The 144,179-nt window shown below is 42.0% G+C and overlaps 1 protein-coding gene across 2 annotated transcripts; it reads left to right on the top strand.

Annotated features, from left to right (window-relative positions):
* The first annotated feature begins 9,700 nt into the window (after positions 1-9,700).
* On the top strand, positions 9,701-98,370 carry pfdn1 (prefoldin subunit 1). Of its 2 annotated transcripts, XM_078231013.1 has the most exons (5): positions 9,706-9,778; positions 17,068-17,234; positions 37,464-37,548; positions 63,491-63,558; positions 97,493-98,350. In XM_078231013.1, the coding sequence occupies exons 1-4, from the start codon at positions 9,746-9,748 to the stop codon at positions 63,536-63,538; spliced, it is 333 nt and encodes a 110-aa protein (XP_078087139.1). In that variant the 5' UTR covers positions 9,706-9,745; the 3' UTR covers positions 63,539-63,558; positions 97,493-98,350. The 2 variants fall into 2 exon arrangements, with proteins under 2 accessions (XP_078087137.1, XP_078087139.1); XM_078231011.1 differs by lacking the exon at positions 63,491-63,558 and having other exon boundaries at positions 9,701-9,778; positions 97,493-98,370.
* The last annotated feature ends 45,809 nt before the right edge of the window (positions 98,371-144,179 follow it).

Below are 144,179 nucleotides of genomic sequence, written 5' to 3' on the forward strand. Positions count from 1 at the left end.
ACCTGTTCCTGTACACAAGAATGACATTCATGTCCAGGGGCTACAAGAATGCTGACTTTTCTCCCTTTGCTAGCTCAGAAGATGTGAAGGAAATTGTGGCACCATGACTAATGCTTCAGTTAAAAGCAGGGTTGCCAAATCTGGCTGGATGCATTCCTGAAAGTTTCATCATATAACCCCTGACACAACAGCCCCTACGCTCCCACCATTGGTCACCCGAAAGGTCCATTCTTATGGGTCACCATCTTCCCACAACCAACCGGAAACAGACTCTTTGTTGTTCAATTGAATTATTTTTGGCTGACAGTCAAACTGCCTTCTTCCCCATTTCTGATATTTTTGAAACTAATAAACAGATGTGTTCCAAGAAAATTTAGGAAACAAAGTTTTTTTAAACACTCTAATGATTATTTCCCACCAATTCTGTTAGCAGTAGAGTCCTGGAGATTAATCACTAATCTCTGGAGACTCCAGGTCAATCCTTTTGATTTGATTGATTTGATTTATTATTGTCACATGTATTAGTATCTACTGAAAAGTATTGTTTCTTGCGCGCTAAGCAGACAAAACATACCGTACATAGGGAAGGAAAGGAGAGAGTGCAGAATGTAGTGTTACAGTCATAGCTAGTGTGTAGAGAAAGGTCAACTTAATATGAGGTAAGTCCATTCAAAAGTCTGATGGCAGCAGGGAAGAAGCTATTTTTGTGTTGGTTGGCATGTGTCCTCAGATTTTTGTATCTTTTTCCCGATGGAAGAAAGCAGAAGAGAGTATATCCGGGGTGCCTGGGATCCTTGATTATGCTGGCTGTTTTTCCAAGGCAGCGGGAAGTATAGATAGTGTCAATGGATGGGAGGCTGGTTTGAGTGATGAACTGGGCTTTGTTCACGACTCTTTGTAGTTTATTGCGGTCTTGGACAGAGCTGTGCTATACCAAGCTGTGATATAACCGGAAAGAATGCGTTCTATGGTGCATCTGCAGAAGTTGGTGAGAGTTGTAGCAGTCATGCCAAATTTGCTTAGTCTCCTGAGAAAGTAGAAGCATTGGTGGGCTTTCATAACTATAGCGTCCGCATGGCGGGAGCAGGACAAGTTGTTGGTGATCTGGACACCTAAAAACTGGAGGTTGGTAACCCGAGTGTATCCTGGTCCAGATTGGTAAATTGAATCTGGCAAGTTTCTTATTTCAAGCATAATTGTGTGTTTTTTTTAATGAATATTTTCTATTGACGGTTTTCCAATTTACATTTTTCCACAAGATGCAACAAATCCTCAAAATCTAGTGTACAGTACAGAATGGTCATTATTCCACATATACATACAGAAAAGACCAGCAAATACTCATATAAATGGTTCAGATTATATTGTTGTCGGCGTTACCTTTTGTACAGATAATTAAAGGATACCAGAAAGAGTGGGGGATCTCAGGATAACAAGATAAAGCCATGAACACATGGTACCATGATGCACACCCACCTCCACAGGATAACAAAGACAGAGCTACACAATATGTGGGATCCCTTATGGGGTAAAATACATTCAATTGGGACCTACCTCAGCATCCTAAGACCTCCAAGCAATGAAAGGATACTCCAGAAAAAGGGAAACACTGGGATGCCGCCATCGGTATAAGACATGACGTGGCAGTGTACACTCTCATATACAGGAGTCAGTAAGCCAAGGATACCAACACCACACCAAGACTCCCAACTCAACAACCTCCAGCCATATCAGACACACCATTCAGGCCCCACCATCACCAGAAAACGTAATCATTTTACACCAAGGAAACCTTACCAATAAGGAGAAGAAAAAATGTCAAGATATCCATTAAGGGGATTTCTCGGGGAGAGATACAATTCTCTTCCTGGCATGAAAAGGGAAACCCTCTAGAATTAAATACAACAAATCAAAGCTTGTATTAGCATCTCACCTACCCAGATAAAGAAAGGAAACCCCAGAGAGAGAGGAACACAGGATTAGCCAATGATGCCAGATGTAGTCTAGCAGTTTCACTTTCACAAAGGGGATACCAGGATCAAAGCAGCATAATCTCATAAGAAACAGGATACTGCCTCCCCAGGGGAGCCCAATCCTCAAAAAGGAGAACCTTCTGGAAGTCCCTATTTAACACCACTTTGGAGGAGGGCAACCTACTTATCCGTCAAGCCTAATCTCCAAACAAAGAAAGACTCTTACAACGTGGAACTAAAGTACTTAGACCCAAACTCAGGCCCCAGAGCCAACAGGATACTACATCCCCAGGGGAACTAAGTCTCAAGGAGGACAGTAGTCCAGAAGCCCCCAAAAGGGGACATCTCGGGAGAGGGTGAACTAGTCCACTGCCCAATGCATCTTCCACCTGACCCAGATAAACACAGTTACTACTATCCGAATCTAGCCAATTGAGCTAAACTTGGATCAACGACACACTAGAATAAGAGCCGACAGGCCAAACATACTCACATCTCTCTTATACACTGAACAAAGCAAACTACCCCTATCTCTGGGCACCCTGGAGACGCCACTTAGGCTCCACCATCAAATAGTTTCCACCCATTTCCCCTCATCAAAGAAACCCTAACACCAGTCTGTCCACTGTACATTCCATGAGCCAAGTAATCAAGTAACTACTATAACAAACTGCGTAGCCAAGTAAATATAGAAGGCCAACCCAAGAAAGCCGAGGTAACCAAGGATTAGCTGACCCCGCCCTGCTGTGCACCAGTACAAATTTCCCCCACTCCAACAACACCAGAGGCAGCAACAACAACAAAAAAACCCAGGATATATGATCTGTCTGTAACTTTATTGGAAACAGGCAAGGAACCCTTAATCCCAAAATAACAAAAGTACAAAAGAAAAATGTGGCACCAATAGCTCTAATGGGGATTTTCCTCACCTGCCATTTGGGGTGCCCAAAGATAGGGGTAGTTTGCTTTGTTCTGTACCAAACCACCTACCCACCACCCTGCTGTGGCACTACTCATTTTATCTATAAATCAAGTGAAGGGTACCAAAAAATATACTCCCTCAATGTAAATGCAATGATTACAACACATTAACAAAAACAGGTAAATACCGTACAACTCTCATGTCAAACAACCAACTCAGCTCCCCAGTAGAAAGAAGGAGACCCACAAACAATCTTCAAACAAGGAACTATCTCCATATTACAAACACTGAAAACCAATAATTAGAATTTGCACGGCCAGGAAGAGATTGGGCAGGTCCTCTTACTCACCTGCTCCCCGTACCATCCATCAAAACCAAGATCAAATGCAAATGATAATGCACATTAAACTAAGGACTTCTTTGTTCCACTGCCAGAGCACGCTGGTAGATGAATATTATCAAAGAGAAAAAATGGACAATTCAGATTTTCACAGTGTAACAGGACAACAGGTGACAAATGCCTGTGTGCTCATATATCATGCACACTTGTCAAAATAAAAGGCAATATCACAAAATCAGGAGTATAATCACAAGCGAACAAAGTTCAGGATTAACGATAAACTGTGGGATAATATAACCATTCACGAAACTTGGAAAGACTAAAGCCATGACAGGATTATCAAGCAACATCCAGGATCCATCTAGGGTTTCACCAAAACCTTTGCACCTCAGCCATGTCGTCATCCTGAAGCCCCAATGGGTGGCGAAAACCCGTCGTGTCCGACTGCCTCCAACAATTCTTGACAAACATCGAAGACAAGGCAACATAAGACCAGTGATCAGAGTCTTCTACCAACCCCAGGCCTCAAAGACCAGGTAAATTTGTTCCATCAAACTCGAAAAGCCCAGCCTTCAAATTGAGGTTGTGAATGCATTGCGGCCTGTTCTCAAATTTGGCCGGGAATTCATCCCCAGCTCCCCTTGGGAGAGCGGGCACATGGATACTCCTTCTCTGGTCCCATCTCCCTGAATGAACAAGGATGCTTGACATACCATGTAGCAAGATTTCCAGGAACTGAACGTGAGCCCACACTGAAGAAACTGCCCTCTTGACTGATAGGATTTTCTTCTCCATAATTGGCATTACAGAGGTGTGGCTCCAAAGTGACCAAGGATGGGAACTAAACATTGAGGACTATTCAGTGTTTAGGAAGAACAGACAGAAAGGAAAAGGTGATGGAGTTGCATTCGTGGATCAAAGGTGATATTGTTGATCAAAGATGATATTGATACGATATTGAGGAAAGATATTAGCATAGATGATGTGGAAACTATATGGACGAGTTAAGAAATGACAAAGGACAAAAAACATCGGTGGGGGTGGTATACAGACCACCAAATTGTAGTGGTAATGTTGGGATAAGCATTAGACAGGAAATCAGAGATGCATGTGTTAAAGGAACATCTGTGATTTTGGGTGACTTTAATCTGCATATAAATTTGGAGAGTCAAATTAGTCACAGTATAATAGAGAAGGAATTTCTGGAGTGCATTTGGGATGGTTTTCTGGAGCAATATGTTGAGGAACCAAAAAGTTAACAGGCCGGTGTTGGACTGGGTGTTGTGCAATGAGAAAGGATTAGTTGGCAATCTAGTTGTGAGAGAACCCTTGGAGACGCCTGATCATAATATGGTAGAATTCTTTGTCAAGATGGAAAGTGATGTAATTGATTCTGAGAGCAGTGTCCTGAATCTCAATAAAGGTAACTATGATGGTATGAGGCATGAATTGGACATGATGGACTGGGAAAGATTATTGAAAAGAAAGACAGTGGCCAGGCAAGGGCAGGCATTAAAAGAACAAATAGGTGAACTCCAGAAGTTGTTTATTCCTGTTTGGCACAAGAGTGGTAAGGGAAGTGTGACCAAACCATCGCTTACAAGGGAAATTAGAGATAGAATCAAATTAAGGGAAGAAGCATACAGATTGGCAAGAAAAAAAAATAGGCCTGAGAATTGGCAGAGGTTTAAAATTCAGCAAAGGAGGACCAAGAGATTGATTAAGAAGGGAAAAATAGAGTATGAAAGTAAGCTAGTGGGGAACATAAAAACTGACTGTAAAAGTTTCTACAGGTATGTAAAGAGAAAAAGATTGACAAAAATGAATGTAGGAACCTTACAGTCAGAAATGGGAGAATTCGTAATGGGGAATAAAGAAATGGCCAAGGAATTAAAGTCATACTTTGCTTCAGTCTTCACAAAGGAAGACATGAATAATGTACCAGAAGTTCTGAGAGAAACTAGTTTTAGTGAGGAGCAGAAGGAAATCAGCATTAGTAGAGAAATGGTTTTGAAGAAATTGATGGGATTGAAGGTGGATAAATCTTCAGGTCCTGATAATCTTCATCCCAGAGTATTTAAGCAAGTGGCCGTGGAAATAATAGATCCCTTGGTGGTTATTTTCCAAAATTCTTTGGATTCTGGACTAGTTCCTACAGATTGGAGGGAAGCTAATGTAAGCCTGCTATTCAAAAAGGGAGATAGAGAGAAAACAGGGAATTATAGACCAGTGAGCCTAACGTCAGTACTGGGGAAGTTGCTAGAGTCCATTATCAATGATTTCATAACTCAGCATTTGGAAGGCACTGGTATAATCAGGCAAAGTCAGCATGGATTTACAAATGGGAAATCATGCTTGATGAATCTATTGGAATTCTTTGAGGATGTAACTAGTAGAATTGCCAAGGAGAACCAATGGATGTGGCTTATTTAGACTTTCAGAAGGCTTTCGACAAGGTCTCACATAACAGACTACTATGTAAAGTTAAAGCACATGGCATTGCAGGTAATGTCTTGAGATGGATAGAAAGCTGGTTAGCAGATAGGGAGCAAAGAGTTGGCATAAATGGTTCTTTTTCTGATTGGCAGTCAGTGACTAGTGGTGGTCCCAACCCTATGCTAGGGTCCCAACTGTTCACATTACATATTAATGATTTGGAAGAGGCAACTGAATGTATTATCACCAAATTTGCAGATGATACAAAGTTGGGTGGAAGGGTGAGCTGTGAGGAGGATGCAGAGATATTTCAGCACGATTTGGGCAGGCTGTGTGTGTGGGCATATGCATGGCAGATGCAGTATAATGTGGATAAATGTGAGGTTATCCACTTTGGTAACAATAATAGGAAGACAGTTTATTACTTGAATGGGTGTAAGTTGAGAGAGGCGGATACTCAGTGAGACCTTGATGTCCTCGTGCATCAGTTGCTGAAAGTAAGCGTGCAGGTACAGCAGGCAGTAAAGAGGCAAATGGTATGTTGGCCTTCATAGCAAGAGGTTTTGAGTAGAGGATTAGGGATGTTTTACTGCAATTGTATAAGGCATTAGTGAGGCCACATCTGGAGTATTGTGTGCAGTTTTGATGTCCTTGCCTGAGGAAGGATGTTCTTGCTATAAAGGGAGTACAGCGAAGGTTTACCATGCTGATTCCTGAGCTGGCAGGTCTGTCAAATGAGGAGAGACTAAGTTAGTTAGGATTATATTCGTTGGAGTTTAGAAGAGTGAGAGGGGACCTCACAGAAACTTATAAAATTCTAACAGGATTAGACACGGTAGATTCAGAAGGAATGTTCCCACGATGGGGAGTCCAGAACTATGGGTCATAGTTTGAAGATAAGGGGTAAACATTTTAGAACTGAGGTGAGGAGAAATTTCTTCACCCAGAGGGTGGTGAATGTGTGGAATTCATTACCTCAGAATGTAGTTGAGGCCAAAACATTGTCTGACTTCAAGAAGAAATTGGATATAGCTCGAGAGGTTAAAGGGATCAAGGGATATGGGGGGAAGGGAGGATCAGGATATTGAATTCGATGATCAGCCATGTTCAAAATGAATGGCGGAGCAGGCTTGGAAGGCCAAATCGCTGACTCCTGCTTCTAGTTTCTATGCTTCTCTGCTTCACTCAGTCTCTTTAGGATATCTTGCAGTTCATCAATGTGATCACCAATAATCTGTGATGTCAGCTATCACCTCGATACCTATGACATTGCTGAAGAGTAGGCCTGCTCACAGTCAAAACCGTCACTGTGAATTGGGTCCCACCCTGGCCGTCTCAATCAAATGAGATTTTCTGAATTAACTGTCACCAAAATTTAACCAGGAGCTTCCAGGAGCATCGCACACATTATACACATTACGATAGAAATATAGAAACATGGAAAATAGAAGCAGGAGTAGGCCATTCGGCCTTCAAGCCTATTCCGCCATTCAGTTTTACCATGGCTGATCATCAAAGTCAATATCCTCCCTTCCCTCCATATCCCTCGATCCCTTTAGCCCCAAAAGCTATATCTAATTTCTTGTTGAAATCACACAATGTTTTGGCCTCAACTACTTTCTGTGGTAGTGAATTCCACAGACTCACCACTCTCTGGTTGAAGAAATTTCTCCTCATCTCAGTCCTAAAAGGTTTATCCCTTATCCTCAAACTATGACGCCTAGTTCTGGACTCCCCGACCAATGGGAACATTGGTCGCAATTCTTCCAAAAGTGCTGAATTGGCAGGAAAACTGTTTCGTCAGTTCAGCTTCTCACCCGAATCTCCGCAGTCTGTGCACTGCAGAGATCCCAGTCGTGAATATAATTAAAAACGCGGGGGGCGGTGCTTTTTCGTGCAGGAGTCTGACAGTTCCGGAACTCTGCGCATGCGCAGTGACTCCGAGCTGTCAGTCTCCCCATTTGCTGGCCAGCCCGATCGCTGGCCAGCCCGGGATCCCACAGTGCTGCCCCTCCAGCACCCCCATGACCCCCATAACAGTTCCTGGGCCAGCCCTGACCGCCCCCCCCCACCCCGTCCCAGCGCGCCCCGATGCACAGCCCACCTGCCCCAGCAATAGCGATCCCCCCACCCTCTCACTCTGGCAGACCCCTCCCCCGCTGACCCCCTCCCCTGGGGTCAGATCCCCCCCCGAAGGCTGCCCCCCAGCAGACCATCCCCCCCCCCAGCCTGCCCCAATCACTGCCCTCCCTCCATGCCAGATCGATCCTGTCTGCAGAGTGGTAGTGGGAACCCTCACCCTCACCGATTGCCCCTAGGCCCTACCCATAATAGGCCCTGCCCCCTTGGCACTGCCCGATGCCCAATGGGCAGTGCTAAGGTGTCCCCTGGGCATGGGCACTTTGCCCCTTGGACAGTGCCAGGGGCTCAGGCTGGCACTGCCAGGATGCCAGTGGACACCAGGCCTCCATCACCCGACCCCCCTGGGGGGCTCCAATTGCCCACCCTTCGTTCCGGCGGGGCTCCCACTCATTCCCCGAACATGCCGGAAACATGCCGGTGAACCCCGCCGGAATGAAGTACTCCTGGCGGGGTGGGAGATTCAATTGGGACCTGAAAGTTCCCAATGATGAATTGCTAAACATATTTAAAATACATTTTAAAAAGATTCAAAGTACTTACCTGCCTTCCTGCCAGTTTCCAGCGTGGTCTGTCCGACGACTGCTTGCCGGCTCTGGGAGATGCGCATGCGTTCCCGGCGCATGTGCAAATCCTGGTACAAGGCAAGGCATCTCCCACCATGACCCGTCAGAAAAGCTGTGGGACGTGATGGAAGAATCGCGGTCATTCTTTCTGAATCTACTGTCTAATTCTGTTCAAATAATTATAGGTTGTGTGTCAGGATTTTAAAAAAGATTAAAAGCTGAGTAGCGCCAGAGCTTGCGAAAATGCAGCCACTTCTGCGATAACATCACATGACCCCCTTAACGGGAGAAAAGTGAACACTACAAAAAAGCTTAGCAAAAGCTCTATGATGATAATTTTTTTCTCTCTCAGAGTTTAAAGTTTATTTATTAGTGTCACATGTAGGCTTACATTAAAACTGCAATCAAGTTACTGTGAAAATCTCCTAGTCTGACGCTTGTTCGGGTACACTGAGGGAGAATTTAACATGGCCAATGCATCTAACCAGCACGTTTTTTGGACCGTGGGAGGAACCCGGAGCACCTGGAGGAAACCCATGCAGACAGGGGGAGAACGTGCAGACTCCACACAATGACCCAAGCCGGGAATCAAACCCATGTCCCTGGCGCTGTGAGGCAGCAGTGCTTACCACTGTGCCACCGTGCTACCTCATTAGTCTGTAGCATTGTTTTCCCTAGAAAGCAGTGGAGGCTGGGCCACTGAATATATGATGTGGAAATGCCGGCGTTGGACTGGGGTAAACACAGTAAGGAGTCTAACAACACCAGGTTAAAGTCCACCAGGTTTATTTGGTAGCAAACGCCACCACCTTTTGGAGCGCTGCTCCTTCATCAGATGGAGTGGAAATCCACTCCAATCTATCCACTCCATCTGACGAAGGAGCAGCGCTCCGAAAGCTAGTGGCATTTGCTACCAAATAAACCTGTTGGACTTTAACCTGGTGTTGTTAGACTCCTTACTCCACTGAATATACACAAGGTTGCATGATCAATAGTTTAAAAAAAACAGTTTGGACCAGTATTCTAATTTCCCATTTTAACTGCTGTTCGATTTTAAGGCATACAAGGCCAATATGGACCAATATCCTTATTTCCCAGCTTCTACTGGTATTCTGTTTTAAGATATACAAGGCCAATTTGGACCAGTCCTTTTATTTCCCAGATTATATATATATTTTTTGGGGGGGGTGGTGAGGAAAGTGGCACTCAGATTCCTCAAGGAATTTGAGTTGCTGCATGGCAATAAACACTTTTGCGTGCATTTTTCTATCATCAACCTTGAGCTCAGTGCATTCTCCTAGGTGATGACATTTGGGTTAAGTCTGGCAGTGGAGAAGGCGCGAACTGCGCATGCTCACATCCTCTAAAGATGGCGGCGCCCGTGGACCTTGAGTTGAAGAAGGTACAGAGAGGCAGCGGGTGATCGTATCTGCGCCGTTTAATCTGCTTTCGATGACTGATCGTTGGTTCTAACTTTCTAAGAGTAAAAAGCACGTGTGAGGAGGGTTTTTATCATTTGCTTGGTGGGCATTAGAACACGTCGGCCCGTTTAAATTGAGCATTTCCTCAGCCTGTCGAATTGAAAAGATTCCACATGTGTATAATCAATAGACAGCAGCAACACTATTTCTGACTTTGGTGCGAGATATTTCTAACAGTTTAAGCTTATAAGGTTTTGTCACATTATAGACACTGAAAAATAAACTTAGTTTTCACGTTAGAGCTGTTGACTAAAGGTCTGCATGTTAATATTTGTTGAAAACAAAATGTTGGAAGCACATAGTTCAGTGTGATCAGGATCTGAAAGAGAAATATGGATCATTTTGGATGGGACTCTTCACGAGATGTCTGCACTTTTAACTGCAAAATCAGGTCTTACGCATTTCCAGTTTTAAATAAAGTATACACCATGTTTTTATTACCTGGATTAAGGGAAGATACTTGTCATGATATTTAACAAGAATGGTTCCAGGGATGAGAAACTTCATTTATGAGGATAGATTGGAGAGGCTGGGATTGTTTCCCTTGGAGAGAAGAAGGCTGAAAGGAGATCTGATGGAGATGCTCAAAACTATGAGGGGGCTGGACAGAGTAAATAGGGAGAAACTGTTCCCCCTCGTAAAAGGATTAAGAACGAGAGGGCACTGATTTAAGGTGATTTGCAAAAGAAACAAATGTGATGTGGGAAAATACTTTTTCACACAGTGGGTGCATTTGGGTCTGGTATGCACTGCTTGGAAGTGTGGTGGAGGCAAGTTCATTTGAGACATTCAAGAGGGAATTAGATGATTACTTGAATAGAAACAATATGGGAAGGCAGTGACCGAGTGGTATTATCATTGGATTATTAATCCAGAAACAAAGTTGATGTTCTGGGGACCTGGGTTTGAATCCCGCCTTGGAAATTGGTGGAATTTGAATTAAGTAAGAAATATCTGGAATTAAGAATCTACTATTGTCGATTGTTGGGAAAAACCCATCTGGTTCGCTAATGTCCTTCCTGGTCTGACCTATATGTGACTCCAGAGCCACAGCAATATGGTTGACTCTCAACTGCCCTTGGGCAACTAGGGATGGGCAATAAATGCTGGACAGCCAGTGACTCCCATGTCCCACAATTGAATAAAAAAATTGCAGGGGTAGGGGGAAATGTAGAACCATATGATAATTTGGCAAGCTGGTGCCAAATGGGACACAATGGGCCAAATGGCCTCCATCTGCATCGTGACAATTCTGTGATTCTGTATGCAGTTTAATGATCTTGGGCTTGGGAGGATTACAGAATCATAGAAGTTATGTAGCAACAACAAATTGCTCAACTTTAAAACAATCTACTTAGAATGTGGGTGGTACCAGTAAGACTGCATTCATTGCTCATCCCTGTTGCCCTGAGTAGGTGGTGGCTTTCCCCTTGAACGTTTTTAATAGATTACAGGATATGGGTGTTGCTAGCTAGGCCAGCATTTGTGCCCATCCTAACTGCTCTTGAAAGGCCCAGTCGGCATACTATCATCCTGTGAACACATAAAAATATCCTGCTGCAGTCCACTGGTGATCACAGTGGTGTCACATAGAAAATTCCAAAATATTAACCAGTAGTGGTGTGTGTGTGTGTCTTTGTGTGTGTGTCTTTGTGTGTGTGTCTTTGAGGTGATGGTGTTTTTCTGCTACTTTTGCCTTTTTTGGTGGGAGAGGTTGTGCAGGAGAGACTACTGTTAATGTAACCTTGGTGAACTGCTGTTGTACATTCTGGAGGTTGTACATGGAGCTACATGGTGCCAGCGATGGAGCAGGAACATGGGTCACATTTGGTGAACCATAGCATGCAATGGGTTATTTCAGTTTGCAGAAGTACTTTAGAATAAACATGTATAGATAGTAGATTGTAAAGTTTCAGTCCATCGACTTGATTACAATAATAAAGTCTCAACAGTTACTTGTGGCATATAAATAGTGTGGAGCTGAGGGTGGTGGAGGCAGTTTCGATTGAATTATTAGAGGGAATTGGATTGCTATCTAAAAATAAAGAATGTGCAAAGTTAGGGGATAAGGCAGGGAGTTGGATTAGGTAGAATGCTCTTTCAGAGAGTCAGTACAGACTCAATGGGCTGAATGGCCTCCTTTTGCACTGTAATGTTTCTGTGATTCTAAATGCATTGTGCATCAAGGATAAATATTAGGGGTGGCACAGTGGTTAGCACTGCTGCCTCTCAGCACCAGCGACCCCAGTTCAATACTGGCCTCAGATGACTGTCTGTGTAAAGTTTGCACGCTCTCCCTGTGTCTGCGTGGGTTTCCTCCGGGTGTTCCCGTTTCCTCCCACAGTCCAAAGATGTGTAGGTTAGGTGGATTGGTCATGCTAAATTGTTCCTTAGTGTCAGGGTGATTAGCAGGGTAATTACATGGGGTTACGGGGATAAGACTTGGGTAGGATTGTTGTCGGTGCAGGCCCGATGGGCTGAATGGCCTCCTTCTGAACTGTAGAGATTCTTTGATTCTGTAAATCAATCACTGGTGACTCCAGAATTGAATAAAGAAACCTCATCTCTTAAAACTGCATATTTAATGAATAAAAAGAAATATCTGGGAGTCATTTCAGGCCGATAATCTTGAACAAAAAAGCAAAATCTTGTGAATGCTGGAAATTTGAAATAAAAACTGAAAATGCTGGAAATATCCAATAGATCTGGCAACATCTGTGGAGGAAGAAATTGAGTTAACGTTTTGAGTGGGATTCTCCCAAAAAAATTCTAAGTGCTGAATTCACGTAAAAATTGTAGTAAATCCTGCTAGTTATTTCAGCGGGATTTTCAAAATGAATCTCCCGCACTCTATGCACCGCAGAGTGACCAAGTGTAAATCTCATCAAGAATCAGTGGGCTGGAGAGGTTGGCAGCATAGCACTGAACGGGTCAGAGCAGAGATCAGCGCATGCGCAGTGGCCCTGCACTGCTAGCCTCCCGATCGCTGGCAGCAGGACCCCCACCCCCACTGATCGCTCCCCCATTAGGCCCTGGCCCCCGCCCCCTTAGCACTGCCCTCTGCGATAGAGCTGACCACTCTTTCCTTGGAAGGTTGAAACCAGGCAACTGTTGGGCTGGGTTTGAGACCAAGTGTGGAAGTTAAAATGCTCAAGATTAAAAAAATCATGCCTTCTCTGTAACAGCTTGTGAGAATTGTTATTAGTTGCAGACCTTCAAGGGAGCCTGTCTGCTTTAAACTAATCTTCTCTTGCTTAGCCCTCAAAACATTCTGTTTTTTGACCTTCACTGGAGGGTGAACAAGAGCAGATTTTTTCCACAACAAATACCAAAGGTGAGATATGGGGATATGCTATGCAAATGAAGGATTAGCAGAAGTCAATTTTTCATTGAATGAGAAAGGTGAAAAGCCAGGATTTAGTTGGCAAATATGTGTGTCAATGAAAGATGTGAAAAATCTCTTGTTCCTGATTTGCTGTAATTGACTATAACCGCTGAGTTGTTTCTCTGTAATGTCAGAACCACTCCAGCCGTTTTGATGGAGGGAGGGGAGTTCTCCTTGTGCACAAGTAATTAAAGACCTTGCATTGAATGCATGGTGTCCAGCACTGTTTGTATTAAAAGTCGACTAAGTGTGCCTAAGGTTACTGGTAACTAAGGATCTCTGACACAGGTACTTGTTTGTCGTGTCCAATGATTCCTATTAATTTATCCAGGTGGAATTTTTGTTGGAAGTCGTAAGTGGAGGGTTTTACCAGATCAGCCTTCTTGTTGGGAGTCATAACTTGGGTGGACTGAATAGATCAGTATCAAGTGGCAGGTTGGGGTGGGGTTAAAGTTAAACATTGCAAACTTTATCATTTTGTGGATTGTTGCAAGTAAGCAGATATGTGGAGGGGTGATGTTTGTCAGGACAGGAAGCCAAGGGAGTGGTGATGAGCGTAGTGTTCCAGAAATGATACGTGTGATAGCATTTAGTTCGGTGCCAACTCAGTGTGGGTGTGATGATCTTTGATCAAGATTGATCAAATTCTGCTATTGAGTGTGAGAGTGCGAGTGCTTAAGTTTGGAGGATAGTGGTTGAAACACCCCACGTTGAGCTGGCTAGTTTGGCAATCAAGTTGTTTTTGGACTTGATCTCGGCTGCAGTTATTTTTAGATGTTGCCGGAAGGTCCTACTAGGGTCACTCCGAGGTATGTTGGAGTTGTATGGTGCTTTAATGTAGCCATTCATTTGGATGTTGAGCTCTTTATTGGCTTTTGCATTGTGAAGATGGAATAAACTGGACACTGTTTTTGTAGGCTTGGCTTGTGCTGCAGTATTGTTCAAGTTTGACAAGTCCACATTTAGGATCCGGTCCAAGGTATCAAAGTCAGGGGCATTAATGTACATAATTGTGACCCCAGTACTGATCCCTGTGACATTCCACAAGTTATAGGTTGCCATCCAGAAAATGTCACTCTTATCCCAACTCGGACTTCTATTAGTTAGCCAGTTCTCTATCCATGCTAATATATCACCGTAACACCATGGGTTGTTATCTTATTAAGTAGCCTTTTGTGCAGTATCTTACTGAAGGCCTTTTGGAAATATAAGTATATTACATCTACTGGTTCCTCTTTTTCTATCCTGCTTATTACCACCTCAAAGAATTTGAATAAATTTGTCAGCCACGATTTCCCCTTGATTAAGCCATGTTGACACTGTTTGATTATATTATGCATTTCTAAATGCTTTGCTTTTACATCCTTTATAATGGACTGTAACACTTTCCCAATGACAGATGCTAAGCTGGTATATAGTTACCTGTTTTTTGCCTCCCTCCTTTTTTGAATAAGGTTGGCAGTTTTCCAAACCACTGGGACTTTTCTAGAATTTAAGGATTTTTGGAAGATTACCATCAATACATCTACTATCTCTGTACCTATTATATTTAATATCCAAGGATGCAACCTATCAAGTCCAGGGGACTTAGCGGCCTTCAGCACCATTAGTTTCCCCAGTACTTTTTCTCCAATGATAGTTATTGTATTTATTTCCTTCCGCCCTTTCGCCCTTTGACTATTTTTAGTATTTTTGGAATGTTGTTAGTGTCTGCGACCATGAAAACTGACACAGGTATTTATTTAACTCCTCTCCATTTCCTGGTTCCCCATTATTATTTCCCCAGTCTTGTTCCCTAAAAGGCCTATGTACATTTTGGCCTCTTTCTTTCTTTTCGTATATTTAAAGAAGCTCTTACCATCCGTTTTTATATTACTTACCTAAAAAGAGGGCAAGTTTACTTTCATAGTTTATTTTGTCCCTCTACTTTTTGGTCATCTTTTGTTAGTTTTTAAAAGTTTCCCAATCCTCTGTCTTACCACTAATCTTTGCCACATTGTATGTTTTTTCTTTCAGTTTAATACTATTCTTAACTTCCTTGGTTCACCATGGTTCATTTATCCCTTTCTTAGAATCACTCTTCTTCATTAGGATATATCTTTGTTGTGAGTCATGAACTATTTTTATAAAGATCTATTGGTCAATGTCTTTTTTGATAAACACCTTTCCCAGTCCAGTCCAGCCAACTCTGCCCTCATCCCTTTATAATTACCCTTATTAAATTTAGCACAGTTGTTTTCTGATTTAAGTTTCTCAGTCTCAAACTGAATGCTAAATTCGACCATGTTATGGTCACTGTTTGTTAGGAGATTTTTTACTCTGAGTTTGTTTTTTAAACCTGCATCATTACAGAGAAACCATGTAAAAAATATCTTTAAAAACATTTTTCCCCCCCATTCAGCGGAGGCGTGTCATGCCCAGTACAGGCATGTTATAATATAAACTTTTAGTCAATACTTGTTAAAATTGGACACAAGCAAGCCGTTAAGATGGCTGCTGCAAATTATGTGACTTCTGGCATCTCCACATCATTAGTACTAAAGACAGTATTAAGTCTCTGGTTAACACTTAATAAGTCTGGGCACAGGTGAGGGTAACTCACAGCCATTTGTGGAATTCATGCATCTTATTGTTTAAGAATGGGCCAACACCTAAAGACTGGAGTTTCCAGACTACCTGTCTCTGTTTTATACCGGACAAAAGGGAAGATCAAAATTCAATGGCCACTATCAAATCTCATTGGATCGCATTACCTCCCCCATCCAAACTAGACTGGATGGACCTCAGTGTTAACCCAGCGGTCATGTAATCAAAACTGGTTTCAGAGACTACATCCTTATTAGCCCAGGACCCAGCAGAACCACCAAAGTTATCAGTCATCAGCCAGTCTGAGAGGTCGACTTTTAAAACTAGCTTCAGGTCATCAACAGCCAAAGTACTTAACCTGATCCAGATTCAAAGTCCACCTGAGCCAATCTCCTAGATATTTGACTGTAAGAAACCTCACCAACTGATGTGAACACTTTGCTTTACAAGGCCCTCACTGGTGTCATCTAAACATTCAAGAATCCACAGGCCTGCCACATTGGAGACCAGAAATCATAAGTCAGGGAATGAATTAACTGTAATCTGTAAAAGTGCACTATCTTTATCCATATCCAATCTTTATATGTGTGTGCGTGTGCATGAGACTGTATGTGACTTTGCATTAATTTGCAGTAAATGTGTGAGAATAAATAACCTTTATTTTAAACTCACAAAAGCTTGCTTATGAATTATTAAATTGGATTACACACTCCAAGGATAAGAAAAGACACACCTCTTTCCAATACAAATCATACTGATTATGGGCTGTAAGGGAGCAAGTACAGTATGTCCACAACATTAGGACCTTTGCTGGATTAAATTGAGGATGTCGCAGAGAGGTTACTTTCCACAGAAAGTAAGAATACATAGAGGCTGTTAGATGTACTCAAAAGTAATTTGTGTTGATATTTAGAGATTCATGAAAAGAAAAGAATTGATCCTTGAAAACATGTTCAATTTCTTTGAAAAGCTGAAAGTTCAGAGTAACGTAATGTGATACTCAAGTCATAAAAGTATTTTTGACTTTACAGAGAAATAATCAAGTTGGTTGCGAGAAAATTAAGGGCAGATAAGATTTTAACTTGCTCAAAATCTATTCACTTACACAGAGTTAAAACCAGGTCCATTATATGTCTAAAACATGATCATATCTTAATCTGTAATCTTAATAAATAATGTTGGTATTGAAAAATTAATTACAGTCACATTTCAAATTAATTCCTGCACATTTTTCCTCAGGCTTTTGCTGAATTGCAGACTAAGGTGCTTGATACGCAACAGAAGGTGAAACTTGCAGATTTGCAGATTGAACAATTAAATAGGACCAAAAAGCATGCACATTTAACAGATGGAGAGATATCTACAATGCCAGAACAGGCACGCATGTATGAAGGTGTTGGTAGAATGTAAGTAATATTTTATTGCTCTCCTAGAATTAAGTTAACATTAGGTCCAGCTGTCTCTTATCCTGCTGTAGCTTTCTAAAAGTTTTCTCACCTTTTTGTTTTTTTCTGTAACTTGCAAATCTCTGAATCAAGAACCTAGCTCCAACCGTGCTGCTGAGAAGAGGATAGGTATTTCATGGCAGGAATGGGGAAAATTAGGGGGCCATTTAGGCCCTTTCCACATGTATCTCTTGGTGGAGAGCTGGATTTACTGGGACTTCACACCAACCCTTGACAGGAAATGTGCAAAATATATGGCAAACTGAAGAAAATATAATGTTCTGTAAGCAAATCAAATTTATTACAAGAAACTAAAATTTGGAAATAAAATATTGGTACCAGTAAAAGTGACCATGAAGCTGTTAGATTGTTGCAAAAGCCCACCTCCTTCACTAATGCCTTTAGAAATGGAGATCCGCTGTCCTTACTCTGTCTGGCCTTCTTGTGACCAGCCAACATCATTGTTTGTGACTCTTAAAACATCCTCTGGAGTGACCTAGGAAGTCACTTCGTTGTAATTTCATTAGTTGGTAATTTAATGCAAAACTGGACACTGCACTCGGCTGAGACCAAGGCATTGAATCAGGACATGATAAATGCTCAACTAGTTCAGTTCACTATGCAAAATCCTCAATACTGTCATCTGTGGATTGGTGCCAAAGTTGGGAGAGTTGTCCTACACATTAATTAAGTAACAGTTTGTCACAGTCACCTTCACTCATAAGTTCTCCGCTCCAGACTCCTCCCATCAACATCCCTTCATACATCCAATTCACCGACAGCACAGGCTTCGAGAAGTGTGCGGTGCTATACAGTTTAAGGGAAATTACCATCTGAGTCCTTTTCATTTACTCTAGAGTTGATGAACTCCCATTGATTCAGGTCAAATATGGAAAAGAAGACCTCATGCTGAACATCACTTACCGCTCTTCCCCAGCTGATGAATCATAGTGATGTATTTACTGTAGGTGGGGGAACTTCAATGCCTGTCACCAAGACTGACTAGGCTGGCAGAGCTTTTGGTAAATGTTGATCGCAGCATAATGGAATTGCCTAAGATGTTGACCTCATCAACCTATTGCATATTGACATCACAGTGCCCACCCTGATTTCCATACCTACATTGTCCTTCTCCATAATGAACGTAGATGCAAAAAAAAAATAAACCTCCCCTACGTCTTCCAGCTCCACACACACATTGCCACTTTGATCCCTAATGGGCTCTACTCTTCCCTGGTTATCCTCTTGCCCTTAATATACTTATAAAACACCTTAGAATTTTCCTACATTTTGCCCACCAGTGTTCTTTCATGCACCTCTTCACTCTCCTAATTTCTTTATTAAGTACCCCCCTGCGCTTTCTAGGGCCTCTACTCTTTTTGAGCCCCTGTACCTGCCAAAAGCCTAATTTTTTTCCTTATCCAATCCTGTGTATATATATATCCCTTGACTTGTTGGTCCTACCTTTTAACATGTTGGCCCTGTACGCTTTCTATTTCCTTTCTGAATTACTCTGTTCTGATGTGGATTTTCTTACAAGTAGCTGCTCCCAGTCCTCTTTGGCCAGATCCTCTCTTAACATATTAAAATCGGCCTTCCCCCAATTCAGTCCATTTTTGTCCTTTTTCATAACTGCTTTAAATCTTACTGAGTTATGGTCAGTATCACGGAAATGCTCCCCCACTGACACTTCTACCACCTGCCTGGCAGGTCATTCCCTAAAATTAGGTCCAGTAGCACCCCCTCGCTTGTAGTACTTTTTACTGCTGGCTCAAAAAATTCTCCTGGATGCACCTTAAGAATTCCACGCCCTCTTAGCCTTTCACACTTTGACTGTCCCAATTAACAATGGGGAAGTTGACATCCCGTGTGGCACGGTGGCAGAATGGCCAGCACTGCTGTCTCACAGCACCAGCTTGGGTCTCTGTCTGTGCGGAATCTGCACGGTCTCTCCGTATCTGGGTAGGGTTCCTCCGGGTGCTCTGGTTCCCTCCCACAGTCCGAAAGACGTACTGGTTAGTTGCATTGCCCATGCTAAATTCTCCCTCGGTGTGCCTGAACAGGCATCGGAGTGTGGCGGCTAGGGGATTTTCACAGTAACTTCATTGCAATGTTAATGTAAGCCTACAAGTGACCAATAAATAAACTTTACCGTTACTATTCCTTTTACACTTTTCTGAGATTTGCCTACATATCTACTCCACTATCTCTTCTGAGATCATATATTAATCGACTCAAGAACAACAACTTCCCTGCTGCTGTCAGACTTTTGAATGGACCTACCTTGCATTAAGTTGATCTTTCTCTACACCCTAACTATGACTGTAACATTACATTCTGCACTCTCGTTTCCTTCTCTATGAGCGGTATGTTTTGTCTGGATAGCGCGCAAGAAACAATACTTTTCACTGTATGTTAATACACGGGACAGTAATAAATCAAATCAATTCAAATCTCTTCTTGACTGTTTGGGGTCTATAGTGTATTCCCAGCAAATAATTGCCCCCTCTTTAAGATCATTTTCTCTATCTATCCATATGGTCTCAGTTGTGGAGCTTGCTAAAATATTATCCCTCCTTACTGCAGTAAATTTTCTCTTTGATCAATACAGCGACACAACAGCACTAGCAAACCCTCAACGCAAGAATATTCATCCCATTTCGATTCGAATGCAACTCATCCAACTTGTACAGATTACACCTTCCCTATTGATCCTGGAAACTATTGTCCTATTCCTATATTCACTAGCACATGGACTAGGAGTAATTCAGAGATTACAACTTTTGAGGTCCTGCTTCTTAATCTTCTACCTAGCTCCCTAAATTCTTGTTGCAGGGCCTCATCCCTCTTTCTACCCATGTTGTTGGTGCCTCCCCCATCAGAATGCCCTATAACTTTCAGAGACATCCAAGACCCTGGCGCCAGGGAGGCAACACTACATCTTGGAGTCTCGTCTGTGGCCGCAAAAACGTCTGTCTGCACCCCTCATTATTGAGACTTCTAACACTATTGCTCTTCCATTCTTACTCCTCCCTCGCTTGTGCAGCTGAGCCACCCACAGTGCTGTGAACTTGGCTCAGGCTGCAAAGGAACTGTCACTATCACCGTTTTCCACCATAGAAAAGTGGCTCTTGATTGAGATGCTTTATGTGACTTTCCTAACCACCCGCCTGCCCCCTTTCTTCTGACTATCATAGAATCCCTGCAGTGCAGAAGGAGGCCATTTGGCCCATTGAGTCTGCACTGACCACAATCCCACCCAGACCCTATCCCTATAACCGAATATATCTACCCTGCTAGTACCCCTGACACTAAGGGGCAATTTTCCATGGCCAATCAACCTAACTCGCACATCTTTGGAGTGTGGGAGGAAACTGGAGCGCCCGGAGGAAACCCACACTATGGTCTATGGTCCATAGACTGTGGTTACCTATTCCCTCTCTGACTGCACCCTTTAAGCTGAGGGGGTGACCATATGTAAAGATGTGCTATGTACAAACCTCTTAGTTTTGCGGATGCATCACTGTGCCTCCAGCTAATGCTCTTAAGCTGGTCAAATCATTGCCACTTCCTGCATATGTGGTCATCTAGACTACAAGGAGTGTCAAAGAATTCCCACTTGCTGCAGGCTGTGGAAAACATGGGACTGAGCTTCCCAGTCATTTTTTAGCTTAAAAGCCTTAAATTTAAGCCAAGCAGAATTTTTTAAAAAGCTAGAACTCTAACCCATTGTAGCTTTAAAGTCGAGAAAACAACTTACCCACTGCCAACCAATCAGCTCTCTCCCTTACTAAATCATAGAATAGAATCCATACAGCTCAGAATGAGGCCATTTGACCCGTCAAACCAGCACTGACAACAATCCCACCCAGGCCCTATCCCCGTAACCCCATGTATTTACCATCCTAATCCCACTGACACTAAAGGGCAATTTAGCATGGCCTGTCCACCTAACCTGCACAATTTTGGACTGTGGGAGGAAACCGGAACATCTGGAGGAAACCCACGTAGACACGGGGAGAATGTGCAAACCACACAGAGACAGTCACTCGAGGCTGGAATTGAACGTGGGTCCCTGGCGCTCTGAGACTGCAGTGCTAACCACTGTGCCACCCTTCATGCTGACATCACTATTCAAAAATTGACATCAGTCTTTTGAATATTGGCACTGCCGAGTGCCTGGAATCTGGAGAGCTTTGCTCTGCTCCGCTGCACTGTCAGGTCAGCTCCCCGACTGTCTGGAGTGTGCTGCTCCGCCCTGCTGCACCCCCACAGGTAAGTTCTTGAGTGTGACACTGAAAATAAATTCAGTTGGGATCATGGGAAACTATTCAGTGGAGACAGTATACTAAAAGATTACGGGTAGGATTTTACGGCCTCGCTCGTTCCAAAACCGTAAAACCCCGCCCAAGGTCAATGGACCTTTCCATGGTCCGCCCCTCGCCAGCTCCAATTCCCGTGACGGGCAGGTGGGTAAAATTCTGGCCCAAGTGCCTCAAACTCCAATTCCTTTTCTGTGTTGAGTTAAAAGTTTTTAGCCAGGATAGCACGGGTCATTACGATGGGCGTCTTTGACTAGAAATGTTGGTGATGGGTGGGGTTGGATGTAAAGGGAACAAAAATACTACCGTGCTTTCCAGTTCCTAACTGCTGTAAAGTGTGTGTTTATATGTCAATTTAAAATGAGAGTGAGCTTGTCTGTGATGTCTAATGCCATTGAATTACTAGTATGTAAGCCCTGAGCTCAAAAATGAAATATGACCACTTGGATGAGGTTCTGCCCTGATGGGGTTGGGTCCTGTGGGTGACCGAAGGGATAGTATTTCGCTGGTATAAATACTTCAAGCTGTTGAAATAATATCAACTCAACCCTGAGATTTAGTACTGTTTTAGAATCTGCTGGAGTGTGTTGTTTTGGAATGTACAGGACTGTATCTATTAATTATCTCAAGTTCATACTTTTTTCTCTGTTGATGTATATTATGGCTAACAGGGACAGATTGATTCCCAATTGTGCATAATGTGTCGTGCTTATACCAGTTGTTCCAATTAGAAGTGGTATTAAAATTTAGCTTTGTGGCTAATATAAAGGAAACTTTGCTTAGAACTCTTTGGCTGTTCACACTAGCTGGATCTTCTGGTCCCACCAGCAGCGCACCCCCGCTCCAGGTTTCCAGGCAGGTATGGGGTGGAATCAAGGGGACATCCCATTTTCAAGTCATGGGGAGGCCAGCGAACCCCATGACTTGAAGGATGAGAGAGAAATGTTTGTGTGAACAGCTCGCAATATTGAAGCAGAGATGGATGTTTGCCTTTGAAACCATTTGGAAAAGCTGCACATGTCCATTCCGGGGAAAAAAATTCAATCAGGCATCCCACGAGGAGCCTGTGTTGTAGTAACAATGTCAATGGAATTGTAATCCAGAGGCTCAGGCTAATTCTCTGGGGACATGGGTTCAAATCCCACCATGCCAGCAGGCAGATTTTACATTCAATTAATAAAAAAATCTGGAATTGAAAGCTAGTCTAATGGTGACCACGAAACCATTGTAAAAACCCATCTTGTTATCTTATGTCTTTTTGAGGAAGGAAATCTGCTATCCTTTGATGACACTAAAATAGGTGGGATAGCAAGTTGTGATAATGAAATAAGGAATTTACAAATGGATACAGATAGGTTAGATGAGTGGGCCAAAATGGGGCAGATGGAGTGGATAAGTGTGAGGTTATCCATTTTGGTCGGAAAAATGGAAAGGCACTTTATTATCTAAATAGAGAGAGATTCTGGGGTGCTTCGGTGCAGGGGGATCTGGGTGTCCTCGTGCATGAATCGCAGAAAACTAGTATGCAAGTATAGCAGATAATAAGAAAAGCAAATGGAATTTTGGCGTTTATAGCTAAAGGAATAGAGTATAAAAGTAAGGAAGTGTTACTGCAACTATACAAGGCATTGGGAGACTGCACCAGGAGTACTATGTACAGTTTTGATCCCCTTATTTGAGGAAGGATATGGTAGCATTACATGTTCAGAGGAGGTTCACTAGATTGATTCCAGAGATGAGGGATTTGTCTAATGAAGAGAGATAGAGCAGTTTAGGCTAATACTCTCTAGAGTTTAAAAGAATGAGAAAAGATCTAATTCAGGTGTATAAGATGATAAAAGGAATTGACAAAGTGGACGTAGAGCAGATGCTTCCTCTTGTGAGGCAATCATATTATTAGGATAAAGCGTAGCAGATTTAAAGAGGTGAAGAGAAACTGTTTGTCCCAAAATGTCGTGAACCATGGAATTCATTACCCCAGAGTGCGGTGGATGCCGGGACATTGAGTAAATTTAAGGAGGACTTAGACATATTTTTAATTATTAATGGGTTGAAGGATTGTGGAGAACGGGCAGGAAAGTGGAGTTGAGGGTGAGCCATGATTGTACTGAATGACGGAGCAGGCTCAAGGGGCTGAATTGCCTACTCCTGCTCCTATGATCTTATCTACGTGTGATTCCATAGAAATCATAGAAACCCTACAGTACAGAAAGAGGCCATTCGGCCCATCGAGTCTGCACCGACCACAATCCCACCTAGGCCCTAGCCCCATATCCCTACATATTTTACCCACTAATCCCTCTAACCTACGCATCTCAGGACACTAAGGGGCAATTTTTTTGCATGCCCAATCAACCTAACCCGCACATCTTTGGACTGTGGGAGGAAACCGGAGCACCCGGAGGAAACCCACGCAGACACAGGGAGAACGTGCAAACTCCACACAGACAGTGACCCAAGCCGGGAATTGAACCCAGGTCCCTAGAGCTGTGAAGCAGCAGTGCTAACCACTGTGCTAGCGTGCCGCCCAGACTCCAGACTTATAGCAATGTGGTTGACTCCTATCTACCCTCTGAAATGCATTTTCAAGCTATTCAGATCAAGGTCAATTGAGGATGGGCAACAAATGCTGGCCATGCAGTGACCCTTGCATCATATGAATGATAAAAATTTGGAACTTAGGGTGTGCTGGACCATTCCGTCAATATAAATCTGGGATCATATTGAGATTGAGGATATGAATGTTTCCTCTATCTGATGCTTGTAAGAACAGCTGGGTGAAATCAGTTTTTGGGTTTTTACACAATGTAGGTCTGGACCCAAATGACAAAATCGCCTATACGTTGATGCTGAGCGATGCCAATGTTGTTGACAGGTGTGGGGATGGGAATATAGGATGTTAGGATAGGATGGTTTTTTTCTGAGCTTGGAGCTGATGCCCAATTTTGGGGAATTGTAGAGGAAGCTCTGCATCTAGATATTCTGTGGGGGGAGTTTTACCATTTTGAGAGCCGGATCTGGGCGTCAAATAGATCCGCGCCTGGAATCCTTTTTGCAGCGCACCCATACGCGTTTTGCCGGCTCCGGCCCGATCCACGCTGTGGGCGTGGCTTAGCGCTGGTGGATCGATCGGAGCTCTGAACTGCGCATGCGCAGTTCGAAAAAAATCTGACAGCGCGCCCGGGCGCGAAAAAAAAAGCAGAAAGCCGTTGCAGTCTCTGACCCCGCTCTTCGGAGGCTGCAGCGGCGAGTTCAGACTTCAGACTTTTATTTTGCAGGTGGGTAACAGCACGGACGCGGATCGGGCCAGAAGACGGTAAAGTGGGATTTGGCGGTAGAGTTGGGTGGTAAAGTGGGATTTGGCGGTAGAGTTCATTAAGTCGATTTAAATGCATGCAAATGCATTTAAATCGTCGGCCGCCCGATTCGGGCGCGTGCCGGACCTGCGCCAGAATCGGGTGTCGGTAAAGGCGCGATCTGCTCAGATTCGGGTGCAGATCGCGTTAAAGGCCCGACGCCCAACTTTACCGCGATTTCGTTCCCGAAAACGGGCGCAAAGTTTTGGTAAAATCAGGCCCTGTATCTTAGATGGTTGAATGTTTGAAATAGACACTGGATTTACAATGCTTAAACTGTCCCAATTCTTATCATTTGCATCCCTCACCTTAATGAGGACAAAAGAATTCTAATGCTTTGGGCTACAAGCTCAAAACATGTTGATCAAAATGCTAAAATGTGATCGTAAACTCTTAATTGATCCTTTTGATTGGTATTGTTTGCATATATCCTGCCTGGTATTTTTTAAGTGTTTATCAGCTTGAGGAAGTGGATTCCAGTTCCAGACATTAAATTCAATTGAGGATTATAAGGAACAAGGCAATAATAGCTATTTTCTTTGTTTTCCAATATATCCCAGGGCAGATACATTTTATTTTATATCCGCTACAGATTATTTGCATACCTTTTAGTACACAAACAATGGAAATGTAAAATATCGTCTACATTTAAATAGAATTGGTAGGAGGCTTCCTCTCATTACTTAGTTCCTGTTTAAAGAACGAACATGCTGGAAGTAAGGATGTGACATTGTGTGTATAAATAAATAATGAACATTGAAACGTAACATGAATAAAGAAATAACTGTTCTCAGGAAAAACTGACTTCTATAAATGTTTTGAGCCGCAAGCTGTTTAAGGTTAAAGCCATCTGACTGAGGAGGAAATATCCTCTGCCAATGCCTGCCCCGTCTTTTTGATAATTGTCAACTGAAAATGTTTCATTAAACTTCAGAGACGGGGGGGATTCTTCTAAAAAAAATTCTAAGTGTCGCATTCACATAAAAACTGGAGTTTTTCAGGAGAAGTTTCAAAATGAATCCCCCACGTTCTGTGCATTGCAGAGTGCACTGGCATAAATCAGTCCAAGAATCAGTGGGCAGGGCGTGTTCCTGCTGAAGAGGCCGGCAGCACAGCTCTGAGTGGGCCACTGCGCCGACCTGTCAATGCCAAGATCGACACATGCGCAGTAGCCTGCATTGCCAGCCTCCCGATTGCTGGCCAGCCCCACGACCCCCGCATCATCGGCTGTGCGAGCCCCCCACGACCTGTTCACCCCTGGCCTGCCTCAATCTCTCTGCAGCCCCGATCTCTTGATCCCCCACCCACTGGTAGCCCCGACCCCCACAGCCTCGACCCCCCCTCCCCCCCCCCCCCCCACAACCTTGACTGCCACAGCAGGCTGAGACACTCCCACCCTGATGGCCAGCCCCGATCGCTGTCCTCCCTCCCTCTGTCACTAGCAAGTGCAGCGTGGCAGTGGGACTCACCCTCCCCACCGATCACCCTCTAGAGGCCCTGCCCCCATTAGGCCCCCTTTGCACTGCCCAATGCCCAGTGGACATTAGCACTTTGCCCCTTGGGCAGTGTCAAGGGGCCCAGGTTGGCACTGTCAAGCTGGCACTGCCCAGGGGGCATCCCCCAGTGCCCGACCCTTTGGGAGGCCTTGATTGCCCCCCTTCACTCCAGTGGGGTCGGGCCACCAGCTCCCCGCAAGTGGGGAGCTATGCTAAACCCCTCTGGAGTTAACTACTCCTGGCAGAGGGGGAGAGGCTAGTGGGCCTGGAGATTTCAGTCCCAGGCCCGCTAATGATATTAAGATTGTATGGTAATGAACATTATCATAATTTATGCAGCTCCACGTCGATTTCTGGCGGGGAGCTGACGCCACTAGAAATCCCGCTGCCGGAGACTTGTGGAGGCCGTGGTGCCCAGCAGGTAACTCGCGAAACGGCCTCCGCTCGAGTCTCCTGACCCACTGCGCTGCAAAAGCAGCGCAGCAGGATGGGAGAATCGCCCCCCCCAATATTTTGAATACCTTTTAATTTAATGTGAAGGACTAACTTCTGTAAATTCTGCTTATAGTGTAATATCTTTTTGAACATTGAATGGTGGTACAAGTTGCACAATTCAAAATTGTGCTGAAAAATGAAATAACATATTTTGCACTCCCCAAACAGGGCAACCATTACAGGGCCACTTAGATGCTTGTGTGTTGGATTCTTATAGTATTTTGCCTTTTTCATGATTTATATAAGCTGAAGAAGCCATTTTTTTCACTGCATGACTACGCTTCAAAAAGTATTTCAATGACTGTAAAGTACTTTGAAATGTCTGGTGGTTGTGAAAAGTGCTAAATAAATGCAAGACTTTTTTTCTTTTGTGGCTGCTCGTGGTAATGGTTGCATTTCTTATACCAGTCCAGATTGAAACATCATCCTTTTTGAAGTGGAACTTTTTAGTCGGACGTTAAGTTAGTTTATGCAGGATAGAAACTGGGAGGAAGAAAGAGTGCATATGTGCCATCCTACCTTATGGGTTTATCTCTCCAATTGATGGTTTCTCTGGAGATGCCCCACTCGTGATTGATTGAAAGTAGAAGCAGACGTGTGGGTAGAAAAAAAATGTAGCAAATAAGATAGGGAGTTAATGAAGGCTGCAGAACATGTAGCGGGATATAGAGTTGCAACAAATGTTACGAAACATAATATGAAGTTGATGTACTTGTCATCTTCATTGGCTGCACTCCAATTGAGAATATTCTATTCAGAGAGATGATTACATCATTGTAGCTATAGTAAGAAAATGATGCTTCATTGCATTAATCTGTATGAACATACCATGGCTATATTCAAGGATTGGAAGGGTAGACAGCAACAGGACAGACAGGATTTGAAAAGTAATTTATTAGGTGGTGGTGGTGGTGTTCACAACCAACGATCATTATAATATTTTACAAAAAGTTGGCAGACATTTGATAAATCTACCATGAGCAGTGAAATGCATGTTATGTAAATCAAATTATGATGAATTGTAAATTAAATGGTGCAACAAAATAATGCAACCTTTTAGCAACTTTTGGTGGCATCATTTTTAATAATAGCTGTATTTATTTATCACCTATTCTTTTGCTGTTGGTGGTGTTTTGTAAATTGAAAGACCAACAGAAGCACCCGGTGTTTCAGATATCAGTGAATCTGAAAAACATCTTGTGTGTCAACTGAGTGGTGCATATGAAATTCAGTTGAAGGTGCAAAAGTAAACTTTTCATTTGTGCTCATTAAAATAGTGGGAAAACAAATAGCTTGAACATTCTTCAGATAGTCCAGTAAGTAAATAGTTTGTGCGTTTGGTACCAAGTTATAGAGACCAGAAAGATCTCATGCTTGATAACTTGTCTGTGTTGATTGAGTTATTTTCAGACAGTAAAGTGGTATGGTACCATAATGATCTTCAGTGTCCCTGGGGGGAGAGACTTGCATTCCTAATTCAGGGACACTAAGGGTGACTTTGGTGCCAAAATATTGCCCTGTCTGAGTCAACAATGATTCTCTCCTGCATGTGGACTTCTAATTGACCCATTATGAGCTGATCAAGTTTCAAAGGCAGCCATGCTACGATAGGTTTTAGTCTACCAGATTGTAGAGAATGACTGCTTAGAGACAATTACAATTGATTGTACCATCGAAACATTAAACTCTGGAGGACACAAGCGAGGTGTTCTGATTTTCAAATTAGTCAGATGGTGATTGTCTTTCTCACAATTCATCTGTTTATAATTTAAAAATCAGGATACTGCAAATGCTGACAAGCCAAAGAAAACACAACATGTTGGAAATGCTCAGCAGATCAGGCAGTAAAATAAAAGGGAAATACTGAAAATGTTGGAGATCCGAAATAAAGCAAAGTGCTGGAAAAAGGCAAAATCTGTGTAGAAAGAAACATATTTAATGTTTTGAGTCCAATATGACTTTGTCCAAAGCAGATCAGACAGCATCAATGGAAGCAAGGAATTCTGTTAAAGTTTCATGCTGATGGCCTTTGTTAGAACGCCTATCTTCTCTCTCCAGAGGTGCTCCACCACTTTCTGCTCATATTTTTGTTTATAAATTGTCAAATAATTTATTAGGTATGTAATGCCTCAATGATGTGTGAACCATTCAATTAATAGTTTCATGCTCACTATATGTTTCCTTGTGTCTGTAAAGCTGTCTTTGAGGTCTCTTTCAGCTGTGATAAATCGAGGAAGCTGGTGGCTAGTTCTTCAGTTTAATGCACATTTTCAGGTCACTGACAAGTCATAACTCTATGAATGTGAAGGCTTGCATTTGTGTAAAGGGAATAAGAATCTCACTATGACTTCCATAACATAAAATGAGTCCAAGGTGCCAATCATAACTATTGCTCATTTAATCTGTTACGTAAATTCCTTTTTTGTAATAAACAATTTATAATTGCAGTCTGGAATATTTGGTTCATTCATGCATTCTGTATTGCTTCTAATATAATCAAATGATAAAAAGACAGATTGTCAAATTGTGAGGAAAGCTGCATCAGATTCACAATTCATACAAAGTTAAGTTTCTGGTCTTAAGAGGTCCTGGTCACCTTCTGAAAGTTGTGTTTTGCATTAAGTAAAGAATGCTCACAACTCTGCAACAGTGGAATTCTGCATCATTGCTTGTGGCCAGAATAAGCCACATGTTTTAGTATGTAAAGTCTTGCATATCCCCATTGCATACTGTTATTTTTCATGAACTCGACTGATAATTCCAGGTATTAATATATAAATGGGAGTTCTGCAGTTTTAAGATACTTCAGAAGCATTATCGGACTGGTGCATGATTGAAAAGAATTGTCTGGACCCTTTAGATTCAAGCTGGAAGTGCACAACTTAGAAAAAAAATGTTATCATTTATACAGCTATAATGACCCCGCCTTATGTTTTTGGAAGTGTTTTCTTTTCTATCATTTATACACAGTGTAGTTAACATGCATGTTAACCATTTGTTGATGCTACTGTGGGATCCCTGAAAGATTGTTTTGTATTTTGTGCTTTTGTTGGTAAGAAGGAGAATTTGACATTTTGATTAGTCCTTTTTCTTGGTGTTAATCTGTGCTATCCTAATCTTTAGGACACAACATAAGGAGAGAAATTTGATTTTTGTTAAGCATGACTGATTTTTTTAATCCTCCCATTTTTGAATGGAATGAAGTTGCTTTAATTTCACCCCCCCCCCCCCCCGCCCCCCCCCCCCCGCTCCCCTTCCATTTTCCAAAACACTTTAATAGAATACTTGCTGTTAACTTAAATCACTGGTTATTTTTTTCATCCCACAATTTGAATGTTTCACAATCAGTTGCTGCTGTGCAGCACAGGATTCCCAAACACTGGTATGTGTACCTCTGGCATAGAGGAAACATCTCTGCTAGTTCACGGAAGAAATGATCTAATAACAAACTTAAGGTCAAATGCAAACATTTAATTTGTATTTATTTTCCATTGTGAGTTTGTGTAAAGAAAAAAGTTAGGATACTTTGCGGTGAATGTTTGGTCTTTGCTGTTGTTTTCTCAAATGCTAGTACTTGTGGCAAATTTGTCCGAGGGAGACAGGTCTCTACGTCATTTGGTTGCTATTCCCTCTCAGCCTTCTCTTTGAGCTTTCTAGCATGGGTTGATTGAAGCAGATATACTTGGAGCAATGCACTTTCCAAGAGGAGAGGTCATCATCCACACTTATCTTTTTACCTGGAAATAGCTGGCAGTTTCCTAAGAGTACAGGACTACATGACTGAAGCAGAGGATCAACAGATTCATTCCACTGGAAGACTCCCTTCCTCCAGCAGACTAGTTCCTCTGGAGTAATAGCAATGTGTTGCCTACCCCATGGGGAATCACTAAACTTCAAGAGGAAACAAGTTCCATGGGGATCGCACTGTTGCTGATTGACACAAAAGCTGCTGACTACACCAGACACTTTCCAATACCATTATACCGTGGGAGATGTGACTCTCTGCTGACAACTTTACCGAGGCAACAAATGTCAGTTTCCATGTTCTCTATCATAACATCAGTACATTGTTTAACTAACATTCTGTTAACAAACTGTCAAATGTAAATGTGTGCATGATTGCACCAACAATTAGAGGGATATTGTATTGAGAAAGTGTTCAATTTATTCAAGTGTATTCCCTGAATAGCAAATTCAGTCAAAAGCTGACATTTATATAGCACCTATAACAACATAAAATCCCTTAAGTGCTTCACAAATTGAATTTGACAGGGAAAGGAATGCAAGACATTGAGGGAGAGAACATTAAACGTTGTCCAAAACTATGGGTTTATCAGAAGATTTTTAAAGCAGCAGAGAAAGGTAAACTTGAAGAGAAGGCTATGGGAAGTTAAGTCAATGCCACCAAAGATTCACCACTGTTGAGGTGGAAGGAGGGAGTTATATTTTAACAAACTGATTACAGAAAAAGTATTGTAGAGACAAAGTGCAGCAAGACCATAAAGAAATTTGATTGGATTCAAATGATTCATTCTATGTGTTGTGGGATAGAGGCCAGTGAAGGTCCCTGATGGCTGAGTGCAGAACAAGTAAATATGGGAGCTTGTGGAGATTGAGAGGCCATAAGCAAGTTCAGATCTGGCAAAGCATGGATAAGGTTTTCAGTGGCAGAGGGGTATTGTGTTGCTTAGGTGGAAATAGGTGGTGTTGCTGATGGTTAGGATATAGTTTAAAATTCAGCTAAGCACCAAATAGAATACTAAGCATTCACATATGTGCTTCGGTCTGAGTGAATGGCTGGCAAGAGGATGGAAATCCTCTTGCCAGCATGGATGAATAAGGGACAGCCAGCACAGATTTCTGAAAGACATATCACATTGTTGCAGAAATCTAGTTCATTATTCATATGTTTTAGAATATAACTCTTAGTTTTAGAAATTAAAGTTTTAACTATAGAAAATGGGTGAATCTGGTTGAGAAACCATAAATGCAACTCAAACAATCTGGTTTGAATACACTTAAAAGATAGCCTATGTTTGTCTTGCGACGTCAGAAATGATAGTGAGAAAACTTGACCAATGAATGACCCATCTTTAAGCTTGTAAATGAGCCAGGGCATTTGGAGAAAGGATTGTAAAACTCCATTAGCAATATAAACTTTTCAAATGGGTTACAGAATTGAGAGAGTTTTGTTGAGGGTAAATTAATTTGTTTGCGCTTACTTTTTAAGACTATCCCAAAACATGCCACTTTGTCGTAGAGACAGGCTATGGGGTTAGACGGTTCTTTAATTGAATTTATCTGTGCTTGGTTTCTGGCAGAAGTTGCAAGCAGTTGCGTTTGGGAACATAATGGGGCAGTTATAGTCTTGTTCTTGTGTAGGGTACAAATCATTAGATGGAGAAAACCAAAGAAAATGTATTGTAGTAAAGTGAAAATTTTAACTTTATTGTTCTCTTCATGGATTGCGGGTGTGGCTGAATCTCAGTTTGGATCTTGCAGCCAGAGGAAGGAATCTACAGTGTACCTCACGGAACCTTGTGACAGCAAGCAATCAGCAGAGTTGGCTTGGAACAGGAAAGTCTTGCTAAAGCTGAAGAAGGCACTAATTACACCAAACCTGGATACTGTGAACAGTTTTGGTCCCCTTTACTAAGGAAAGATTTGCTGGCATCAGAGGCAGTCCAGAGAACGTTCATTAGGTTGATCCCAGGTATGGAGGGATTTTCTTATGAGAAGCGGTTGAGTAGGGACATTGGAGTTTAGAAGAATGAGAGGCCACCTTATTGAGGCATATAGGATTCTCAGGGGGCTTGATATGGCGCTGAGAGGTTGCTTTCCCTTGTAGAGTCTGGGATCAGAGGGTATAATCTCAGAGTAAGCGGTCATTTATTTAAGACAGAGATGAGGATTTTATTTTTTCAGAGGGTAGTGAATCTGTGGAATGCTTTGCTGTAGAGAGCTGGGTCATTAGGTATGTTCAAAGCTGAGATAGACAGTCTTTTAATCAGTGAAGGAATCAAGGGTTATGGGGATAAGGCAGGAAAGTGGATTTGAGGATTATCATTTCAGATCAGTCATGATCTCATTGAACGGCAAAGCAGACTCGATGGGCCGAATGACCTACTTCTGCTCCTGCATCTTATGGGTGCTACGAGAAGGCAATTGGATATCTGCTAGAAACCCGAACATGGAGCTGAGCCATCCACCTTTGTGGGCATCAAATAAAAGTTGGAGGATCACTTAGCAAAAGGCTAAAGGAAGGATCCCCATGAACTATAACGAAGAGAATAACTGGAACACTGAGTAGAAATGAAGTGACTTCTGGAGGGCTGTGACATACCTTTGGGTTGGACCCTATTGAAGTGAATGAACCTTCAAGATTTCATAAGGTAAAAGAACTCTTGGGGAATTAAAAAGTAGAACTGTGTTTATAGTATAAACCTTCATAAACTATAGTGTTAGGTTAACAGTGTTTGCTTTGTTTATATACAATAAAGTTTATTTTTGTTTAAAAAATGTATATCTTCTGCATAGTTCTGTTATTATTGGGTGTTTGGAACTCTCTTTAAATGTTAACGGTCCCTAACAGGATAGTAACAACGTCTGACTGTCTTGATTGAATTCTTTGAATTACGAAGTGACTTGATGAAGATAGTACATATAAATCTTTTAAAAAACATTGGATGAAGTATGTCATAACAGACTTATTTGGAAATTGGAAGCACATGAGATTAAAAGGACTAATTTACTAAGGAATAGGAATGCTGGACAATACTTCTCTGATAGAGAAGAATGTTCTCCAGGGTTCCCCAGGCCTTTATACTGGGACTAAAATGAAAGGTAGAAAATGCTGGAAATACTCAGCAGGTCAGGTAGTGTTGGCGGAGAGAGAAATAGAGTTAATGTTTCAGGTCGCTGACCTTTCTTATATCCACATGTGAGGTTCCAGGGTTAGGGTGAGGTTAGCCTGGGTTTGAGGGTCCCACGGTTTAGCAGAATTCAGAACATGATTTTGGACAAGTAGGAGTCCAAAGTCTGACGATATTTGAGGTTGTTAGATTCTTGAGGTGGGGGGATGGTGGGAGGATCTAGCTGCCTTGTTTGGGAGGGGACACAGATGAATGAGCAACCAATTGCCATTGACTCAATGAAAGATAAGTAAAATCAATAGTGAAGAGTACAGCACTAGTGGATGTGACCTATGTGGATGCACAAGTAATGTGAAGGACTTGCACTATATTATGTGGTATTCATGTCCTTTGAGAATATGCTATAAATAGGTAGAAGTGGATGGTAAACAAAAACAAACCCTATTCTTGTGCACATAGCAGCATTCCTGGCTCTGTATACTTAGTACTACAGCAAAGCAAATTGGATCCAGGGTTGAAAAATAATTCCTAAAGTCAATATGTTACAGAGTGTGTGATAAATGAACATTACTCAAAAATAACGGTATACTTATTTCTGGAAGTGTGCCAGTAGATTCTAAATCACTGACTCATCTTGCATGATGGTCATATTTTGTTACAGTGTTACTTGGTGAAATGTTTGTATTTGTAATACAATCCTTTTATGCAACCCATCCTTTTTATTCAAAATACATTTGCATGCAATGAATTAATGATTTATTGTGTTTTAAGCATATATTTTAAAATCATCCTCCATGATTTATTGAAGTACAGCTTAAAAAGTTTAAACATTCTGTTTTTCTTTTATAGTGTTTTGGAGGACATCCAATAGCCGCTGTAACATTTTTGTGCTGTGTCCAAACCTAAATTAGAATTTAATATTTTGTTCAGAGTCAACTGCAAAACCAGCTTACATAAGGTCTGCATTTGGTCTTGTCATATATGTCTGTGTGATTTTACGAGGTGGACTTTCTGAAGTGACGCTAAGCCATACAGACCAACAATATTCCAGGATCAATCACTGAGGAGGGGTGAATTAGCTGACTTGGGCTGGCTGGTCTCATTGTCTGTGAGTTAAGGAGAGGAAAGTTGAGGCAGCTTTTCACTCATGATTGCTACCCTGTGATATTCAGTTTAAAAAAACCCACGTGTTTTAGGACAGGATCAAGCTTGACAATGATGTCCCACATAGTCAAATAGATCATTACTTATTGTCCACAATTGAAGAATTGCACTCAGAACTAGAGGACGAGGAAACCCATCAAATTGCACATTTGCCACATGTGAGAAAAATAAGGAATTAGGGGCAAAATCAGTACTTAAGTAAAAAGGTTCAAACCTCCATAAAAAAGTGTAATTCCATAGTGTCAGACTGTGCAATAAAACATGAAAACATGCAACTTTTTGAAGTAATATAATCATATAGTTTGTGGTGTGTTATTTTACTTCACCTTATTGTGTTGCATTTTTATACATTTAATCAAAATTCCTTGCTGTGTAACTAATATCCTTTTTCCATTGAGGACAATTAGCATAATAAATTTATTTGCCTGTAAAGTGTTTAGAAATATAGTTTGGCATCTGGAATATCAGTAATTGTTATGATATATAATAAAACAATTAAAGGTGGTAAGAATATGATGGAAACCTTCTAAAGTTTGATTTTACACTTTTATATTTCTGCTCTTTCCATTGTAGAATCTATTTTCCAAATATCAATGGGATTAGACAAAAGTCAACATGGATTTATGAAAGGAAAATCATGTTTGACAAACCTACTGGAGTTTTTTGAGGATATAACTAATAGAATAGATAAGGGTAAACCAATAGATGTGTATTTGGATTTTCAGAAAGCTTTTGACCAAGTCCCACATAAGAGGGATTCTAAATCAAAAGGGATTGGGGGTAATATATTGGCATGGATTGAGAATTGGTCAGCAGACAGGAAACAGAGAGTAGGAATAAAGGGGTCTTTTTCAAAACAGGCAGTAACTAACGGTGCCCTGCAGGGATCAGTGCTTGGACCCCAGCTCTTCACGCTATGCATCAATGATTTGGATGAGGGAACCAAAAGTAATATTTCAAAGTTTGCTGATGATACACAACTTGGTGGGAAGGTGAGTGGTGAGGAGTCTGTTAAGAGGCTTCAAGGTGTTTTAGACAAGTTGGGTGAATGGGCAAATGCGTGGTAGATGCATAACGTGGATAAATGTGAAATTATCCACTTCAGATGGAGACACAGAATGGCAGAGTATTATTTAAATGGTGATGGATTGGGAAATGTGACATACAAAGGGACCTGGGTGTCCTAATATACCAGTCACTGAAAGCAAGCATGCAGGTACAGCAAGCAGTTAGGAAGGCAAATTATATGTTGGCCTTCATTGCAAGAGGACTTGAGTACACAGGCAAGGATGTCTTATTGCAGCTGTACAGGGCTTTGGTGAGACCACACCTGGAGTATTGTGTGCAGTTTTAGTCTTCTTTGCAAAGAAAGGATCTAATTGCCATAGAGGGAGTTCTGCGAAGGTACACCAGACTGATTCCTGGGATAGCAGGATTGTGGTATGAAGAGAGATTGGGTCAACTGGGTCTATATTCACTGAAATTTAGAAGAATGTGAGTGGATCTAATTGAAACATAAAATTCTGACGGGACTGGACAGAGTGTATGCAGGATCTAGAACAGAGGGTCACAGTCTCAGAATATGGACCATTTAGGACTGAGATGAGGAGAAATTTCTTCACAGAGGGTGGTAAACCTGTGGAATTCTCTACCACAGAAGTCTGTGAAAGTCAAATTTCTGAATACATTTATGAAGGAAATAGACTTCTAGGCATCAAGGGGTATGGGGAGAGTTGGAGTATGGTGTTGAGATAGAGAATCAGCCATGATTATGTTGAATGGCAGACCAAGTTTGAAGGGCTTACTCATGCTCTTACTTTCTATGCTTTTAGTAAAGTCTTGTATATAATTTTTTTTAAAATCAAGACCCCTCATTTTGGATAAAAACATGAAAAAATATCAAACTTTCAAAGGGTTTTGTTTTGAAATATTGGGGAAGGGATTTCCGTGGCATTATTGTTTTTTGAGGTGTTCATACTGTACATATAAAATCTTAGAAGTGACTTGAGGTAATGTGACTTGGCCCACAATATTAATCAGTTCATCCAGTTGCGACTTTAATTCCAGACAGTACTTCCCATGTCCTGCAGAGTTTAATTAAAACCCACAAAAAAATAAAAGATCAGGTGCATTGTTAAACAGTAGCAGACCCCTTCACATACGTGCCACGTATTGCCTCCCGTTGGGTCTGTCCAAAACAATGTTGATAAAGTTTGGTCTGTTCTAGTTAGTCCGACTTGCCCTTTTTACAGCTACAAATTAAATTATTTCATATATTATAGAAGCTTTATGTAATGCAATAATTAAAGGAGCACACAGCCACACACCTATATAATATTTGGAAAAGGTTGCGTCCAGCTTCTGTGCTCTGATTATGGAAGTTTGCCAACTTTCAGGCATGGAAAAAAAGTTTCATGGTCAATTGATATTTTTAAATCTCTCCTAACTGCAAATTAAAACATCATGTTTTCTCATTTTTTTTAAGGTTTATTCTTCAGCCAAAAGTTGTAATTCACAAACAGCTCCTCGAAAAACAGAAAATAGCAGAAGAAAAGATCAAAGAGCTTGAGGTGAGTCCTGATCAATCCTGCTTTTAGCGTGGGACTGAATGAAGAATGCTGAAATGGAACTTTCTTTTTAAAAGCAAGTGAATTGCATTTCTTGTTCGGGCTACGCCTCCTGTCCCTGCAAGGAATCCTCTGTTTGTTTCAAAGGTCACCCTCAACTAAATGTTGCCTGCTAATTCGATCCCAAGCCTGATGACGAACTATAAAACAAGACACCAATCTTTTTCTTGACAATGGGTTTGTTTACAGAATGCAGCATTACATACGCATGCGCTTCCTGCCTACTCTCCAGAGTCTTTCTTTATATAAAGGCTGTAGGTACTTCATTAAGCAATGCCCTTTGCCTGTGTATCTGAACAATGCAAAGAACGTACCAATAACGCTATCCTTCTTGATGACAACAGTTTGCACATGCTGAAGCCAACCCTTTGTTGCCTATCTTGAATTGTGGACCACTATTTTATTATTCAGATACTTAGCTGGCATTGTTGTGAATGGACTGCATTGCGTCTTGCTGTGTTGCATCTTGTAGATGGTCATAGTGCAACCACATTGCACTGGCCATGGAGGGATTGAATGGTTTGGGTATTGGATGAGGAGCCAGTCAAGCATTCTGCTTTGCCTTGGATTATTTTAATGTTTTAAAAGTATTTTTTAAAAGTTTATTTATTAATGTCACAAGTAGGCTTACATTAACACTGCAATGATGTTACCTGTGAAAATCCCCTAGTTGCCACACTCTGGCGCTTGTTGGGTATACTGAGGGAGAATTTAGCATGGCCAATCCATGGCCAAACCTAACCAGCACATCTTTGCACTGTGGAAGGAAACCGGAGGAAACCCACGCAGACGCGGGGAGAACGTGCAAACTCCACACAGAAGTGACCTAAGTTGGGAATCGAACCCAGGTCCCTGGTGCTGTGAGACAGCAGTGCTAATCACTGTGCCACGTGGATTAGTTTATGAAGCTGTTAGCCTACTGCTATAATTAAATGGACAAATAATCTGTGCTGTTTAAGTGGCACTGACTGAATCACATCTTTAAGTACTTTGTGCATATCCAGTTGTCTAATTTTTGTGGAAGACAGTTATCAATGTAAACAAACTTCAGTTATGAAGGATACAGTAAAGTTGGTCTAAAAAAAAGACTTTCACTGATGCAATGCCTTTCAGAACACATTGCATTCAAAAGTGCATTATATCTAATGAAGAATTTTTGAAGTGAATCATTCCTGTATTATAGGAAACATGGCAATCAATTTGCACATCGTAAACTCCTACAAATGTGATAATAACCAGGTAGTCTGATTTTGTGATGTTGATTGAGGAATAAGTAATGGCCAGGACACTAGGGACAATTCCCATACTTTTCTTCAAATATTTAAATTTTAGGGAGACATGAAAAATTAGGTTTTAAAGTTGTAGAATAAATTACCACAGAAGGTAATTGAGAGGAATATAAAAGTACAAGAACCAACTAGATTTCTGTAGGAATAGCACAAAGATGGATATGGCAATTAAGTGGGCTTGAGATTCGTTGAAAACGTATAGGCTTATTGGACATAATTGCCTGTTTGCTTTTGTGACATGACTTGCAAAATGTAGGAGTTTTTCAGTTCTTTCATGACTATTCAATCTTGCCAATAATTGTACGGAAGTTCTATAATGGTTTGCTGTTATAGTTTCTCGTGGTAATATTAGTCACAGTATTTACAGGAGTAACTGTATGACGTTCTGGTATAATTGCCTACCGACCAGAATTATTTTGCCATAGACTTATTATTTAGATAAAATGATGGCGATTATTGCCACAAAGACAAAATTGAACTTATGTATTGTTTGGTATCAGTTGCTATGTGTTGTTAAGATGTATATTGAAATAACTAATTTAAAATGGTGACATATTTCTTGAATATAATTTTGCATATGTGTTTGCTTAAAGATATTTAACTCAGTGGGAGAAAGCAAAGGATGTTATTAGTAGCTATTAAAGTTTCTTTCTCTGTGGTGCACCCAGTGGTCTCCTGAGGTGATGTAGTTATGGCGTGAAACTGAAATTAGAACAACAAAGAACAATACAGCACAGGAACAGGCCCTTCGGCCCTCCAAGCCCATGCCGCTCCTTGGTCCAAACTGGACCATTCTTTTGTATCCCTCCATTCCCACTCCGTTCATATGGCTATCTAGATAAGTCTTAAATGTTCCCAGTGTCCCCGCCTCCACCACCTTGCCTGGCAGCGCATTCCAGGCCCCCACCACCCTCTGTGTAAAATATGTCCTTCTGATATCTGTGTTAAAACTCCCCCCCTTCACCTTGAACCTATGACCCCTCGTGAACGTCACCACCGACCTGGGGAAAAGCTTCCCACCGTTCACCCTATCTATGCCTTTGATAATTTTATACACCTCTATTAAGTCTCCCCTCATCCTCCGTCTTTCCAGGGAGAACAACCCCAGTTTACCCAATCTCTCCTCATAACTAAGCCGCTCCATACCAGGCAACATCCTGGTAAACTTCCTCTGTACTCTCTCCAAAGCCTCCACGTCCTTCTGGTAGTGTGGCGACCAGAACTGGACGCAGTATTCCAAATGCGGCCGAACCAACGTTCTATACATCTGCAACATCAGACCCCAACTTTTATACTCTATGCCCCGTCCTATAAAGGCAAGCATGCCATATGCCGCCTTCACCACCTTCTCCACCTGTGACGTCACCTTCAATTATAGTAGAGAATGAACTTCAAATTCTATAGTGCCTTGTGATGTCCTTAGGGTGTTCCAAAGTGGTGCACATCCAATTCGTTATTTTTGACCTGCAGTCACTATTATATAGGTAAATATGACAACCATCCTTTGCATAGCAAGGTCCTAGGAACAACTAATTAGAGAAATGCTTAGTTAATCTCTCTGTGGTGATGCTTAAGGGAGTAATGTACAGGAACTGGAGAGCTCCTTGCCTCTTCATATAATTCCTTGAAATTGCTATATCTACTGGAATCTGCAGGAGGTGTGGTGCAATGGTCCGAAGGGCCGTTTTCTGTGCTGTGTACTGCTGTAAATATCCATGGCTAAATTTAAAGAAAGGTAGAGGTGTTTCTTGGGATACTGGTCAATATTTATCACTAAACAAACATCACTCTCATTCAGTATTCCTCATCTGAATTTGATACCATGTTCTTATGTTGTTCTTACGTCAAATGATTTATCAGGATTCAAATGATCCATCTATGCTTATACAATCATACAATGTCCAATAAGGTTCTGTTTCAACTGTTTTCACTTCAGTGTCAACGTATCAAGTTGTTTTGTGTTTCCTTGAGCTCAAGATACCTAATCTGTGAGATCATTTTCATTACCCATCTATACATCCTTTACAAAGCCAGAATTTCCCCATTGTAGTACAATAATTAGAACACATTGTACAGTGGAACTAGTGCCTTGTTATATAAGCCTTTGCAACCTGTGTTCTTTCCCATTAGCTGTAAACCCATGACTCTGATTTCCATCTATACTGCTGTTACTACCTTTCAGTACCATTAGATTCCTGCCCTGTGTAATTCCCTACAGTCTGTCCATCATAACCACTGTTTCATACGTTCCCAATTCTCTTACTCTTGCATTTTCCCACATCAACCACTTGTTAGCATAGTCTGCCAAACTAAATTGATTCCTCTGTACATGATCTGCTTGATTTCTATTTGTTGCAACCCAGTGTGTTTTGGATTATCAGCAGGCAGACAGCTTTATAACTTTTAATATCTATGGCAGCTTCAAAATATATATTTTCAAGCAGGCATTATAAATTGAGTGAAGTTTTACAACCTGGTTAAATCTGTTGTTTATTCGTGATTCTGTTCAGTTTGACTCTGAATTTGATTTGTAGTTATAACCTAAAATAAGTGGGTTCTAGAGTGTAATTTCTTGTATCAGTTTGAAAGATTATGAGTGCCCAATGGTAATAGAATAGTATAGAACTATAGAACCCTTACAGTGCAGAAGGAGGTCATTCGACCCATCGCACCTGCACCGACTCTCCAAAAGAGCATCCCACCCAGGCCGTCCCTTCTGCCCTATCTCCATAACCCATGCAGTTAGCATGGCTAATCCATCTAACCTGCACATCTGCAGACACTAATAGGCAATTTACCATGGTCAATTCACCTAATCTGCTCATCTTTGGACTGTGGGAGGAGACCAGAGCACCCGGAGGAAACCTACGCAGACACGGGGAGAATGTGCAGACTCCACATAGACAGTCACCCAAGGCTGGAATTGAACCCAGATCCCTAGCACTGTGAGGCAGTAATGCTAACCACTGTGCCACCCTAATTAACCATACAATCTTCCTTCTGATTAGGTAACGCATAACACAAACTGTATCTGCATAGGTGGCATACAACACATATTCAGCAGTGATACTGATCAAAATTTGCATGTAAGTGATGAGTTAGGAGACACACCTATTTCATCTATTCCAGCAAGTCTCATGACATATCATCCTGTTGCAACCATTCAATTGCAATGTGAACTTTTGTGATAATCATCTTGTGAATCATTATTTTCATTTGTTATGTGGCTCTCTTTTGAACTCATTCAGCAAACAAATCTCTTCCAGTTTTTATTCTGTGATGTTCAGTGGCGTGGTTTGAAATTTAAACCTCCTTTCCGTAAACATGATCTGAAGTTTGAATACACCACATCATATGGTCGAATTATGTTGTTTGTAAAAGCCAGCATCCTGTCAGAGGAAATTATGTTGTAATGACGGTAAACCTTTTCAGATTTTGTAGCAGAACTGTCCAGCTGAGATTTTTTTTTGTCTCCCCATCTCAAGTGTAATAGAATGCTGTGATGCTAATTATTAACCAGAACAACATTCAAAAGTATCGTTAGTTATTTCATGAAATTAAAATGAAATACAGATCTGAGTTCCCCTCTACATTTCCTAAGTTATCTGGGTGGCTTAAATTGTAAATAATACTGGATGTGGGTGGCATTTTGGCATGGAAAACTGATCTAGATTTAGTTGTGAAGAAATTTAGGAACTGCTCCTTTGGAATTAATGAAACCGCTTTAAAGATGTATCATTAACAGATATATACCAGATTGTTTCCAAGCCTCGCCCTCCACAAGTACAGTTTATTCAGAATACCATGACTTGTATCCTAGCCTGCATCATCCCTGTCCTCATAAAAGTCTTACTAGAAGCATGGACTTCAGCGAACAAACTAAGATCTTTGTTATGATCCTGAGGAAAACCATTAATTTTTAAAAAGAAATTCAAACTCCCAGTTGTTAACTGAAAGAATTACACTACAAGATCTTGCATTTTAAACCAGAACCTTTACTGTGCAAAAGGTAAACAAAGCAAGAATATTTGATTTAACATTAAATATTTCCTAAATGCTTATATTTTAAACCTGATAATCTCAACAGACCATCTCCCATTCTGTTGTTAATTCCACCCAAACATTTCCCTATACGTTACAGGATCTTGAGGGTTCTCTCGCACCTTCTGGGACCAACAAGGGTGTGCCACAGGTTTTAGGAATTCACTTTAATTCTCCTAGTTTCCTAGTCTGGTATTTAGACTTCTGAAGCATTCTCTTTCTTTGTGAAGATTCCATTGCTGCTCACTTCCATCAGCTTTACCAGGTACCTCTGACAAGTTTAATTCCTCATGCACTTTGACCTTTCATTCTGAGCACGGGTCCCTGCTAGCAATTCCTCCTCACAGCCTTTCAAGCTGACTAACTGTTTCTGTGAGTAAACACACAGCCAATCCCAACTCAAAAAACTGCCTCCCCGCAATCTATCTCCATGGCAATGACACACCTGCGATGTCCTAGGTAGTTAATTAACAAATTAACTTGTGAAGGATGAGACTCTAGGTATAAAATTACATTGTCCAGGCTGAGGATGTTGTTTGGAAATAGTTATCATTCATAAAAACCCTCACTTTCTCCTAAATGCAGCAGCCCCTTTTTTTTCCAGCATCTTTGGTGGAAAACTAGTGGGCAAATCTCCAACTTCACGATTTAATTGCAGTCTGTTGGTTGACAGGGCGCCCTGCAGAGGAGGAGGGTTACTGGATTTTCACGTTCTAACTGCGCATGTGTTGATGCCAGTAGTCGCTGAAAAGAAATGACTCCATTGTTGTAGTGAGGGTTGCTATTGCAGGCAGCTGGGCACTGACACAATGGGCCAAATGGTCTCCTCTGTACTTTAACCATTCTATGATTCCATGACTGTGCAAAATCCAAGCCCTTGTATTTTTGTGGTTTTTCTTGTAACTATTACACTTTTATGACTTTATAAAAACACAGAAAAATGCTGTTTTCTAAAACAGTGGTTAAAAAAAACAGGATAACAATTTGGTTAGAAAGCCTTTGTCAGAGTTTTGTCTTCTGTATTTAACTTCTAAATTTTATCCTTCTGTGCACTGCCAATAGCTGAAACTCTGGAAGCCTGTTCACCAATTTCAGGAGGAATTTCTAATGTAATTTCTTTGTAATGCTGTGAAAAAAGTGAAACTTTAAAAACTCCAAAGGTAATTAAATTGGCAAGTTTAAAAGCTTGCTGCATGTTAGTTGTAATTTTTGAACCGATGACTTACGATAGTTGAGGTGAGAATACTACCTTTTAACATGAGTAGACACTCGGAGAACTGGAAAGAGAAAGAAATTAAATGGATACAGTAATACTTTTGTAGAATCCAAACAAGCCTTAGGATTTCTTTCTTGCTTTCTGCTTTATTAAGCAGAGGTGAATTTGCTCACTCGGGCATATTCACAGCTTGGAAGGCAGTCGCATACCTAAGAATTTCCTGTATGGCGATGTAGCCGGAACCAGAAGACACCCAAAACTCTGTTTCAGGGATGCTCGAAAGTGTGATATGAAGACCCTAGAATTCTTGCTCCTGGGTGATGCTGGTCAACAATAGAGGGTAATGACGATATCATCTGTGAACTGGTGTGCACACCATGATGATCAGTGGCCATAGCAGCTTGACAACAAGTGCCACCACCAAAAACAACACCTGATGACCACTTTGTATACAACGTTTGGACAGAACCTGCTTACCACATATTGGTTTCTTAGATCATCTGCAAAAATGCACTATATCAAACTACCCCAAGCCCAACAGATTTGCTTTCTGCATGTCTATTATCCTACATAAATGGAAGAATGCTGGACAACTGCCTTGGCAGTTCACTAATGAAGTCTTCAAACCAGGGAAGAGAGAATGAGCAGTTAGTGTGGGCTGTTTCATGTTGCTTTACGTAGATTTTAAAGTTATGGTTAGCATTTGGAAAGATGGAACCTGAATAAACAGTGTGGAATTTTCCCACCATGGGAATCGTAGCGGGTGGGACACAGATCATGCAAATGTCCGTTGACCTTGGGCAGGACTTTCCAGCTTTGGGGCGAGCCCGGCCGGAAAATCCCACCCATAGTGTCCAACATTGATTTCTGTTCCAGGACTTCTAGCCTCATGCTTTGGCAAGTACAGCTACAAAACTGGCAGTGTTCACCAACAACAGCCCTCCATCTCATCCACTACTCCACCAATCTTGGTGTCATCAGCAAATTTACTGATCCACCCTTCAGCCCCCTCCTCTAAGTCATTAATAAAAATCACAAAGAGCAGAGGACCAAGCACTGATCCCTGTGGCACTCCGCTAGCAACCTGCCTCCAGTCCAAAAATTTTCCATCCACCACCACCCTCTGTCTTCGATCAGACAGCCAGTTACCTATCCAATCGGCCAACTTTCCCTCTATCCCACACCTCCTTACTTTCATCATAAGCTGACCATGGGGGACCTTATCAAATGCCTTACTAAAATCCATGTATATGACATCAACTGCCCTACCTTCATCAACACACTTAGTTACCACCTCAAAAAATCCAATCAAATTTGTGAGGCACGACTTGCCCTTCATGAATCCGTGCCTACTATCCCGGATTAATCCGCATCTTTCTAAATGGTCGTAAATCCCATCCCTAAGGACCTTTTCCATCAATTTACCAACCACCGAAGTAAGACTAACCGGTCTATAAATACCAGGGCCATTTCTATTCCCTTTCTTAAACAGAGGAACAACATTCGCCACACTCCAGTCCTCTGGCACCATCCCCGTGGACAGTGAGGACCCAAAGATCAAAGCCAAAGGCTCTGCAATCTCATCCCTTGCCTCCCAAAGAATCCTAGGATATATTTCATCAGGCCCAGGGGACTTATTGACCTTCAGTTTATTCAAAACTGCCAGTACATCCTCCCTCCGAACATCTATTTCCTCCAGCCTATTAGCCTGTAACACCTTCTCTTCCTCAAAAACATGGCCCCTCTCCTTGGTGAAAAACAATGTAGTTGTGCTATTAATCATCAGTTAGAAAGTCATAGAAAGTCATAGAAACCCTACAGTGCAGAAACAGGCCATTCGGCCCATCGAGTCTGCACCGACCACAATCCCACCCAGGCTCTACTCCCATATCCCTACACATTTACCCGCTAATCCCTCGAACCTACACATCTCAGGACACTAAGGGGCAATTTTTTTAGCATGGCCAATTAACCTAACCCGCACATCTTTGGACTGTGGGAGGAAACCGGAGCACCCGGAGGAAACCCACGCAGACATGAGGAGAATGTGCAAATTCCACACAGACAGTGACCCAAGCTGGGAATCGAACCCAGGTCCCTGGAGCTGTGAAGCAGCAGTGCTAACCACTGTGCTACGGAGTTAGTTCCAGGTTTTAGAGAACTATTTAACCTTTTATTTTAAATTCAAATTCTCCTGTAATTATTTTGAGTAAAGTGACAGTTGTTAATATCTGTGAATTTAATTTTATTTTTAATTTGCTAAATCTGTTTATTAATCTAATCCCATGATTGACGCAAGGTAAGAATCTATGTTTTGCCACCATATAAATGCTGTTTATAATATTGGGCCGCCTTAGTTTAATGTTTAGGTCACTGTCTAAAAGTGTAATTATTTGAAGTGTGTAGAAAGTGATTATTAGGGCTGCTGATACACTGGCTGGTCCAGTTCACATGATCTTTTCTGCACAAAGCTATGCTGGGCACTTGATTTGGCAGACGTGTGCAGAATGAATTACTAAAAATAATCTCCTTTGCGGGGGCTTTGGGCTGGTGGTGGTTACTGATGTAATGCATTGAATGTAGTTCTTTGCAAAAGGGCAGAGGGGAACTAACACATTTCTGGTAGGAGTGGCATTTCTTTAAACTGCTGACGCATTCAGCTGTTTGTATCTGTCTCTTCCAAAAGCCTGGACCCAGAATGTTTTCCCCCACTGGTTCCTTTCTGAAGTGAACAAAGCCAACTTTGTAATTGGTTGGAGAACTTACAAGTTTTACACAAAGCCGCAGTACTTGTGCGAAGTTCTTTTTTGTTTTGAGTCCTTCACTGATTATCTGAAATATGGGGCACATTGTGCATAATGCTCTGGCACATTAGAGTCATTTTTGTTCGAATGTTATGCTTTTTAAAGTTTTGTAGGCATTGGTATTGTGGATATGTTTGTAACTACCCCTAGAATTGTATGGCTTCACTGCTCTCCTCCCCCACCCCCCGTTGCTATACCAGACAAAGATAAAATAGGAAACCTTCTTTCTGTGGTCTTAAGTTTCCTGCAGCAGACCAGATGAGAAGTGGAATAGTGCAGAGTCATTGGGCCAGAATGCATTCCCACTAACACTTCCTGCTAATCCTATCATGTCGTTAGATTTTCTTTTTTTTCCAAAGGTTCTAAATTACCAGATGTAATTTATTTTAAGCACGGAAATGAGGACAAAATGTGAGCTTGTTGATATGCCCCAGGGGTGCACACGCTTTCAGCTTTATGCTCAGAAAAGGGGATTTTCACAGTAACTTCATTGTAGTGTTAATGTAAGCCTACTTGTGACACTAATAAATAAACTTAAAAGCTGGTCACTTCACTTTTGACTCCCTCAGGATACCTTGCTGCACCCTTAACTTTAAAGAGAGGGGAATTTCTTTCTCTGATGCGAAAATGTGATTTCTATATTTTCACTAAGTCATTTTGGGAAACATCTCTCATTGTTTGAACTCTAGCATCCATGCACTGAAAACTTGCCAAACATGTTTACCGAGATGGTTTTCTGGTGACGTGAGTGACCTACTCAGCCCTTGTCACCTAGAAATCTAATGCTAACTATGGCTCAAGGCTCCATCCTTCCAGTGATTTATTTCACCCATTTACTTGGGAATCATATTGCTGTTTGCATTATTGCCACATTGTTAAAAGCAACTGTTCTGACTGATTTAACATTCAAAAGGTTTCTTTGAAGAAGTACCAATTTGGAAGTTGCAGTTAGGCAACTAGCATTTCAAGTCCCCATTTCTGCCAGGACGTTGGCATTAATGCGTAAGCAGCAAAGGAGATGAAACAGATCGGATATCTTGCAGGTGATGTCACGCTGCCAGCCCTCTGTTTTATTTGATGTCAATACAGAAGGAGCAGCCACAGGAACTGTCCATCCGTATTTGTAATGGAATTTCTCTGTATGAGGAAAATGTTAAGAGACACAGTGAAAGCAGGTTCCACCTCAGTTTCTAATGCTCCAACATGCCCAGCTTTTGCTGCCGAAGCAAAGGAATTTTGAGGTTTGATTCTGTATCATTCATGGTAATTTGTGTATTTACTTCTATATGACTCATGATATTTTATGCTTTTATTTATTTAATCGTTTACTGCATTGGTATTTAGCATACATCAAGGTGTCACTATGCACCGTTCAGACAGAAAGCTGCCTCTGGTTCTTCCGCTGTAATAAAGTATGTTGCAATCGGAAGTCTATCCTGCTCTAAACACATTTTATGAATACTGTTGCGACCCCCACCAAAAAAGAAACTGGTGAGCTATAAAACAAGTTAAATATGAATAAAAATCCACACTGTCTTTTCCTGTTTTTGTGGGGTTTTATTTGTATTTTACAAATTTATTCATTTGGTACCCTAATTAATTTTACTTAATTTTATCTGTAAGTATAGAGGGAAAATAAGTTGGTATTTCAGGTGTAACCCTACATCAAAATTATTACCCTGACTGGGGAATCTAGAGCAAAGGGACACAGTTTCAAAATAATGGGATGATTATTTAGGACAGCGATGAGGAGACATTTCTTTACTCAATGTTGTGAATCTTTGGAATTTTTTTTACCCCAGAAGGTTGTGGCTGCTCCATTGTTCAATATATTTAAGGCTGAGTTGGACAGATTTTTGGTGTCTTGGTGGATCAAGGAATTTGGGGAGTGGGTGGTAAAGAACAAAGAAAATTACAGCACAGGAACAGGCCCTTCTGCCCTCCAAGCCTGCACCGACCATGCTGCCCGACTGAACTAAAACCCCCTACCCTTCCAGGGACCATATCCCTCCATTCCCATCATATTCATGTATTTGTCCAGACACTCCTTAAAAGTCACTATGTATCTGCTTTCACTACCTCCCCCAGCAACGAGTTCCAGGCACCCACCATCCTCTGTGTAAAACAACTTGCCTCGCACATCTCCTTTAAACCTTGCTCCTCGCACCTTAGACCTATGCCCCCTAGTAATTGACTCTTCCACCTTGGGAAAAGGCTTATGACTATTCACTCTGTCCATGCCCCTCATAATCTTGTAGACTTCTATCAGGTGGCCCCTCAACTTGTGTCGTTCCAATGAGAACGAACCAAATTTCTCCCAACTCTCCTCATAGCTAATGCCCTTCATACCAGGCAACATCCTGGTAAATCTTTTCTGTACACTCCCCAAAGCCTCCACATCCTTCTGGCAGTGTGGCGACCAGAATTGAACACTATATTCCAAGTGTAGCCTAACTAAGCTTCTATAAAGTTGCAACATGACTTGCCAATTTTTAAACTCAATGCCCCACTGACTCAACTGCTCTTGCTGTCTCAGTGTGGCCCTCATTGCTATATAAACTGGAGTTGAAGCCTGAGATCTTCTGTGATTATTTTGAACGATGGAGCAGGCTCGATGAGCCTTATGGTCTTCTCCTGCTCTTATTTCTTATGTTTCTATGACTTCTGATTTTTTAACTTATTTGATCTCTCCACAGAAAGTCACAGACTTGCTGAACATTTCTAATACTTTTTATTTTATTTCAGATTTCCAGAATGTGCAGTTTTTTCCCTAATTATTTAAACTATTTTTCGTATCTCATTTTATGTATTGTTGATGGCCAGCAGTGAATTTTTTTTATAACTTGCCAGAACAAGTTTTGCTTGAATATTTTGCATGTTAGGCAAGAGGCTCAAGGTGTTCCTAAGAAAGTCGATTGATGATATTTGTCATGCACTGTTTCTAGGCTAAAGATTTGAAAGCTGATAAAGCCTCCTGTGTATGTTTCCATGGCAAAATCAGGAGTAAACAAAAAGAATGAATATGTTACTATAGAGGGGCTTCAAGTTAGTTTAAGTTGACCATTTCTAATTTCTTGAGGCGTGAGAGTGTGAATATTGATCAACAGTGCCCCTCTTAAAATTACTGAAGGTCTTAAATAAGTAAACATTAAAAAAATTGCTGAAGATCTGAACTATACAGAAAATGTTATATCATGCAAATCTCCATGTTAATCATAACTGGGAAAGAAATGAAAATTGTTTACTTATCACATTCACTAACATTTATGAAGGCTGACTTAATATTTATTAAATATCTGCATCATTCTCATTCTCAAAAACTTATCTTTGTCCTTCATTGCAGACCAGTCCCTCTCTACAGCTTTTAGTATGCTTACAAAAACTCTTAGTGTATTCATTTTAGACCATTTTGATTCTTTTCTCGTCTCCCCATCACAATTAAACAACCACTTGCATTTAAATCACGACTTTATTGTTGGAAAATGGCCCAAGGTGCATCTCTGCAGGAGTCCCTCAGGGTAGTGTCCTAGGCCCAACCATCTTCAGCTGTTTCATCAATGACCTTCCCTCTGTCATAAGATCAGAATTGGGATGTTTGCCGATGACTGCACAATGTTCAGCACCATTCGCAGTCCATGCTCGAATGCAACAAGACCTGGACAATATCTAGGCTTGGGCTGACAAATGGCAAGTAACATTTGTGCAACACAAATGCTAGACAATGACCATCACCAATAAAAGACACTTTAACCACCGCCCCATGATATTTAGTGGTATTACCATCACTGAATTCCTCCACTGTCAACAACCATGGGGTTACCATTGACCAGAAACTCAATTGGACTCGCCACATAAACACAGTGGCTACAAGAGCAGGTCAGAGGTTAAGAATACTGCGGTGAGTAACTCATCTTCTGACTCTCCAAAGCCATCTACAAGGCACGTCACGAGTGTGATGGAATACTCCCCACTTGCCTGGATGGGTGCAGCTCCAACAACATTCAAGAAGCTTGACACCATCCAGGACAAAGTAATCCGCTTGATTGGCACCACATCCACTCCCTCCACCACTGATGCTCAATAGCCAGTGTGTACTATTGACAAGACACACTGCAGCAATTCACCAAAGATCTTTAGACAGCACCTTTCAAACCCTGATCACTTCCATCTAGAAGGACAATGGCAGCAGATACATTGGAACACCACCACCTGCAAGTTCCCTTCCAAGCCACTCACCATCCTGACTTGGTAATATATCACTGTTCCTTCACAGTCACTGGGTCAAAATCCTGGAATTCCCTCCCTAACACAGGAGTCCCTTAGGGTCAACTCAGAGCACATGGACTACAGCGATTCAAGAAGGGAGCTCACCACCACTTTCTCAAGGGCAACTAGGGATGGGCAATTAATGCTGGCCAGCCAGCGACGCCCAGGTCCCACGAATGAATAAAGAAAAAGTTTGGTCAAAGACAAGGAGGAGCTTTGGAGAAACAAGGTCTGTGGATGATGTTAGGAAACAGATAGTTCGAAGTAATTTATATTTGTTTTTGTGTGTATTGGAAATAAGGTATAGCTTCAAGTAAGCTTGCTTTTCAGTTTCTATATTTGGTTCAGATTGTAATGAGGGTTTTATGATGTTAAAACAGACAGGGTTTAAATAAAAAAAACTAGGCTGCTCCTTAACAATGAGGGCCACACTGAGACAGCAACAGCGGTTGAGTCAGTTCGAATCTGATAACCCAGAAGAAATCAGCTTTCACAGAAACTGCCAGAACAGGGAAGACATGAAGAGAGACTGCAGAAGGCAGGTCTCAAGCTAAAGAGCAGAAAGTTTTTTCGAAACCAGGGAATTGGACAAAAGAGAGTTCCAGGACGATTGTGGAGTCAAAGGAACAAAGAACAGGAATCTGACAATGTCCTGTTCATTGGAACAGAGAGGGGCTCCCAGTTAAAGATAGGGCTGCAAGGTGCAGTCATGGGGACATTGGTTTGTGAGAAGCCAGACATTCGAGGTAATCAGAAACTTGGTGCCTCTTTATCGCAGGCCTATAAAGCAATAAAGTTCTGTTGGCATAGCTCAGTACCTGAGAGAGTCTGTGAAAGTTGAAGTTTGTAAACAGGTGGTGATTCAGGGCAAAGGAATGCCAAAAGGAGAGGCTGAAAACCTAGGAGGCGGATCTTTGGCTATCCAAGAGAAAACGTTTGGGAGAAGATTCCAAGGAGTGGTCTTCGAGAGCAGAGATTGAAAATCTTCATGTGAAAGTCAGAGTTCCAGTGAGACTAGTTGGCTCACATTGTGACAAGCCTCTGGGGGAGAATTGATGAGAAATCCACAAAGGTTGCATTGCATCTGCCACTTGGTTTCAAGTGTGGGATTTCTGACTGCATTTCATCTATTGGTTTATATGCACTGTGTATGTACTGTGAGCCTTAGTAGACAGATTGTGTAACTTGTATTATTCTTGCAAATTTGTATATATCTGTAGAGGTATAGCTGGGGTGAAAGAGTCGTGCATTGTAGTTAATTTTCTCTTGTTTAATAAATGCTTATTAGTTAGTTGTCCTGTGACTCTGTTCATCCAAACAAAAAAAATAAAAGTTAGGAACTATCAAACCATCCTGGATCTAACTTTTTTAGTAGTAACATCAGCTGGGTTCGTAACAATGGCATTTCAGAACTGAGGTCATCGCCATTAGCGAGCCAGTGAGGAGGGGGAATCAGTGAAATATAAGAGGCCAGAGTTGGAAGAGTAGAGCTTTAGAATAGTGAAGCCTGGAGATAACACAAGTTTGGATGATAATTTCATCAGGCGACTGACTAGTTGAGGTAGGTTGGAGACAATAGTGATGTTCAGTAAGTGGAAGTAAAAAATGGGATTTGGAAGCTCAGCTTGGGTCCAATAGGATGTACTAACTGAAGACAGCCTAATTCAGGGAAGGGAATGCAACTGATAATGGGGGAACGTGGAGAGGGCAGTAGATAATGGCTTTGGTTTATTTAAGTGTTTTTTTTTCAGACAATAATGGGTCTTCCAGGACAGGATGTTGGATCAGCAGTCTGACAAGACACATGGATTAAAGGAGTCAAGAGATGGTGGGGGGGGTGTGTGTGCATGTGTTAATTTGTAAATTTACTATGGTTTTCTTCAGTATTTGAATGTGTGACAACCAGCTGTAATCATGAATGGCACATTTTTGATTTCCTTTGTTTATGTTAAGCTTGATCTGTTCAAAATCTTATTTATTTCAAGACAAAATTAGATATAGCGCTTGGGGCTAATGGGATCAAGGGATGGGCGGGATCAGGATATTGAATTTGATGATTAGCCATGATCAAAATGAATGGCGGAGCAGGCTTGAAGGGCTGAATGGGCTACTCCTGCTTCTATTTTCTGTGTTTTTATGTGTTTCCAAGAAGTTAGAAAGTGCATCACATACATACTTAACCCGATTCCAAGCCCTTTTAAAACCCCCAGATACGGAGTAGTTGACGGTTTCTTGAAAGAACACATAAGTAGCTTTGTGTTCAGGAGCAATATTACGGGGAGGTTTTATGCAGGAAACGCAATTGTAGTGGTGGTCACATATCAGTTGCACGTTAAGGGAGTGCAAACACTTCTGATTTATAAATACACCTGACTGTGCTGATGGCACCTTCATTGCCACATGGGTGAATCAATCTGTGACCCCTGGACCTGTGGAAATCCTGTGAGGAAAGCTAAGTCTTCTGGGTTTGACTTGCCTCATCTGTCTCAAAAGTTACTAATGTTGGAAAGCCCTCACAGATGAGTCGTTGGTGATCTGGTTGATGCAGCTGTGGGCTGCAGATTGTGAGTTCCCACCTATGTCAAAATCTCAGCCCTGGAAGGACCTGGATGTGAAAAGTTTGAAGGCTATGGTCATTTTAATAGCCATGGTCAGTGAATGGCCACCTGCTCTTCTTGGGTGGACATCTGCTTCCAAAAGGTGCCCAAGATCTGTGACTACCTGCCATGACAGGTGGATTCTTCAGAGGCAGTGCGTTTCAGAGAGATCTAGTAGAATTGAGGGTATCCATTCTTTTGAGGTGCATTACTGTGCCTATTGCCTTTGTTCTGTATTGATGCATGTGGTAGTGGAAAAGGCAGCTGCTGGAAAATGCTGGACCTCATCCTCAGAATTCCAGCTAACTGCTGCATTTGTAGAAGCCATGTCACAGAGATATCTCACAGGCAATAGGGCGAGATTGCCTTCAGAGTCATCTGAAACTACTGGTGGTAGTTGCAAAATGTTGCCATCTCCAATAAAATCAGTGAGGTTAGGCTGAAAGAATGGCTCTTGTTGGCAGAAGCTTTTAACTGGCCGACCACAGGTTTGCCTGTTCCACCCTTTATAGTGTTGTAAAACACTCCATAACCAATTGCCATTGTGCACTCACCTTCTCCAATCTGGTGAGCTATCGACATAGATTTTAACCCAGGCTCTGTTGGGAAAGAAGAATTCTCTGCCTAAAGGCTGTTAGTTGACTACTTGTCCATTATAAAATAGCCAGCTTACAATATGCATTGCATTGTTTGAAGACACTACAGTAGAACATAATTTTGCAACAAAATTGAACTTGATTTTTTGTTGTCCGTTTGTCAGGCTGTGCATATTTATTTTATAAGAAAGAAACCTGGTAAACCAACCAGTGAAAATCAAGAAAAATGCAGATTCCATATTAATGCCTAATATATATGGTCAAGACGGTGCTGTTTATTGTTTGCTTGGAAATCAAATTAGTGTCAGAGAATGCAAGCTTAAGAACAAAAGGAAAAGTGGGAAGTAAATTGTCACCTTCAAATTAATTTTGTGCATTTTTTGTAAGAGTTCTCCAGAGTTCCACAGCCATGAGTCAGGAAGATGCCTTTTATTCTTCTCATTTGCCATTGATAATGCTGAATGGTGCAGTGTGGGTGGAATGGAATTTGATAACCCACACTGATGAATGCTGAGCTTATTTGAGAAACTATTGTCCATTATGAGCAGCCTTTGAAATGTTAACCAAATTGCAGCAATGGAAGGAAGCTTATGTTTTTAAACATACCCTCAACCTATTTTCTGATAGTATTTTGCATGTTATGAGTATGGATATGGTATATTTTCCTTTTTCAATACGTAATTAAAACTTTGCATTAAGGTGTGAAAAATCAGATAATATTTTAAATTGAAAATGCAGAAAATGTCATTGTTGCCTAGTAGAATGCGGGTTAATGTGGTTAACCCCGGTCTGTGCCTTATTCATTCCGCTGCTGCCCCCTACTCAACATTAGCTTGTTCCCTCATATAGAACCTTCCCTGGTTGATTGCGTTCTCACTACTGGCCGCACCCAAACTGTTTGGTCTGTCTCTGTCCTTTTTCCTTTTGTCCTTGTTAGTCCCTTACACCAATTTTATAATGCTTGTGTTTAGTCCTCCTCCTTGCAACCATTTAACCCAGCCCCTATCAGTTTTTATCCCCCTCATGTCTTCCTTCAGCTTCTCCTGTGTGCATCTCCTCCATTTCAGTTATGTTAGCTGCCATCTTAATTACCCTAACTCTGCCTCCTTTGACCTTAGTGGCCTCTTCTTCCCATAATCTCACAGTTCATATCCTTGGTCATACTCTCCAGTTCATTGTCATTGCAGCTCCTTTTAATTTGAAATTTTTATCCACTTCCTTGACTCTCTTATAAACTGCAAGGTTACCTGTTCCTGGCAAATTGACCACCGTTTCCTACCCATGTTGTTTCCCTGTACAATTCTGACTTTTACTGGATGTTTGGTATATAAGACCATAAGACATAGGAGCAGAGGTAGGCCATTTGGCCAATTGAGTCTACTCTGCCATCCAACAAGATTATGACTGATCTGAAATGATAATCCTCAAATCCACATCCCTGCCTTATCCCCATAACCCTTGTTTCTCTTGCTGATTAAAAATATGTCTGAACATACTTAATGACCCACCCTGTACAGCTCCCTGCAGTAAGGTATTTCACAGATTCACTACCCCCTGAGAGAAGAAATTCATCCTTATCTCTGTGTTGAATGGGCGACCATTTAATCCGGCTCTTCGGAAATAAAGAAATATCAGAAGTGAATCATGTAATGTTAAAGAGAAATATAAACATGACCTGCACACTTTTATTCTGATGACAACTGTCTCTATCTCGTTGTATGGCTCAGCTGAAATACAGATGTCGGATTTGATCCTTAATCTATGCTGAGCAAGATGCATCTTGGCATGGCACAAGTTGATGCAATGCATCTAGCCTCTATCACTGTAGGTTAGGGAAGATAAACTCAGTAATTGTTCCCTTGCTGGATCAATATTATATCCTGTCTTCTGGAAAGAATGTGGGTATTTGATGAAACCAGGATCAAAATCTGAAAAGGTTTATCCAATAATTGAGTATTGGTAATCAGTGAAATAAAGATAAAGGGGTGGCACGGTGGTTAGCACTACTGCATCACGGCGCCAGGGACCCGTGTTCAATTCCAGCCTCGGGTCACTGTCTGTGTGGAGTTTGCATGTTCTCCCCATGTCTGCGTGGGTTTCCTCCAGGTTCTCTGGCTTCCTCCCACACTCCAAAGATGTGCAGGTTAGGTGGATTGGCCATGCTAAATTGCCCCTTAGTATCAGGGGGACTAGGAGGGTAAATATGTGGGATTACAGATTAAAGGCACTTGACAGGAATAGGACCTGGGTGGGATTATTGTCGATTCAGGCTTGATGGGCCAAATGACCTCCTTCTGCACCATAGATTGTATGATTCTAATAGTAATTTGTGTTAAATAGCAGAGGGTTCCATACCTATGGAAGAACAGGAATGACTAACTGGAGGTGGGGATGGGGTGGGGTTGGGGTGGGGTTTGGGGTGAGGTAGACAAAATGTCATGTCAGTCATATTTGCCTTTTCAAAAGTTTTGAGAAACACATCAAAATGCTGCTAAATTATTTTAACTTTTAAACCATCCCGCAATAAAAGGAAAAGAATTGCTTCTTTATACTTTGAGTTGAGACTAATTTCATTTCTTAAAAATTGTCTTTTGCTTCAGTTTTGGAAGATATACATACCGGTTCTGTGGTTCTGTCTTTTCTTCCTCTGTGTTAAACATGACTTAGGAATGCTGTTGACAGTTTGTTACTTGGCTACGGTACAGTACCCTTTTTTATATATCTTCTAGGTGTATAAAGGTGACACAGTAAATGACGCAACATTCTTTCTGCAGTGACTCACACAAATACTGATGATAAATCGTGTAGCCGTAGGTGTGCCAAAACGTTTGTATACCCGTAGGATAGATTTATTTTTCAATGTCAGCAATAATTTTTAGTAAAAATAATATTTACTTCCACATTGTTCAGACTTTTTTGAATGGGATACTCCAATAAGTTAATGGCAATGCTAGTTAGATTGAGATAAATGCACGACAAAGCATGCAATAAGAATTGTTGATGTTGGAAACTTTATTTCTGGGAGCAATTAGTACTGATGCTGAGGAGTTTCAAGGGAAAGTACCTATAGGGATTTGCACAAACCTCAGCATGGTTTCTTAGACTGCCTGACTTGCTCTATAAATAGTCAAGTACCTACCCTTTAGAAAATGCAGATTTGATTTTACAGTTAAAAGGTTTTCCCTAGATTCCAAAGATCTAGGAAGGAAAAGCTGGAATCAACTACACACACACCCAGACACACACACACACACACACACCCCCCCCCCCCCCCCCCCCACCCACTGGGTGGTCTAGTGTCATCAACTTTCTTGTCCATGCTGTAGTTATCAGTGGAGAAAAAGCAATTAACGTTTTGAAAATTACTTGCACATTTTGATGGTGCTCATGAAGTGATCATCGTTAAAAAAAAGTCTGACACTGCCCCAAAACCATGATTTTTTGGACTAAACAGAACAGACCATAACCTTTCTCGAACAATAGAGAAACCTTCCTTGGGTTTAGAAAAAAAAGTACCAAAATTACTTTACCCAAAAGAGTAGAGTTTGTAATCCATCCAGCTCCTCAGGAACTTCAAGCTCTATGCGGAAGCTAAATTTAATGGCCATTCAGAAAGTGTATCTGAGTGCTAGCTAGGGGTTTTCTTGGGGGTCAGATGTTAAAGGCAGTATATAAATGTAAATTTTTGTTGCAATATGTTTCAAGGATGCTTATTTTAATGTTGGAAGATGAGAGTTTTGTAGAAAGGATTTAGAATTAAAATTCCAGTTTGCTGAGACCCTATGTTTTACTGCCAGCAATTGGGAGAATGAAAAAAGAGATGCATCACCTGGAGAAGACCAGTTGGATGAGAGCTACGTTTCTAGTTGTGGGACTTGACAGTAAAAATGAAACCATTCTACAAACATTCTTGGGCCTTATTGACATAGCCTTAATGTTATAATTAGATCCTATGCTTTAATCTTGTGATTGTGATATTGATGCTGTGTAGAAACCCCTATGAGACCATCTTACTTAAATTGGCTTCTTAAAGGCACTATCTGAGTTCTTTAAAGATCTTTTTACCTTTGGACGGTCTGCAATGTTTGCTCTGAGCCACGCGATTGTGCAGCAACCTGAAATTTCTTGTGCTGGTCATGCACATGTCAGCTCCTTTAAGCTATCATGTGTGAGGCTGCGCAAACAGATTTAAAGGTCATGCACTTAAATGAATTATCTGTGCACTACAAAACAAGATAAAAAATAGAAGGCATGCTGACAATTACACATTTTTCTTTTTTCTTGCTAGTATTTGCATCAGTAGTTTTAGTTGCTGCTTTCATTCAAAGTGTGGAAAATGGAATGCAAATGTATTCTAATGGGATTATCATAAAGAAAATTTCATGAGTAGGTAACAAATGCAATGACACCTGAGATGATTTGCCCACATATTTTCTTACTCCAGGACCCTCTTAAATAATTCCCTACAAACCTAAGTTTGTTTTCTCTGGAAGTTATAAATTTGTTGGCTCTTAGTTAGAACCTCAGCTTCCTCAGAATGGCAATTACTGTTGAATTTCCATGCCCAGTTTCTTGCCTGATGGGATGGGGAGGGGACCACAGGTGGGGGGGATTGGAGGTCTGGGTGAAGGGATTGGAGGTTGGGGGGGTGGGGGGGGGGGAAGTGTTGGCGACGAGGGGATCAGAAAGTAGGGGAGTCAGAGGTCTGGCGTTTGGGCCTTGGGGGTGGTGTGGGGGGGAGGGGGTGTTGGGCCTCAAAGGGTTGGGTGTTGGGCCTCAGTGGTTGGGCGAATGAAGCGGTCAGGCATCGGGGGGATGGGGTGGTATGTTGGGCTTCTGGCTTGGTATGTTGGGTGGGGGGTGGTTAGGGCCTCTGATCAGGCCCTTTGGTGGGGGGGGTCCCATGCAGGTAAGGGGAATTGTGTGGGGCAGGGAATAGTCCGGGAGTGTGGCGAGTCCCCTGGGTGTCGGGAAGCAGGAAAGTTCCATGGCTGGGTTGGTCTGGAACTGCACAATAGTTACCTAGAACTTAGAAGTGGTTTTAGTCTTTTTCTGGGTAGCTGTTGGTGTAGCCCAGCCAGAACTTCCAAAGTTTGTGATTGAAATCGCATTTTCAGATGGTTCTTAGTGCAGGGCAATTGCCATGCAAACCCTACCTGGGAACTTCCAAAGGCTCTTCCCCAGCGCATTAAAGGTTCATTCTGTTTATTCTTTCATGGGAAGTGAGTGCGCTGGTAATGCCAGCATTTGTTGCCCATGTGCACAGATCTTTGAAGTTGACAGGACATTGAGAGAGTAGTTAGCAGAGCAAGGGGAATCTTGGGCTTCATCAATAGAGGTATTAAGTTCAAAATCAGGGAAGTTGTGCTGAACCTTGATAAAGCAACTAGACTATTGCATCCAGTCTGGTCACCACCGTTTTGGAAGGGTGTTACTAAGGGTCAGTGAGAGGGTGCAGAGGGGATTTAGCAGAATGGTTCCAAGAATGAGGAATTTTAGCTACACACAGGTTGGAAAAGTTGGGGTTATTCTCTTTGGGACAAAGGAGATTAATGGGAAATCTGATAGAGGTGTGCAAGATTATTACAGACTTAGGTAGGTAGACAAATAAAAGCTGTACCCATTACCTGATGGCTCAAGAATCAGGGAACACTGATTTTAAGGTTTTGAACACAGGAGATCTGAGGAAGAACATTTTACACCGTGTGTAGTAATGACCTGGAACTTGTTGCCCACGCGGGCAGTGGCAGCGGTGACCACTGATGATTTCAAAATAAATTAAATGGGCTGTTAAAGGAAAAAGATTTGCAGGGCTACAAGGACAGAAAGGTGGAATGGGACTGACTGAATTGCTCTTCAGAAAGCCACCATGGATTCAATAGCCTCTTATTTTCTCTCGTGTCTGTGCATATTGCAACAAAAGGCTAGAAGGTAACTTCATGATAATGTTTGTTGGAAGTAAGAATCAACAATGTCACTAAGTGGTATTGAATAAATAGTTTTATTATTTATATCTTTATTACTTTCACAGTAAGTCAGTTAAAGATAAACCTGGAGAAGGTATGCCAAATGTGAGTTTCGTTTAAAAAGAAACAGGTGTTTATATATTATTTAACCTTTGGGTGATTCTAATGTACAACTCAGACATTTTAATGATTACCTACAACTTGTATCGGAAACTCTCCAGTATCATGAATAGCTTGCTTGGCAGACAAGAGATCATTCTAATTTCTGTTATGTTTGTACTGTTGTTATGGTTTCTATCTGAGTACTCCTAACGATACATCATTGGAAAATCCCCATTCTGTTTCTGCTTTATGAATTATAACATACAAGGTTACTATATTTAGAACTGTGTATCTTGCTCATCTTGCACACTCATCAATGTTCTCTCTGGAATTGAGTTGGGGTAACTCAGTAGATTGCTTACATAGTTCCACCCATATGATGTAATTTGTAAAATGAAATGGTTCCAAGAATGAGGAATTTTGTATTTCATTGTATAATGCTTGTAGTCTCACCTATTTTTCCTTGCAATCCTCATGAAATGGTCGACAGTCCACACAAAGTGATCACCTGTTTCTCTTATCGGTACCTCACGCAATTTGATCATATGTGGTTGGTTACAGATGCATCACTCAACACTTATTCTACAATCAGTTGCATTTAAAACTTGTTCTAGCTTAATTTATTAACCTCATGTTTGCTCCCAAGTTGATTTCTGCTTCCGTACAACAAAAACAGCAGTTACTCATGTGCGATAATGGACAAGTTAATATTGGCTGACTAATTGATCCCACACCGATATTGCTAGATAATAATCAGGAGTGGTATCCCCTTGGGTTATTCCTTTACCCGGATCCTATGCCTATTTACCCAGCCTCACCTGTTGTAATGCTTCCAGTGTGATTAACAATAATTTGTGACTAACCACAAATAAAAAATGTGATTTTAGTAACTGTTCAAATTTAGAGGTAAGAAATCAAATATTTATCAGAGTTTTTATGAAGTGAGAAGATGTAAGGATGGAAAATTGGATAAGGAGGACATTTTTGAAAAAGACTTTCAGATACTTTCAGATAGTTTTAGGTTAAGTCCACGAATTTCAGAAATAATGGGTTGGTGAATCATTATGGTATATTTGATTCACCTAGCCATTGAGTTGTTAGGCATTGAATTTACCATGCAAGATCTACATATAAAGTACCTGAGAGAGAGTTTGGAGAGCTAACAATTAAGGAAGTATAAATTCTGCCAACCTAGTTTGTAGCATCTATTGTCAAGGAGAACATGACTGGATGAAAATTAAGACAGCTTCCATTTTACCTGAATAATGTGGCTTAACTCTAAATTCAGTATATCACTTCCTTGCATAGCTAATTAAACACTAAAGGATGTCCCATTTGGAACAAGCATTCCATAACATTTGCATTCCAGGGGTCACTCATATTGAATGTTATATCTGGGAAAAATGTTCCAGTGACTCTGCAATAACACCAGCCATTACTTTACCACACCAACTTCAGTGTTTATCAGACATAACACCCCCTTCTTCCTTTCCCACATCAGGAATCCTAATGATTTCTCTGAGGTTTCCTGTTTGAGGACAGGCTTGTACTATGGACGTCACACTACTGGATTGAGACCGTCCACACTCATTACATGTAGGGGACCCAAATAAGCATTTTTGGTGAGATTGTTTACAGAGCAATAAATATTTGCTACATTAGTCAATGTTATGTGGTGCATTACATTGTACAATGTAAGCAGTTATTAATTGCCATACATGGATTCTGGTTGTATCATATAACATCTGTCACATATGATTAACTCTTCTGAAACTGAGAACTTATTAGCATGCCATGCATACAGGACAGAGTGACATCAGAATACTTGAAAAAGAAGAGTATGCTGAGACATTCCTCTGTTGTTTCATCAGGGGAAAGATTGGAGTGGTCTTTGAGTTGAACTGCTTTTTAAATATGTTGTGCAGCTATATTTTTGTATGTTGGCCATGAGTGTTTAAAAATTTGTGGGGGTAATGTTACACTGTGCATTCTGTTGTCTGTCAGAATAAATGTTAGGCAGTATCCCTGCAATAGAAGCTTCACAAAGAACACTACTTAATAGTTTTACATACTTTGTTCCAGACAAATTAACGTAAACTAATTTCCAGAGTGCAGATTATCATGAAGGGCCAGTCTTCCAAGTCCGTATGATACACAGGCTGAATTTTCTTCCCTGTTAAATTAGGCAGTGGATGCAGGAAGTGTTGTCAGGAGCTGTTCCTCCTCTTTCCTGGTGTCTGTTATTTTGTGGAACAGAGTAATTGTGGGCACTGACTTAATTTAAACATTTTTTATAAAATAGATACTTCCAATCTTTGAGTCCTCTGTCAATGCTGGAACTGTTTTGTTCCTTCCCATATGAGGTGGATGCCTCAGTGAAAGATATACCAGGGGGAACCTACTAAAAAATCTTATGTGAGCATGATCCAATGGGATCAGCTCTCATGAAAAAGGGTTGCTGCAAAGCTGGCTCAATGGGATTCCTGATGGGTTGAATCAGAAAACTAGAGCATCATGTTTAATGCAGCTTCTTAGAGGAACCAAGATAAAATTTTAGGTATGAATTAATCAAGAGTGTTATAGTACATAATCAAGAATACCCTGAAAGCCTCTATCAAGGACATGAAAATTGACGTTGCATCATGGGAGACCCTTGTCCAGGATTGCTCAGCTTGGAGGAGTGCAATTGCCAAAGGCATATCAGCATATGAGGAGCAGTGTCAGCCCAAAACAAGCGCAAATAACACAAAAACCATGAGAACAGTTCCCCCAGCTACCTGCCAGCCTTGTTTTTCTGTCCTTGCCACACTTTTGTGCCAAGATAGGACTTACCAGCCACCTTCGCAACACCTGGATGACAAATGAAGATGGTTTTCTTCAAACTGAAGAATGAATGATGTTGACGATAAGTACATGAACAATATATAGATTATGGTACTATATTTACAACAGCAATTTTACTTGTATTGCACCGTTAATAAAGTAAAATGTTGCAAAATGTTTCACAGGAGCAAGGGTTTACACTGGATCACATAAGGAGATCTGAGGGTAGATGACCAAAAGCTTGGTTAAAGAGGTAAGTTTTCAGAAGCATTTTAAAGGAGGAGTGCGAAGTGGAAAGGATTGGGGATGGAATTCCAGAGCTTATGACCTTGGCAGTTGAAGGCACAGCCACCGCGGCTGAAGTGATTAAAATCAAGGATGTTCCAGATGTCAGAATTAGAGGAGTGCAGATATCTTGGAGCATTGTGGGGCAGAAGAAGAATGTAGAGGAAGGGAGGAACAAGGCCATGAAGGAATTTGAAAACAAAGATCCAAAATTTAAAATTGAGATAGAAACATAGAAAAACTACAGCACAAACAGGCCCTTCGGCCCACAAGTTGTGCCGAACACATCCCTACCTGCTAGACCTACCTATAACCCTCCATCCTATTACGCTCCATGTACTCATCCAGGAGTCTCTTAAAAGACCCTATTGAGTTTGCCTCCACCACCACTGACGGCAGCCGATTCCACTCGCCCATCACCCTCTGTGTGAAAAACTTACCCCTTACATCTCCCCTGTACCTACCCCCCAGCACCCTAAACCTGTGTCCTCTCGTAGCAGACATTTCCACCCTGGGAAAAAGCCTCTGAGAGTCCACCCGATCTATGCCTCTCAACATCTTGTATACCTCTATTAGGTCTCCTCTCATCCTTCGTCTCTCCAAGGAGAAAAGACCGAGCTCCCTCAGCCTATCCTCATAAGGCATGCCACTCAATCCAGGCAACATCCTTGTAAATCTCCTCTGCACCCTTTCAATCTTTTCCACATCCTTCCTGTAATGAGGCGACCAGAACTGAGCACAGTACTCCAAGTGGGGTCTGACGAGGGTCTTATATAGCTGCATCATTATCCCCGGACTCCTAAAGGCCAGCACACCATACGCCTTCTTAACCACCTCCTCCACCTGCGGGGCCGATTTTAGAGTCCTATGGACCCGGACCCCAAGGTCCTTCTGATCCTCTACCGTACTAAGAGTCTTTCCCTTTATATTGTACTCCTTCATCCCATTTGACCTGCCAAAATGGACCACTACGCATTTATCTGGGTTGAAGTCCATCTGCCACTTGTCCGCCCAGTCTTGCATCCTATCTATGTCCCTCTGTAACTTCTGACATCCCTCCGGACTATCCACAGCCCCACCAACCTTCGTGTCGTCGGCAAACTTACCAACCCATCCCTCCACTTCCTCATCCAGGTCATTTATGAAAATGACAAACAGCAAGGGTTCCAGAACAGATTCCTGGGGCACACCACTGGTGACCGACCTCCATTTAGAAAAAGACCCATCTATACCCACTCTCTGCCTCCTTTGGGCAAGCCAGTTCTGGATCCACCGGGCAGCAGCCCCTTGGATCCCATGTCCTCTCACTTTTTCTAGAAGCCTTGCATGGGGGACCTTATCGAACGCCTTGTTAAAATCCATATAAACCACATCTACTGCCTTCCCTTCGTCAATGTGTTTAGTCACATTTTCGAAGAACTCCACCAGGCTCGTAAGGCATGATCTGCCTTTGACAAAGCCATGCTGAGTATTCTTGAGCATACTAAACCTCTCTAAATGCTCATATATCCTGTCCCTCAGGATCTTCTCCATTAGTTTACCAACCACTGAGGTTAGACTCACCGGTCGGTAATTACCTGGGCTATCCCTATTCCCCTTCTTGAAAATAGGAACCACATCCGCAATCCTCCAATCCTCCGGCACCTCTCCCGTCTCCATCGACGACGCAAAGATCATCGCCAGAGGTTCTGCAATCTCTTCCCTCGCCTCCCATGTTGCTTAACTGGGAGCCATATTGGTCATGAGTGCATATGTGACAAGTGAACAGGACTTGCTAAGAGTTAAGACATGGGTTTTGGGTGACTTTCAAGTTTATGGATGGTTAGATGTCGGAGACTAGCCAGGAATGCTTTGGAATCGCTGAGTGTAGAGGTAACAAAGCTGTGAATGATGATTTCAGGAGCAGATAAGCTGAGACGGGATGAAGTTGGGTGATATTGGTGCAAACATGTGGTTGGTATTTCATTTCGGTGTTAACCATGACACCATGGTTGTGAACAGACTGGTTTAGTCTCAGACTCCTGCCAAGGAGAAGGATGGAGTCAATAGCTAGGGAACAAAGTTTGGATCAGGGAATGAAAACAATGGCTTTGGTCTTCCCAATGTTTAATTGGATGGAATTTCTGCTCATAATTTAGCAATAATAGAGGAGTCAAGAGAGGTGGTGGTGAGGAAGAGCTGAGTGTGTTGATTGCATACGTGTGAAAATTAATATGTGTTTATGATATTGCCAAGGTGCACAGTGTAGATAAGAAACAGGAGAAGTCAAGGATGGGTCAAGGATTGATCTTTGTGGGACACCAGGGGGTGACAGTGCAAGGATAGAAACCTTTTGCAAATAATATTTTGGCTGTGATCAGATAGATAAGAATGGAACCAAGCAAGAGCAGTTAACCCCAATTGGTCACAGTGGAGAGGTGTTGGAGGAGAATAGTGTGGTCAGCCATGTCAAATCTGCAGACAGGTTGCGCTGTAAGAGGAGCTACAGTTTACCTTTGTCACATATAGGATGCAAATTTTGAGTTGTTTCAGCACTGTAAAAATTTGATTGGAGGGATTCAAACATGAAGCTCTGGGAAAAATGGCCTCAGATTTGGGTTGGTGGACTTTGGAGAGGAAAGGGAGATTGGAGTTGGGGCAAGAGTTTGCAAGGATGGTGGATACCTGCTTTTTGTTATGGGACATATCTGGGCAATTTTCCATTTTGCTGGGTGGATGCTAATGTCGCAGTTGTACTGGAACAGCTTGGCTATGGGCTGGAGTTCTGGAGGACAAGTTTTTATTGCAGTTGGGATTCTGAGTGGGCTCATGATCTTTGTTTTGTCAATTAATTGCCTTTAGTCCATTCTTGATATTGTGTGGAATGAATCTATTTGGCTGAAGACGGGAGGCTGAAATGGATCACCCACTTAGCACCTTTGGCTGAAAATGGGTGGCACCGCGGCACAGTGGTTAGCACTGCTGCCTCACAGAGCCAGGGACAAGGGTTCAATTTGGGTCTCGGGTGACACTCTATGTGGAGTTTGCATGTTCTCTGCCTGGGTTTCCTCTGGGTGCTCCGGTTTCCTCCCACAGTCCAAAGATATGTGGGTTAGGTTGATTGGCCGTGTTAAATTGCCCCTTCGTGTCAGGGGGATTAGCAGTGGGGGGTTAAGCAGATAGGGCCTGGGTTGGATTGTTATTGGTGCAGACTTGATGGGCTGAATGGCCTCCTTCTGCACTGTAGGGATTCTATGATTCTATGAAACTGGTTGCAAGTTCTCCAGCCTAGTTCTCTGCTCTGTTGTGCTGGGCTCTACCATCATTGAGCTTGGGAATATCTGTGGAGCTGCTTCCTCCAGTTGTTCAGTTGTCATTCACGTTTCATGGCAGGATTGCAGAACTTTTTGATCTAATGAATTAGTCTCAGCTCTGTATCGCATGCCGCTTCTGCTATTTAGCATACACTTGGTTCTGTGTTGTAGCTTCACCAAGTTAGCACCTCATTTCTAGCTTTGCCTGGTGCTGTTCTTTGCATGCTCTCGTACACTCCTCTTTGAATGAGCTTGTGGTAATGGTAGTGAGGAATATAGAATCATATGTTGACCATAAGATACAGATTGTGGTTTAAAGCAATCTGCAGATTGCACTCAGCGCCTCATGGATGCCCGGTTTCAAGCTGCTAGATCTGTTCCAAATCTATCTCCTATAGCATGATCATAGAGACTCACATTACGAAGGAGCATGTCCTCAGTGCAAAGACAAGGACTGCGCAGTAGCTACTCCGACTGATATTGTCACAAACCCCATGCATCGGTGTCATGTAGATTTGTGAGAGTAAGGTCAAATAGTTTTTCCCTCTTGTTGGTTCTCTTGCTATCTTGGCACAGGCCCAGCCTTGTAGGTATGTCCTTCAGGACCCAAGCAGCTAGATCAGTAGTAGTGCTACCAAGCTACTCTTCAAAATGGACATTGAATTGTCCCACTGAGAGTACATTCAATGCCCTTGCTTCCTTCTGTGCTTTTCCAAGCAGTGTTGAACATGAAGGAGCACTAATTTATCAGCCGAGTAGGAGGTTAGGCTTTGGCAGCAGGTTTTAATCAATTGGAGGTTCCCTCGTCCATATTTCTGGTGCCTAGGTCGATGCTGGGTGGTCCGTCCAGTTTTGTCTTATTTGACTTTTCTGTAGCAATTTTCTACAACTTAGTGACTTGCTAGGCAATTTGAGGGGAAGTTAAGAATTTTAACCACATTGTTGTGGGTCAGGAGGCATGTGTAGTGCGGACCAGGAAGGATGTAGAGTTCCTTCTCTGATCAAGGCATTAGTAAGCTAAATGTGGGTTTCTATGACAATCCAAAAATGCCATTATCATCAGTTGTGAAACTAGCTTTTTGCTCCAGATTTATTAATTAATTAAATTTAAATTGACTCAGCTACCGTGCTGGGATTTGAACTCTTTCCCCCAGAGCATACCTTCTGGATTTCTCGCCCAGTAACATTGCCACTATGCAACTGTCACCCATGTGTTCCAGTCAGATCTGGCAGTGGACGGCTAAACCAGTAATCTCCCAAATCCTTTCAGGGTGGCACGGTGGCACAGTGGTTATCACTGCTGCATCACAGCGCCAGATGGGTTTGATTCCCAGCTTGGATCACTGTCTCTGCGGAGTCTGCACGTTCTCCCCGTGTCTGCGTGGGTTTCCTCTGGGTGTTCCGGTTTTCTCCCACAGTCCGAAAGATGTACTGGTTAGGTGCATTGACCGTGCTAAATTCTCTCTGTGTACCCAAGCAGGCACTGGAGTGTAGATTTTTACAGTAACTTAATTGCAGTGTTAATGTAAGCCTACTTGTGACACTAATAAATAAACTTTAAGATTTGAGCCCCTTGGATTTAAGGGAGTGGTGCTAAGGTCAGTACTAGGGGCAGTGACAGGATGAGAGAGAGTAATCATTTTACTGGGGACGAGGGCATCAAAGGTTGAGATGGGGTGGTTGAGCAAATCAGTAGGTGCAGAAATATTTTGGCAAATGGCTAGACTATGGGACCATCTTCTTGACAGAGGTTTATTCGGTTCTCGCATTTAACCTGCATTTGGCTGAATGAGTGTGGACATGCCGATTCCCAAATAAATAGGCAAAGAAACTAGGGACCCCAATATGTCTCAATTAATTAATTTAGGTAAGCTTATAAAATAAATAGTTCCATATGCCAAGTGAAATGGTTACTCCTTGGATGGCTCCAAGGTTAAATGGACTTCATTTCACTTTGTGGTACTGAGTCAGATGGATGAAGAATATCCCCCATGGTTTATTCCGGTCTTTGATGAGTTAGCTAACCTCAAATGAGGCCGGAAAGCTACAGGGGTGCTCGTGTTGGTTTTCTTTTGAGAAAGTGTCTGCAGTAATAGTAGCTATTTATCCAGCTGTACTGAGTAAAAGGAAACACATTTATTTTCCAAGACCCATCAGGAAGACACTGCAAAACTTATACATTTATTTCTGAATTCACTAAGTTTGTATTCCTCTCCCACAGCACATCATAGCATCACCCTTACCTCAGTGCAGTTGTTGACTCACTGTAAGGAATGCCATGGTGGAGTGAGGAGCAATTTTCCAACACAGAAAAAAAACGTACATTCAGCACATATTTTTCACCGGCACATTATGAGTCAGACCTTTATTAATAAAAAGATATAAAGAAACAAAAGCAATTATTTGGAATGCATGGCAATACTTTCCCAGCAATTAAGAAATATCATAATTTGCATTGGAGCCAGAAAGTCTGTAACCGCTGACTCTATTAATTGTATTTAGAAGAGAAAGGGAGTTCCAGTGCCTTATCACAACAGCCTCAGGAATCATTGATCACTCACTATACTATACTTAATAGCAACTAGATCTTGTGGTCCGATATATCCCCAATCCTAATGCACCACTTCAGATGTGGTCAAGTGGCAACTGTGTTCCATGGTTGAGATGCAAGTCTGACCCCACTGGCCTTTCTAGATTCAACACATTTATATGTATCAATGCCATTACATTTCTCGGTGGGAGTTGCAGATGTTCATGAAAAGCCAGTAGATTTGACCAAATCAGCAGCCTAAAGCTCAGAAGGGTTTATAATGGGTTGATTTCACAATGGGTGAAATTTGTATTTTGACTTGTTTCAAGCCGCAATCCTGATGTTGAATAAACCTTTACTACCACTTCTGTGATTGCAGTCAATTGGATGCTGGATGGAAGGGGGTAGGGCACTTCCCAAGCTTTATATTTCTCTACCTTCCCTGGCTGCATTGTGCCATTTAACTGTTTGCCTGAAAACAAGACATGGATGAGGCTAAACCTTTCTCCTGAGACACAGGGGAAAAAGCTCCAGCTTGAAATTCTCCATCCTTGTCCTTGATTTAGTCTTTTTGTTGAAGATGCTTTGCAAATGGATGATGATGATATAGATGAAGAGGTTGATGCAACTCTGGACATTTGTGCATGACAATGACTCTTGCAGGCTGTTAGGGGAAACCAATGTGTTGGACTATCAGAAAAGAAGGTGACTTGGAATTTCGCCCATAGATGACATAATAAGGGAAAAGGGCTCTATCTTCTAACATTCTGGGGAGAATTCTCTGACCCACCCATGCCAGAGTCATTTTCAACTTGGTTATTCAGCTAATGTTTTATGGAGCATTTTAGTAATTATCGTGTGATCCCTTTCATAGAATCCATTGCTGAAAAGACTTTTAACTGCTCTATTACCTCTGACGTTACCCTCCATTATCAGTCAGAAACTTTGCTGCAGCCACAAGTCAGGCCCCATCCAGAAATTAGATGGCAAAGTTTAACATTGCTTCCAATCTGCCAGCTCAGACTTCAGCCATAAGATGTAGAGAATAGAAGTAGGTCATTTGGCACATTGAGTCTGCTTCACCATTCAATGAGATCATTGCTGATCTGATGTGATAATCTTCAATTCCACTCTCCTGCCTTATCCCCATAATCCTTGATTCCGTTACTGTTTAAAAATCTGTCTATCACAGCCTTGAACATACTCAATGACCCAGCCTCTACAGCCCTCTGCGGTAAAGAGTTCCATAGATTTACTTTCCTCTGTGAGAAGAAATTTTTTTTCATCTCTGTCTTAAATAAAGTGACCCCTTACTGTGTGATTATGCTCTCTGGTCCTAGACTCTCCCACAAGAGGAAACATCCTCTCCGCATCGACTCTGTCAAGCCCCCTGACAATCACCTCAATAAGGTCACCTCTTGCTCTTCTAAACTCCAATGAGTACACTCCTAACCTACTCAATTTCTCCTCAAAAGAAAATCCCTCCATACCCGAGATCAACCTCCAATGCCAGTATATCTTTCCTTGCATAACAGGACCAAAATTGTTCACGGCTGACTGAGGAAAAGTGGAGATGAGGACCAGAATGTCAAACCCGAGGCTACGGTCATGGTTTACTGGGTAGCAGTAATTCCTGCAGTCTTTATGCTGTGGAGACTTCTCAACTCCCCTGCATCTCTTCCCTAAGATCTTAAATTTGTGTCTTCTACTCCTTGTACCGTCAGCTAATGAGAGCAGCATCTCTTTTCTTACCTTATCTAAATATATCACAATTTTGTACATCTGTCAAATCATCTTCTCAATCTCCTTTGCTCCAAGGAGAATAACTCCAGCTTGTCCAACCTAATGACTTCCTTATCATGCTCCATGACAAGTTTCATTTGCGCCTTTTTCATAGAAGGTATCTCACTATAAAATGGCTTTCTTTAGCTACTTTACGTGAAATTACAAACTCTCTTGATGATTTCAATGTGCTGTCATCACCAAACCTAAAGCAAGAAGTACTTTTATATTTCTTGTATCAATCCTGCTACCCAAAATTTTTAAAAATCAGTCCACCCCACCTATTCCAGCACTATCTAGTACTGCACAGTTAAAGGATTGTGACTAAAACATTTTCATCACAAGACTAAAATTCGTGTCTAGTATAATTTTTATGGAATTACAGGGAGAAATCTTACCAAAAAATGACAAAGTGTCAGGGTCTGAGTAAAAACCGGCATGTTTCTCTCCAGAGTTAAACCCCCCCCCCGCCCCAACTGCATGGACGTCTCAGGGGCTCCCCCACATCTCCCGATAGACGGTGGCATCCCACCCCCCCACCTCCAACAACAGTTGTCGCCAGCATCTGACCACCCCTGCCAAACTGTCATCGTCACCATCGGACCGCTTAACCCGTCTGTTCCCGAACAGTCATCACTGCCATTGTACCCGCCCCCCCCCCCCCCCCAAAGCCAGCATCAGCCCCTTTGCCCCCTCCCGGCATCCCCATCACTCCCATGGCGCTGCCCCACCACCAGCACAAATCAATGAGCGAATGACGTGATATCAAGAGTCCACAAGGTTTGAAAACATGGCTAGGGATCAGTATATGACCGGGGGACTGATGATTATATTTAAATTTAATATAGTATATTAAAATGAGGTTCTCGCCCAATGTGGGTGTGAACCTCACTATGTCACCAGTAAATGGCGGAGAACATTGCGGAATGCGATCTCCCCAGAGAGAATCACATTTCCCGATTCTTTCCGGGTTTTCAGTCCACATCACTGTTCTCTCTCCGGCGAGCACAGGCTTAAAATCGGCCCCATTATCTTCCTCAGAATTTTCTTTACTCTGTGTCATTCCAAGATCCTACCTCTTCATTTTAGTCAGTTCACCACATAATGACACTTCAAATCACAGCTGAAGGGCACATTTACTATCCCTGGGGCATTCCTGGGTTTCATTCACCCATTTGTTTTGTTTTAGTTTTGCCTTCTACTGTTAGAACCGGATCTGCTGAAGGTACTTTCATCCTTGTTCTGCTTGCCTTTAATTCTTCCATTGTGTTGATGCAAGTATTGGACCAATTTGAAATTTGGCAATCATTAAATCCTCTATTCTTCATGTTACCACGGAATGTTCCATGAAAGCTAAATGAAATGACTGATTCACAAGGAATTTTATTAAAGTTGCAGACATTTGAATCCAACAGATCTTTTCCTCAGACGGCTGTGAACAGTTTTATCCTCTGAGAATAGACAACCAAGTGGAACTATTTGCCTATACAAATGATACATCTTAGCACAATCCAGTAATTTAAACCCTAGTATCTATCCAATTGAATTTCATCAATTGATTATACAATCTATTAAAGTCCGTGATATAAACTTCCTTAGAATGACCGCCTGGTGAAATCTATCAGATTCTGACCATGCCTCATAGCCATGTAGCAGATGATCTTTAGAAACATAGAAAACTACAGCACAAAACAGGCCCTTCGGCCCCACAAGTTGTGCCGAACATATCCCTACCTTTTAGGCCTACCTATAACCCTCCATCCCATTAAGTCCCATGTACTCATCCAGGAGTCTCTTAAAAGACCCTATTGAGTTTGCCTCCACCACCACTGACGGCAGCCGATTCCACTCACCCACCACCCTCCGTGTGAAAAACTTCACCCTAACATTTCCCCTGTACCTACCCCCCAGCACCTTAAACCTGTGTCCTCTCGTAGCAGACATTTCCACCCTGGGGAAAAGCCTCTGAGAGTCCACCCGATCTATGCCTCTCAACATCTTATATACCTCTATTAGGTCTCCTTTCATCCTACGTCTCTCCAAGGAGAAAAGACCGAGCTCCCTCAGCCTATCCTCATAAGGCATGCCACTCAATCCAGGCAACATCCTTGTAAATCTCCTCTGCACCCTTTCAATCTTTTCCACATCCTTCCTGTAATGAGGCGACCAGAACTGAGCACAGTACTCCAAGTGGGGTCTGATGAGGGTCTTATATAGCTGCATCATTATCCCCGGACTCCTAAAGGCCAGCACACCATACGCCTTCTTAACCACCTCCTCCACCTGCGGGGCCGATTTTAGAGTCCTATGGACCCGGACCCCAAGGTCCTTCTGATCCTCTACCGTACTAAGAGTCTTTCCCTTTATATTGTACTCCTTCATCCCATTTGACCTGCCAAAATGGACCACTACGCATTTATCTGGGTTGAAGTCCATCTGCCACTTGTCCGCCCAGTCTTGCATCCTATCTATGTCCCTCTGTAACTTCTGACATCCCTCCAGACTATCCACAACCCCACCAACCTTCGTGTCGTCGGCAAACTTACCAACCCATCCCTCCGCTTCCTCATCCAGGTCATTTATGAAAATGACAAACAGCAAGGGTCCCACAACAGATCCCTGGGGCACACCACTGGTGACCGACATCCAATTAGAAAAAGACCCATCTATACCCACTCTCTGCCTCCTTTGGGCAAGCCAGTTCTGGATCCACAGGGCAGCAGCCCCTTGGATCCCATGCCCTCTCACTTTTTCTAGAAGCCTTGCATGGGGGACCTTGTCGAACGCCTTACTAAAATCCATATAAACCACATCTACCGCTTTCCCTTTGTCAATGTGCTTAGTCACATTTTCGAAGAACTCCACCAGGCTCGTAAGGCACGATCTGCCTTTGACAAAGCCATGCCGAGTATTCTTGAGCATACTAAACCTCTCTAAATGCTCATAAATCTTGTCCCTCAGGATCTTCTCCATCAGTTTACCAACCACTGAGGTTAGACTCACCGGTCGGTAATTTCCTGGGCTATCCCTATTCCCCTTCTTGAAAATCTTTCTTGTAGATTTTATCCAAGAACTCTCGTGGAACATCCAAACACTCACCACTTTTCAAATGACAGGCACGTGTCTCACAAAATACTTATAAATTTTACTTTTTGTAGGAAATGACCTTGTTTTCCTTTGGCAGTGACATAACCAGCGTCCCATGTATCTAGTTCTTTTCTTCCAGTTCCAATGTTGTGGTTCAAAAACATCAGAAGACAATCCTAAGCTGACAAATTTACAATTGCTTCGTGCCGTTTTCCACAGTGCCCTTTAGGATTTTAGTTTTCTCATTATTTTCCCCTTAGTTTTCAACCTTCACCTAAACAACCTTTCTCTGCTAACATGTTCTATCCGGAAAACCAAGCAATGAGGGTTACAATTGGAATCAACTTTAACGCAATGTTATTTGCAAAGATACACATTACAAACATGCACCTCATAACCTAGCCATCAGAGTTTCAGCCTGTTCCAATTTATGGGAGCGTAAGTGAATTCCCAGTTAATGTGCACCATCTGTGTAAAATTAAACAGTTAATATTCAGTTAATACTAACTTATGACTGCTCATAGCTCCATATTCTTGGACTGCATTCTGTTGTGCTGATCAGTAATATCATAATTTGTTTGAATGGATACAAAGTAAGATTACTTGAAAGCTCTACCAGGCCATTAGCTTCTAGGTATGATCTGATTAGGGACCAGTCGCTTTTTGTTTAAAGCAGACAGAAGTTTGAGGTTCAAGGCATTTGTTCAGAGAATAAAGCCACATGATTCCATTGCCTTTTAGATCAACTTTACTATAAAAGATCAGATTAAAAATTTGTAACGTCTATCCTATACTCTATCATTCAGGGTTCATATGGGGTACGTGTGAATTGACAGGCAAACTGTGATTGAACATAACACACATGACAGATGTGACCAAGGAGTCTGGGGGGAGAGCATGGGAGTATGGTTTTGAGTTAGAGGATCAGCCAGCTCAGGTTCTTTCTCCTTCCTTACCCCAAACCTAATCAGGGATATTTCTTCGTACCAGCTGTTGTAGATTTTACATAGCAAATGTATAATCTGTGGTACTAATAGCAGAGGGCTCATGTTCTTCTTGACACTGATGGGTGAGAGTCATGTGCTTCTCTAGTGTGTGAATTTAAAGAAACATGGTGCTTGAAAATGTATTAATAAGGCTGGATTATGCTGGAGATGAAGGTTACAAGTTATGCAGCATACATAAAGCACTGTATAATTATTCCATATTTTACATAGGACTGTTTCAAGCCCCTGGGAGAGATTTTGTAATTGAAGCACATATATCATAGAATCACAGAAACCCTACAGTACAGAAGGAGGTCATTCGGCCCATCGAGTCTGCACCGACAATAATCCCACCCCAGGCCCTATCCCCACAACCCCACACATTTACCCCGCTAGTGCCTCTAATCTACACATCCCGGGGCACTAAGGGGCAATTTACCTTGGCCAATGCACCTAACCCGCAAATCTTTGGACTGTGGGAGGAAACCGGAGCACCCGGAGGAAACCCACACAGACATGGGAAGAACGTGCAAACTCCACACAGACAGTGACCCAAGCCGGGAATCGAACCCAGGCCTCTGGAGCTGTGAGGCAGCAGTGCTAACCATTGTGCCACCGTGCCGTCCCTATAGCATATATGTATGCTTAATTATTCAAATTATTTAATGGTTAAAATAAGCAAATTATTTTGGTTGCTGGAATCTGAAACAAGAACAGATATACTGGATAAACTCAGCAGGTCTGACAGCATCTCATAGGAGAGAAAGCAGAGTTCACATATTGAGTTCTTTGAGCAAGGTCACAATCTAAAGCTGCCGAATTCAATGTTGACTTCCGAGGACTGCAACATGCCCAACCAGAAGATGAGATGCTGTTCTTCCAGTTTATGCCAGGCTTCACTGGAGCACTGCAGCAGGCCAAGGACAGGCATTTGACCATGAGAGCAAGATGCTGTGTTAAAATGACAAGCAACAGGAGGTTGGGGTTGTGTTTACGAACTGAGTAAAGTTGTTCCCAGTCAGCGTTTAATCTCCCTAATGTAGAGAAGACCGCATTTGGAGCAGCAAATACAATAGACCAAAATGAAGAGAGTGAAACGCTGCTTAACCTGAAAGGAGTGTTTTGGATCTTGTATCGTGAGGAGGGAGGAGGTAAAGGAGGAGTTGTTGCATCTTGTACTGGACAGTCAAAAGGATTCAAAACGTTACCTTTGCTTTCTCTCCAAATAGGTGCTGCCAGATCTGCTATATTTTTCCACATCCTCGGTTCTTGCTATGATGATTAATAATTCTTTGAAACCCTTTAGGTTATTGTGAATATCTTTTCTGCTGATCTTATATCTATTTTAATTATAGATAAATTGACTGCTTTTAAGGAAACGTTTGAATGGGTGGCACAGTGGTTAGCACTGCTGCCTCACAGCACCAGGGACCCAGGTTCGATTCCCGGCTTGGGTCACTCGGTGTGGAGTTTGCACATTCTCCCCGTATCTGTGTGGGTTTCCTCCAGGTGCTCCGGTTTCCTCCCACAGTCCAAAGGTGTGCTGGTTAGGTGCATCGGGCATGCTAAATTCTCCCTCCGTGTAACTGAGCAGGCGCCGGAGTGTGGCGACTAGGGGATTTTCACAGTAACTTCGTTACAGTGTGAATGTAAGCCTACTTGTAACTAATAAATAAACTTTAAGAGTGGAGTGAACAAATTAGGAACGTGATGCAGGTTTGGAAAATAATTTCAGAGACTGGACATAGGATGTCTGTTTTTTGAAGTAGCTTCCTTGGATCCCCAGTGTCTGCAAAGTTGTCAGATTTCTGTCCACCTCATCAGATCCCTCTGCTCAGCTTTTGCAGTGTTGAACTCCAAGCAACATTAAAAAATCTAGTGCCAAACTCAATTTGGGAGCTGTATCAACTGACGATTCTGCGTGTTAAGGAGCTGGTCTATAGAAGGTTGAATCAGCAATAAAGTGAGTGGTTCATGTTTGTGAGGTAGAAAATTCCGGTGGAACAAGTTTATAATTGTGGAGGATGTAATAGTCTGATCTTAGTCTGACCTTCATTTCACTTTTTCCTGAGGCTAGACGGTGTGTCAGTAACCACAGGTCAGTGCTCAAGGATTGTAGATGTAACAGAGTTATTTCATTTTTTCCCCCAAACTTCATATCATCTGCCAAATTTTGGGATTCATTGAAATATGATTCAACCAATGTAAGCTTAGTTTACTACATAATTTATTAAAAATTGAGCCTCAAACCTCAGCATCCTAACAGGCATTTCTCACTGATAACAAATATTCACTGGTCCTCAGAACTCAGCCATTCCCACTCATAGCTGGCCTGGCCTGATGAAGACATTACTTGTTAATATCTTTATTTTGACCAAGGACACTAGAAACTGAAGAGTTTCTTTACTGTATGATGGAACTCGCAGAAAACTCTTGACTTAACATGGGCCTTTCTTATTGTAGCTTTTACGTCTTGGAAAATGCAGACTGTGTCAGGCACTGTTTGCTCTCTGTGAGCTGGGAGGGAGATGGATCAAGAAAATATGTAAAAAACTACAAGTCACAAGAAATAATAAAGGTGTAGATGTTAATCATAAAATGAATGTTTATTAGAATAGGGGTTGTTAATGCTGAGAATGAGTGCTGTTAATTTTCGGCATTTATGGGCCGGATTTTCATTATTGAGGTGAGAATTGGGAGTCAGGGATCTTGCTGAGATTGCGATCCTGTCTCCATCCCTGCAGAGGTGGGCGAATGTCAAAGCAGCAAGGTTAAAAAGACTACCTCCACTCCAGACACATGGATCCAGATCCTCAGATCAGTACAATACTCCCTCACTCTCAACCCCTTCACCCCATTACCTCCTTACCCCCTACTCCCCCATCCAGTCTCCCAGTATTCACTATATAAGCAACCCTCACAAGCCCTCTGTAGGAACATTTGAAAGCTTTTGAAAAGTTTATAACTCCGTAAAAAGCAAACATAGTTTGAGTAGGCACTTCAAAACATTATTCTGCTAAGAAGCTCATAAATCTGCCAAAGCCATCAGACTCTCATTTCCCAGGCCAGTGGAGTAAATAAACACTGCACTACATAATCCATGATTATTTTTGAAGTCAGATGAAATCTAATACATCTTTCAAAGGTTTAAAACAGCCAAACAGATGGCCGAGCTGTTCAAATAATGAACGAAAGCTACGCGAAATGTTTAAACAATTAGCTCTGAATGTCACATTGGGCTAGTCTTCAATATTAAACAATTCAGAATAGCACTTCATCCAGTGGATTATCTATTCAAACACATCTGATGCTTTTCCACTTTTACAAGGTTGTTCAATCTCTTCTCAGTTTGCTAGTTGTCAGAAATAACAACCTGGCAATCATATTATTTAATGGTCACTTATCTTTTCCAATCACATAACTGTCATTACTCATGTTAATAAATGCAGTTTTTAATTGTCAAAATGACAGCATCATTTTTACTGACATTTTATACCTTTCCTACCTTCAATCCATAGTACACACCTCTACTCTGCATTTAGAAACTCTTCCAAAATGTGGCTTAATGAAAATTATAGAAGTTCTGAAATATCCGCTTCCCGAATGGGGTAACTTCTACATCACAGCATATGTGGTTCCTGACCTGCTCCCTTTCTTGCGCTGGTAAAAATGGCTGGCATTGGAAATTGTTCGGTGGGAACTGGGGGGGGGCGGGTGGAATGTTTCCATCTGGCCACCATTTTATTTTTCGTCTGCCTCCATTTGTTCCCACTTCCGGAGTGGAAAATCTGACCACCAATGTCAGCATCATGCACTCCCAGGAAAGGTAATTCAGTGCTGAGTAAAATGCTCTCTCTATTCTGCCTCAGCAGTGTGCCTCAGCCCAGTCTCAGAAAGGCTATCATTATTGCATCGGTATGACATTTTCCCATTTGCCACACCAGGCATCATGTCTTCTTTGGAAATGAGATTGCTAATTTTGTGCCAGTTGGAGACAGTGGTGTGGACCAATGCTCATATAATGAGTTTCCTGTAACTCATTTGGTGTGTAATACTTACTGACTGAGCAAGATTTCCATCCTCTCAGTCTGAGCTGGATTAGAATCTACTATGTATTCACTCAATTTGTTAACATGTTGACCAGATGCAAATAGTTCACATAAGTATCGCTGCTTGCTTGGAAGGTTTATATTTAGTTTTTCAGTGAACTTTAATTTTGATTTGGGTTAGGAATTCTGGAAAGAAAACTGAATTGGTTGTGACTTTGGAAAGAAGTGGTTATTTTTTGAAAGAAGAAAAAATAGCGGATGAATAATTTAGAATGTGATGGTCTTCTTTGTATCAGTCATAGTGATTCCATTCTGCAATTACGCCAACACCTAATAAGTTTAACAGTGCCCTTCTGTAATTTGATTCAGTTTATAGATATTGGTACTTCTGCATCAGTGTTCCTAGCAAAATGTGTAATCAATTTCAATCAGTCAAAATAATATTTTATTCATTACGTGGCGTACATGGAGGAAGTATGGTTGAGTAATAACTTAGTCATTGCATGATTAAAGCCTTCAAACCTAGGTGGTAGTTACAATTGACAGGAAATGATTTATCCACCAAAAGAGACCAAAAAATGAATAATTTCTGCCTTATGGCACAAGTTGCTCTAATTTTAAAATCTTTTGTGTACGTGAACAAAATGAATAAGTATAACTCAAATAAATTGACAGTAAATATTGTAAATTCTACTGCCAAAGCATATTGTGAATGCTGGAAATTAAATAAAAACAAAAGATGCTGGAGAAACTAAAAAAGAAACAGTGTTAATGTTTGAGGTTGATTAACTTGCATTCGGACTGAAATATTAACTCTGTTTCTCTCTCTACAGATGGTGCCTGCCCTGCTGAGTATCTCCAGCCTTTTCTGTTTTTATTTGTGAATTCTACCAATAGGTTTGAATTCATCAGAAATTGTCCTGGTGCAGTTATATGGTCAAGTCTATCTGTTCAACAAACATTTTAAGACGCAGCAAGACTTTTAAACTTAGTCATTAAACCGTGCATTTATTATTTATTCATGTTTTTCCTTTCTTCTCCCAAAATTCTCCCAACCTCTCCTGAATGCAGTGATTCACGTTAAATACAAATGATTTCATAGGCTGAGATTTCATTTGAATTTAGTATATTTGTTGGCCGACCTCCATGAACTGCAGTTTTAGGAGTTGAAGATATGGCTGCTAGCCATTCCTCATAGCTGTCCCGGCTCCCTCTGGTTATCTTTCTGGCTGCAAAACCTTGTTTAAAAGTGTGCGTTTTACTTTTTAACACTTCCTTAAATCATCCAGCATGCATCAGCATTTTGCATGGCAGTCAAGGAATGCACTGTGCATGAAGCTCCTGTGCAACATGTGAGCTGGTTCTGAATAGCAGGGAACCGGCTGTACCAGTACAAGAGTGATCTGATTAATGGGCAATGATCTTTTCTAAGTTAGTTCGTGCTTCAGATCTGAAATTGAAGTGGAGTTCTGAATTCAATCCAGTATCCTTTTCCAAAAATGTGAACTCGCTGAATCATAGAACCATACAGCGCAGAAGAAGCCCGTTTAAAGTTTATTTATTAGTGTCACAAGTAGGCTTTCATTAACACTGCAATGAAGTCACTGTGAAAATCTCCTAGTCGCCACATTCCGATGCCTGTTCGGGTACACTGAGGGAGAATTTAGCATGGACAATGCAGCTAACAAACACATCTTTGGACTGTGGGAGGAAACCATAACACCCGGAGTAAACCCACGCAGTCACGGGGAGAACGTGCAAACTCCACACAGACAGTAACCCAAGCCAGGAATCGAACACGGGTCCCTGGCGCTGTGAGGCAGCAGTGCTAACCACTGTGCCACCATGCCGTCCCCGTGCCACCCCGGCTTGGCCCATCAAGTCTGCACCGACACATTAGAAATACCTGAATTCCCACCTAATCCCATCTGCCAGCACACCATACTCTAGCTGTGGCCTCACCAAAGTTCTATATAACTCTTAACATGACTTCCCTGTATGCCTCGATTGATAAAGGCAAATATCCCATATGCCTTTGTCACCCCCCCCTGATAACATGCCCTTCCCCCTTTAGAGATCTGTGGACAAACACGCCAAGGTCCCTTTGTTCCACAGAACTTCCTAGTGCCCTGGAGCCTGAGTTCGACTTGTAAACCATTCATAAATGTGCTCATTTGGTGGAGGAATGCACTGGCTAAAGTTTGGACTGGTCTTTTTTTAGAATGATTGAGATGTAGTTAGTTGATCAGTCTACCCTGTCGGGTAGACAGCACACCTATTTCACATTTAACCACACGAGCAGCTGGTGTAAATTAGATCACAACTGCAGAGAGATTTTAATTAGGTGAGCATGGATTTGTTGCACAAACTTGTCATAAACTTTGACAAATTATTGGGTTACAAAATGTGAACGCCACATAATCTCACCCGTGTATGTGAGTTTTTACTCATCTAGTGATAAGTCATCAAAACAATGTTCTGAGGCTTCAGCAGGAAATAAATTCCATATATGGTTGTAGGTTGGGCTGACACCTCAGCACCTGGCTTTGTCACTAGTCAGTGAAGTTGCATCGTGGAAGAATTGGGTGGGAATGTTAAATAGGAGTTTGATGTGTGAAAAGAAGCCGAACGCATATTGGCAGAACTGGATTGGCTAGTTTCCAGTTGACTGCAGCTGCTTGTCCTTTGACAAAGGTCAGCCGGATTGTCCTTTGATCTTCATTAAAACCAAGGAAGTGCAGTTGCAGAATTTTAATCTGCCTAAATGAGCACTCCTCATTGCTTGAAATTATTAGAAGTCACAAAAATGAATATACTCTTTAGCTTTCTAATTTTAAATAGTGTTTTTTCTTTCTGACTGACTTTAATATCATTGGAACAAAATATAATTTGATTAATTCAAATGAAATTGCAATTCTGATTTATGCTTCTGCTTGAGAAGCAGATCTTTCTAGTTTAATTTTGTGCAGTTTACAAAATCTCGCTGAAATACTTCTGAAATATGTCAGGGAATAAGTATTTTAAGCGATGTATTGTTTGGTATATCCATGTTTTGTATATTGTTAGAATTTTATATTTTCATACAGCAACCAAAAAGTAATTGTGCCTAATTCCTACACACAAAAAAATGCAGCGCTTTTATAAAATTTACATTTGCTGTATGGAGGAGTGTCGAGTCTGCAAAGAGCCTGTGTGGGTGTGAACATGAAAAAGAAAAAAAAAAATTATAAGCAATTTGCATCCAATTTCTTTTCTGTAGATGGATTTTATACATTGCTCATTCATGCAGGCAACTTGCATATTACAGTAAACAGAAAATCCTGGAGTTGAAAGCATTTCTTGCAAGTTATTTGTGATCTTAAATTATGTTGGAACATTATGATGTTGCTAGTTGAGCCTGAATGAATTGATTTAAATTGTTGCTACTGACCAGAAAAGCTCAGATCAGAATAGTACAGCTAATTTCAGTCTGCGTTCTACCATTCAGAAATTTCCGTTTTAACAGAGCTGTTTCAATATTCCAATGATGGGAAACGGAAATGGGAAAATTGTGATGAAAAATAAAAGTAGTAAGAGTAATGTTAGGGAAAGAATGGACATAGATGAAGACCTGATTAAGTGAGCAATATAAGTTTGTCCTTTCCTTATTACAAAAGTACTCCTTTAATTCACTTCCTAGAATAGAATAGAATCATAGAATCCCTGCAGTGCAGAAGGAGGCCATTCAGCCCATCAAGTCTGTACCGACCGCAATCCCACCCAAGCCCTATTCCCATAACTCCACCTATTTACCCTGCTAATCCCCCTGACACTAGGGTCAGTTTAGCATGGCCAATCCACCTAACCCGTACATCTTTGGACTGTGGGAGGAAACCAGAACACCCGGAGGAAACCCACGCCGACGGGGGTGCTCCAGTTTCATGTGTCACAATTTCATAGAATCCCTGCAGTGTAGAAGGAGGCCATTTGGTCCATCAAGTCCACACCAACGCTCCGACAAAGCATCTTACTCACCGCCCCACTCTATCCCAATAACCCCCTGGATTTACCTGCTAATCCCCCTAATCTACCCATCTTGGGACACTAAGGGGAAATGTAGCATGGCCAACCCACCTAACTGGAGCACCCGGAGGAAACCCATGCAGACACAGGGAGAACATGCTAACTCCACACAGACAGTGATCCAAGGCCGGAATCGAATCTGGATCCCTGGCGCTGTGCGGTAGCAGTTCTAACCACTGTGCCACCGTGCTGCCGTCTGTAATGTCGCTTCATAAGTTCTGTTGTACGAGCTCTGGTTGTACATAATAGTTCTTGAAAGATTGTTGCAAAATATTTTGTAAGATATTGACAGTTTTCATGTTTCGCTTAGCATTGAAGTTCTTTAAAGTTGTGTTTACTGGTCAACAGCAGAGCACTCACGGGTACATACATCAAACTTATTTTCTGAAACTGTCGCAAAAATATTTCCAAGTTTTATATGCTATATAATCCTGAAATAAGTCTGCCCCCTACTGACACACAAGAGAGGGGCATGTACATCATCCAACTGATCTGGATGACAACTAAAATTCTTTAAAATGAAAGGCTTCCAGTATCGAACATTGTTTCATAAGAAAATGGAGAAGGAACATGATTTTTTTTTAAAATCTGAAATGCAAGGTAATGTAAAATGGATTAAATTAATTTAAATTGTGAGTGCATAACTATGAAATATAAATAGGAGCCGTAGACCATTCAACCCCACAAGCTTACTCTGCCATTTAATATGATCGCAGTTGATCATCTGCCTCAATTCTGTTTTCTCACCTGCTCCCCAAATCCCTTAATTTCCTGAGAGACCAAACGTCTTGTCATCTTAGCCTTGGGATATACTCAGTGAGGGAGTATCCACTACATTATGGGACAAAGAATGCCAAAGATTCACAACCGTTTGAGTGAAGAAATTTCTCCTCATCTCAGACTGAAATGAGTCAAGGGAAGCAACTACTCTATGTCTATCCTGAATACTTAATAGGTCCCCTAACTGTCGATACACAGTAGGACAAAGTATACTGGAAGAAATAAATGGGGTTAGTAAGAAAGGTAACAAAATAATCCTGAGTGACTGTAATCTACAATTAGATTGGATGACTCAGATTTGAGAAAAGTAGCCTGGAAGATGAATTCATAGGGTGTATTTGGGACAATTTTTTCAAGAAGAATATTCTTGAACCAACCAGGGAGCAGGCTATTCCAGACCTGGTAAGAGACAGGATGAATCAATAATCATGTTAAAGGAACCTATAGGTGATTGCGATCATAATGTAATAGAATTTCATGTTCAGTTTAAAAGGGAGAATTGTGGGTCTAAGGCGAATATTTTAAACTTGAATAAGGTTAATTATAAGGATATAAAAGCAGAGCTAGCTAAAGTGAATTGGGAAGCTAATTTAAAAGGTAGGACGCTAGAGGCAGTGGCAGACTTTTAAGGAGATATTTAATGACTCTCATAGAAATCATAGAATCATAGAAACCCTGCAGTGCAGAAGGAGGCCATTCGGCCCATCGAGTCTGCACCGACCACAATCCCACCCAGGCCCTACCCCTACCCCCACATATTTACCCGCTAATCCCTCTAACCTACGCATCTCAGGACTCTAAGGGGCAATTTTTAACCTGGCCAATCAACCTAACCCGCACATCTTTGGACTGTCAGCGAAGATTTATCCCAGATAGAAAGCAAGACTCTTTATGAAGGATGCACTATCCATGGTTGGATAAAGAAATTAAGGATGGTATGAAATGGAAAGAAACAGTACAAATCAGCAAAGATTAGTGGTAGCTGAGAAGATTGGTCAGAATTTATAAGCCAGCAAAAAATGACTTAAAAAAATACATGGAGAAAATAGAGTATGAGCTAAGTTTCTACAAGTATTTAAATAGGAATAGAGTAACTAAACCCAACATTGGTCCTCCAGAGAGAATGAGTCTGGGGAATTGATAAAGGAAAGCAAGGAAATTGAAGTGTTGAACAAACATTTTGTGTCTTTCTTCACTGTGGAAGATTTATAAAACTTCCCAAAGATATTTGAATATCTGAACAAGAGGGAGAAACGTAAAACTAGAGAAAGGGTGCTAGGAAAACTATTATATCTAAAGGCCAACAAGTCCCCAGGATCAGATTGTCTGCATCCTAGAGTTTTAATAGAAGTGGCTGCAGAGATAGTAGATGCATAGGTTATAATGTTCAAAAATTGCTTAGACTCTGGAAGCGTCCTAGTGGATTTGAAAATAGCAAATGTAACACCTATATTCAAGAAAGTAGGGAGACAGAAAGCAGGCAGCTACAGGCCTGTTAGCCTAACATCTGTCACAGGAAATTTAACAAAATACATTATTAAGGAGGTTATGGCAGAATACTTACAAAATCATTATGTGATCAGGCAGAGTCAACATGGTTTTCTGAAAGAGAAATTAATTTGTTAGAGTTTTAAGAGGAAATTACAGGCAAGGCAGATAAAAGGGAACCTGTAGCAAGTGTCCAGAGGCGTACCTTTGATTCTTTGGGAGGCAAGGGATGAGATTGCAGAGCCTTTGGCTTTGATCTTTGGGTCCTCACTGTCCACGGGGATGGTGCCAGAGGACTGGAGAGTGGTGAATGTTGTTCCTCTGTTTAAGAAAGGGAATAGAAATGACCCTGGTAATTATAGACTGGTTAGTCTTACTTCGGTGGTTGGTAAATTGATGGAAAAGGTCCTTAGGGATGGGATTTACGACCATTTAGAAAGATGCGGATTAATCCGGGATAGTCAGCACGGATTCGTGAAGGGCAAGTCGTGCCTCACAAATTTGATTGAATTTTTTGAGGTGGTAACTTAGTGTGTTGATGAAGGTAGGGCAGTTGGTGTCATATACATGGATTTTAGTAAGGCGTTTGATAAGGTCCCCCATGGTCGGCTTATGATGAAAGTAAGGAGGTGTGGGATAGAGGGAAAGTTGGCCGATTGGATAGGTAACTGGCTGTCTGATCGAAGACAGAGGGTGGTGGTGGATGGAAAATTTTTGGACTGGAGGCAGGTTGCTAGCGGAGTGCCACAGGGATCAGTGCTTGGTCCTCTGCTCTTTGTGATTTTTATTAATGACTTAGAGGAGGGGGCTGAAGGGCGGATCAGTAAATTTGCTGATGACACCAAGATTGGTGGAGTAGTGGATGAGGTGGAGGGCTGTTGTAGGCTGCAAAGAGACATAGATAGGTTGCAAAGCTGGGCTGAAAAATGGCAAATGGAGTTTAACCCTGATAAATGTGAGGTGATTCATTTTGGTAGGACTAATTTAAATGTGGATTACAGGGTCAAAGGTAGGGTTCTGAAGACTGTGGAGGAACAGAGAGATCTTGGGGTTCATGTCCACGGATCTCTAAAGGTTGCCACTCAAGTGGATAGAGCTGTGAAGAAGGCCTATAGTGTGTTAGCTTTTATTAACAGGGGGTTGGAGTTTAAGAGCCGTGGGGTTATGCTGCAACTGTACAGGACCTTGGTGAGACCACATTTGGAGTATTGTGTGCAGTTCTGGTCACCTCACTATAGGAAGGATGTGGAAGCGCTGGAAAGAGTGCAGAGGAGATTTACCAGGATGCTGCCTGGTTTGGAGGGTAGGTCTTATGAGGAAAGGTTGCGGGAGCTAGGGCTGTTCTCTCTGGAGCGGAGGAGGCTGAGGGGAGACTTAATAGAGGTTTATAAAATGATGAAGGGGATAGAGTGAACGTTGAAAGACTATTTCCTCGGGTGGATGGAGCTATTACAAGGGGGCATAACTATAGGGTTCATGGTGGGAGATATAGGAAGAATATAGGAGATATAGGAAGGGCGGCACGGTAGCACAGTGGTTAGCACTGCTGCTTCACAGCTCCAGGGACCTGGGTTCGATTCCCGGTTTGGGTCACTGTCTGTGTGGAGTTTGCACATTCTCCTCGTGTCTGCGTGGGTTTCCTCCGGGTGCTCCGGTTTCCTCCCACAGTCCAAAGATGTGCGGGTTAGGTTGATTGGCCATGTTAAAATTGCCCCTTAGTGTCCTGGGATGTGTAGATTAGAGGGATTAGTGGGTAAAATATGTAGGGATATGGGGGTAGGGCCTGGGTGGGATTGTGGTCGGTGCAGACTCGATGGGCCGAATGGCCTCTTTCTGTACTGTAGGGTTTCTATGATTTCTATGATTTCATATCAGAGGTAGGTTCTTTACGCAGAGAGCGGTTGGGGTGTGGAATGGACTGCCTGCAGTGATAGTGGAGTCAGACACTTTAGGAACATTTAAGCGGTTATTGGATAGGCACATGGAGCACACCAGGATGATAGGGAGTGGGATAGCTTGATCTTGGTTTCAGATAAAGCTCGGCACAACATCGTGGGCCGAAGGGCCTGTTCTGTGCTGTACTGTTCTATGTCCTAAGTTCTATGTACCCCTATTACTAGTCATTTAAGTAAATGACATAAATTACCATGTGGTGGGGTAAGAATAGTAAGTTTGTAGATGACACAAGGATTGGCCAGTTGGTCAACAGTGAGGCTGAGTGTCTTGGGCTATAAGAAGATATAGACGAGATGGTCAAATGGGCAGATAAGTGGTAGATGGAATTTAACCCTGCAAAGTGTGAGGTCATTCTCTTTGGTAGGAGTAATTTGACAAGGAAATATTAAATGAATGGCATGACACTAGGAAGTTCCAGGAACAAAGGGACCGTGGCATGTTTGTCCATAGAGCTCTAAAGACAGATGGGCATGTTAATTGAGTGGTGAAAAAGGCATATGGGGTGTTTGCCTTTATCAGTTAAAACATAGATTGCAAAAGAGGAAAGTCATGTTGGAGTTGTATAGAACTTTGGTGAGGCCACAGCTAAAGTACTGTGGGCAGTTCTGGTCGCCACATAATAGGAACAATGTAATTGCACTGAAGGGGATGCAGAGGAGATTCACCAGGATGCTGCCGAGGATGGAAGTTATGAAGAGAGGTTAGGTAGGCTTGGTTGATTTTCGATGGAGCAGAGAAGACTGAGGGGCAACCTGATCAAGTTTATGAGAGACATGGACAGGGTAGATAGGGAGCGGGTGTTCCCCTTACTTGACTGGTCAGTCACGAGGGGACATAGTTCAATGTGAGGAGCAGGAGGTTTAGGGGAGATGTGAGGAAAATCTATTTTACCCAGAGGGTGGTGATGCACTGGAGTGCACTGCCGAGGAGAGTGATGGAAGCGGATTGCCTCATATCCTTTAAAAAATACCTGGATGAGCACTTGACACGCCATAACATTCAAAACTATGGGCCAAGTGCTGGTAAATGGGATTAGGTGGGAGGTCAGGTGTTTCTTGTGTATTGATGCAGACGCGATGGGCCAAAGGGCCTCGTCTGCACTTTCTGATTCTATGTAGATATAGTGTACTTGCATTTCCAAAAAAGCATTTGATAAGATGCCACATCAAATGTCACTGCACAAGGAAAGAGAACATAGTGTGGGGTAACATATTAGCCTGGATAAAGGCTAACAGGAAGAAGAGAGTAGAGATAAATGGGTCTTTTTCATGTTGGCAAGCTGTAACCAATGGAGTGCCATAGAGATTAGTGCTGGAGCCTCAACTATTTACAATCTACATAATAGCTTGGATGAAGGGTAGCTAAATTTACTGACAACACTGAGATAGATAGGAAAGTAAGTAATCCAGAGTCTGCAAAGGGATACAGACAGGTTAAGTGAATGGGCAAAAAATTGACAGATGGAGTACAATATGGGAAAATGGTGAACTTGTCCACTTTGGCAGGAAAAATAGAAAAGCAGTATATTATTTAAATGGTGAGAGATTGCAGAATGCGGTGGTACAGAAGGGCCCTATTGTTCTGCTACATGAATCACAAAGAATTACTATGCAAGTACAGCAAGCGATCAAGCGAATGGAATGTTGGCATTTATTGCAAGAGGAATGGAATATACAAGTAGGGAAGTTTTACTGCAGCTGTACAGGACCTTGGTGAGATCACATCTGGAAGACTATGCACAGTTTTGATCTCAGTTGAAAAAGATATATGATTGTATTGGAAGAATGCAAGCATATGAAATAGGAGCTGAAGTAGGCCATTCGGCCCCTCAAACCTGATCTGCCATTCAATAATATCATGGTTGATCTGTATGTGTTGAGTTCCACATTCCCCACCTACCCCCGATAATCATTGATTATTTGCCTAACAAGAACCTATATATCTCCACCTTTAAAATACTCAGTGACCCTGCTTCCACCACCTTCTGAGGCATGGGCCGGAATTTTCCGACCGTTCACGTCAGCAGGATTTTCCCATCCCGCTGCAGTGAACAGAGATTTAGCTTGTTGCCAAATTCTCTGTCTTCGCTGCAGTGGGAGCGTGGTGTGAACGGGCGCTAAGATTGCACCCCGTGAGTTCCAAAGTCACACAATCTTCTGAGAGAAAATAATTCTCCTAATCTTTGTCATATAAGACTGACCACTAATTTTGAAACGGCACCCCTTACTTCTGGACTGTCTCACAGGAGGAAACATCCTTTCAACATCTACCTTTCAGTACTGTTCAGGATCTTAATACTTCAATAAAGTCACCCCTCACTCTTCTAAACTCCAGTGTAAATAAGCCGAGATTTTCCAATTTATCCTTAAAAGACAACCCACTCATTCCAGGTATTAACTTGGTAAACCTCCCTGCAGAATTTTGTATGGTTCTAAAAGATCACCCTTCGATCTTCAAAATTCCAGTGAGTATAGGACTAATTTGAACATATGAATTAGGAGTAGGTTTAGGTCACTTGGCCCTTCGAGCCTGCTCCACTGCCATTTAATGAGATCGTGGTTGATCTGATTCTAACCTCAACATCACATTCCTGCCTATCCCCCGATAATCATTCACCCCCTTGCTTATCAAGAATATATCTCCCCCTCTCTACACAACCTGGTGTTCCCGGATTCCTCTGGGGACACCATATCAATGCCCAGCTTAGTGAGGACACCTGATCGGCATAGTCCGCAGCAGCCCAGCACTCCTGATTTCAAGCAGTCAGATAGCCTTAACCTCTGAGTCGCCGGATTACAGATGAGCACCACCGCATCTATCTCTGCCTTAAAAACATTAAAGGATTCTCCCTCCACTGCCTTTTGAGGAAGAGAGTTCCAAAGATTCATGACCCTCTGAGGGAAAAAAATTCTCCTCATCTCTGTCTAAATAAGTGACCCCGGTTCTAGATTATCCCACAAGAGAAAACACCCTCATAAGTCAAGTTCCAAAGAGCTTCTATAGGTATGTTAGGAGCAAAAGGATAGTGAGGGATAAAATTGGTCCTCTTGAAGACCAGAGTGGTAGACTGTGTATGGAACCAAAAGAGATGGGGGAGATACTAAATGGTTTTTTTGCATCCGTACTTACTGAGGAAACGGGCATGGAGTCTACGGAAATAGGGCAAACTGGTAGGGAGGCCATGGAACCTTTACAGATTAAAGGGGAGGAGGTGCTCGCTGTCTTGAGGCAAATCAGAGTGGATAAATCCCCAGGACCGGACAGGGTATTCCCACGGACCTTGAGGGAAGCTAGTGTTGAACTTGTAGGGGCCCTGGCAGACATATTTAAAATGTCAGTATTCACGGGGGAGGTGCCGGATGATTGGAGGGTGGCTCATGTTGTTCCGTTGTTTAAAAAAGATTCCAAAAGAAATCCGGGAAATTATCGGCCAGTAGGTTTGACGTCGGTGGTGGGCAAGTTATTGGAAGGTGTGATAAGGGATAGGATCTACAAATATTTGGATAGACAGGGACTTATTAGGGAGAGTCAACATGGCTTTGTGCGTGGTAGGTCATGTTTGACCAATCTATTAGAGTTTTTCGAGGAGGTTACCAGGAAAGTGGATGAAGAGAAGGCGGTGGATGTTGTCTACCTGGATTTCAGCAAGGCCTTTGATAAGGTCCCTCATGGGAGGTTAGTTAGGAAGGTTCAGTCGCTAGGTATACATGGGGAGGTAGTAATTTGGATAAGACACTGGCTCAATGGAAGAAGCCAGAGAGTGGTTGTGGAGGATTGCTTCTCTGAGTGGAGGCCTGTGACTAGTGGTGTGCCGCAGGGATCGGTGTTGGGTCCATTGTTGTTTGTCATCTATATCAATGATCTGGATGATAATGTGGTAAATTGGATCAGCAAGTTTGCTGATGATACAAAGATTGGAGGTGTAGTGGACAGTGAGGAAGGTTTTCAAAGCTTGCAGAGGGATTTGGACCAACTAGAAAAATGGGCTGAAAAATGGCAAATGGAACTTAACGCAGACAAGTGTGAGATATTGCACTTTGGAAGGACAAACCAAAGAAGAACGTACAGGGTAAATGGTAGGACTCTGAAGAGTGCAGTTGAACAGAGGGATCTGGGAATACAGGTACAGAATTCCCTAAAAGTGACATCACAGGTGGATAGGGTCGTAAAGAGTGCCTTTGGTACATTGGCCTTTATAAATCGGAGTATCAAGTATAAAAGTTGGAGTGTTATGGTAAGGTTATATAAGGCATTGGTGAGGCCGAATTTGGAGTATTGTGTACAGTTTTGGTCACCTAGTTACAGGAAGGATGTAAATAAGATTGAAAGAGTGCAGAGAAGGTTCACAAGGATGTTGCCGGGACTTGAGAAGCTGAGTTACAGAGAGAGATTGAATAGGTTGGGACTTTATTCCCTGAAGCGTAGAAGATTGAGGGGAGAGTTGATAGAGGTGTATAAGATTTTGATGGGTATAGATAGAGTGAATGCAAGCAGGCTTTTTCCGCTGAGGCTAGGGGAGAAAAAAACCAGAGGGCATGGGTTAAGGGTGAAAGGAGAAAAGTTTAAAGGGAATATTAGGGGGGGCTTCTTCACGCAGAGAGTGGTGGGAGTGTGGAATGAGCTGCCGGATAAAGTGGTAAATGCAGGGTCACTTTTAACATTTAAGAAAAACTTGGACGGGTTCATGGATGAGAGGGGTGTGGAGGGATATGGTCCAAGTGCAGGTCAGTGGGACTGGGCATAAAATGGTTCGGCACAGCCAAGAAGGGCCAAAAGGCCTGTTTCTGAGCTGTAATTTTCTATGGTTCTATGGTTCTGCTACACGAATCACAAAGAATTACTATGCAAGTACAGCAAGCCTTATCAAGACCCTTTGGGATCTTTTATGTTTTAATCAAGTTGCCTCTTACTCTTCTAAACTCCAACAGATACAAGCCTAACCTATGCAGCCTTTCCTCTTAAGATAACCCACCCATTCCAGGTATTAGTCTGGTAAACCTCAGAGCAGCTTCCAACACATTTACATCCTTAAATAAGAAGACCAACTTTGTACATAATACTCCAGATGTGATCTCACCAGTGCCCTGTATAACTAAAGCATAACGTGCCTCCTCTTGCATTCAGTTTTACTTGCATTAAATGACAACATTCTATTTGCTTTCTTCATTACTTACTGTACCTGCATAAAAACCTTTTGAGATTCATGCACTAGGGCACCCAGGTCCCTATGCATCTAGGAACTCTGCAATCTCTTGCCATTTAGATAAATGTTTCTCTTTTATTATTCCTGCCAAAACTATTTCACATATTCCTACACTGCACTCCGTTTGCCAGATCTTTGTCCACTCATCTAACCTATCTGTATTCTTTTGTTGTCTCTTTATGTCCTCTTTGCAACTTACTTTTCTACATATCTTTGTGTCAGCAGCAAATTAGAAACCATACCTTCATCCAGATCATTTATATAAATTGTAAAGAACTGAGACTCTAGCATTGATCCACGTGGCACATCACTCATTACATCTTGTCAACCAGAAAATTTATGCTTACTCTGTTTGTTGTTACCTAGCCAACCTTCTATCCATGCCAATATGTTACCCTCTACACCATGAGCTTTTCTTTTCCACAATAACTTTTGATGTGGTATCTTATTAAATGCTTTCTGAAAATCTCAGTGCAGTTGGTTATATTTTTTGAGGTTGAATAAGTTGGGAGGTTCCATGATCACACAAGCTACACTTAGGTATTTGAAGGAGCAAGATCAAGAATACGCTTTTTCAGTTCCATGCTTATGTACTAATTCATGTATTTTGCATGGTGTTTCTCATGACTTTTATGATATTCTGATTTATAATAACAGGAGTATTACAGCAGCTAGGCAAATAATGTATTACATGTAAGGTAATGCAAAAAATCCATGGGAGAGTTGAATTCTTTGTTTAGTCAGCGAGTTGTTATGATCTGGAATTTGCTGCCTGAAATATGATGGAAGTGGATCCAGCATTAACTTTCAAAAGGGAATCGGCTCTCTTTTTTTTTACACTTTTCCAATTCAATCAAATCAAATCCAATTCAGAGTCTCAACAAGTTGAGACATTTCAGGTCCAGGCTGACAAAACAGGACGGGAGACCAAAACCACCCTGTCCTGGGCCTGATCTACATGAGTCAAGCTGATTGGAGAAGGGGGAGGATCCTCCTCCAAGACTTGAGCTCATTTGCATCTTAGCCAAAAGGCCGAGATGCCGCTTTTAAAAAGGGAAACATTTGCAGGTCTTTGAAGAGACAGGATTGGAGTGGAGCTAATTGATAACTCTTTTAGACATCTTGTATGGGCTTGATTGGATAAATGACCTTATTCTGTGGTGGATGATTCTATGAAGCTGTTGAATTCTGTTATTGATCATCGAATAGGGCAAAAAAATAGACAAATTTGTAAGGAGAGTGCTGTTTATTTAAATCTTTGAATAATATTTTGCATCTTTTTTGGCATAGCTGGATTGTACTCATGTTTTTATTCACGTTGATCATTGTTTTTACATTGAAACCCTCTTTCTCTAATCTCTGCCTTTGTCGTTGCCTTTCTTTTGAACTTTTCTGGAATCTGTCTACCAACCTCACCAGTCTCTCTGCTGAATGTCTTTCTGTTGAGTTAATGGTGTTACAGAACCCAGAGAGCGCCTCGGAGGCAGGAAACTGAATTAATTAGCTGAGTGGGATTGTGTGAGTGCCAATTTTGTGTATGCATGGGCACAGCAAAAGATATCATTAGCAGTAAGGTTAGAACACACAGCAGAAAAGTACAGGAAAAGTAGATGTGTGTATAATTCAATTTATTTATAATTCACTTTAAAGTAGCAGCTGAATTACAAACATAAGAAAATGAATAATATAAAAAGATTAGCTGGTGTTGGTGAACTTTTAACACAGAATAAAATATTTATAAAACAGGAAATAAGAACTATATTACACCAGAAAAATAGGTTGGAAAGATCTCAATACAATCAAGAAGATGCTTCCAATTCCCACTGTTCCTTTACCGCAGCAATATATTTTCAGACACATAAACCATTGAAGAGCTGGTGCTTGACATGTATAGGCTTCTTGCTTGGGATTGATGCTGCTGCAGATTGTTTTCTTCCAGTGAATTTCTGAATATTCAGTCAATGCTTTTCACCCAATCCGTATCTCTCTCCCCAGGACACCCGATGCAGCATGATGGCACATTGGTTAGCACTGCTGCCTCATAGAACCAGGGACCTGGGTGCGAATCTGGTCCTTGGTGACCACTTGTGTAGAGTTTGCGCGTTCTCCCTGTGTCCACATGGATTTCCTCTGCTCTGGTTTAAAGATGTGCAGGTTAGGTGGACCGACCATGCTAAATTGCCCTTTAGTGTAAATTAGGTGGATAGCCAATGGAAATGCGCGAGGTTATGGGGATGGGAGGTGGGGGGTGGTGGTTTCCTGGGTAAGATGCTCTTTCAGAGAATCAGTGCAGGCTCGATGGTCTCCATCTGCACTGTAGGGGTTCTGTGGATTCTGATTAACTCAGTCTGCCTGTAGGCCCTTTGCGAAATGAATCACTTTACTGAGTTCTATAAGTGATTATTCATTCAACTACTGTCCCCCATATCCTTGCAATGTTTTCTTTCCAAAGAGCTGAAAATCCATGTTTTCACTCTTTCACACACACTGAATCTTTTCTTTTGTCTACTCATTGTGTCTATGTCATTTGACCACTGTCACTATGCAAAGATTCCTTTCAGTCAGGGATCTATTCAGACTCCCAGGCACCAAGACTTACAAACAATTTAAAATGGAACTGAAATCAATTTGCCTTTCTTAACACACAAATATATTTATATTCAACTTAAAAATTATACTCTGTTCCTAACAGGAGTTCTAGGAGTTTGACCCAGCGACGGTGAAGGAATGACAATATAGTTCCAAGTCAGGATAGCGTGCTGCTTGGCAAGAAACTTGCAGGTGGTGGCATTGACTTGCATCTACTGCCTTTGTCATTCCAGGTGGAACATTAGGCCAGAAGTTTTTATTTAATATTTATTTAATTAATTGAATATCTATCTTTAAGATGCCACGATGGGATTTGAACTCTGTCTCTGGATTATTAGTTCAGGCCTTTGTATTACTAGCCCAGTTACATAAGGTAGAAATGCTACCTTTCCCAATTTTCTGTGGGAATAAATCCTATGGGAGTATGTTATATGGAAGGAATCTACTACCTTTTGTGCTTTGAACTTTTGTACTTGGTTTAGAATTTTATCCAGATCCACTATAATTTTATTTTGTAGAGTTAAAAGTATAAAATTAAATACGCCACTCTTTAGGAAGGCTTATTTAAAAAATCAAAGTAATCGTAACTATTTCCTAGTGCATTATTGACAATGTCTTTAGTTTTTACTCACCGGGCAGCACGGTGGCTAAAAGTTAGCACTGCTGCCTCACAGTGCCAGGGACCCGGGTTCAAGCCTGGCCTTGGGTCACTGTCTGTGTGGAGTTTGCATATTCTCCCTGTGTCTGCGTGGTTTCCTCAGGGTGCTCCGGTTTCCTCCCACAGTCCAAAGATGTGCGGGTTAGGTTGATTGGCCATGCTAAATTGACCTTAATGTCAGGGGGATTAGCAGGGTAAATATGTGGGGTTATGGGAATAGGATTGTGGTCGGTGCATGGGTGGGATTGTGGTTGGTGCAGACTCGATGGGCCGATTGGCCTCCTTCTGCACTGTAGGGATCTATAATTCTAAGAAGCTATAATTCACACTTTTGTGATACTATTTATATTAGAGAACCAGGCTATTGTCTTATGGGGACAGTAGCTTGAGGTTCAGTTACTCATCCACTGAGTTCATGATCTTCGCTATCCCATGAAGATGCTAAGTTTAGAAACTTCTTGTAGCTCACGCAGAGGTATTAATGAAGGCCAAATGACTTTGGTTGTACGAAGCTTCTGGAAATGATGAGACAAATGGACAAAGTTTATAGCCATCCAAGAAAAGTAGAAGAGCAAGGCCATATTTTACTAAGTCCACCTTATATAGGCATGTGGAGCAACTGCTCCGGTGCCCATGAAGATTTTCAGATCTATGCAGTGTCAGGAGAATACTGTGGGTGGGTAGCTTTCACTGTCTGGTTAATAATAAATCTATTTCTGGAGTATTGGATTTAGGAACTTTCCAGCACTGCTGAACTGCTAAGTGAGCAAAACAGGAATTGGGTGGCCAGCATAACATCAAAATTGAGCTGATTGAGACTGAAAAAACAATATAGTTGATAAATAGCATGAGTAATGTCACATGGATTAACAAGATAAAACAATAAGTATACACTTAGATAGAAAAAAAGCTAACATTACACCAGAGAATATTGATAATATTGTATATTTTGGCTGCCATTTTTGGAAAATCAAACGAAGACCCAAAACATGTTTTGTGCTTTTCTATTATGGTGCTTATATATTAATCATGATTAGAAAGGTATGTACCACAGGTAAATTATTCAATCACAATGTCCATTAGCAAAAACTCCAGTTTGTTTGCATGGATAGAATGAAGTCTGATGCTAACATTTAAAGGAAGAAACTTACCTCTTCTAACAAAGTAATTTGTTGCATATCCTGTGGTTTCAGAATTATTAATATTTGAGCCAGCTCTATTTGCAGCTGAACAGTCAATGAAATACATGTGTGAAATGGCAATGGTTTTTACCCGGTATACTCAAGTATGGACCCAAGATCTGTTCATCACAGATAATTCAATTGCCAAAGGATTTGGCAATTGTTGTGGTTTCTTGATAAACATTAATAGGAAAAGCTAAATCAGGATACTGTAAACCAAACTAATTGTGTGCTTATTGTCTCTTTATTTCTTAACAGCAACGGAAATCTTATTTGGAACGCAGTGTGAAAGATGCAGAAGACAACATCAGAGAAATGCTAATGGCCAGAAGAGGACAATAATTGTTTACGCTACTGGGAATTGGGTTTAAAAATGAAACAGAAGCCACTTTTATATTAGTGCCCATTAGGTTGGATTCTTGGAGACTGGTGTCCATGAGCCAGCTCCCAACATTAACCCAAAGTCCATCACCCTTCTTCAGTGACAGACTTGTAGTTTTCTTTGTGGGTCGATGATTCTGCTGCCAAGTGATAGGAGTTGGATTAAGTTGTTCAACTGCAGGAAGTGACTCTTGGCTAACAATCTTCTAGAATCCAACTGAAACATAAGTTAATATAAAAGCAACTGAAATGGTACAACTTAGCTGTACAAATAATGATCATTTTGCTTTCAAGAGCACATTGTCCCTGTGATCTGTGCGGTACATGACTGCCTCGATCTACAAATCCAGCTACACTTTTATTACCATATTCTGTTTGTTTGGTTATTCATTATCTTCATCAAAAAAGCAAAATTGTATTTTATTTAATTTGGTAAATGTAAACAGTCCCACTTCATTTTATGAGAGTTACTCTGACACTGAAGTTTTGGCAGCCTTTCTTGTTTAGAAAGCAGACCTGTGGTTTCTGTGTATCTGGTTTCCTAAAGTAAGTACAATAGGTAAACTGATATTGAGACAGATTTATAACATACCACCACTGCTTTCCACATTCTGGTATCTGTTTTCACATTGGAATGTAAGATTATATAAATGTGCATTTGTGAATATATGAGATGTCTTGCTCTGAAACAGTCTCATTATTTGTTTTGCGTATTGAGAAGAAGCTGGTGAAATGAAAATAAAACATCATAATATAAAGTGGTGTCCTGCTCTCCATTATTTAAAATCTTGGATTGTACACATTTTGTCATAATATTAACACTTGCTGTCTTCCCCAAGTATGAAGATGGTTTTGACTGTGTCATTTTTGTGACCAATGACACCATCTTAATGCTGGAACAAGAAGTACTTTAGCAAAATTTGTCCCTGTGCTTCTCCATCGTGTAAATTTATCCCATACCAATCACAGGGTGCTCCAACTCGTGGCCAGACAGAACAGGCAACACTTGAACTTTTGACCTGTTGTGATTAAAGTGTAGGGCTGACCGACAGAAATACTAAACCATTAAGACACTAAAGTTACAAAACAGTGTGGTGCACTTATTATGCAATTTGCATAGCTTCTGAGTCCAACCGTTAGTGTTTTTCTAACTTGACTTCCAGAGTAAGTGTAAAGAACTTCCTTTTTTTTGTGGAAAGTAGGAATTGTTTGATTCAGGAGCCATGGAATGATAACTAACATTACCGTTATAGGATGTAAATAATACTACATTTCATTGACAGGAATATGTCTTGGAAATTTACAGATTATTACCATTTTGAACAAGTTTTACACTGTAGTTTGCTTCATTCATTTATTTCAAGTTTTAAAGAGGAGCTTATCTTTTTTATTTCAGATTGAAATAGTTGACTCCACAGTTAATCCTCAACCAATTATCTGGCGTATGTTGTGGACAAATCCACTGTTCAGCATTTATACCTGTAAAAATTTTTACAAAAATTCATTCATGGAACATAGGCGTCGCTGGCTGGCCAGCATTTATTGCCCATCCCTAGTTGCCCTTGAGAAGGTGGTGGTGAGCTGCCTTCTTAAATTGCTGCAGTCCATGTTCTGTGGGTTGACCCACAATGCCGTTAGGGAGGGAATTCCAGGATTTTGACGCACGACTGCGAAGGAATGGCAATATATTTCCAAGTCAGGATGATAAGTGGCTTGGAGGGGAACTTGCAGATGGTGGTGTTCCCACTCATCTGCTGCCTTTGTCCTTCTAGATGGAAGTGGTCGTGGGTTTGGAAGGTGCTGTCTAAGGACCTTTGGTTATTTGCTGCAGTGCATCTTGTAGATAGTACACCATCCAGGACAAAGCAGCCTGCTTGATTGGCATGACATCCACAAACATTTAATCCCTCCACCACCGTCGGATTGGGCTGCTTTGTCCTGGATGGTGTCAAGCTTCTTGAGTGTTGTTGGAGCTGCACCCATCCAGGCAAGTGGGGAGTATTCCATCACACTCCTGACTTGTGCCTTGCAGATGGTGGATAGGCTCTGGAGAGTCAGGAGCTGCGTTACTCGCCACAGTATTCCTAGCTTCTGTCTGCTCTTGTAGCCAATGTGTTTATGTGGTGAATCCAGTTGAGTTTCTGGTCAATGGTAACCCCAAGGATGTTGACAGTGGTGGTTACACCATTGAATGTTAAGGGACGGTAGTTAGCGTGTCTCTTATTGGTGATGGTCATTGCCTGGCATTTGTGTGGCGCAAATGTTATTGACTGTGTAATATTCAACAATGATAACCATTATTATACTTAGTAAGCGGTACTGTGTACTCTTGGACAGTCTGCAAAGTTAGCCTTTTATTAGTTCTTGGGATGTGGACATCACCAGTCAGGCTGGCAGTTATTGCCTGTCCCAAGTTGTCCTAGGAAGGTGATTCTGAGCTGCTTTTTGCTTGTTAGGCATGTTCAGAAGTCATTTAAGAGTCAGCCACATTGGTGTGGGGTTGCAGTCATGTATAGGTTAGACTGGGTAATAGTGAACCTGTTGGCTTTTTCTGACAATCCAACAGCTTCATGGTCATCTTTGTCAGCTATTTATTTCCAGAATTTAAATTCTCAAATGCCATAGTTGGATTACTAAACCTACTCCTACCTCTTGTCAAATATTGCACTTACACGCTCAGGAGTTGTGTGATTTCAAGAAGGAATTAGATATTAGGTGGATTGGTCATGCTAAATTTTCCCTTAGTGTCCCAGGATATAGGGGGGTTTAGGGGATTAGTGGGTAAAAAGGTTTGATTACGAGGTAAGCCTGTGTAAGAGTTGACTGGGTAAGACTCCTTCTGCATTGGAGGGATTCTATGATTCCAAAGCGCTTAGGGCTAAAGGGATCAAGGTATATGGGGGGGGGGGAAGGTCGGATCAGGGTATTGAATTTGATGATCAGCCATGATCATAATGAGAAGTCTCACAACACCAAATTAAAGTCCAACAGGTTTATTTGGAATCACGAGCTTTCAGAGCGCTGCTCCTTCCTCGGAAGGAGCAGTGCTCTGAAAGCTCATGAATCCAAATAAACCTGTTGGACTTTAATTTGGTGTTGTGAGATTTCTTATTGTGCCCGCCCCAGTCCAACGCCGGCATCTCCACATCATGATCATAACTCGTTAGAGGGATAGATAGGAGATTCTGTGGCAGCAAAAGAGACTCACGGATGGTATGTTGCCTACTGGATGCCAAGGTCCGTGACGTCTCAGGCCGTGTTTTCCGGATTCTGAAGGGGGAGGGGAAACAGTCACAAGCCGTGGTACACATTGGTACCAACGACATAGGTAAGAGAAGGGACGGGGATTTAAAGCAGGAATTTCTGGAGCTGGGCTGGAAGCTGAGAGCCAAGACGAAACATGTGGTCATCTCTGGTACGTTGCCGGTGCCATGTGATAGCGAGTTGAGGAACAGGGAGAGAGTGCAGTTAAACATGTGGTTGCAGGGATGGTGTAGGAGGGAGGGTTTCAGATACAAACAAAGAACAAAGAACAATACAGCACAGGAACAGGCCCTTCGGCCCTCCAAGCCCGCGCCGCTCCCCGGTCCAGGATTGAATCCTGAATCCAGGATCCCGGCCCCATTTTCCAGCCTATCTACATACCAATATCCTATCCACCGAGCTGTCCCTCACAGCTACGATGCTTTGTTCATTACAACCTATTAACTTACCCCCACCCCCCCATTCCAGACCATGTGATCTCCAGGGAGAGGCGAAAACCCAGAGTGAAAAACCCCAGGGCCAATATGGGGAAAAAAAATCTGGGAAATTCCTCTCCGACCCCCTGAGGCGATCGAAACGAGTCCAGGAGATCACAATGGCCCCGATCGGAAAATGCTTCCCAACCCTAGTCATTTCCACTTCCACGAACACCATATGAATTCCCTGCCCCCGAGACAGGTTCCCAACTATCCGCAGTCTCACTCTGTACTGGCACCAGCAAGATGATCATAGAATGAAGCCTTGAAACGGGAAACCAGAAACAATTAGCCCGCGCCGCTCCCTGGTCCAAACTAGACCACTCTTTTGTATCCCTCCATTCCCACTCCGTTCATATAGCTGTCTAGATAAGTCTTAAACGTTCCCAGTGTGTCCGCCTCCACCACCTTACCCGGCAACACATTCCAGGCCCCCACGACCCTCTGTGTGAAATATGTCCTTCTGATATCTGTGTTAAACCTCCCCCCCTTCACCTTGAACCTATGACCCCTCGTGAACGTCACCACCGACCCGGGGAAAAGCTTCCCACCGTTCACCCTATCTATGCCTTTCATAATTTTATACACCTCTATTAAGTCTCCCCTCATCCTCCGTCTTTCCAAGGAGAACAACCCCAGTTTCCCCAATCTCTCCTCATAACCAAGCCCCTCCATACCAGGCAACATCCTGGTAAACCTCCTCTGTACTCTCTCCAAAGCCTCCACATCCTTCTGGTAGTGTGGCGACCAGAACTGGACGCAGTATTCCAAATGCGGCCGAACCAACGTTCTATACATCTGCAACATCAGACCCCAACTTTTATACTCTATGCCCCGTCCTATAAAGGCAGGCATGCCATATGCCTTCTTCACCACCTTCTCCACCTGTGACGTCACCTTCAAAGATCTGTGGACTTGCACACCCAGGTCCCTCTGCGTCTCTACACCCTTTATGGTTCTTCCATTTATCGTGTAGCTCCTCCCTACATTATTCCCACCAAAATGCATCACTTCGCATTTATCAGGATTGAACTCCATCTGCCATTTCCTTGCCCAAATTTCCAGCCTATCTATATCCTTCTGTAGCCTCTGACAATGTTCCTCACTATCTGCAAGTCCTGCCAGTTTTGTGTCGTCCGCAAACTTACTGATCACCCCAGTTACTCCTTCTTCCAGATCATTTATATAAATCACAAACAGCAGAGGTCCCAATACAGAGCCCTGCGGTACACCACTAGTCACAGGCCTCCAGCCGGAAAAAGACCCTTCCACTACCACCCTCTGTCTTCTATGACCAAGCCAGTTCTCCACCCATCTAGCCACCTCCCCCTTTATCCCATGGGATCCAACCTTTTTCACTAGCCTACCATGAGGGACTTTGTCAAATGCTTTACTAAAGTCCATATAGACAACATCCACGGCCCTTCCTTCGTCAACCATTTTGGTCACTTCTTCAAAAAACACCACCAGGTTCGTGAGGCATGACCTCCCTCTCACAAAACCATGTTGACTATCGTTAATGAGTTTATTCCTTTCTAAATGCGCATACATCCTATCTTTAAGAATCTTCTCCAACAACTTCCCCACCACGGACGTCAAGCTCACCGGCCTATAATTACCCGGGTTATCCTTCCTACCCTTCTTAAATAACGGGACCACATTGGCTATCCTCCAATCCTCTGGGACCTCACCTGTGTCCAGTGACGAGACAAAGATTTGCGTCAGAGGCCCAACGATTTCACCTCTCGTCTCCCTGAGCAGCCTTGGATAGATTCCATCAGGCCCTGGGGATTTGTCAGTCTTTATATTCTCTAACAAACCTAACACTTCCTCCTTTGTAATGGAGATTTTCTCCAACGGTTCAACACTCCCCTCCGAGACACTCCCAGTCAACACATCCCTCTCCTTTGTGAATACCGACGCAAAGTATTCATTTAGGATCTCCCCTACCTCTTTGGGCTCCAAGCATAAGTCCCCACTTTTGTCCCTGAGAGGTCCGATTTTTTCCCTAACAACCCTTTTGTTCCTAACGTATGAATAAAATGCCTTGGGATTCTCCTTAATCCTGTCTGCCAAGAACATTTCGTGACCCCTTTTTGCTCTTCTAATTCCCCGTTTGAGTATTTTCCTACTTTCATTATACTCCTCCAGAGCTCCCTCCGTTTTTAGCTGCTTGGACCTAACATACGCCTCTCTTTTCCTTTTGACCAGTCCCTCAATTTCCCTGGTTATCCACGGTTCTCTAATCCTACCCTTCCTATCCTTCTTTTTTACAGGCACATGCTTGTCCTGTAGCCCTAACAACCGTTCCTTAAAAGACTGCCACATACCAGATGTGGATTTACCCTCAAACAGCCTCTCCCAATCAAGAGCTGCCAATTTCTGCCTGATCCCAATAAAGTTAGCCTTCCCCCAATCCAACACCTTACCCTTGGGACACCACTCATCCTTTTCCATCACTATCCTAAAGCTAACAGAATTGTAGAACATAGAACATAGAACATTACAGCGCAGAACAGGCCCTTCGGCCCACGATGTTGCACCGACCAGTTAAAAAAAAAACTGTGACCCTCCAACCTAAACCAATTTCTTTTCGTCCATGAACCTATCTACGGATCTCTTAAACACCCCCAAACTAGGCGCATTTACTACTGATGCTGGCAGGGCATTCCAATCCCTCACCACCCTCTGGGTAAAGAACCTACCCCTGACATCGGTTCTATAACTACCCCCCCTCAATTTAAAGCCATGCCCCCTCGTGCTGGATTTCTCCATCAGAGGAAAAAGGCTATCACTATCCACCCTATCTAAACCTCTAATCATCTTATATGTTTCAATAAGATCCCCTCTTAGCCGCCGCCTTTCCAGCGAAAACAATCCCAAATCCCTCAGCCTCTCCTCATAGGATCTCCCCTCCATACCAGGCAACATCCTGGTAAACCTCCTCTGCACCCTCTCCAAAGCCTCCACATCCTTCCTGTAATGTGGTCACTATTTGCCACATGTTCCCCAACCAAAACTTTGAAGACCTGACCGGGCTCATTCCCCAGCACCAGGTCCAGTATAGCCCCCTCTCTAGTTGGGCTGTCCACATATTGTTCCAACGAACCCTCCTGTACACATTTTACAAATGCCTCACCATCCAGAGTCCCTGCCCTCAGCGATTTCCAGTCTATACCAGGGAAATTGAAGTCTCCCACTACAACAAACCTATATTTCCTGCACCTATCCAGTATCTCCTGACATATCCATTCTTCCACTTCCCTTGGGCTGTTGGGGGGCCTGTAGTACACCCCCAACATAGTGACTGCGCCTTTCCTGTTTCTAAGCTCCACCCAGAGTGACTCGCTACACGACTCCTCCGAATTGTCCTCCCTCTGCACCGCTGTAATATGCTCTCCAACCAATACCGCTACTCCCCCACCTCTTTTGGCCCCTCCTCTGTCTCGCCTAAAACACTTGTACCCTGGAATATTCAGCTGCCAGTCCTGTCCCTCTTTCAACCAAGTCTCTGTCACCGCAACCACATCCAAATTCCTCGTGCGCATTAAGGCCCCAAGTTCGTCTGTTTTACCTGCTACGCTCCTTGCATTGAAGTATAAGCACTCCAGACCCCCAGGCTCAGTGAGGTCGTCCTCCCCCAGAGTGCTCTTCTTCTTTGCCAGCCTTGTCCCAGCCCCAAGCTCGTCCCCAGCCACCACACTTATAGACCTAATAGTTTGATCCCCACCCCCCTGCCATACTAGTTTAAACCCCCCCGAACTGCATTAGCAAAGCTCCCAGCCAGGATACGTGGATAATTGGAACACATTCTGGGGAAGGTGGGACCTGTACAAACAGGACGGGGTGCACCTGAACCAGAGGGGCACCAATATCCTAGGAGGGAAATTTGTTAAGGCTCTTCAGGGGGGTTTAAACTAATTTGTCAGGGGAGTGGGAAAAGGAGTTGTAGTCCAGAGGTCAGTGAGGGTGGTGAGGTATTGGGGAAGGTATCAGGGTCAAGGGTGGGTACCGGTAGACAGGAAGGTGGGTTGAAGTGTGTCTACTTCAATGCAAGGAGCATCCGGAACAAGGTAGATGAACTTGGGGCGTGGATTGGTACTTGGGACTACGATGTTGTGGCCATTACGGAGACGTGGGTAGAACAAGGACAGGAATGGTTGTTGGACGTTCCGGGGTATAGATGTTTCACTAAGTGTAGGGAAGCTGGTAAAAGAGGTGGAGGAGTGGCATTGTTAATCAAGGATAGTTTAACGGCTGCGGAAAGGCACTTCGAGGGGGATCTGCACACTGAGGTAATATGGGCTGAGGTTAGAAATAGGAAAGGAGCAGTCACGTTGTTAGGAGTTTAATATAGGCCCCCAAATAGTAATAGAGATGTGGAGGAAGAAATTGCTAAGCAGATTATGGATATGTGTGGGGGTCACAGGGTAGTTGTCATGGGGGACTTTAACTTTCCAAATATTGATTGGAACCTTTGTCGGTCAAATAGTTCGGATGGGGCAGTTTTTGTGCAGTGTGTACAGGAGGGTTTCCTGACACAATATGTGGATAGGCCGACAAGAGGTGAGGCCACATTGGATTTGATACTGGGAAATGAACCGGGCCAAGTGTTAGATTTGGTTGTGGGAGAGCACTTTGGAGATAGTGACCACAATTCGGTGTCTTTTGTTATTGCAATGGAGAGGGATAGGGCCGTACGGCAGGGCAAGGTTTACAATTGGGGGAAGAGGTAATTATGATGCGATTAGGCAAGAATTAGGGGGCATAAGTTGGGAACAGAAACTGTCAGGGAAAGGAACTAATGAAAAGTGGAACTTTTTCAAGGAACAAATACTGGATGTCCTTGATGGGTATGTCCCTGTCAGGCAGGGAGGAAATGGCCGAGTGAGGGAACCATGGTTCACGAAAGAGGTGGAATGTCTTGTGAAAAGGAAGAGGGAAGCTTATGTAGGGATGAGGAAACAAGGTTCAGATGGCTCGATTGAGGGTTACAAGTTAGCAAGGAATGAGCTGAAAAAGGGGCTTAGGAGAGCTAGGAGGGGACACGAGAAGTCCTTGGCGGGTCGGATCAAGGAAAACCCCAAGGCTTTTTACTCTTATGTGAGGAATAAAAGAATGACCAGGGTGAGGTTAGGGCCGGTCAAGGACAGTAGTGGGAACTTGTGTATGGAGTCAGTAGAGATAGGCGAGGTGATGAATGAATACTTTTCTTCAGTGTTCACCAAGGAGAGGGGCCATGTTTTTGAGGAAGAGAAGGTGTTACTGGCTAATAGGCTGGAGGAAATAGATGTTCGGAGGGAGGATGTCCTGGCAGTTTTGCATAAACTGAAGGTCGATAAGTCCCCTGGGCCTGATGAAATGTATCCTAGGATTCTTTGGGAGGCAAGGGATGAGATTGCAGAGCCTTTGGCTTTGATCTTTGGGTCCTCGCTGTCCACGGGGATGGTGCCAGAGGACTGGAGAATGGCGAATGTTGTTCCTCTGTTTAAGAAAGGGAATAGAAATGACCCTGGTAATTATAGACCGGTTAGTCTTACTTCGGTGGTTGGTAAATTGATGGAAAAGGTCCTTAGGGATGGGATTTACGACCATTTAGAAAGATGCGGATTAATCCGGGATAGTCAGCATGGATTCGTGAAGGGCAAGTCGTGCCTCACAAATTTGATAGAATTTTTTGAGGAGGTAACTAAGTGTGTTGATGAAGGTAGGGCAGTTGATGTCATATACATGGATTTTAGTAAGGCGTTTGATAAGGTCCCCCATGGTCGGCTTATGATGAAAGTGAGGAGGTGTGGGATAGAGGGAAAGTTGGCCGATTGGATAGGTAACTGGCTGTCTGATCGAAGACAGAGGGTGGTGGTCGATGGAAAATTTTCGGATTGGAGGCAGGTTGCTAGCGGAGTGCCGCAGGGATCAGTGCTTGGTCCTCTGCTCTTTGTGATTTTTATTAATGACTTAGAGGAGGGGGCTGAAGGGTGGATCAGTAAATTTGCTGATGACACCAAGATTGGTGGAGTAGTGGATGAGGTGGAGGGCTGTTGTAGGCTGCAAAGAGACATAGGATGCAAAGCTGGGCTAAAAAATGGCAGATGGAGTTTAACCCTGATAAATGTGAGGTGATTCATTTTGGTAGGACTAATTTAAATGTGGATTACAGGGTCAAAGATAGGGTTCTGAAGACTGTGGAGGAACAGAGAGATCTTGGGGTTCATGTCCACGGATCTCTAAAGGTTGCCACTCAAGTGGATAGAGCTGTGAAGAAGGCCTATAGTGTGTTAGCTTTTATTAACAGGGGGTTGGAGTTTAAGAGCCGTGGGGTTATGCTGCAACTGTACAGGACCTTGGTGAGACCACATTTGGAGTATTGTGTGCAGTTCTGGTCACCTCACTATAGGAAGGATGTGGAAGCGCTGGAAAGAGTGCAGAGGAGATTTGCCAGGATGCTGCCTGGTTTGGAGGGTAGGTCTTATGAGGAAAGGTTGCGGGAGCTAGGGCTGTTCTCTCTGGAGCGGAGACTTAATAGAGGTTTATAAAATGATGAAGGGGATAGATAGAGTGAACGTTCAAAGACTATTTCCTCGGGTGGATGGAGCTATTACAAGGGGGCATAACTATAGGGTTCGTGGTGGGAGATACAGGAAGGATATCAGAGGTAGGTTCTTTACGCAGAGAGTGGTTGGGGTGTGGAATGGACTGCCTGCAGTGATAGTGGAGTCAGACACTTTAGGAACATTTAAGCGGTTATTGGATAGGCACATGGAGCACACCAGGATGATAGGGAGTGGGATAGCTTGATCTTGGTTTCAGATAAAGCTCGGCACAACATCGTGGGCCGAAGGGCCTGTTCTGTGCTGTACTGTTCTATGTTCTATGTTCTATAATGAATGGTGGAACCGGCTCCAAGGGCCGAATGGCCTACTCCTATTTTCTATGTATCTATGTATGATGGAGGGAAGGTCATTTATAAAGCAGCTCAAGATGGTTGTACCTAGGACGCTACCCTGAAGAACTCCTGCAGTGATGTCCTGAAACTGAGATGATTGACTTCCAACAGCCAAAACCACCTTCCTTTGTGTTAAGTATGACTCCTATTCCCTTGATTCCCAGTTTTGTTGGGACTCAAATGCTATACTCTGTCAAATGCTGCTTTGACGTTAACGGTAGTCACCTCACCACATGCTTGAAGGTTGGTTATCCAATATTAGACTAAACTTGCCTTTTAAGAAATAGGTATGTTTTTGATAATTGAAATGGATTTAATACCTTAACCGTATTCCTGAGCTGAAGCTATAGAAAGTTAAGACTAAAGGCCCCATGCGATCATAATGCCAGTGTTAACTATTACCCAAATATATTTGAATTGAAGTGTTTGCATGAGTATTAAGTGCAGCTGGAGGAAACACAATTGCATTGGCCCCAAAATTTTTCAAGCTTAAGAGACTTTTGAAAAAAAAAAGCCTTTGCTCAAGTTTAACCACATGTTACATGATAACGAATTTGAAAAAAAACACTCAGAGTAACTTCCATTAGGGATGTATTTGTACTTTGGAACAGCTCAGAAATATTCAAATGGTAAATTGAGGTTGAAGAATACTTCACGGAGTATAATTTTTTATATTTCATTACATAATATGTAACAATTTTGAGTATTTCTGAGAGATATGAGGTTTTATACAAATGCAAATCCTTTCTCTTTTACTGCCTTTAAAATAAGAGCTACTGGAAAGGGGGAGAGCACTTTGATGTTTCCTGGTGGACATGCCTCCAAATTTTAAAATGATGTGGAGAATATTTTTTTCATTATCAGCCAAGTTGTAATTTGCATTCCTTCACCACCATCTTCTCAAGGGTAATTAGGAATGGGCAGCTGATCTTAACCTGTGATGCCCATGTCTTGTGACTGAATAAACGCCAGTTGAGGAGCCCATTGTCCACTCAGGTGGACATATATGGATCCCACTATCTAAAGAAGGTCCAGTTTCTTGGCGATTGATTATCCCTCAACCAACACCTTTTCTAAAAAAAAAACAAATGTTCCCGTCTTTCATCTCATTCCAGTTTGTGGGACTTGTGCTTCATAAATTAACTGCCACGTTTCCTTACATTATGACTGTGACTACACTTCAAACGTGTTCGAATGGCAGGAAAGTGCTTTGGGCATCCTGAGGCTGTGAAAGACACTGCGTAAATGCAAGTTAATTTTATACTTAGTAGCCTTTAATAAGCTTTGATGCAAAGTTTGTTATGAAGCCATGTTTGTTGGATGGAAAAAACAACATATCAGGTCAAATGATTCATTATCTTAAGGTGCATTTTAAAATTAGTGCCGCGTTAATCATGTAGATTGATTATTGGGGCAGCAGGGTGGCACAGTGATTAGCACTGCTGCCTCACAGCGCCAGGGACTCGGGTTCGATTCCCGGCTTGGGTCACTGTCTGTGTGGAGTTTGCACGTTCTCTCTGTGACTCCATGGGCGCTCCAGTTTCCTTCCACAGTCCAAAGATGTGTAGGTTAGGTGAATTGGTCATGCTAAATTCTCCCTCAGTGTACCCGAACAGACACCGGAGTGTGGCGACTAGGAGATTTTCACAGTAACTTCATTGTAGTGTGAATGTAAGCCTGCTTGTGACTAATAAATAAACTTTACTTTATTAAATGTCAGCTTCTTGTTGAAAATTTGGATGCTCTGTACCAGAAACTGATGAACGCAGCTTTAAAGCCTATCGTTAAGTCAATTGCTACATACAATATAAAGCTTAAGCATTCATTTTTAAGTAAACCAGAAGAATGTCTTAAACATTTATGACTGCTTATTTGAGTAATAGTTTTTACAGTAGTAAACCAATGACATCAGAATCGAGCAGAACAAGATAATTACGAAAGATTCATCAAGCTTTGAGCTTTTGAATAAATGCACTAAAATGAAGGTAGGGAGATTTCAGAAGTTTACAGTAATATTCTATTAAAAAATGTTTTGGTGCCTTCATGTGGTGGCATAGGGTAACAACTTAAAATTTGTAATAATTGACTTCTTTCTGAGGAAAGGATGTAATTTAAAGAAAGAACATGATCAACCATTTGCTCACCAGACAGACTTATCGAATAGTCTGTAAATACATAGAATGTTTCCAGAATTTAGATAATTGTTTTCCTTCTTTTAGCTATAGTTAAATTATAAAATGAGCAAGAAAATAGAGTTATAATAACAACTTGCATTTATATACTACATTTAACAGAAAAAGATGTTTTGAGATGCTTCGCAGGAAAGGAACAACACCTAAACAAAAAACAAGTTTTTTTTTATTTGTTTACAGGATGCGGGCATCACTGGCTTGGCCAGCATTTATTGCCCATCCTTAATTGCCCACGAGAAGGTAAGCTGCCTTCTTGACATTAGGAAGCTTGGTTGAAAAGGCAGCTTTAAATAGGGTATTAAAAGAGGAATGTGAGTTTAAGGGGTTTAAGTAGAATTTTAGACCATGGAGCCTAGGTGACTAAAAGCATAGACACCAATGTTGGGGATAGGAAAAATGGGTGCACAAGAGGGCAGAGTCAAAGGAACAAAGAGTTTGGGAGGAGGATGGTTATGGGGCTGGATGTCACAGATGTGGAGAAGTGAGGCCATGATGGATTTAAACATGAGAGTGGTGAATGTGAGGCTTTGGGGGACCCGGAGCTGATGTAGGTCGAAAATGATAAAGATGATGGGTGAGTGAAACTTTATGCAGAAAAGGTCACGAGCAGCAGTGTTTGAATGGGTCAAAGTTTACAGAGGGAGAAAAATGGAAGGCTCGGCAAGACATCATGACAAGTCATGTCTGGAGGTGACAAAGTAAGAAGTCTCACAACACCAGGTTAAAGTCCAACAGGTTTATTTGGTAGCAAATACCATAAGCTTTCGGAGCACTGCTCCTTGGAGCAGTGCTCCGAAAGCTTATGGTATTTGCTACCAAATAAACCTGTTGGACTTTAACCTGGTGTTGTGAGACTTCTTACCGTGTTCACCCCAGTCCAACGCTGGCATCTCCACATCATGGAGGTGACAAAAGCCTGGATGAGGGTTTCAACAGCAGATTAAGGCAGGGCAATGACAATGGTCTGAAGGTGAAACTAGGGTTTCCTCTTGATATGACTTAATGGAGGAAGGCAAGGCTCAGAGGTTTATGGAGGGTATTCCAGAGCTTGGCGGGGGGGGGGGGGGGGGGGGGGGGCGGCCCAGGCAATTGACAGCCACCAGTAGTAGAATTTCTAATATTAGTGATGCACAACAGGCCAGAGTTAGAGGAACACCAGCATCTCAGAGATTGTGACGTTGGAGGAGATTACAGAGAAAGGGAGAGGTGAGGGATTTGTAAACAAGGATGAGAATTTTAAAATCAAGACATTGCTTGATCAGGAGCCAATGTACGTCTGTGAGCACAACGGTGATAGAGGAATGGGAATGAAGATATGAGCACCAGAGAATTGCTAGAGAAATAAGGATGGAACCAAGTCAAGGCAGTTCCACAATGCATAATGGAAGAGGAGCATTGGAGGAGGATGTGTGGTCAATCATATCAAAAGCTATAGAGAATTTGATATGGATAATCATAGAATTCCAACAGTGCAGAATGAGGCCATTTGGCCCATCAAGTCTGCACCAACTCTCTGACAGTGTGTCTTACCCAGGCCCTGACCCCCACTCTATCCCGATAACCCTGTAAGCACATTCACCATGGCTAATGCACATCTAACCTGCAAATCATGGGACACTAAGGGACAATGTAGCATGGTCAAAATACCTAACCTGCATATCTTTGGACTATGAGAGGAAACCGGAGCACCCGGTGGAAACCCAAGCAGACACGGGGAGAACATGCAAACTCCAAAAAGGCAGTCTCCCAAGGCCAGAATCGAACCCGGGTCCCTGGCGCTGTGAGGCAGCAGTGCTAATCACTGTGCCACCGTGCTACGCTAAAGAAGAAAAATAGACCAGCGCTCTAGTCATGTGGCATGAAACGACTTTAGGTTTTTAACTATTTCAGTGCTGTGGTAGAGGCAGAAACCTACTTAGATTCAAACATGAAATAACAGGAAAGATGGGTTTGGGAAGCTGCAAGGCATCAAGTACTATAGAGAAAAAAGAATTATAGGATGATGGAGGTGGGGGGGTAGTCTGTAAAAACTCTGTTGAAAAGAAAGGAACGGGTCCTTGAGGAGAGGGTAAAATGACAGTTTTGAACGGGAGGGACATGGTAGAGCGAAGTGGGGTAATGCAGGGATATTCACCTCCCTTTTAACTAGTTTAGAACTTTTTAAAAAAATTGTACAATCACATGTTAAGGAAAGGTTAGCTAAAAATATCACAAGAGTGGATTTCCATGTTAGAAACTTAATGGGCTGGAACCACATGGCCACTCCTTCCCACTCCTTTAATAAATTCTGGCAAATATTCCTATCAATTAATGAAGCTTAAATGGTTATCCGGATTTATAGGAATACAAAAATGCTGCTGTATGTGAAGGTTAGGTGAGCGTTTTAATTCTTCCATCTGATGTGAGCATCACCGACAAGGCCAGCATTTGTTGCCTTTCCCTAATTGTCCTTTTGCAGGTAATATCTTATGCTGCCTCTCTATAGTATCATTAAAGTGCTTGACACTGACTCTAGGCAGTTAAAGTATTTTCCACTCATTAATAATAAAACATGCCATATAGATAAACTAATGTTCTTTCTCAAAGTCCTGGAACAGATTAACAGCATCTAGTTAGTCATTAACAGTGCAAAACTCCTCATGCAAACATTGCAATGAAATTGGTTTGTAATCTGCTGTACATTTTCCTTGTAAACATGAAAGTGGAAATAAATTGTTACAGAAGCTGAAATATTATAAAAGCAAATCTCTAAAGCAGTAAAAGAAAATAAATGGCCAACCTAATTGTTTTCTTCAGCAGTGTTTCATTGGCTCTTTTGAGACATTCTGGAAATGTAAAAGGTGCAATATAAATTGTGGCATGGTGGCACAGTGGTTACGGTGGCACAGTGGTTAGCACTGCTGCCTCACAGCGCCAAGGACCTGGGTTCGATTCTCGGCTTGGGTCCCTGCCTATGCGGAGTCTGCATGTTCTCCCCGTGTCTGCGTGGGTTTCCTCCGGGTGCTCCAGTTTCCTCCCACAGTCCGAAAGGCAGGCTGGTTAGGTGCATTAGCCATGCTAAATTCTCCCTCAGTGTACCCGAACAGACACCCAAGTCTGGCGACTAGGGGATTTTCACAGTAACTTCTTGTGAACCTACTTGTGACACTAATAAATAAAATAAATGGAAACGTTTTTCTAAATACTGGAAACATGAAATTCAATCTGCAAATTATGAAAATATATTCAGCAGTTCAGTAAAGAGAAAAGCAGATGGTGGCTTTTTGGTTGGGTTTTTATTTCATTGACTGAAGGCAACAATTCTCATTTATAATGCCACTGAGGAGAAAAAATAAAGTTATAACACTGAGGAGGAATAATAGTGCAATTCAGCAAAATATATTTTATTTTGTCATTTTTCTGTATTTTCTCCAGTGGCAAACAAGGGATTTTTATGCTGGATTTCTCAGGGATCATGGAAATATCTGCCCACAAACCCAGTGCTAACTCCATATCAGAATTACTTCTCATCCCATTTTATTGTTATTTCCGCAAATTCTTAATATTTATCTCTTCCTCTTAAGTATTATGATTAATTTGGTTACATAGCCACTTATGATAATATATTCCAGGAAATAAGAAGTAGGTGAAGGTATTGTTTCCATGAGATAAGGACACGGGTCTATGTTTGCTGATGTACAGAGGAGAGGAAACTCAGCAGTTAGGAGTTTGTGTTCTGCCATATGATACATGGGAGAATATGTATTCAAGATTATTGCATGACCTTTGAATTGCTGATTTATTCAGTAAGAAAATGCATATTTATGTTGTACTAAAAGCTTAGTTATCATTGTAAATGATATGATCATGGAATTCCTACAGTGCAGAAGGAGATGGCACGGGGCAGCATGGTGGTTAGCACTGCTGCCTCACAGCACCAGGGACCGGGTTCAATTCTGACCTTGGGTCACTGTCTGTGTGGAGTTTGCACGTTCTCCCCGTGTCTGCATGGGTTTACTCCGGGTGCTCTGGTTTCCTCCCACAGTCCAAAGATGTGCGAGTTAGGTGGATTGGCCATGCTGAATTGCCCCTTAATGTCAGGGGGACTAGCTAGGGTAAATGCACGGGGTTATGGGGATAGGGCCTGGGTGGGATTGTGGTTGGTGCAGACACGATGGACTGAATGGCCTCCTTCTGCACTGTCGGGGTTCTATGGGCCTGATTTTACCATTTTGATTCTAAGTGCTGAATCTGGGAGTGTTTCAGATCCGAATTTTAGACCCGGTCTCTGGTGCCCGCATACGCACTCTGCCTGAAATAAAAGCAACGATTCTGAATCGCACTGCAGAAGTCTGGGGGCAGGGCTTAATGCACCTGAAACGCTGCTGCTCCGATTGGAGCCTTCAACTGCGCATGCGCAGTAAAGAAAATTGAAAAACGCTCCCCTGAACATCGCTCCTGGGCCGCATAATACCTCCCCCCCGGCCCCCACAGACATGGCCCCACCCCCACAACATAACTGTCCCCCTTATCCTCCCACCCCCCCCGCTACCCAGACCGATCGTGGCCCCTGCCCCCCTTACCCCCCACCGATCGCACGCAGTGTGGCAGCGGATCCCCCTTTCCCCTCCCTACCAGACAGTGATCTGACCCGCCTCCCTCCCTCCACCAGAGAGCCATCTGACCCGCCTCTCTCCCCCCAACCAGAGAGCCATCTGACCTGCCTCCCTCCCCCCACCAGAGAGTGATCTGACCCGCCTCCCTCCCCCTCCACCACTGATCTGAGTCAGAGAGCTGCTGGAAACTCTGAACTTACCTCCTCAGAAGCTGGAGTGCCCAAATCGGACTTTTGCGGACCATGTCTGTTTCGCACTGAATCTGGGTGGGCGAACATGGTGGTAAAGGGGGAAATGCTGGTACGTTTGGGCGTCCAGATCATTAAGTCAATTTAAATGCATGCAAATGCATTCAAATTGCCGTCGCGCCTGTTTTGAGCGCGGTCCCGATCGTGGCTATTTTAGGCGCTTGGTAAAGGGGGAATGGGCACGGAGGCGGTCGCGGATCGCATTACTCGCCTCACACCCGACTTTACCAAGTTTTCACGCCGAAAACGGACACAACTTGATGGTAAAATCAGGCCCTATCTATGAGACCCTCCGACAGACCATCTTACCCAGGCCCTATCGTCATCAGCCCACATATTCACCTCGCTAATTCCCCCAACCTATACATCTAAGGGGAAATTTAGCATGGTCAATCCATCTAACTTGCACATCTTTGGACTGTGGGAGGAAACCGGAGCACCCGGAGGAAACCCACGCAGACACGGGGAGAATGTGCAAACTCAACACAGAGTCACCCGAGGCTGGAATTGAACCTGGGTTCCTGGCGCTGTGAAGCAGCAGTGCTGACCACTGTGCCACCGTGCTGCCCCGATTACATGGCAAAGTAAGTACAATTCTTTGTTTGTGCAATACTATGGTGATTGTTCCTTTAAGGGAAACATAGGAGTAAGGGTCGCCGTGTGCACATGACTCAAATAATGCTAAATTTTATAGATCTGTGAGCTTTACAGAAACTGCTGGCTATCTCACAGTCTGCTGAAAGAAAAATAAGATTGACATATGGTGAGAAAAGTCATTTACATTCACTCACACTGAAGCACTTTTACCTAAAATGCGCAAGTACAGTTGAACTTTAATAATGTTGTCAGTAGCTTGGTTATTGACAGCAATTTTATATTTCACCATTCAAATATGGCATTGAATAATGTAACACTGAGGTTCATTTTTTAGGGTAACATGGCTTAATATTGTTATAACATTGTCAAGGATCTACATGCTGTGTTCCAAAAATAGCAGTTTGTTTCAGAGTGGTTGACACTGAAGTTAATCTTGAGAAAGGCAGCTTATATTAAGAGGGATGTGGAAAAGTAGAGCGTGGACAAATTAAACTCAACGATTAATGTTGCTTTGACAATATTAACCTATTAATACTTTCCATCCTTCAAATACTTTCTGGATCTCATTCATCCACCACACTTGCCCCTGTCTACATCAACGGGGACAAAGTGGAAAGGGTCAAGAGCTTCAAGTTTTTAGGTGTCCAGATCACCAACAACCTGTCCTCGTTCTCCCCACCACCCCACCCCCCACCCCCCCCCACCCCCAAGGGGAAGCAGATTTAGGACTGAGTTGAGGAGGAACTTCTTCACACAAAGGGTTGTGAATCTGTGGAATTCCCTGCCCAGTGAAGCAGTTGAGGCTACCTCATTGAATGTTTTTAAGGCAAGGAAAGATACATTTTTGAACAGTAAAGGAATTAAGGGTTATGGTGAGCAGGCGGGTAAGTGGAGCTGGGTCCACAAAAAGATCAGAATAGCGGAGCAGGCTCAAGGGGCCAGATGGCCTATTTCTGCTTCTAGTTCTTATGTTCTTATAGCGCGCAAGAAACAATACTTTTCACTGTATGTTAATACACGTGACAATAAATCAAATCAATTCAACTCATTTCTGTTGATGTGCATCATTACTGAACAGTCCGACAGATACTCCTAGCTCACCAGCAAAGGTTCACTTCGCTTCAACAGGTTGAAACATCCAGGGCCCGATTCTTCCATCCCGGTGTGCACGTATTTTGGCGCATTAGGTTGGAAGATGTGCGTGTCGACCATTTCGCGGGATTCATGCACATGCGTTCCCGACACATGCGCATCTCCCAAAACCGGAGAGCAGGCGTAGTCGGGACCATGCTGGAAACCGGAAGGAAGACAAGGTAAGGCGAGATCGTCACTCCTGGGGGTGGGGGGTGCGGTGGTTGGAGAATATGGTGCTTCAGGACAGTGGTGGAGGCGGGGGGGGTTTCGGGGCTGACCCAGGAATTGTCATGGGGGCCGCGATCGGGCTGTGGGGGTGTTGCAAGGGGCAGCAATGCGTGGGTCCTGGGCTGGCCAGCGCTTGAGCTGGCCAACAAACTGCAGGCTGGCAGCTCGGGGCCACTGTGCATGAACTCTCAGACTCCGGCGTGAATGTTCCTAAAGTGTCTGACTCCACTTTGAATTCTTCTCTTCTTGGCAACTGGATCACATGGGCACGTCTCTACACCGAGGTGTTTTCCTCCCAGAGGGCACTGCCTGTCCTTGCCCCTGATCACCTGGGGGGCCTTAATGGCCTCCGGTCTCATGGGCGAGGCCATCGTGTCTGGTCCCCGTTGCTGGGGGAGCATATGTGATCCTTGCCAGTGAGGCCCCCCACAGCGAGGCCACCAAGGCATGTGAGCACGGATGATTAAGTCTCAGGGTCACTAATAATATTTAAATCAGAGCATGAATATTTAAATCATCCTCACACCTTTCCCGGATGCGACACTGATTAGCCTGGCAATTCAGTGCCGGTATCATCGTGAGGGGTGAGAAACCGGGCACAAGCCCTGTTTTTTGCCTCTCTTGCACTCTTACTGGATCACCGCGCAAATCAACTGGCATGATAAGCCGGTAAGATCATCCGCTATAGAGTTTTCAATACTTCAAGATGACCCAAAATGCTTACAACCAATGCAATACTGTTGAATTCTCATCCCTCTTGTAATGTAGGAAATGAGCCAATTTGCACATGAGGAGCTCCCACCAACAGTGCTGTGATAATGATCATGTAAACAGTTTAAATAATCTTGATTGAAGGGTAAATATTAAGTAAGACACTAGTAACAATTCTTATTTGAACTTCTGCTGTGGGATATTTTGCGTCCAGCTAACAAGATGGGCCTCTATTTAATGCCTCATCTGAAAAATGGCACCTCCAGTCATGCAGCTCTCCCTCAATATTGCACTGAAGTCTCAGCCTAGAATTGTGTGCCCATGGTTCTGCAGTGGAACTTGAACCCACTACCTATCTGCATAACTAACTTCGATGCAACCAAAACTTATGATTTTTGCCTCAGTGAATGTAAACCAATTGAATACCAAGTACAGTACATTGGACTTATGATCTTAATGTAGCTTGTCACTTCATGAAATAGATATTTAGAGATGTGGAATAAATCTGGCAAAACTCAATACTACAGATTTTTAACTAGAATTAGAAAAGTATGGGATTTTTTTGGTTTTATAACGCATCAATTTTACAATTCTCATAATTTCCAAATCCTCCATGGTTTTGCCACTCGCCATCTCTATAGCCCTCTCCAGCTATACATCCCTTCATCTCTGGTCTCTTATGCATCTACATTTTTCACAAGCTCCCACAAATAGTAATGAAATAAATTTTTGTTTAATTGATAAAATGTTGACTAGGGCTCCAGATAAACTCGCTCTGACGAAGAGTCATCTAGACTTGAAATGTTGGCTCTATTCTCTCCTCACAGATGCTGTCAGACCTGCTGAGATTTTCCAGCATTTTGTGTTTTTGAAACACACCTACTCTCGTGGCCATGTGATCCATTAAACTGGAATTAGTGCCTAGGTTTAATGTCTCACTCGAAAGCTGACAGCTTTTTCCTGGAAGATGAGCCCAAATCCTGAGTGGGGCTTAAATAGGCAGGTACAGGTGCTATCATTGAGATAAGGTCAGCATTGTAAATTTTAACATTGTGACAACGTGAAGCCTGGACTTTGAAATGTGATTAAATGTCACCTCGTGATGAATCGTCTCATTCAACAGTACACACCAAATAAACTCCTTTTTTTCCCCTTTAGTACTTGTGCCTTTTCCAGATTTCCTCTGGAAATTGGATTCCAAAGGCTTATGCCATGGTTAAAATTTGTGGGTCCAGCAAAGCTATTTTGAGAATTATTTTGGTGTCCGTCCAAATAAATTCACCATTGTGGTTTTGCGAGTGATATAAATTGTCAACAGTAGTATCTGTAAAAACTTTATGTAAACACTTGCAAAATCATTAGGGTAACATTTCAATGAAAACCTTTTTCAGAATGCGGGCATTTAGAGGTTACCAAGCATTATAAATGTTTCAAAGGATCAGCATTAGACATAGTTTTGTTAAAAAATCAAATGTGTCAATTATGATAAGGGCTGTGCTTTAAATAGCAACTTCTCTAGTTATTGCACAAAGTTCAGATACAAATGTACTTTAGCTTGGTGAATGCATCTGAAAACTCCTTACTCTCTTTTACTGTGGGTGTGTCCAAAAGAGCATGGATTCTGGTGCTAGGTAAGTTTTATGGAGTTAATCTGGTTACACGTCAAAGATGTTATGTGAATTGGTTATCTCTCAACAGCACTGCCTACGTAAGATCCTGGACATCACATGGATAGACAAAGAAGTGCAATGGAGGACTGGTTAGAGACACCTTCGTAAGATCGTGACAGAGAGCCAACTGAAGCTAGCAGGGCAAGTATTTCTCTTCCCAAATATGACAGTAGAATGGACACCACCAAATGGAAGAGGAGGGTTTTAAGTTTAAAGTTTATTTATTAGTGTCACAAGTAGGCTTAGATTAACACTGTAATGAAGTTACTGTGAAAATCCCCTAGTCGCCACACTCCGGTGCCTGTTCAGGTACACGGAGGGAGAATTTAGCATGGCCAATGTACCTAACCAGCACGTCTTTCGGACTGTGGGAGGAAACCGGAGCATCCGGGAGGAAACCCACGCAGACAAAGGGAGAATGTGCAGACAGTGACCCCAAGCCGGGAATTGAACCCAGATCCCTGGCGGTGAGGTAGCAGTGCTAACCACTGTGCCATCGTGCTGGCCCTACAGTTAAGAGGAGAGATTAGATAAATTAGGCCTTTAGTCTCTCGAATTCAGAAGTCTACAAAATATTTACAGGGAAGGAAAGGGTGGACAAGGATTAACTGTTTCCACTGGTTGAAGGCTCTAGGACCAGGGGCCATAATCTAAAGATTATGGCCAAGCCATTCAGGACAGATGTTAGAAAACACTTCTACACACCGAGAGTGGTGGAAGTTTGGAACTCTCTTCCTCAAATGGAAGTGGATGCTGGTTCAATTGTTAGGTTTAAATCTGAGATAGACAATTTTTTATTGAGCAGGGGTATCAATGGATATGGGCCTAGAGCAGGTGCATGGCATTAGGCCACAGATCAGCCATGATCTTATTGAATGGTGGAGCGAGCTCGAGGGGCTGAATGGCCTACTCCTGTTCCTATGACATGGCCAGTCAAAGAAGACCTGGAGGAGCACATTTAAGGAAGACCTCCAAGAACAGACCACCACCTGGGCTGGAGCAAAGGAGATTGTGATGAACTGAGGCCAATGGTGGAGTCTTACTACCCAAAGTCCCAAATGGGACTGAAGGAACTTAGTCTAAGTAAGAAAGTCTGGTTAGAGAAGCAGAAGTCTGGTTTCAATCAAGGTAAAATTGCCATAGTCCCAGATGACCATAGGCTGCTCTCCTTTGAGGGGGAGAGCTAACTGGTGGTGATTTAACCAGAGGATCACCACAGCTCAGGCGAGGGGCAAGGTTGAGAAGGCGGGCCATTATGAATACCTCAGCCGGTATGGGAATTGGACCTACGCTGTTGGCATCGCTCTGCATCACAAACCGGCTGACTGAGCTAAGCGGAATACTTAGGGCAACATTTCAATGAAAACGTTTTTCAAAATGTGGGCATTTAGAGCTTAGGGCAGTGCTTCCCAAACTACTTGCACACTGAACCTTAACTGACACCATTTCCAAGCTGAAGTGGCTGGGGTCCAACCTTTGTCCAGAGCCCTGTGGCAGGTTGGTGCTTGAATCTACCATACCCCTTGACTGTAATGGCAGGCTTTCTGCCTTCTCTGCCAATGCATTTGATTGTGCCTATGCATCAGCCATCTTCTGTAAGCTACCCCATCAAATCCTCACCTGAATCCTCTGGCAAGTTGGCCTCTGTGTCCAGGTTCTTGAGGCTAGATACCTGGAATTTACCAGCACTGCTATTTGGTCCAACTGTCTCCTTGAAGTTTGCCTGAAGGGCCTCCTGGCCCCCATGGATAGATGACATATCTCCTATTCTCCACTTCCTGCACCAAGGCCTGCAGTGTAGTGTCTGAAAATCCTGAAGCTGCTCACTGCCACGTTGTGTCATTCTCATGACTTTACCAGGTCAAACTCACTTTTACAATAACTTCCAGCAACTACTTCAGCCAAAACATAATTTCCCTTGATGAGACACACACTGGATTGAGCCTATGCTGGTCTCACTATGTCCCTGAAAAAAAAAAGGATCAGGATGGCAAGATTCAGGAACCCTGGATGACCAGAAAGATTGTGAGCTTTTTGAAAAAGGAGACGTACATAAATTTCAGGAAATTGAAAACGGATAAGGCTCGAGGAATATAAAGATAGGAGGAGAAAGCTTAAACTTAGGAGGGCAAAAAAGGGGCCATGAAATGTCCTTGGCAGGTAAGATTCTAGGGCATGTTGAAATAAAAAGGGACGAGGTATTGGAGGTTTTGAAAAACATTAAGGTGGACAAGTCCCCAGGGCCTAATAGGGTCAATCCCAGAATAATGAGCAGCAAGGGAAAAAATTGCTGAGGCCTTGGCCAAAATCTTTGCATCCTCTTTAGCCATGGGTCAGGTAACAGAGGATTGGAGAGTATCTAACATTGTTGCTCTGTTTAAAAAGGGCAGAAGGGACAATTTGGGAAATTACAGGCCCGTGAACCTTACATCAGTGGTGGGGAAGTTACTGGAGAAGATTCTTAGAGACAGGATGTACTCACAACTGGAAGAGAATAGGCTTATTAGCAATAGCAGCATGGTTTTATGAAGGGAAGGTAGTGTCTCTCAAACTTGATTGAGTTCTTTGAGGAAGTGACAAAAAAAATTGACCAGGGCAGGGCAGTAGATGTTGTATACATGGACTTTAGTAAAGCCTTCGATAAGGTTTCTCATGGCAGGTTGATAAAGATGAAGTCATATGTGATCCGAGGTGAGCTGGTAAGATGGATACAAAACTGGCTTAGGCGTAAAAAGCAAAGAATAGCAGTGGAAGGGTACTTTTCTAACTGGAGGTCTGTGACAAGCGGTGTTCCACAAGGATCAGTGCTGGGGCCTTTGTTGTTTGTAATTTGTATATAAATGATTTGGAGGAAAATGTAGGTGGTCTGATTAGTAAGTTTGCAGTAGATACAAAAATTGGAAGAGTAACAGATAGTGAGGACGATTGTCAGAGGATATAAATCGGCTGGAGACCTGGGCCAAAAGATGGCAGATGGAATTTAACCCGGACAAGTGCGAGATGATGCGATTTGGAAGACCTACTGCAGAAGGAAAGTATACAGTAAATGGAAGAGCTCTTAGAAATATTAGCATAGAGGGATCTAGGCATGCAGATCCACAGTTCCCTGAAGGTGGCAACTCAGGTGGACAAAGTGGTCAAGGCAACACATTGCATGTTGGCCTTCATCGGTCAGGGCATTGAGTATAGGAATTGGAAAATCATGTCACAGCTGTATAAGACTTTGGTTAGGCTGCATTTGGAGTATTGTGTACGATTCTGATTGCCACACTACCAGAAGGATGTTGATGTCTTGGAAAGGGTGCAGAAGAGATTTACTAGGATGCTGCCTGGTTGAGGAAATGGACCATGAAGAAAAATTGCATAAACTTGGATTGTTTTCATTAGAACGTTGGAGGATGAGGGGGGTGGAATCTGAGAGGTTTACAAGATAATGACAGGCTTGGATAGAGCAGATAGTCAAGAGTCTTTTCCCAGGGTTGAAGGGTCAATTACTCGGGGGCATAGGTTGAAAGTAAGAGGGGGAAAAGTAGAGAGATGTAAGGGGTAAGTTTTTCCACACAAAAGGGTGGTGAATGCTTGGAATGCGCTGCCGGAGGAGGTGGTGGAAGCAGATTCTCTAACAACGTTCAAGAGGTGTCAGGATAGATACATGAATAGGCAGGGAATAGAGAGCTATGGACCACAGAGGCAAGAAAATATGAGAGAGGAATCTGTGTCCGTTTAGACTTGGTGGGCCAAAGGTCTGTTCTTTGTTCACTATTTTTCACTCACTACTCACACGAATAGCCACTCAACAGCATGTTTTGCGCTGGCTACACATTTTCAAGCGATAGGTGTGGATTAAGTACACCTAATTTTAGGTTTATTGAATTTAATATTTTGTGCTCTGGCCCATATGCACTTTCCAGAATCAATGCTAAAAATGGTTCCAATGGTTTTTAAGATCACTTATTCTATTCGAGAAAAAAAAGAAAAAAAATGGGCCTGGCATCAACAGTAGGGAAAATGCTAGAATCTATGAAGGATGTGATAACATGACACTTAGAAAATCATGATTTGATCATTCAATCCAGATTTAAGAAAGAAGATGGTGTTTGGGAAAACAAAGTTTTTTTGTGGTTGTGACTACTAGCCTTGGATGCAGTGTGCAAAAAATATTTACTATGGTGCCAAAGAGGCTATTGCACAAAAGTAGCATTCATAGGATTGGGGACAATATATTAACATGAATGAAGGATTAGCTAATTGAAAACCAGTAGAAATAAATGTCATTACAGGTTGGCAGGCAGCAACTAGTGGAAGGCTGCAGGGATCACTTCTAGGGCCTCAATTATTCACAATCTACATTAACAAAAATTGAAAATATAACTGAGTTTCCTTATCTAAATTTGATGTGATACAAGGTTAGGTGGGAAAGAAGGTAAGCTTTGTGGAGGACACTGACGGGCTGCAGAAGGATATAGACAAGTTACAGGAGTTAGTAAGATAGTGGCAGATAGAACGTGGAGAATTGTGAAGTTATCCACTTTGGCAGGAAATAGAGAAAAGCTGAACATTGTTCAAAATGGAGAGAGGGCAAAGGTTGGTTTCCAGAGGGGCCTGGTGTCCTTACATATCAAAGTTAGTTTCAGCAAGCAATTAAGAAAGCAAATAGTTATGTTAGCTCTTATTATAATACGATTGGATTACGAGAGTGAAGACTTACCAGGTTATATAGGACTTTGGTAAAACCATAACTGGAGGTACTGCGTACTGTTCTGGTTTCCTGCCCAAGGAAGGACATATTTGTCTTCAAAAAATGTAACAAATGTTCACTTGACTGATCCCTAGGATGAGAGGATAGTCCTGAGGAAAGATTTAAGTAGACCAGCCTGTTTTTTCCCTACAGTTGAGAAGAATGGAAGGTGATTAATTGAAACAACAACTTATGCAGCTTGATATAAGTAGATGCTGGGAGGATGTTTCCTTTGGTTGCAACTAAGGCCAGAATATAATGCTCCCCCACCCACAACAGGTTCTGTGGTGAGGGAAGGCGTGGGGGAAAAGAGAGAATAAAAGAGATCCGAAATTGAACAAAGTTCAATCTCAGGTGAGAAGGGAGAAGAGATCATCAGAAGCCCCCTTCTCACTGTGGGCACCCTTCCATTAGGTCCTGGTAACCTGCAGACCTGCCCCACCGCCCCTCCCAACTAACCCTCTAAAACCCCAATATCCCCCCTCACAAAGCCTCCCCACCTTTTTCCCCGCCACTAACCTTTCCTCCAGTTCCCGGCACTCAAGTTTCCAGGCAGCCCGGCTCACTTCAAACCTCTTCTGGCTACGAGAACTTTTCCTGGAAAGACTGGAGCGCTACTGGTCAATGTGATTGATCAGTAACTCTCCAAGGCAGGACTTCCTCCCGGTGATGGGTGGAAGTCCCACCTTCTGCCAATCAACACATGTAGAGTATGAAGTAGCATTGAGCCTGCTGGAGTTAGCGAGAATGTGTCCTTGTGACTCTTGACCTCAGGGTTATGGCCTCAGAATTAGTGGTTGGCCATTGAGGACTGTAATGGAGAAATATTTCTTCACTCAAATGGTTGCGCATTGTTGGAATTCTCTTCCCCAGAGAGCGGTCAGTCTTTGAGAATATTCAAGATAGAGATCACTAGATTTTTGGATATTTAGGGAATCAAAAAATATGAAGATAGTACAGAATAGCTGTGAGGTAGAAGATCAGCCATGATGCTGAATGGTGGGAGCAGGCTTGAAGAGCTGAATGGCCTGCTTCGGTTCCAATTTCATACGTTCTTTGACCTTCTGTGCTCATCAGTTATTCTCGCGATGCTTAATGGGCAAAGGACATTCACAGTACTGATGCATAAATTCACTTTATTCAGTAAGTAGTAATTGAAAAGTTTTGTCTTTAATGTGGAATATACAGTTCCAAAAAGTATAATAAACTAAAACACAGCAATTTTTACTTTACTTTCTCCATTTCTAGCAATTCAAGTTCCACAAGAAATATTAAGAGTAATTTTACATAATAGTCAGAAACAGAAGTTAAGTTGCATCTATTTTCATAAGTATCAAAGTGAATCCTTTGGAACTTTTAGCTTGTTTAAAAAAGATTATCTGCATAAATTAACGTTTGCTCATTATTTGGGCAGGCCATAAGACATTGCACCACACTGACAGAACTTGCCATCCAGTTATTTAATTACTAAGCTAGTGGCATTATGTGACCAACAAACAGAAATCTTTAACAGGCATCTTTTGAAAAAAAAAAATAGCAAGTTGGTATTCGAGCTTCGATTTGAAGGCCGAGCAGCAAGGAAGTCTGGTATGTGGGGAATTTCCATGTAGTTGTGGGGCTTTAGGTCAACATATCCCAAAGGCAACAGCAGCAGAGGGCAGTCCAGCATGCTGTCAAGCACGTATCTCCAGTGTCATCTCTTCTGCGATCTTCTACAACGTAAACTGCAATGAGAAATAGTTTAGCAGATGAGAATAAGAGCTTTTTAGACTGATCCTTTTACCTTCTCAGCCAACGCCATAAAAATATAGCAATGTACGAGGTGATGCATTTTACCAAGAGGAATAAAGAGGCAACCTACTCCTTGAAGAAAAACATCTGAATGGGGTAGAGGCACAAAGAGACCCAGGGGTACCATTATACAAAATGAGAAGTTGCACGGTAGGCTAACAAAGCTATAAAGCATGCCAAAGCTCGAGGCTCATTTCTAGAGGGAAGTAAGAATATTGCCAACATTGGAAATCCAAAATAAAAACGGAAAATATCAACTTGAAACATTAGCTCTGTTTCTCTGTCCATACATGCTGAATATTTCTGGCATTTTCTCATTTTATTTTCAGAAAAACTGAATTCAAAAACAGTGAAGTTGTGTCAAAACCAATGCAGTAACAACTTGCATTTATATGGATTCTTGGTTAGACCAGAGCACTGAGCTGTGTGACATCCACATTATAAGGCTGATAGCAAAAGTGAGAAGTTATAGCTATCAGGAAAGATTAGACTCGGGCCAAAACACTATTGAAAAAAAAGACAGTTTTTTAAATTATGAAAGGATTCAACTAGGCAAATATAAAAATATTTCCACTTGTGGGCTAGTCCAAGACAAAATAATTGGCATAATATCAAAATAAGAATTTCTGGGAAAACATTATATACTCAGCATGTTGAGAACAAGGATTGCACTGCCATATAGATTGGTTGAAGTAAAATAGCATAAATCTATCTAGGAGCCAATAGCTAGTATATATGAGGGAGAAAGGAATAGAAAGATATATCAATTGGGAGAGTTGAAGTAAATAAGAGTGGGAAGCAGTTCAAGTAAATGTTACATTTATGAACACTGACAAGGCTGTTGAGCTAAGTGACCAGTTTCTGTGCTGTAAATTCTATGCCACAGCCATTTTTAAATGAAATCATTTGCAGACTTTATATGCATTTCAGTTCCCAATTTTGTTATTGAAGTGCTGGGAAAAATGGCGCTGTAGAGCAGCTGTCAGCTCTTCAGTAGGTATCTCTTTCAATACCAAAACAAACCAACTCAAATTAACTTTGGGGATGCGCTATTTTTAAGCCAGACAAACAATCATTTGAATATTTGGTAAGGGAAGACCACTGCAACAATGTTGGCACAAGTCTCTCAAGGATGCAACATCAGCAACCAGGATGACTATGGTTTCAAACAAATGTATTCAGAAAAGACACAAAACGGTTAAATCCATGCACCTCATGGGATATGCAAGTCTTGTGGATTGTGCCAAATGGAACTTGAACACAATCTAGGCTCACACCAGTACAGAAACGAGGAAGTTATATATTTTCCGATCAGGATTTCAACTTAGACACCATCTTCAGGTGGATTGAAAAAGGTCTTGTGCTGAACAAGATGATGAACAGATGAGGTCTGGTGTTCTTGTCAATGTTTATCCCTCACCCCACCACAGCCAAGGTGGAGTATCTGATTTTATCCGATTGTTATTTGTGGGATTCTTCTCAGTGCAATTTGGTTACATTTGTCTATAAATGTGACCATACATCAAAATGAATGAACTGGTTGTGAAATATTTTGGGATATGAAAGGCAAGTTTTGCCTTCTCTATTCAGACTGGAGGGATGAGGGATGTGATCAGTGGCAGCCTCAGGCTCATTGATGAACAATGTACAAATTAATGTGGAGTTGTGCAAGGTACATCTGAGAATTTTATCTATCTTTGTCACCCTGCATTGCATCATCATGTCTTTTCTGCTTTTATCTGTCTCACCCCTCCCAATCTCATCCTATTTTGCTTTATTTGTTTTTAAACTTCAAATTAGTAATTAATCACACTAGAATGAAAAAGACAGTATCTGCCTCTTCCGAGTTGCTAATACTCAAGAAAATGCATATTTTCCATTGTAATTGAAGATACTAGTTGGCTTCAAAGTGAATGTTAGTGCAAGGAAATGTACCTTTTTGCAAGCAGTTTCTGAAGTTTATAGAGCACTCTCTAATCCCATTTCATTTAGATTAGGTTTTGGTTCCACTCATTCAATGCCATGAACATTAAAAACACTTTTTATAATAAAGGTATAAACACATGCACACACTAATCTTAACTTTCGTATAGGGACACAATGTCAACAATTCCACACAGCAAAAATATGGTTAACTACGAGGCAAAAATCAAAATGGACAGATACATATCAGTTAAATTCGATAAGGAAAGCCTCTCAAGAGGTGAAATATTTTGGGAGGAAGGAGAAGAGGACATATATCCCAGTGCACCAACCAAGACTTAGAGTTCAGATGCACATATCTTTAAAAATTAAGAGCTATATAAAAAAGAAAATGCAAGATCCTAGGTTTTATTAAAAAGGATCATTCTGTACAATAGTGAAGAGGTAATGCTGAACGTCTAAATCATTGATGAGCAGAGTTATAAAATGCTGATGTTATGAGGAACAAGTAGGAAAACCATTGATTCTTTTCTTAAATCTAAAGGTGGCTAATCAGAGATCAGATAGCGATACCCAAAATTGAGGGGATTGGTGAGGTGAGTAATGAAAAATTATTTCCAGTCAGGGAAGCTGGCAACTAGCAAGTTCAAAGATCACCAAACGTAATAACCCCAGGATCCAGGGTGAGGTATCTAAATGGATACAAAATTGGCTTCTAGAAGGTGGTTGCAGAGAGTTGTTTTTCAAACTGGAAGCCTGTGACCAGTGGTGTGCCTCAGGGATCAGTGCTGGGCCCACTGTTATTTGTCATTTATATTAATGATTTGAATGAGAATATAGGGGGCATGGTTAGTAAGTTTGCAGATGACACCAAGATTGGTGGCGTGGTGGACAGTGAGGAAGGTTATCTCCAATTGCAGCGGGATCTTGATCAATTGGGCCAGTGGGCTGACGAATGGCAGATGGAGTTTAATTTAGACAAATGCGAGGTGATGCATTTTGGTAGATTGAACCAGGGCAGGACTTACTCAGTTAATGGTAGGGCGTTAGGGAGAGTTACAGAACAAAGAGATCTAGGGGTACATGTTCATAGCTCCTTGAAAGTGGAGTCACAGGTGGACAGAGTGGTGAAGAAGGCATTCGGCATGCTTGGTTTCATCGGTCAGAACATTGAATACAGGAGCTGGGACGTCTTATTGAAGTTGTACAAGACATTGGTAAGGCCACACTTGGAATACTGTGTGCAATTCTGGTCACCCTATTATAGAAAGGATATTATTAAACTAGAAATAGTGCGGCAAAGATTTACTAGGATGCTACCAGGCCTTGATGGATTGAGTTACAAGGAGAGGCTGAATAGACTGGGATTTTTTTCTCTGGAGCGTAGGAGACTGAGGGGTGACCTTATAGAGGTCTATAAAATAATGAGGGGCATAGACAAAGTAGATAGTCAATATCTTTTCCCAAAGGTAGGGGAGTCTAAAACTAGACGGCATAGGTTTAAGGTGAGAGGGGAGAGATACAAAAGTGTCCAGAGGGTGGTGAGTGTCTGTAACAAGCTGCCAGAGGTAGAAGTAGAGGCGGGTACAATTTTGTCTTTTAAAAAGCATTTAGATAGTTACATGGGTACGATGGGTATAGAGGGATATGGGCCAAATGTGGGCAATTGGGATTAGCCTAGAGGTCTTAAAAAAAATAAGGGCGGCATGGACAAGTTGGGCCGAAGGGCCTGTTTCCATGCTGTAAACCTCTATGACTCTATAAAAGTTTACTTTCAAGTCAAAAGCTGTTTGAAATAAGTTAAAACTTACAGGGAGGGGCACTGCAATGGTACTAAATAGGTAGACGTTATTGGGTGGGCCCAATAACTGCCCGAGTTATAAAATTTTATGATTTTATCTACAAGTACAAAGAGCAGTACAGCACAGGAACAGGCCCTTCAGCCCACCAAGCCTGCACTGACACACGATGCCTTTCTAAACTAAAGGCCTTTTGCCTCTACATTGTCCGTATCTCTCCATTCCCTGCTTATTTATGTATCTATGTCGAGATTCCTCTTTTGTATCTGCTTCTAACACCTTTTTTCATATATTTGTTCATGGAATGTAGGCATCGTTGGCATGGACAGCATTTATTGCCCATCCCTAATTGCCCTTCATCTGAGAGCATCTAAGAGTCAAGCACATTGCTGTGGGTCTGGAGTCACATGTAGGCCAGACCAGGTAAGGATGGCAGGTTCTTTTCCCTAAAGGATATTAGTGAATCAGACTTGCCCATTTTTATACTCTTATGCCCTGACAGATGAAGGCAAGCATACTGTATGCCTTCTTGACCACCTTATCCACTTGTGTTGCCACTTTCAAGAACCTGTGGACTTGTACGCCTAGATCCCTCTATGTTAATGCTGAGGATTCTGCCACTTACTGTATACTTTCCTCCTGCATTAGACCTTTCAAAATACATCATCTCACACTTGCCCAGATTAACTTCCATCTGACATTTCTCCACCCAAGTCTTCAGCTTATCTTGCTCTATCCTTCGGCAATCTTCAATATCCGCAGCTCCCCCAATCTTTATGTCGCCCGCAAATTTACTAATCTGACCACCTATATTCTCCTCCAAATTACAAATGTGGTTACTTATTTTCCTTCTGGATTATTTTTGAACATATAGACCGTGCTTATTCCATTATTTTAAAATTGAAAAGTAGCTGCAGTGCACTCCCATGCTTTGATTAACATTATTTGCAATTTTAAGAGAAAGCTGTAGTCAATTTAAATTTTAACCATTGTAAAAGGCTGGCAAGAAGGTTATGCTCTAATCTCTGAGCTAATAAGGAATCAAAGCCCAGTGTGTCCCCTTTGGACCAAAATGATTCGTTTTATAATTCTAATTATTAATTTTGGTATAATACAGCACTATGTTTATATGAAGTTATTCGTTGTGACTTTCTTACAAATAAATCTGAAGGGATATCTACAATTCGTTGGTACAATATATTACTGAGATTTCATCTGCGTTTCTCTGGAAAAGGTAGAAGTTTGTGTTAGGATGATGGAGGTTGTGTGAACAAAGGATCTCAAGCGTAGGAATAAAAGAAAGTTAAAAAAATTCAGCAGATCCAGCAGCATCTGTGGACAGAGAAACAGAGTTAACATTTCAAGTTCAGTATGGTGCTTCTTTGAAACTGAACAGAAAAAGAAATGCAATTTGTTTTATGCCATTGAAAAAGGGGGTTAAGTGTAGGTTTGAGGATGCCAGTCTGAATCTTGTTTTCGCTTCTGACAGAGTTCTCATTTATTCTGCCATTAACACTTACTCTGAATCAATGTTTTGTTTCTTTACTATAACCGTTACCTTTTGTTACATGCATCTTTGTCCTTTTATCTCTCCTGCATGCCAAATTCTCTGACCTTCCCTTTTGTTGTACTCACCTCCCTACCCGCAATACCTCCCACACAATTCAACAGCATAAAACCCTTCACATCTCTTTAGTTCTGAAGACGAGTCAAATTGGACTTGAAACATTAACTCCATTTCTCTCTCCACAGATGTTGTCAGGCCCATTGAGCTTTTCCAGCACTTCATTTCTTTTTCATATTTCTAGCCTCAACAGTTTTTTGCTTTTTACATTACTCCAGCGCAGGGCAACGTGACAAGGACTTCAGTAAAACAAGTGTTCCTAATTTGTCCTGAAACTAGCAAATAGCATCGCTTACATTTATAGGTTTTTAATTTCTACCATATAATCTGATAGAGAATATTCCTCAAAGGGCTGTGAACATTGTAGAGATAAACCAGAGTAAGGACAGTTATTTTCAATAAGTTAAACAAAATGTCTAATTCTACTGACTTTTAATTCCATTTATATTATGGTTTTCTCAATGTTGTTCTAATTTATCCTTTTCATTCTTTTCTCAAGCCTTCCAATTTACACAAAGACTTAATTTAATGCTCAACATAAATCAACATTTTGCACACTTTGCAATCTAAAATAATTATCCAAGTTCATATCTACATCTACATCTCAATCTCTGCCTCTGCTCTTAATTGTTCAGAATACAAACACTACATGATCCATTTAATGCTGCTTCAGATGAACTCAACTACAATTAAATCTATGCAGTTATTGGGCAGAAACCGCAAAACAAAAATAAAATCTGCTGGTGTTGATTGTTGTTGGAACCAATTTTCATTAAAAAAATAAAATAATTAATGTAGGATTTGACCAAATTGAAGGCTTGTCAATTCTAAAATGTTTGAAAGCAGACAATAATTTGTATGTTATTCTAGTTATTGATCTCGTAAAAACAGACCTTATCTCCGCTCAATGCAAAGACACAGAAATAAATCAGATGCTGGTGAGATAATTTTATCTCACTGATAGTGAAATAATTGTTTGGTGGAATGAAGATGAATCCAGAACATCAGGTAAATGGAAGGAGGGAGGACCCAAAAAAGTTAAATACAACATAAAGGAAATTCATAGGATAATCAATGGGTCTGTGCAATTACATTTTTGATTCATAAATGAGAAAAATATTTTTGAATGGTGGACCTAGATGTTAAACAGAAAACAAAAAGAAAATAAATTGCAAATAGTTTTGATGCAAGGGCAATAATTGACTGTGGGTCAGTTTAGACAGGGATATATTTAAAAAGACAAAGCAATTTTGGAAGCACACGTATAAATTTATATTATGATATTGTTTATAATGGATGAAATGCAAATTAAAATCTGACAGCAAAGGTGATATTACAAATTAGAGTATATATTCAACATTTTGAAGGATTAAAGTAGTTATTTAGAATAAAATTCCTCAAGTGGTGGCAAGGCCTGTCCAGGAGTGGGGTTATCACCACACAAGATATTCACCAGGAATAATTTATAAAGCAATACCAAACTTTGATCCCTTTCCCAAGTGAATTATTAATCCTATATATAAACTGGGAATGTTAAAATGGTGTTATATTAGTCTTATTTGACATTTTGCCCAAGGTTCCCTTGGTTTGCCCCAACACAACCCACTCCTCCCCCACAAGGCACCTGTCCCTTGTGTTGAATTTTGCTCTCAGTAAGCACTGACCTTTGTTCTCCTAGTGACACATTCCGCTATTTCCATCTTCTCATTATTAGCACTCTTTAATCCTTAATGGCACCATTAACACCGCCCTTGTATCATGTCCATGAAACCTTTATCAATCTCTTCTTTACTCTGACCTATCCCTGTCCCACCTCTCATTGCATTTCTACCTCTCTTCGGTTCTGTAGAAGGGCCATATGGACACGAAACATCAACTCTGTTTCTCTCTCCACAGATGCTGCCAGGCCTGCTGAGTTTATCCAACAATTTTCTGTTTTTATCTCAAAGTTAGATTAATGGTGCACTGGAAGAGAAACACAATATCTATACTTCAACTACTCAAACTACGGCTAATGATAGTACAATGGAATTAGATTTATACTTGAAAGGTAACCCATTTTGCAATGGTATGGCGAAAGAGTGAAGAGTGGATAGATCTTTCAGGCACAATGGGCTAAACAGTTTCATGTGCTATGAGTCCATGTCCTCACAGAAATTAATTTTGGATTAATATTTCTAATAGTAATGAGAAGCAAACAGAATGCATGGTCAAAGAAACATTAAACAGAACACCTTGTTAACCAACCAAAACGCAATAGTATTTAAAAATTAAACCACTGCCTATGCCCTTACTAAAATTACAGGTTTCCAAATTGGGTCCATGAGGTCAGATATCTGTTACGAGCATACTGCCTCATGAATTCTGTATTCTTTCTTTTTTTGCAACTATTGACTTAATTATTTCTGTTGCTGCAGCTGTATACATAATCTTTTGGAAGTTTGGAAAGGAACTCTCTATAGTTTGTGGAGTTTTCACATTCTCCGTGTCTGTGTGGGTTTCCTCCATATGTTCCGGTTTACTCCCACAGTCCTAAAGATGTATTAGCCATGGTAAATTATCCCTTAGTGCCCCAAGATGTGCTGGTTAGCGGGATTAGCCATGGTAAATGTGTGCAGTTACGGGGATAGGTTGGGGGTTAGAGCTTGGGTGGGATGCTCTGTCAGACAGAGTCGGTGCAGACTCAATAGGCCAAATGACCTCTTCTGCACTGTAGGGATTCCATGATAGTTATAAACATTGGCAAGGGTTCCCTAACACATGTTTAAAAATAGATTGTATGAATGCAAATGATGTGGTAAACAGCCTCTCAATGAAATATTTCTGTAGGTAACTATTTTATACGAAACAGAGCAGTGTAGACCTATATACCTGTGAGATCAGGGGGTAGAGGAGTCCACAGTATATGTATTATTACAAATTAGAGTATATATTCAACATTTTGAAGGATTAAAGTAGCTATTTAGAATAAAATTCCTCAAGTGGTGGCAAGGCCTGTCCAGGAGTGGGGTTATCACCACACACGATATTCGCCATGAATAATTTATAAAGCAATTCCAAACTTTGATCCCTTTCCCAAGTGAATTATTAATCCTATATATAAACTGGGAATGTTAAAATGGTGTTATATAAAGTGCCAAATTTATTCATGCGGGATGCAAATAAACTGTGTACTCAAAAATGTATCATGCAAATAATGCAAACCAAGCTGTTTTTCATTTTCAACAGAAAGAGCATATTTTAAAGTTACGTAACGATAGATAGAGTGGGATCAGTAACAAGAATTGGCGTACAATCACTAGAGGAAAATACTGCTTTTGTGAAAATATGCTGAGCTGATAAGCAGATTGTAAATCAGTCTCATGGGCAATCTAGTGAAGGGTGCAACTGAAGTTAGAAAATGTCACCCTATGGTATCAAGGCATAAAAAGTACAATAAAAATCTATTGTGGTAGACTGTAAAAAGAGACAGTTAACAGTGAACTAAGAGTTCACAAATATGCTGGCTCTGATTTTTCTTCATTCAATGATGGTGGGAAATCAGATCTAGTTCTCAGCTTCTTCAATACAGACAAGTATTGAAGGGCTAACAAACGAGTCTGCCTCAATTTAAAAAAAAAATTGGTGACACAATTAAAGGGCCAGGCTTCAACAAGTTGATGTTTTATGACCAATATTAGATTTATACACAGGTAACTATCTCTCATTTAGTAAGCTTCAACCATTCCATTCTTGCCCTCATTTTGCTGTATTCCAATGTAGCAACTTTTCCTACTGTTGCTCACTTAATTGATAAAGGGATCCGGGGGAAAATTCCACACATTTGTATTCCATGACCCAATTAATTATTAAAGTTTAAAGTTTATTCATTAGTGTCACAAGTAGGCTTACATTAACACTGCAATGAAGTTACTGTGAGAATCCCCTAGTCGCCACACTTCGGTGCCTGTTCGGGTACACTGAGGGAGAATTTAATATGGCCAATGCACCTAACCAGTTATGAAGGAGTGTTTTCCTTTCCTATATTTAACAGGCACAAATATCATTTTTTAATGCAAAAGATTTCATAATTGAGAATGAACATCCAAATAATTGATTACACAAGGCGTTTTAAATGGAGTGGATGTACAGATCAACCATCATCTAACTCTATGTTGGAAACAAGCTGGAGGGGCTGAATGACCTTCTCCCATCCCATGTAACACTACATTCTGCACTCTCTCGTTTCAGATCGATTGCAAAATGTTCCAAATGGCACTTGATGACTCTGTATAGGCATAAATAAACAAACTGATCACTGATAGCTATATACCCTGGTGGAAAAAATGCCTGTATGAAAAAGAGTGCAAATAATTTATTCACAAGCTACAGTGTCACAATATTAGTCTCACTTGAGATTAAGTCAGCGATGAGAAAATGCCTCGATTTCAGATTCAGTTAGGAGCTCAAGACAGACCAGTCTCTTGAGCCCATCCCACCAATCAACTAGCTCAAAGCTGATCTATACTCAACTCTATTTGTTCCTCTTCATTCCATGTGTCGCGATACCCCTGCCCAACAAAAATCTATCAATTTTAGTCTTGAAAATTTCAGTGTAACCAGCGCTCTTAGCTTTCTGGGGAGTAAATATTAGATGTGAAAAAGGCTTCTAGATTTCACTCTTAAGTGGCCAATTTTAAGGTTATGCCCCTAGTCATCACAGCTGGAGCTCAAACACGCAGTTCATGTCATAGCAGTACATCCAGGAGGTTGAAAGCAATGTGGATAGCTCACTTTAGCTGGATGCCCAGAATTTTAAAGGGCCTGCAAGCAGAGAGGGAAAAGGTGACTGCCTAGCTATGACTGTAACACTACATTCTGCACTCTCTCGTTTCCTTCTCTATGAACAGTATGTTTTGTCTGAATAGCGCAGAAGAAACAATACTTTTCACTGGATGTTAATACATGTGACAATAATAAATCAAATCAAAAAATGGGAAGTCCAAGCAGATAGTGTACCTTGCTCTATAACCTGTATTCAGAAAATAATTTTTAAAAAGCAAAAGGAGAAACAATAATCTGGGAACAGTCAGATGTTTCTGTGGACACAAATACAATTCTAAGATGATACACCATCTCCCTGGCACAAGAATTATGGATGCCCCTAAGCTTCTGAAGAACACTGAGCAGGGAAGAGTCATGGTCCATATGGGTACAAATGGCACAGAAAGAGGGATGAGGTTCTGTAGGCAGTTTCTGGGGAACTAAGAAATAAATTCATTAGCAGCTCAAGAAAGATAGCAATCTCCAGATTACTTCTGGTTCCACACATTGATAGAAATGTCTGGTTGAGAAATGGTGCAGGGGAGGCTTTAAATTCATGGGGCATTATGACCAGTTCTGGGTCAGTTGCACCCAACAAGGTTGCCAACGAGAAAAGCTGCAAGCTATGCAAATCCACTTTAGGAAGGAACGGAGGCATTAGAGAAGGTGCAGAAAAGATTTACAAGAATGGATTTCAGTTATACAGAGAGATTAGAGAAGCTTGGGTTGTCCTTCTTGGAGAAGAGGTAGTTGAGATTTAATAGAGGTGTTCAAAATTAAGCAGGATTTAAACATAGTAGAGAGGGGAAAATGTTCCCATTGGTGGAAGAGCTGAGAACAAGGGGACACCCATTTAAGGTGATTGGCAAAAGAAGCAATGTCAACAAGAAGAATTTTTTAAAAAGAGATTAGGATTGGAATGCGTTGTCTGAAAATTCAGTGGAGGCTGATTTAATCATGATTTTCAACAGGAAATTGGATAATTCTATAAAAGCAAATTACTGCGGATGCTGGAATCTGAAACCAAAAGAGAAAACGCTGGAAAATCTCAGCAGGCGTGGCAGCATCTGCAAGGAGAGAAAAGAGCTGACGTTTCGAGTCCAGATGACCCCTTGTCAAAGCTGAAAGGCAGAGAAAGTGGGAGATATTTATACTGCAGGGGGAGGGAATGAAAGATGAGTCATAGCCATAGAAACCAGGGGAAAAGACTGCTAATGGCTGTCCACAGAGAGAATAAAGGGTGTGAATGGCCAAACAGCAGAGAAGCTGTAAACTGTGCCAGATGAAGATGTTGGGGGAGGGAGGAAATGGGACAGAGGTAGAATGTAGAAAAGGGGAAGCGGGGCGGGGCGGGGGGGGGGGGGCAGTGGTGGAAGGGAAGGGGGATGAAGTAGGGGAAAAAAGAGTGGGGGAGAAGAAAAATGAAGACAGACAATAAAGAAATAGAAGGTAGAGAACAGTAAAAAATAAAATAGAATGAAAACAACTCAATGCAAACTGGAGGAACAGCATCTCATCTTCCGGCTGGGCACTTTACAGCCTTCCGGTCTCAACATCGAATTCAACAACTGCAGATGATTTGCTCTACCCCACCTCGACCCCCTTTGTTTTCATTCTATTTTATTTAATTTTTTTTTCACTGTTTTCTACCTTTTATTTCTTTATTGTCTTCATTTTTCTTCCCTCCCCACTCTTTCCCCCTACTTCATCCCTCCTTCCCTTCTCACCCCACCGCTTCCCCTTTTCTACATTCTAGCTCTGTCCCATTTCCTCCCTCCCCCAACATCTTCATCTGTCACAGCTTGCAGCTTTTCTGCCGTTTGGCCATTCACACCCTTTATTCTCTCTGTGGACAGCCATTAGCAGTCTTTTACCCTGGTTTCTGTGGCTATGACTCATCTTTCATTCCCTCACCCTGCAGTATAAATATCTCCCACTTTCTATGCCTTTTAGCTTTGACAAAGGGTCATCTGGACTCGAAACGTCAGCTGATTTCTCTCCTTACAGATGCTGCCAGACCTGCTGAGATTTTCCAGCGTTCTCTCTTTTGGTAATTGGATAATTATCTAAAGTGAAAGATTTGCAGGACTATGGGGAAAGACTGGGACCAGCAAGTTGTTCTCAGAGTTTGGCAAAAAACTAAACACAATTAAAAATTAATCATGAGCTGCAATATAAATGCACCATAACTAATTGAGTTTGTGTTAAAACAATTTCCAGCAAATAAAATACTCTGCCCGAGTCTCCCAATTTAACACCATCTTCCAGAAACTAATTTTCTCACAGGTATCACAGATAGAAAGCTGTGACTGATTGAAGATTTCCTTGGATAATTGGCTAGGCAAACAAAAGAAATTCAGTTCATAATGAATCCTACAGCAATACATTGTCGCCAAAATAACATGTCATATCCCAGGATGAGGATTGCTCAAGGTTAATATTGTGATGCAATACTAAGCAGGTGATGCATTCTGCAAAATACCATAATCTGAATGACGATGTTAAATGAAGATCCCATCCATTCAGCAGTTCATAAAATTAAAAATGTCATGGTACGATTTATCCAAGTGCTTCCTCTGCAACAAATACCACCAAAAAAGCTAAACCAAGTAAATGGCAATCTCCAAATTAGCCGATAATTACTGGCACATAGCATATGTGGAAAAATGCATCAGCTGTTACGCTGAAACAGAAAGTTTGAAATAAGGTACCTGAGGTAATTCATCATTACCACCTGGGCAAAAGAGGAGAAAAACTTGCACAAAGTGGACCTGACAGTCCTTCTAATCCTAACCTACAATAGTAAGATAATTGGTGGGCCATGTTGAAGGCATATAATTCACAGCATCTGTGCTACACCCAGGTAGTAAGGATGAAAACATTCTGTACAAATGGTGTCAAAATTTGCAGATGATACCAAAATAGTATACCAAAGTTACAAAGGGATACTCAAATGGGAAAATGGACTAAAAAAGTAGCAGTAATTCTGATCTGATTCATTTGATAAAAATAAATGAGACTTTGATTGAAAGCAGACTTGTTGAAAATTAAAGGCAGCACTGCAGGCTGCTGGATCTCTATGGTGGTCGGAATTCCCAGTAAGAAGTCTCACAACACCAGGTTAAAGTCCAACAGGTTTATTTGGTAGCAAATACCATAAGCTTTCGGAGCAATGCTCCTTCGTCAGATGGAGTGGTCTCTGTTCTCAAACAGGGCACAGACACAGAAATCAAATTACAGAATACTGATTAGAATGCAAATCTCTACAGCCAGCCAGGTCTTAAATGCACAGACAATGTGGGTGGAGGGAGCATTCAACACAGGTTAAAGAGATGTGTATTGTCTCCAGACAGTACAGCTTGTGAAATTGTGCAAGTCCAGGAGTCAAGCTGTGGGGGTTACTGATAATGTGACATAAATCCAACATCCCGGTTTAGACCGTCCTCATGTGTGCGAAACTTGGCTATCAGTTTCTGCTCAGTGACTCTGCGCTGTCGTGTGTCGTGAAGGCCGCTTTGGAGAATGCTTACCTGAAGATCCAAGGCTGAATGCCCGTGACTGCTGAAGTGCTCCCCCACAGGAAGAGAACAGTCTTGCCTGGTGATTGTCGAGCAGTGTTCATTCATCTGTTGTCGTAGCGTCTGCATGGTTTCCCCAATGTACCATGCCTCGGGACATCCTTTCTTGCAGCGTATCAGGTAGACAACGTTGGCCGAGTTGCAAGAGTAGGTACCATGTACCTGGTAGATGGTGTTCTCACGTGAGATGATGGCATCCGTGTTGATGATCCGGCACGTCTTGCAGAGGTTGCTGTGGCAGGGCTGTGTGGTGTCGTGGTCTCCCAGGGTCATAAAAAGTGTCAAAACGATGAGAAAACTGGAGTGATCCTCGGCAGTCTGTTCAATGTGGACTGAACTGCAATCGTCCCACACTTAGTCACTTTTTGGGAGAGTGGTGAGTTGTGCATCAATTCTGGGAGGGGCAGGGCCTTGGCACGCCAGTGAGCCCAGCTGCAAAGCGATCTGGCCCTTTTCTGAAAAGGTGCCCGGATATCTCAGTGCATCGGACCCTCTCCCCCACCTCATGGACATCAGGAACCTCCTCTTTCCCCTCCCCCGCCCCTCCTCCTCATCAGTGTCACGTTTCCCCACCCCCTCCCTGACACAGATCGCCAGCAACGGGCACTCCCCACGGGTCCCCCTTCAGGACCCCTAACATGCCCCATCCTTTCACGAACTGTTTCCCCCCCCCCCCGCCAAACCTGGCCATAGCCCACCCCCTCACCCCCCATCATAGCCTCCCCCTTCAGGACCCACCCGCACTCTGGCCCCACCCTTATGGCATTGCCACTGCTCAACTGGCACTACTAGTGTGCCAGGTACACACAAGTACCAGCCCGGCATGGCCATCACACCTGGTCTCCATTAGTGGAGACCATAGTGATTTTTGCCGGGTTCTCGCCGCACCCGAGGATCGGAAGATTCTAGGAGTGGGAGAATCCGGCGTCAAACAGGCCAAGCATAATTAAATGCTACTTTTAATATGCTAATTGGCCTCACGCCCTTTCTGGACGAGATCCAGTTTGTGCGAGTAGCAAGGGACTGGGACAGCTGCAAACCATTTGGCGCTGGGCGCAAAACCCATTTTTTAGGACTGTATACAATTTTCCCATATTAGTACGATCTGTGCCAGGTGCGGTGAAGCCAGAAAACCATGTTTTATCGCAATAAATGTAAATGTCAGGAGATAATGACGAGGCTATAGAAGACTTAAAAACACAGTTCAAGTACCATGTGTCATATTGGGCTTCACACTATAGCAAAGACATTGAGGTTTGTGAGGATATAGATTTAGGAGGGTGCTGCCTGGTCTGAAGAAATACAAAAAAAGAAAATTGAGACTGCACAAAATTAAAGGATGGAACAGGGTAGTTAAATGCAGACATTCCAGTAGTTGGCAAGTCTAGAAAAAGGGACTAAGTGCTTTCGAACACAAAGCAAGAAAACGTATTTACTCTCACAATTAAAACACCGTTCATTCCCAGAGTGAATGGTTGGTGTGGAAACTACGCCAACATTGAATGTTAGTTTGAATAGTTTGATGAAAGGGGGAAAAGAAAAGGGGGTGAGATAAGCAAATAGAGTGTGCAAATGTAATCAGAACAATTTTCTTGATATAGAACTACAAGTTATTGCTGGAAGATAAGCATCTACATAAATTGGTTGGGCTATTTGGAATATTTGTCACAACTTCTATGTATTTATGTCTTATATTGTACCCACTTTTGCAGCAATTTAAATATACTTGTCTCTCTTAAGAGGGACTGTCATTTAAAATAGAAAATGACTGAATACCTTTTACTGCTTAGAGAGCTGAATCATTTCTGCAATGATAGCAAATGTAATAAATGAAAGTATGAACTATTTACAAATAATTTTGGTGTTTTCATTAGGTTTTGCAGAGAATATTTGTGATTAGATAGTGACAAACGAACCCAATAGTTTGTGCAGTATTCTCTCCATAATCCAAAGTAGTAAGTCCAAAGCATGATCAAACCATGTTGGAATACTATCTATTGGAGATAAGGGGCTCCATCAGGAGAAATAACGTATGCGAATCTGTAATATTCTCGTGAAGTTCCAAGAACAAGAGCATAAAAGTGACACCCTTTTGCCAGTTAAAATACACATCAGGCAGGAGCATACAAAACTAAAGTGTCATAACTAACAATATTTGATATCAAATTACTCTTGAATTATTTTTCTACATGTTCTTCCTCCATTCAAAGGGTAACAAAGTTTGCAGACGACACAAAGATAAGTGGAAAAGTGAATCGTGTGGAGGGTGTAGAAGGTCTGCAGAGAGATTTGGACAGGCTGAGTGAGTGGGCGAGGATCTGGCAGATGGAGTATAACGTTAACAAATGCGAGATTATTCACTTTGGAAGAAATAATAGCAAATTGGATTATTATCCAAATGGAAAGAAATTACAACATGCTGCTGTGCAGAGGGACCTGGGGGTCCTTGTGCATGAGACGCAAAAACCCAGTCTGCAGGTGCAACAGGTGATCAAGAAGGCAAATGGGATGTTGGCCTATATCGCAAGGGGGATAGAATATAAAAGCAGAGATGTCTTGCTGCATCTGTACAGGGCATTGATGAGAGCTGGAATACTGTGTGCGGTATTGGTCCCCTTATTTGCGGAAGGATATATTGGCCTTGGAGGGAGTGCAGAGAAGGTTCACCAGGTTGATACCAGAGATGAGGGGTGTTGACTATGAGGAGAGACTGAGCAGATTGGGTTTGTACTCGTTGGAATTTAGAAAGCTGAGGGGGCTGGATAGGGTAGAGATTCTTTCCACTTAGAAAGGAAACTAGAACTAGAGGGCACAGCCTCAAAATAAAGGGGGGTCAGTTTAGGACAGAGTTGAGGAGGAACTTCTTCTCTCAGAGGGTGGTGAATCTCTGGAATTCTCTGCCCACTGAAGTGGTGGAGGCTACCTCGTTGAATATGTTTAAATCACGGATAGATGGATTCCTGATCGGCAAGGGAATTAGGGGTTATAGGGATCAGGCGGGTAAGTGGAACTGATCCACTTCAGATCAGCCATGATCTTATTGAATGGCGGGGCAGGCTCGAGGGGCTAGATGGCCTACTCCTGCTCCTATTTCTTATGTTCTTATTCCCCATACCTCCCAAAAAATGGATAATTGCCCAGATGGTCAAATTAATCTCAAGCTTCATTAAAAACAAAGCAAAGACAATCAAGATGATTTGATTCTCAGGCAAATTAAGAGTCACATGGACAAATGCAGGTCAATTAAGGATTTAAGGGAAAATTGTGTTTAATTAACTTGGAGTTTTCTGAAGACATAACAGAGAAGATTGAAAAGTCATATCATGGAATCTCTACAGTGCAGGAGGCGGCCATTTGGACCATCAAGTCTGCACCAACTCATACCCCAGTTTACCCTGCTAATCCCTCTAACCTATACATCTAAGGGGCAATTTACTATTTCCAATCCACCTAACCTGCACATCTTTGGACTGGGTAATATTAATGATGTGGTGTACACGGACTTCCAAAAAGCATTTGATGCAGTGCCTCATAACAGGCTTGTGAGCAATTATAGTTCATGGAATAAAAGGGACAGCAACAATAGATAAAGTGGCTGAGTGACAGGGAACAGAATGAAGTGGTTAATGAAAGTTTTTCAGGCTGGAGGAAGGTTTACAGTGGAGCTACCTAGGGGTCACTGTTGGGACCCTTAGTCTTCCTGATATATTTCTTCCTACAGCTTGGTGCATAAGACAATTTCAAAATTATCAGATGATATGAAACTTGGTAGCATTCAGAACTGTGAGGAGGGTACAGTCAAAAGGACATGGGCAAGTTGGTGGAATGGGCAGAGAAATGACAAGATTTATTTCAATGCAGAGAAACATGAAGTGATTCATTTTTGAACTACAGAATCACTACAGTGCAGAAATCCAGCCCATCAAGACTGCACACAATCTCTTCAAGAAGTATCCCATCCAGGCCCCCCTCCGCCCCATCCCTTTAACCCCATGCATTTACTATGGCTAATCCAACTAACCTGCACATCCTTGGACTGTGGGAAGAAACCAGAACACCCGGAAGAAAACCCATGCAGATATGGGGAGAACATGCAAACTCCACACAGTCACCCAAGACTGGAATTGAACCAGGGTCCCTGGTGCCGTGATACAGCAGTGGCACTGTGCTGCCCTGGTAGGAAGATGATTTGATAGGAAGAACATGGAAAGAATATACCCTAAAATGATTGCAGAGGCAGAGGGGCC

The sequence above is a fragment of the Mustelus asterias genome, chromosome 16 (assembly GCF_964213995.1).
Source record: "Mustelus asterias chromosome 16, sMusAst1.hap1.1, whole genome shotgun sequence".
Lineage (NCBI taxonomy): Eukaryota > Metazoa > Chordata > Chondrichthyes > Carcharhiniformes > Triakidae > Mustelus > Mustelus asterias.

Coding starts and splice junctions, on each gene's coding strand:
- pfdn1 (XM_078231011.1), top strand. CDS start 9,746: ATGGCGGCGCCCGTGGACCTTGAGTTGAAGAAG. Junction 17,235..37,463: donor TATGAAGGTGTTGGTAGAAT/GTAAGTAATATT, acceptor ATTTTTTTTAAG/GTTTATTCTTCAGCCAAAAG. Junction 37,549..97,492: donor AAAAGATCAAAGAGCTTGAG/GTGAGTCCTGAT, acceptor ATTTCTTAACAG/CAACGGAAATCTTATTTGGA.